The sequence below is a fragment of the Haliotis rubra genome, unplaced genomic scaffold, assembly GCF_003918875.1.
Source record: "Haliotis rubra isolate DU_JTF1 unplaced genomic scaffold, ASM391887v1 Scf120, whole genome shotgun sequence".
Taxonomy (NCBI): Eukaryota; Metazoa; Mollusca; class Gastropoda; order Lepetellida; family Haliotidae; genus Haliotis; species Haliotis rubra.
In genome coordinates, this window is record NW_025765115.1 from 646,358 (window position 1) to 790,536 (window position 144,179).

At 39.5% G+C, this 144,179-nt stretch overlaps 1 protein-coding gene and 1 long non-coding RNA gene across 2 annotated transcripts; one reads left to right on the forward strand and one right to left on the reverse strand.

Moving 5' to 3' along the window:
* The first annotated feature begins 50,715 nt into the window (after window positions 1-50,715).
* On the forward strand, window positions 50,716-113,972 carry LOC124263306. The gene is made up of 8 exons (XM_046697894.1): window positions 50,716-51,785; window positions 95,687-95,811; window positions 102,218-102,431; window positions 103,373-103,396; window positions 105,016-105,318; window positions 108,582-108,602; window positions 109,793-110,316; window positions 110,855-113,972. The coding sequence occupies exons 1-7, from the start codon at window positions 51,668-51,670 to the stop codon at window positions 109,939-109,941; spliced, it is 954 nt and encodes a 317-aa protein (XP_046553850.1). The 5' UTR covers window positions 50,716-51,667; the 3' UTR covers window positions 109,942-110,316; window positions 110,855-113,972.
* On the reverse strand, window positions 65,359-74,707 carry LOC124263318. The gene is made up of 3 exons (XR_006894815.1): window positions 74,696-74,707; window positions 72,023-72,025; window positions 65,359-65,477 (listed from the first exon to the last, which is right to left on the reverse strand). It is a non-coding gene; the product is annotated as an uncharacterized LOC124263318 (long non-coding RNA).
* Window positions 113,973-144,179: the final 30,207 nt, after the last annotated feature.

Here is a 144,179-nt window from a genome sequence, read left to right on the forward strand (position 1 = left end):
GCGTGTACCCTTGGTAGGTGTGTTATGTCGCATCAACCACCGGAGTGTGAGGAGTATAATCTGTGGCCACAGTATCCTGGTAGGTGAGTGAGTTCAGTTTTACGCCGCACTCAGCAATATTCCAGCCATATGGCGGCGGTCTATAAATAATCTAGTCCGGGCCAGACAATCCAGTGATCAACAGCATGAACATCGATCAACTGAGATATGATGACATGTGTCATATGTAACATTGCAGGAGTGAGTGAGTTGAGTTTTACGCCGCACTTACACAATTCCAGCCATATGGCGGCGGTCTGTAAATAATCGCGTCTGGACCAGACAGTCCAGTGATCAACAGCATGTGTCAACCAAGTCAGCGAGCCTGCCCACTCGATCCCGTTAGTCGCCTCTCACGACAATTATGGGTTACTGAAGATCAATTCTAACCCGGATCTTCACATTATCCTGCCTCAGTGACTGATGTATTGTAGGAATTTATAGCTACTGTCATGAACCAACACTTTACACAAGATGCTACTACCCCTTTGGACAAGACATACGCTGCCCAGACAGTATGTGTAATGTGATTCCCATCAACCAACGCGAAGAGATACTTCCGATGAATATTGAGATACCTTGTCTCACCGACAAAGTGTATTGTGGCATAAACATCTGTCAAATGACGAATTACGTTGAAAATATACACCACACACTGTCATTGACTACATCAGTGTGTTTATGCTTTTCAAATGAAGCTAGAAGTATGCATTTATTATTTAATAGTCATTTTGTGCTTTGGCAAACGACTTTATAGGATCAGTTCAAGGCCTTTTCTACCACGATGAGGGTTAATGGACTTTTATGTAAGGAAAGTGTTGGACATCAATTTAAGCAATATAATTCGGCGTGGCAGGTATTCCTAGAGTAGGCTGCAGCTTATGGCATCTATAGTTCCTCCAAGTGTTGAAGATACGTTATCAAAAATATTATGGTAGTTTTCAGTTATATAACGAAGAATGTATTGTATGTCAGAGCAACATCACGTCGTTATCAACGAAGGCTGGTAAAGAAGTGTTGTTTTGTTTTTTTAACTTTGGACTGTTTTACATGCAAGAGGTATTACAAGAGCCCATAAATGGTAATTGATATTTACAGCATTTACGTTGGCAAGACGCCAAGAACAAAAGACAGAAAGATATCATCACAATCGTTCCAGATGTTAAAGAATATTGTTACGTCAAATAAATCAATAATAGAGTTAAAAAGATGATGTTTTTGTTGAATGTTTAAATTGTGTCGAATGCAAATAAGCCACATAAACGTTCTTTAGATGGTATACTGCAAGTGTCAAGAAATAATACATAACCTTAGTCATAGAAGTGATCGGTTTTTCAAATGGTGGCATCTACTGGGCGGTGGGGTAGCCGAGTGGTTAAAGGGTTCGCTCGTCACGCCGAAGACCCGGGTTCGATTCCTCACATGGGTACAATGTGTGAAGCTCATTTTCCGGTGTACCCCGCCGTGATATTGCTGGAATATTGCTAAAAGCGGCGTAAAACCCCACTCACTCACTGTTAGCATCCACAGTCTGTGGAAAAGGATCTGTTCAGGTGTTTGCCTGAATGAAACTCTGTGAGAATTACGTCAGGATCAAATACACTAATTTGTTCTTTTAGCCGCCCATGCGTATCAGTCGGGAAGATAAGAAGAAGCAGAATAGGTATTCGTCATCATTAAGTTCACACTTGTTTACTGGTGATAAGGTGTTATAACGGTAATGTTGAGCATTTAACATCTGATACTTAACATGTCAGTCCTCTAATAGTAACAGAGATACAAAGTTAGCATCACCATTAGATAGGCCTTCCAATGAATAGGTTTAATTATTTAAAACCATTCCATGCCTTTGAGTAAGGACATATGCTCAGTGGAGCGGTGGGGTAGCCTATTGGATAAAGCGTTCTCTCGTCACGCCGAGGACTGCTCTGTACTTAACCTTATCCATTTCTGCCGTATATGTGAATGTTATAAACCATTCTTCAGTATCATGCAGTTATTTGTATCGTGCACATATCAGAAGTATTTTAGGCTCAAAATGTTTTGATAGCCCCTCGTAACATAAAGTGTAACACAAGTACCGCCAGGTATGTACGCTTGCCCAGACAATAAACTAATGTCCAATAACTACACCTGATTAAGGTATGTCATGAACAGTTTCCTAACTATTTTCCCGTTATGGCCTATCATCTTATTCTAGATCTCTCTATCACACAGGGGCGGTGGGGTAGCGTTCGCTCGTCACGCCAAAGATACATGTTCGACTTCCCACATGGGTACAATGTGTGAAGCCCATTTCTGGTGTCCCCCGCCGTGATATTGCTGGAATATTGCTAAAAGCGGCGTAAAACACTCACTCATATGATCAGTTCAAAACTTACAAGCGCGGCCTCACGTGCCACTCATTACGATTCACGTTGGTGTGGTACGTACCGGTGTTATGCAAGGAGAGCATTCGACGTCAAATTATACAGTATAATTCAGTGTTGCGGCTCCCAGGGACTGTATGAATATAACCTAATTTCAGAGTACGTTGTCGCTAATGTATGTTAGAAGACGATGCAGTACATCAAATTCTATGGGGGTCAGGATACGACTGCTGCACCGCATGAACCCAACAAGAGCCGTCTAGTGAAAACCAGCTGTGGTATCCGGTTAATAGCGTGATATTGTGGTTCACTTGTGTGGATCATTGCGCTCAACCATTCGTTGAACGCTGACTTGATTGTTTACACTCCTATATGGTACAGATGTCTCGCGTAAAACAACATTGATTTATTACAGTGAATACAAAATACACATGTAACCAAATTTGTGTCTGTGAATATTACAGTCTGGACCAGACAATCTAGTGATTGACGTTATGAGCATCAGTCTTTGTAATGTGGATCCGATCACCAAATTGTAAGTGAACACATCAACCAAATAAGTTAACCTGCACACCCTTTCCCGTTTGTCACCTCTTAAGACAAGCAAGTCTCCGACACGTCTATTGGACACTTTTCTCTGCGAGTGACCCAGTTCTCAGAAGACTGGAACAACCATGCCCTTGTTACATTAGGAGAAGTGTCACAACTACGAGAGACGGTGACGTACTCCACTGGTCCAAGCGTGGGCTCGTCTCATTGAATATCGGGGTTCTTTTCCTGAATGGGTTGCAGTATGTGAAGTGTTTGTTTCGCTTGTTGTTTAACGCCGCACTCGGCAATATTGCAGCTATATAATGTGTGTAAATTATTGAGTCAAGACCAGACAATCCAGTGATTAACCGCATGAGCATCGATCTACGCAACTTGGATACCAAGTCAGCGTATGTGACCATCCCATCCCGTTAGACGCCTCTTATGACTAGACAAGGGTTGCTGAAGACCAATTCTAACCCGGATCTTCATGGGTCGTATGTGAAGTGCACAATTCTCCGGGTAAAACCCAACTCTCTCGCACAAAATACAGACACTCGTCGATATAAATACGAATGGTAACAAGCGCGATAGCTGCACAATTAATAGAAAAACAACTTTATGTTAAAATCGATTCAATTACCTGAACTCAATCACTTTTCGTGTTTGATTGAAAAGTTGCTAAATGGTTCTCGTTTGAAATTTGATTGGACAATCCAACGATATCCGAACGTCTATAAATAGGAGGATATTAACAAGGTCGGTATTCGAAGTAATCATTTGGCCATTTCAAGAACAGAATGTTGCAATTTTAATTACATTTTGAACTCTGGTATTCTTTTCCAAACATGTCGACATGAAGGTCAGTTTTTAAATGGCTTTTTAAACTGCACAAAAACCCTTAGAGAAGACAAACGAGGAACACGAATATAACAGACAGTCAACCTAACACAAGAATGCAACTACAAAATTGAAAATGGATTATTCAATCTATCTTAGAGCAGAATATACAATCATGCCTTTAGACGAATCTAGATGGAATAAACAGTTATATTTAAGAGTATTGCGACAGTTGTGGGAGGAAAGGCCAATGTCTCAGACAGCTTCAGCTGTGGAGACACCTACGGGCACAGTTAGCACTAAGAGGCTGTCAAACCAAGAGACGAATTGGCAACCACAAGTTTCTAGTACGCCTAAGGATTGCAGCTCTGGAGGTTCCTTACACAGATGAGCTATTCTCCTTGAATCTAGCTATATGTCGTGTACATATAGTGTTGAATTTAAATGACATTGTTGGGTTTAACGCCGCATTAAAACAGTAGATGAGTCCAAGGACCATAATCAAACAGACGTTTGGCTAGCTGAGCCTGCAATCGCAAGAGGAAATGCTGCAAATATGTGTTATGGAGTTTTCATTTTATTGAAAGTAACTTTACTGATCATAAAGGTCTTGTATTCACGTTTGGCCTGGATTGAATGAAACAACTTTGTGCCTCAGATTTACAATCATAGTAATTTGGCCTTGACTTAAATGTTTGGATGCTGTTGAAATATAGACGATGAATTGTAGGACTTGATAGCATCTTGAACCGAACCCTGCACAATGCCCTATCTATTCAAATAAGATATGAGTTATTCTAACGACCAATCTCAATTTCCAGATTTGAATCATGATATGAATACACAATGCCATTTGGAAAGTGGTCAAATGTAACAAATGCTATGTTTGGGATTACACTTTCTCAGTAAAGTACAGAGGACGCGGTGGCTGAGTATGTTAGACTACTGACTTTGTGTGCTGGTGATTAGGTGCCTGACACTGAGGGTGTGGGTTTACTGAGAAAGTGTAATCCAAAATATAACATTTGTTGTATCATGATATTCAGAGTAAATGACTGATGTCATAAAAGGCTTGGGGAATGATCCCTCAATTTTTCTTTTCAGAACTATTCAAAGGGAACAAACATTCATACAAGGTCGGCGGCGGGGGTGGGGTAGCCTAATGTTAAAGCGTTCGCTCGTCACGCCAAAGACCTGGGTTCGAATTCCCCCCATGGGTACAATGTGTGGTGTCTCCCTCCGTGATATTGCTGAAATATTGCTAAAAGCGGCGTAAAGAAATACTCTCACTTCATCTTCATATCGAGATAATGGCAAGATTTGTTGGATTTCTATCAATTTTCTGTAAAGGTAGGTAATTTATTGAAATGATTACCAGGGGTACAGGTGACTGTGACAGGTGTTGCATTTCGTTTTGTGCTGCCTTTCTCTATTTAAACCTCTACCAGAAATACCTACACTGTGTAACTGTAGTTCAAAGGGTCAGTGAAACGGAGATAGAGCTTAATCTGATAGTTTTAAATATAGTTACAGTACTGAATAAGACATGACAAGAGGCCATTTATGTGAATACCAACACCAATATTTAATCAGTGCTTCCTTTGTGAATCTCTCTATCAATAGGTATATGCTCACGTACTGGAGGCGCCGCGTGTTACCAAATTAGGCTAATTTCGCTAAGGTTTGACAGCACAGTTTTTACGAATTTCAATTTGTATCAATAACGTACTCAGTCTGCGTTCATTTAGCTTATGCGATATTAACGTTGGTTTCTTAGTTTTATTTCGGGAAACACCTGCGACGATGTCTAACTTAGAGGGTCGGCAGAAGTTGTATGGCTGTAAGACTCACATGAACACATGTCTTGGAGGTGCGGTTGGCCACGTGCCAGAAGCGGCTGTTCGTGGGTTTGGATCCCCAATTCGCCAAGATTATTTGATCTGCCTTGCCACTGGTCATGCCACACAGTGAATAATCTGTTTTGGAGTTTTGAGCTACATTTAACTGTCACTTTGTGATACAAACGACACACTGGCCTACGACGACGTATTTCACTGCCACACATCAGATTCATTGGCTCTCGATTCCATTTCTGGGATTTGAAGATCGTTGTTTGTCAGTCCCACACCGTGTGTTTTAAGTTGGGAATAACAAACGCCGTATTTATCGACATAAAGCTTATACGCCCTGATATAAAGAGCTGAAAATAAACTATGTGTTTTCAAGTGCCGTTAAACAAGGTTCAATGCCTCACTAGTACAAAAATTCCCGGTTGGAGCGAGTGAGTTTTACGCTGCTTTTAGAAACAATCCAGCAATATCACGGCGGGGGACACCAGAAATAGGCTTCACACATTGTGTCCATGTGGGGAATCGAACTCCGGTCTTCGGCGTGATATTCCGGTTGAAAACTCATCAGCAAACACTGTTGGTACGTATGCAATAAAAGAAATATGAACGGTGCGGTACTGTCTTCAGTACCAATACATACATGTACCAATCAACATACACTCCTAACATAGGTCAAATGCAACACATTATCTTATTACCAACACTGAATTACTCGTTTCTGATTGGATCCAGATAAAGCTATTGTCCCCATGTAGGATTCTTTCATTTATCCCGCAGGGAAATTCCGAACTTCTTACCATTCCAATTACAATAAAATGACCATATTATCTGGAAACTAATAACCTTTGAAGTGAAGACGTTTGGCGAACTTAATCGAGTACATTCGATTAATTGTACTTCAAGTAATAACTATGGTTGTGTTTACGTCATCTTTTGTCAATGAAGAAAGTCGGTTCTTTGGTCTACATTGCGTGTCTTTCCCTGTGTGAGTTTGTGTTTTTAGTAAGACTACACGAAGTAGACTTGTGTGTACATATATATGACGTGATGTACTCTGTGTGTGAGTTTGTGTGTGTAGCAAGACTACACGAAGTAGACTTGTGTGTACATGTATATGACGTGATGTACCCTGTGTGTGAGTTTGTGTGTGTGGGAAGAACACGCGAAATAGACTTGTGTGTACATGTATATGACGTGATAAGTTAGTGTGTGTAGCAAGACTAACGTGTAACAATATCATTTCTAAAAGATCTGTTTGGCATTTAGGCGATGTTAGTGCAAAGAGTTTGTAGGATTGAAATAGATTTCATTTACTTTTCTGTTATCAGCAACGCTGCAAGAATTCTTCATGTCTCTGTATCAGGTTAATAAAGATATTGTTTCCATGGGGCAGAGATGAGAAATAGTATTAGATGTTCTGTATGACACTAACGAAGTTGAAATCTAATGTCATCTTGTATCTCTAACCATTGGAATGAAGGAATCTAAAAGGAATGCATCTTAATGAAAACCTTTTTTTCAGAGCAATGGTCTGATGTCTAATTAGATCATATAAATACAATCCATGTAAATCTTTTATAAATGATAAGAAACAAATGTCAACACGATGCCATATTCTGTTGCCTCGATTCTTATTTTCGTGACCAATATTTAAAATGACACCATCGACATAAGAACATATATGTATATGCTTGAACAAGGTGATATGCAAATGTTAAAATTATTTGTGCGATGCTTGCTTCACAAAAAAGTCTAATTCTATCAAGGCAGATTAACGAATAATGGAGTCGTATGTACCAATATATACCATTTCATGATAATATTCTCTCAGTAGTAATCGTGCGGAAAGTGATGTTTCTGGGCTAAAAACTTCCGAACTAAAACATATTTCTCGGTATATGTTTTGAAATGCAACAATAGTTTTATACAATCTCTTCAATAGATAGTGAGTGAGTGAGTTGATGTTTAAAGTCACATCGGCTTGGACTATTGAGAACACTACATTTTAAAACTAGGCAACAGTTCACAGGCGACCACAGGGACGTACAATTCTTTTGCTCCCTGTGGATATGCCCACTGGGTCTTTAATAGACTGAAGAATAAATGTTCAATGCGATATCAAGGCTGTTCCCGGGTTATGGGGAACAAGTCTCCTTCGGTGCTGCAATTTGCAGTGCAGAGCTGCGTCCGTTGGGCACCCGAGAAACCTATCTGGTTCAAATCCTTGTTTGCCCAGTTCACGTTTCTAGGTTGTCAGCACTATGCTTGTGGTCTTATCAATGGCTTAGATCTGCATCACTTAGACCTCTCGTCCAACATCAAGCAGCCACGCTATGGTTTTTAATCCAAAATGAAAGTACAAACCAGCGTTAAACACAACTCAGTGACTGAAGACCATTATAGATAAAGGAACCCTTGTTAAGACATTGCCAGTTATGGTTATGAATATGTGAGCGTAGGGTGAACACACCTTACAATGTTTATCTTCAAAGGGTTAAGATTAAAGTGGGAATAACAAGGGCTATAAAATAGTCAGTCAGTCTTTCCACCACATATGGGGATATATCGTCAGCACGATGGTGCCACCAGGAACACATTGTACTTTAAGGTGAGGTGAGGTGAAATTGGGTTTATCGTCGTGCTTGAGAATATTTCGCTCATATGGCGACGTGCATGCGCGTGTATGTGTATGTGTGGCTGCTTGTACTAGCCCAGACTGAAGCTGGTTTTATAGTGCTAGCCCACTGAGATACCATGCCGCAGTGAAGCATGAATACCCCACTCAGACACTTTATACTGACTCCGAGCCGACCAATCCTTGTTGTACCCATTAATGCCGAGCGTCAGGCAGGGACCAACAAGTACCATATTTTAACGTCTTTCGGTATGACGCGGTCGGGGATCGAACCCGCGACCTTCCGCTCTCCGGGCAGACGCTCTAACCACTACGCCACGGAAGCGGTCTGTTCTTGTCACCACCGCCGCCAGACTGACCCACCGCCAGACTGACCCACCGCCACAAGAATATAACACGTTCAAATGTTTTCAGTAAAAGGTTTGCGTGCAAAGAGATGTATTGTTGTTGACGTTTATGAATAGCGCTTGTAATATGTATAGACTGAGTTCTTGTTGATAATATTCACGTGTCAGAATATGCAGGAACTCTAGTGAAACCCCAATAATCCGGCCCCTTCTCAGGAATATCCACAACCACATACTCACATACATGCACCTGTATTAGTCTTTGACTGTTATTCGTTAATGCGGATACTTGTTAATCCGAATGTTTTAATCATTGGAACGGACATGTCAGTACAAAGGGGGTTTAGTTGTGCATGTATGAACTATGTTTGATAGTTCAGGCATGTCTTCCTTGGGGTCCACATTCACTGAGGACTCCGTGATGGCTACTGTCGCTGCTCATAACACAGACCATTGGTTTCTCGGTCCAGACTATTGTAGACGGCCTTCCTATCGTTTGAATGTTGCGTTAAACAATGACCCCCAAATCCTTTCAGTGTAAGTAATATTCAACGAGATATAGTTTGAATGTTTATCTTATCACGATAACTGGAAATACTGCCAAATAAAATGTTTGGAATCACTTCACGTTTGTTTATATAAACACAACGTTAGTGAAGTATAATATGGATACACTAATTACTTATGAAAATATTACATTGGCATGAAAGTGTCCTAATGAACCCAAAAACGTAAAAATGATGGATTTGTAATCTTTAACATTTAATCCTCGGCGTGCCTTACATAAGATTGGTTAGATTGATGAAATTCTCCACATACGACCAGAACCTACTCGGCGTTAATCCTAACAATTCCCAATTTTGACGGCTCGACCTCAGTGTGTCCACTCCCAGTGGTAATTGACCCAAATGCGCGGCTGATGCAAACCACCATCAAGGCCGATGGTTTGATTGAGTGTAACATACACGACACGCTCGTTGTCAATAGCACAACCGGAATACCATTGGGAATGCAATTAACACACATTTCCTCATTTCACAACATCCCGGTATCCTTGTCACTCAAACACGTTGTCGATTTCCTTTATTTTGCTGAACCATGAAACGAAGTAGCCGAAATGACACGGAAGTGATTCCAAATAGGAAGTCATCTACACCGCTTGCCCCCGAAGTAGACGAGACTCAGTTGGCTAATCAGTCAAATGCTGACGCAACAAACAAATTGCCACGGAGGTGTCCATTGTTAGGTAGAGCTGTTCATTACCAACCCAGGATTTATGTCGAAACAATATTGGTTGAAGTGTTGCTACTGAGTTGTCAGCCAGAGCAATAACAACAGTAATGGTGATTAAAGCTGAAAAAAGAATACTTTCAAAGTGGTTATTGCCCTGGGTATCCATGGTTTCGGGACGATACCCAAGTGGACTTTCTCGTCAGGAATATGCATACCATGAATATAGTATTTACAGACACGGCACCATCCTGCTTTACAATGACGATTGTCAACTGGTAGAGCATAGCACCTTCCTCATAACTACAGTCCACAAACATCATTTCACTAAATGTCAATACATTTAGCATTTACATCTCTCAGCCACCCGCACGGGAGAAAATCCATAGGACACACGCGATTTATGGCGTTTCTATGTTTCATATTTTCATGTTTCTTTCCTTTTCACTTTAGGGGTTACGATCTCATTGCAACTCTTTCACTTTGATAGATTAGCTGAGAGCTGAAATTTCTGTACGCTGACACCGAATGACAATCGTTCATATTTATATCTTTAATATGGAACTGTGTGTATGAATGAATATAACTGCATTGATGAATGTCGTATCTCAAAGACGCTAGATCAACATTGCAAAGATTCGTGTATGTCTAAGTTCTATTTGAGATGGGATATTAGTGGTACAATATGGCAAGGTGCTGTGCTCTAAACAAAGGAATATCAAGCTGGGCTATCATTCTCAGTAGATTAGAGGGAATATACGTCGATTGCGTCAATAATGTGTCTCGATACACCACGGCACAACTTTGTGCAGCGCATAAACGGCCAAGAGCCAGTTTGTGTTCAGAGTTTGTCACATCAGCCAAGGGAATTTTGTTACACGCTAGGTATTAAATGTGTTGTGGTTCTGATATGTAAGCATACACAAACATTAATGTAATGGGCATGACGTTTAGATGAGATATTGTTTTGTGTTGTGTATATGTTCTAAGCACAAATTTTGCACTATAGTCAACATTCTATAATCATCGTTCATACTGTATAAACTGTGAAATGTCTTTAACATTTTTAGTTTGGGTTCGATCGTGAATCATCCCACAAACGCTCTAGAACGTGTAGTTTATGGTATTACATTTGACTTCATGCTGCTATTGTCGCATAAATGTCATGGTTAAATGGTTAGAGCGTCCGCCCGGAGAGCGGACGGTCGCGGGTTCGATCCCCGACCGCGTCATACCAAAAGACGTTAAAATATGGTACTTGTTGGTCCCTGTCTGGCGCTCGGCATTAATGGGTACAACAAGGTCTGGTCGGCTCGGAGTCAGAATAATGTGTCAGAGTGGGGTATTCATTGTTCACTGCGGCATGGTATCTCAGTGGGCTAGCACTATAAAACCAGCTTCAGTCTGGGCTAGTACAAGCAGCCGCACATACACATACACACGCATGCACGTCGCCATATGAGCGAAATATTCTCAAGCACGACGATAAACCCAATTTCACCTCACCTCACATCATCTCATACCCTTGATCTTCTCGGACGAATGTAGATTAATCCTTTCATCACATGACCCAACATCTGACCAAGGGAGTCTCATATTGATTAAGTAGTTTCTAATCTTTCTAGACAGAAAACAAAATATTCGATTTAAGGAACTGTGCTGTAAGAAATATCCTTATATTTTACTGCGAAGATTCTAGGAGAAGTCACCAGGGCATACTATCTTTTATAGATTTCACTGATCTGATCGTGACGTACACCGTTATCCCTCGGGGCGGAAATAGCAGTTTTCTTGACAATGGTCAGATGTAGTTGGGTCTGACGTGTTGCAGAGACTATCACAACTTTGAAGAAGTAAGCTTAAAGAAACTGTCTGCACAGAAAGACCCAAGTCAGCGCGCCTTCCTCCGTCCTTTTAGCCGTTCACAAAGAAACACGGTTCTTTTAATGAGATTAGTTCGAGGTCAATTTAGGTGTCTACATCACATTCTGGAGAAGGATTACTTGGTTGTTGTTGGCAATTTTGCAAGAGTCTTGCGTCCCATAAATGAATTATCTGTGATCTACTTGATCCATCTTCATAGCAATCTAACTAATCCAGAGTTTCAGGAGATCACTGAGAAGGGGTATTGAACGTAGGACATCTCACTGTTGGAAAGACGACCTCACATGTAACTCATTGCCGTGCACGGACATGTGTTGACAAAACAGGTACTATAATGTGAATACGAAAACAAACGTCATTCTGAGCATGGCAACAATGGCATCCGATTCAATTTTATATTTTGCCTTGCACAATATGATTCCGTGTATGTTTAGGTGAACATATGTGTTTATGTCGGATGACACATGACCCAGGATATCCCCTTATTTCCATGACACCTGGTAGCAGCACTAACAGGATGCATAAATAAATGCACGGAATTGTTCAACATACTCTGCCTTCAGCACACAGACCGTATGATTCTGGGAAAGGTTTTATTGCTTAAACTTAATTAACATTTAATACTTATCTGAAAATAGACGTTCTAGTTCCAGTGTCTACTAAGAACGTCCTTGTGTACATTAGTGACTTCAGTCGTCTTCTATCTCATCAGTCATAAATGTAAATGGCGTATTCACCATGGTGGAAGTGAAGACGTAACTACGCGTACCAGAGCGGATTACATTATAGAGCGCGGATGCAGAGGAAGATGAAGACACTTAACGAGCCATAATGCATATTGGTGGTAACCTTACAAGACATGAATACGTCAAGATATAGGATAATGAAGTAAACAAGGTACTTGGCGACGGAGGATATTTAGGATTGTTCCCGCATGCGTGTGTGCAGAAGAGAAAAAAATAACAACTTTGAAATCCCGTAGACGATTTTGTCCAAAACATCAAAGATGCTATTAAACGTAGCTTTTTATGCTCGATAATACACTAGTCGAGTCAGCCATGCTCATTTGTACGTCATGTTCAATCAAATATTATTCAATGAAGGACGTGTGAGCTGCCATGGTGATTCATCACTAGGGCTCGTTCATGTTTATGGTGTCCATAACTGATAAATTGATATCAGTCTCCGTAACTATGAAGACCTCCACGTATGACAACTGCTCTTAGATGAATTATATGCGAGGCTATCGCAAACCAAATGAATACGAATATGACATTAATCAAATCGAACCTGAATGAAAACATAACTTTGTTTTATGGTGTACGTGTAGATCGTAACTTGTTGATTGCGCTGAAACTTTACAATATCTAACGTTTATGTCCAGACTGTGAGGCATTGCAATTTCCACGAGCAATGCGTACGACTTTCAATATATTTGATTTTAATCTCAACTGGTTACCCAGACTTGAATAAACCCATCGCCTAATCTGACAAGTGTCATGAGTGTTATGACAGCCACGGGAAATCTATATCATCTGTTTAAGGATGAGAACCGTTATCCTGTATCAACACATCTAACACCTGATATACTATAGTACCAATTCCATCCAACGATGGAACTTTTGCAACTGTCTGGACATTTCAAGCTAGACTAATTTTCACTCTTCCTTGATCCAAATTACCCAATTTCCCTTCTGTAGAAAATGCCACAGAAGGAACCAAAATACCCTGCCTCAAAAGACGTTGTCTTAATACAAAATCGCTGGCTTATTGACAAGTCTACTATTCGTCTTTGCAAGATACTCCAGAGAGATTTAACCGAAACGCTCCTCTTCTCACGAGACAATAGCGAGTTTCTTACAATGAGCTAATGAATGCTAACACAGTGTTTCAACAACGCATTGGTGTCACTACTCTGCATCCGGGGACTAGACAAACATGCTTTGAATAACAACATTATTGAGCAAGACGTGCAGACAAAAGTATAGTTTACATTTCTTTGTGTAAAGAAATATGTGTCTAACTTCAGATTGATTAAAGACATTTCTTCAAATATCGACTTGCAATTGATGACTCCCTTGAGTTTAAATTAATCTTGTAAAGAGTGATTAAACTTTGTCTCCCTGACGATTACGGCGATACTTTTATTTTTATCAAACTGAAACAGGATAATATCACTCTTTATTTGTGTTAATTGAGCCCTTGGAACATAAAATATAGAACTTTAGAAATGAGAGCTACTAAAAGATTCTGTCTTTGTGTAACAAAAACTATTCTGGAGATCTGCCAGCGTGCAAAGCCAAACTGCAAACAAGATCGCCCTGCACAAGTCATTTTGATAACTAAGACAATTGCATTTGTTGTAGAAGCACTATATATCCAGGGTCAGCGAGCTGTACGAATGCCGCTTCCATGCTCCACACTATTGAAGTTTGAAAGGTTAGAAGTGTTGAAGCTCCAAACACAGCCATAAAATCGACATAAAAACTTGTAAGACTTCTACAAAGCGCGACACGCTTTTCGACCTATTTTCTGTTAATAATCTTTCACAAGAGGTAACTGTGATGTGTAATTGCCTCTTTATTAGATTTCCCGGAATTACTGCTCGGTGTATTGGCAGACACTGACTTGTGCTATATCAATAATCTAAATATCTTTGCAAAGGTGTTCTTAACTTGAAACAAAAATACATCCCTATTCCCACCCCACCCCCAACTCCTAGAATACAAGATATACTGAAGACATGCATATATTCTAGCGTCTCACCGAAACCTCTTTTTCTGATACCACAGACAAATTCAACTGAAAATGACATTCAACCATGGACACGGAATTATAATCAATGGTAGTTTGACAAATACACAAATACCGCTTCTGAAAGAAATATTACGGTTAACCACGCCAAAACAACCCCAATCATCACACCAACATGGACAAAGACATTACCAGCAAGGATCTGTTATCCGTTAGCTGTTTATTGATAACGTCACCACGAAGCGTTCATCACGAAGTCCAATCTACCACCCTTGCTGCAAGAGAAGGATCCATATAAACCGGCGTAATCGATTGCATTCTCAACCATCAAACAAAATCTTTCACTTTACTAACAATGAAACATTTATGAAATGCTTGTATGAAAAGAGGATCAGTTAGGTTAAGATGCATGCCTAATTGCACAATCAATAATCCTCTAGAAATCTGCTTTTATACGTCATTTCAAAAGGCAAGTTATGAAAATTTTATACCACAGTTGTGAGAAAGCCATTAGAGAAATACGCATCACTGTTTGACTGAACAGGTATTCCCCGTTTCTCAATTCAACTCCCGTCGTTATCCGTGACTACTCCAGAGGTAAATAAGTACATGGTCTGAATCAAAATGTCTTGTCTCAAAGTAGTCGTATACAAAGATGCTTGAAACACATCAGTGGTACAAGGTTACTTTGTTACAGCATGGCGAATATCTGCACGTTGCCACATGTCGTGTGAGAAATGTTTTCTTCTCTTGAATATGTTTCTATCTTAGAATACTTTGAAAACTGTTTTGTTCTCCATAACATTCTAAAATGATGCACATCTGTATTTCATATAATTAAAAAAATACCAACCTCTTATATGAAAAGCGTGTGTTACAAACTTGAGGCCACCAAAAGTCTTGCGTGACAAACTGTGCTAGACACGTCTATATGTATATATCTATGCATTATTCGCTCGCAGACTATAGGCTTCTGTTTGGACGAACTAAAATGTCAAAGATGAATGAATATTTAGATACATTACTTGTCATTGTGTGATATATGTGATAGAAAAGTGTCATTTCGATATGATAATTCATAACCAAATATATTCATTATATCTTAACTGGCAATTTCATCCCAATCAAGTGTAAATATATGAATAATGCATCCACCCGATCGTGATTTACTTTCTTAAACTGGCGAACAGTTCAATGTGAAAGTTAAATAAATGACAACTGTGATTTAGTTGTCTGGGAAAAGGCAAAGCTCCGAAGCTTCAAGCATCACTGCAGAAAAAATATACCATGGATGAACATGTTCAATGAAAGGTCACCAAGTCCTATTCAATCAAAGGCATTTGTAAGTGTTACGTCTTCGTTTAATCCCCGTGCTTCAAACAGGTCAAATACACAATGCTTCATTGATATTGATTTACTCTGATGTCTCTCAATGTCTATTCCACTTGTCTTATCTAGCTTCCTGGTCGATTTCATGAGAAGTAAATACTGTTAGATTAATTTAAGACAGATAAGGCAAAACACAGTTTGAGGAATTGGAAATTCACAGTAGTTGACTTAATGTACACCTTCGCCGAATGTGTATATGTCGTCGTTTTTTGCCATATTTGCTTCTTGAGTACACCAGAAAATTCAGTTATCAATATGATTTTAGTTTATTTCATTTTGTCTATTACATTCTGTCTCTTTTGTCTAGTTCTTGTGTGTTCTATCTGTGTCATATTTGTACTGGTGAGGTATTCACAAGAGCAAAGCTTTGCTTGTTTACCAAACCAGATTCTTTCATGAACAAAAATATGTTTAAACCATATCGAGATTGGTCGAAGAAGAGTGAGATTCGGCTAAAGCCAGATAAGATGGTGTCTTGATGTTGCGAAACAAAAATAAATTACAACTGTACTCTGAAAGATCAGACATGATGTGTTTTGCAACAAGCTCGTCACACCTATATAAACCGAATGTGCCTAAAATGCCAATCCGTTGACTCCCAAGCTGAGAGGTTACACAGACTGATTCCAATTCTTTCCATATCCTTTCGTGATTCTTCTTGTAAATGATCGTTGCCCAAAACCGTTTTCACTCACAAGCGGGTCATGGTCAACAGAAACACCATTAACATGGTGGAAATGATGACACAGATGTTATGGTTTCGAAAACCAATCACCCAAGCACGTCCATAATGATGTTCTTCCATGTGCAACCCACATCCACCTTTTCTACTCGCAGCCATAAACCTACTGGTGTCCCTGATGTGATTACACCAAATGAGCCTACTGAATGCAAAGATCTCTCAGTCTAGTAGAGAGGAGACTGTCATCCGTCTGTATGCTTCAAGTACGAAGTTATCGACAGCTGGCCAGACAGTTCATATGTCTCACGGACAAACTAAAATAAGGGATGATGTCTAGGATACTGTAACTGTTGCAATCAATGTGCAATTGCTAAACACACTCTCGTGTATGTATTGACACAGTAATAGTGCCATTGTAAAGGGTTCGGGAAAGTATAAGACAAACGCAATTGCTCACGACACAGAACACTCGACAATTGTCCAAAATATAAAAGGTTACGCAGATGTGGAACTGTTTTTTTGTTTTTTGTTGTTGTTTTGGGGTTGTTGTTGTTTGTTGGGGTTTTTTTGGGGGGTAAGGATAAAAGATCCGGTGCACAATAATGCAATACATGAATTCATAGTATTTTCATCCTCTTTGAGTCATTTACAAGAAGATAGCCCCACGTACTAGCGACATCGACAGTCTATATCAACGTTAGGTCACAGATATGAACAAACGTAATAATGACTACACAAATACATCGTTCTATAACGTCAAAACATTGTGTCATACGTCATTGTCGTTTTTAGTGGCACTTCTCCGTACGTCGGTAGGGAGGACAGGAGTTTACACCGTCACAGGCTAGTATCACGACACCTTCAACACAGAAAATCCATCTGACTCACACTTAACTGTGATCTCTTGTTCAGTTGGATTCCACCGAAGAACATGTTAAGCCAAGTCATTTTGAGCGATTTATTGGTGAACTATGTTTAAACAACGTCAACGATAACGTACATTTCGACGTTTTATTCTTGGAAGAGTGTCTTTGAAAAGAAAAGCCACCTCGAGGTGAGTTCAGACGTCCAGTTTACCTAAGACGTCCAGTTTGTATGGTACACATGCAGTTCCCTATTATCGTCAGACTTTGTGCGAAGCATTCATCGGAGGACAGCAGTCGACACTGTGGGCCTTTCAATAAAGCTTTTAGGAGAATTAGGACCCGTTGTAAGGTATAAGGGATGGCTACATTCGATATTGACGTCGCAATCGGACTTTCTATCAAATTACTCTTTATGTGACAAGCAAGTGTGATGGGTGTTCAACCTTTTACTGCTCTGTAATGCAAAAAAAGCCAGGAATGACAAATCGTTTACCTATACATTAACGTACCACTGTTGATCTGTCTGGATAAAGGTTTAAAAATACATTGTACGGAACATCAGTTACTTACCCAAGAGGTTTGTTTCGAAAATCTGAGGCATTATCCCATTTATTAGCAGAAATACGTCAGTCTCTTTGTTTCAGCATTAAGACCATTGCAAACTGACAAGGCAATGAAGTTGTTGATAATGTAAGAACCTGCTTCTTATCAATAACTGAAAAGAGAATACATAATGGTGCTGTCAAGCATAGAAGTGGTCTGGTATATCAGGGTCGATCTGAGTGTGTCTCAGTGTGTCGAGTCTTGGGAGGTCGCAGAGTGGTATTCATCGAATATTGTTTACTGCTGCAAAGGCATCATTCACACTCTTGTATAATTCAATTCAATCATATCACATGAATAAGCATCACCTGAATGAAAAAAATAAAATCATCCAGCAGTGCAAATCCAATTGTACCTATATTCATTTAGGGGATGAACAATCTGTGACCTGTCACAATTATTTTCGTTGGTCAGGGTAAAGAATTTTTATAGTAAATGATAAATTGGCTTCATCAACGCAAATTCCTTCGCACAGCTTTTCCGCGTAACAAGATAATAGATTTATTGATTGGACGTTTGTTACACAACAACTTTCATACAGGCATTATGATGTAATATTTGGAACGTTAGAGCTCCTTAGCTTCTGCAATACATATGATGATCGTGTCTATACATGTAGCATTATTGTTTATCAAATACTCATTATGTGCAAAGGGATAGGATTTTGTGCCGCTTATCAAAACACTGCTTGCAATCATGTTTAGAGAGTTAAAGCGTTAAAAGGATGCTTTCCGCGTGTACAAAAGCACGTGGTTATCATCATTTGGAACTGGAACAGAAGGAAAACAAACTGCGCCTGATTGTCAAGTAGCCATCCAAAACAATATTGACATACAAACATACAAATTCAATATCCACGTGGACCAACATTCATGTGTTTACGCACTGCAGACTATACGGATAATGTTAAATACATTTTAAGATGTTAAGTAATGTTCCATTAGATGGCGTAAGGTTCTCTCTGCAGAAGACAATGCTTCTTTTCTACAGTTAAGTATCAATTTTAGTATCGGTGCAGAGGACATAAACACGTGTGTAGCATGCTGTTTCTACTGTGTTCAAAGAACAATTAAGATCCGGGTTAGAATTGGTCTTCAGGAACCCATGCTTGTCGTAAGAGGCGACTAACGGGATCGGGTGGTCAGGCTCGCTGACTTCGTTGACACATGTCATCGTATCCCAATTAGGTAGATCGATGTTCATGCTGTTGATCACTATATTGCCTGGTCCAGACTCGATTATGTACAGACCGCCTCCATATAGCTGGAATATTGCTGAGTGCGACGTTAAACAACAAACAAACAAACTATATTCAAATGATAATTTCTGTAACGTAATGTTGACACTCAGATAATCAGTATGACACCCGGAACACATTTGACGTTAGGACATATCACGGTTCAAAAACCTATAATGCTACGTATACGTCATTCTTTCGTACATTCAATGGTTTCCAGTCATTATGTATGTCGACCTTTTCACTCCGTAAAGCGCTAATGTCATCTATTGTCATTGATTGAGGTGTGTAGAGGTTGTCTGGGTTCTATTTCTTATGCCTACGAAGAGAGAACAATGAGAAACGCAGAACGCCATTGTGCACAGAGAACCCTCGAGTGGACTCAGTACACGTTCGACATTGCAAAGGTGGGCGTGAAACACACACTACAGTTTAAATTCCATTTGTTCACAAAGGTAAATCAGGTACGTGTTTATCGCATGGTTATCAATAGTTAATACCTGCTACGCTTCATCTTCAAACCTATCACGAGTAGTCTAAACGACTTTTCATTCAAACAACATGTTTTACTGATACAAAAGCAGCGGCGCCTCTCGCATGCCCATTCGTGTGTTGGTCGCTCTTATTGCACCCTTGATACTGCGTATATGTGAGGTTTGAAGTACTGTTCGAATGCTACTTCAGTTAATTAGATTGTGGGTAACGTGTCCGACAGCATGCAGGTAGTGGTCATGTGTTATAGCGTTTTACAGCTAAGGCTTTATGGTAAAATACTGCAACCAGGTAGCCATATTCCAACCAAAAAGACGTAACGTCCATATTATCAGATGCTTGGGTGGGAATAGTACTCGTTCTCATGCCTTTGAAACGATCAAGGCTTTTGTTACACACATTTATTGACGCATGTTTCAAACAAAAAATAGCTTATAACCTATTAGAACTGTTGAGTAGTTTACCATTACGACAACTGCAAGATGTAGAATAGGGAATATTATTTCCATCCACAAATGCCTAGATCAGTTTACAAGAAGTACCGCAGGGATCTATAATTCTTCGCTCAGATTCCAACAGCTTAGTTATCCGATCTAGTTACTTTCTAGGTGAGATTATGTATCGTATTTCTCTATATAAAAAGCGTTGGTTGAACGTGAAGGGTATGCCGGTGACTGGACACGCGTGCTCTTGTGGCATGAACAATTAGCCCGAACAAAGTCTAATACAAAGGATGACACTGTACAAATATTTTACACTCATTTACTCTGTACCACTTTGCAATCGAGACTTCCAGTGACAAAACCAAAACGAGACTTCTTGTAACTCACCCATTGAATGATATTTTTGTCAAATAGCTACTGTATTGTATGAAAATGAGATGTATCATGTATCTGAGTTACGTTAATCGCCGCTTTGAATAGTATGTCCACTGCGTATAGAACTGCTTAAAGAAACGAAACAACATCAATAATTAAGAAATGAAAGGTTACGCTGGTCACCGACATTAACTGGGTTGGTTTTGACAATGCGAACATGATGTTGCTGACAGAGTATGACACAGCGAACTAGGGATTCGCACCAGCAGATCCTGGCACGGGTAAAGGAAGTAACCATGCACCGAGTTGTTGTACTGTTGCATGAAGTGGCTTGAATGGGAATCCGACTATACATTAAATCATACTGGTCAGGAACCAAAAAACGGAAATGACCAGTAATAATACCGTTTCCTCCATAACGTAATGCCTAAACAGCTTGTTTGAGGATCAGTGCTAAATGTAATCACCACAGAGGTAAACTGGGCGATTTCATAAAAGGAAACAGTTCATAACGCCATATTACGTGGACCGTCGCTACGCTTCTGTTCTGTGTTGTCTGATAAACGAACCTGTCAGCCCTGCCTTGATAAGAACCACACTGACTGCCACTACCGTCCTATGCAAACGCGATATTAATTTACGACTTGAATGATAGAGCGTTACATCAATTAACATAGTTAGATCCCCTGTGATGCTTTGTACTGTTGGAGTTAGCAGCAGGGTAAGCAACAGATGTCCATTAGTGTCAGAGGTAAGTTTTGTTTTGCAACACAGCGGTGTGATGCTAAAGCTTTGTTTTGCAGTTTACACCTTGTTTGAACACAAACCACGCAGTGCAGATGTTAAACAACAGATTTGGGGCACGGTGATATAATTAAGTTTGAAAGTTCCCGACAACAAAGATCCGATTATTTTAAGACAAAAACTATTTCAACGGACGCGGTATCGTCAACTTTCAATTTACCATCTTCTTCTTTTCTTTCATGTTGATTTCTTAAAAATGTAACAATATTCAAGCGGCAGCGTCTTAAAGCTTACACGAATGTACGTTGATAACATTACATCTCTCCGGTCTAAGAGACATTGCAAAACATCTGAAACCTATACTCAGGATAACCTTTCTTTTTAAAGTATATGCATCTGGCGTTGTCAGGAACCGCTTACTCGACAATCATGCAAATCAAATAACTGCTGAGATACACCACCTTGCGATCTTTCAGCACTGTAAGGACAAACTACCAGTTCCACCAACCAGATTTGCTTCTCCGAAGCCTCATCACCTTGGCTTATGCTCAGCTGCTATCGGAGAGACGTCTTGTATTATCCTTCTAATACTTCCACCAAGTCATTACAAGGATACTTGATACCCGCCTATTTAATGTCCTTGCTGAATATATCTTCATTGGTTGGCTGGTGAATTAATTGCGTTCTTCCTCACTGAAACCTTGGTTAATCTGTCGAGTCTAGAATATGTTCTAGTGATTTCGAGATGACATCTAGAAGCAAATTGTGATACAGATATGGAGGGTACACTACATATCTACATTTATTCAGGCACTGATTCCCTTTCAATTATATATTCCATATTTTGATCAATGCTATAGGCATAGTTTACAAGACAAAACATGTCTATATACTTAATGCCACGCTTGATTTGTAATTGATTGATATGTGTCTATGATGTATATGCATCAAAAGTCATGGGTGGATCTCCCTTCGGTTTGATCGGCTATTTATTTATTGGATGTTATGTTGCTAAACAGGCAATTATTGATAGGATTTCCATTATCAGTGAATTAGACACTCCAGTTTGGTCACTGCCAGTTTCCTTACTTATCGATTGCATGAAGAATCATGGATACCACGATGCCTCGGTGGTGGATGTTCCTAGAGTGTCTTTCGTCGGGATCAAACGTCTTTTTGTACGGTTTGTATTGCATTCTGTGACAAATAATACATGATCACAGAGTACTTTCGTTCAATGAACGCTTCCTCAAGGATAGAGATAAAAAGGAAAGAATATTACTTAATATCCTTTGTAGAATGAGTAGTCACAACGACCAATCAACGATCAAAGGTCAAAAGTGGCAGAAATCGTTGAATTCGTTCCTCACCGACATTTATAAGACTCCAAAGGTAGCAATCACACAAGATGTAGATCTTCTTTTTTATTCTCCAAGGACTTGCCTTGACAGGTTGTGGAGAAAGCAATGTTACCAGTTCGTGCGAATTTATAGCGGATCTCACAATTCGAACTGTGCGTGGTGTTATGTTTGAAACTTATAATTATCTTAAGTGCAGAAATCACATGACCCTGTCTAGATGTGAAAAGCATGCATGTGTATTTCCGAATATGATACTTAATCACAACTGCAATGTGAAACGTATGCAACCAGCCTGTTTATACCACAGTGGCAATCAAGGCTAGTACACTTGTAATGGTAATGATTTGGATGTTAACACGTGCTATTTGACACCTAATTAGAGATAACGATGGCTCATTGTGAATGCGATCTGTGAGAGTTGTCACCTTAATTCCCTCTTGCCATCGGGTTTCTGTTTGTGCTGTACATGGCCTAGTTTCTTGCCGTCCCCATATTTCTTGCAAACTTGAAACAATTCTGTGATGGATCAGCGATACCACCCGTACCCCGCGTTGCTTCTGATAGAACACTGGATTGCTTGCTGACATCATGAATATATTCTTTGAGATTGGCCAATGATATGCTGGTTAGCGAGTTCCTCTGTCATTATTTTTACAGACCAGCACATATGCTTCATCAAATTCACTAATCCACTATAATGATGACGGTTGAATCCCTCGCGAAGCAATTTGCACCCATGATGTGGTGTTCTGAGCTCGTTCCTTCATCATCCATCAAGTATCCTGTGTTGGGTATCCATAGCTATGTATTTGCGTCAATAAAGAATCATGTCGTAAATCATGGCCACTATCTCCAAGACAGTGTCCCAAAACATGCAGGCCCATGTGTCATCAGACTCTGTCATTACAGCCATGGTTTAATACACGGTCTCCCTGGCGATCACATCGTTACCCAATATGCTTTCTGCTTCGTCCTGTTCTTCACTTCAACGATCGCATTTCATTGCGTCCAGCACATATTGATGCTCCACGGCTCAGTGTTTCCCTTGTATCGTTCATGATTGCTGGGATGGTATTCACGATGTGTCTGGTAACATCCCCTATATGTGGGACTCTCCTCATATTGAAATAAGCTAGATCAGTAAATTTGTGACATCGTTTTCAGCAGCATCTTCACTAGTTTCCCAACACTTTATCGTGTTCTTAGGATGGACTCGATGCTTTACATAAGGACAAAACCAAGATTGACAATCTGATAAAACGTAATCAGGGAATAACTGCCTACACCGTGGATTCCAATTTCTTGCTGGACACTAATTTGGTGTCAAACACACCGCAGATTTAGAATTTCATTGCACAGTAACATTACCGTGTACGAAACCACAACACTAATCACTTCACAGTCAATAAATCTCAACGGGGCTATTTTTTCCTAACAATTGAATACACTTTTGCATCCATCTGTTTCTTTTTCTATTGTGCCTAGCATTTCTTCCAGCAAATCCTTTCTTTATTCTTTATAACCCTGTATTGTAAACGATGTGCGGACTGTTCCTGACTTCAAAATGATATTACTTCCACGAGTATACGTATCCATGTACATGGAGAACACGTCCCTCGGTTTGGATACAAATAAACAGTGTCTGGTATCAGGCAACTGATCTTCTTTATCGCACAGCCGCCACATTGGAAGTATTGATCGAGACTTGGGAACTCTCTGGTATCCATCTGTTTAAATTATTAAGCAAGAACTCCCAAACCCCCATTTGATATTTAGTGTAGAGAAACTGTCATGATAAGCAAAACTATCTGTATCTGTCAATTCAACAGAACAGATGAAAATTACTGTCTCGGGATGATTTAGTACTTTCAAGGGTGACATCAATTAGGTTATTTCTACAAAGCTCGGTTATCAGTAATTGAAACCTAAATGTGAAAGAAGGACAACATATTTGTAACACTGATATAATGTGGTGGTGGAATTGGGTTTAACGTCGTGCTTAAGAATATTTCGCTCATATGACGACGTGCATGCGTGTGTATGTGTATGTGCGGCTGCTTATACTAGCCCAGACTGAAGCTGGTTTTATAGTGCTAGCCCACTGAGATACCATGCCGCAGTGAAGCAGAAATACCCCACTCAGACACATTTTACTGACTCCGAGCTGACCAGTCCTTGATGTACCCATTAATGCCGAGCGCCAGGCAGGGACCAACAAGTACCATATTTTAACGTTTTCGGTATGACGCGGTCGGGGATCGAACCCGCGACCTTCCGCACTCCGGGCGGACGCTCTAACCACTACGCCACGGAGGCGGTCACTGATATAATGTACCAATGTTTATGTTTAACGTTCATGGTATTCAGTGAGTTCGATGTATAAGTGTAGTTTCCCAAAACCCCTTCCTTGTCCTACCCTATCCGTATTGAGAGGCGGTGGGATAGCCTAGTGGTTGAAGCGTCCGCTCGTCTCGCCGAAGATCCGGGTTCAATTCCCCTCATGGGTACAATGTGTGAAGCCTATTTATGAATTCGTTAACAGGAACCTGTACTTGTAAGGGTAGTCTGAACAGATCGTGTGGTCAGCTTCGGAAACTTGGTTGCGTGGAACCATGCTCATTATGTCTGTCACTGAATTATGGTCTAGACTCGAAGATATACACGCTGTTGCCATACAACTGGAATGTTATCTGCGGTGAGAAATAACGAACAATTTTGTTCACCCTTCACATAACACCACTGAGCATCCTCTTGGGCAAGGGGCGGTGGGGTAGCCTAGTGGCTAAAGCGTTCGCTCGTCACGCCGAAGACCCGGGTTCTATTCTCCACATGGATACAATGTGTGAAGCCCATTTCTTGTATCCCCCGTCGTGATGTTGCTGGAATATTGCTAAAAGCGGCGCAAAACCCAACTCACTCACTCACTCCTGTTGCGGAAACCCTGACAAGCCTTACTACATTCAGAGATGTGAGTCTTCTTTCGAAACGTATAAACTGTATTTCTATAGACATATATTCACCACAAATTAAGATCAAACTTCACCTGGTAGCGGGAGATTATCCCAGGCAGACACACATCGTGGTCACATTTGTGTTTTTTAAAGCATTAATGGATCTCGGAATGCCGCAGTTTTTTACAGGAACCAATCTTCACGTGTCAGCTAGTCATTTTGAACTCTGCAAGATGGGTTTAGATTTATTGGTTTGATCATCCAGTCAGAAGAATGTGGCACGTGCAGTTTATGACTATTCATGAGCGCGTTGGGCGAGCTGGCTAAGGCGCCAGGCTAGTGATCCAGCGAGGTTGATGTGCCGGGATCGAGCCCACCTGTGATCGGGTGTAAAAACCTTGGAGTCAACTTTGTGTGCAGGCTCTTTCCGTGTTGTCACAACCCCTAGTGTACAGTACACAACCCTGTGGAATTAAAAGAACCCACGAATCCGTTGGTATATGACCAGACGGTGGCCACATGAATACGATGTGCTGTTGAGATTGACATCCAATGATCGAGAGACAAAATACCAGCGCCTTGAGCATGCACTAGTTGCGTGGATATGCGCGCTATATAAATATCCTATAATAATGATAATTAAAAAAAGCATCGGAATGGTGCACAACCATCAACCAATTTCACAATTTATGTTTTGTATGATATGATAAAGATATAATGACAAAATTCACTACACTACAAATCAGTTGCAGTAAAAGGTACACACATTAGTTCACCAACGAAAATGACAAACAGGTGAACTTTTCAGAATCTTATTCTATCTAAATGTAACATTCACTGTCAAAATTCATGAACAAATACACCATCGTGACTATCTCTGTTCGTATTTATATCTCTATGTGAAAAAATGGAAATGCATTTGATGCAAGGTTTGAGTTAATGCCGGTCTGATGCAGCGATGTGAATATGAAACTGCTCCCTGGACCTATTCATCTCCACGTCCAACCTTTAACCTCCTTTGAAACAATGATAAAAGCAAACCATATAAATATTATACTGCTTCTAATGTCAATATTGAATTATTCTTCTTATATTCATGCCCTCGATGACTTTTGGTGAATGGGTCAAATGGCGTGTAATATTTATCCCAGTGCGGGTGACTCCCAGGAGCCTTGGCTTGGCCCCTGAACGATTCCGTATCGATAAGTGTTATCCTTCTTAGCTTATTTATAAGCCATCGATCCAATACGTTTTCATTTGTGTATGCGTATAGAGACCATATACTGATTTAGGGGTTCATTCATGTTTTTATTGATAACATCTTGTCGTGTACACATCGACCAGTAGCATATGGTACAGGAAGAACATATCTAGCATACCGCTCCCAAATGTGACGAAAATAGTGGTTGCGTGGGCAATGTAACGATCTGAAGGTTGTAGATTGTATTTCAACACTTGTTGGGTACAGCATGATTCACATGTAGTGTAGTGATTTTGAGTCGTAGAAAGCGCACTGTCATTAGCCTTTAATTTTCTGTACTCTGGAAAATCTATGGTAATTATGTTATTTAGGATAGGTCAGTTTCACCAATCATTCCTAATCCTATTACAGGTTATCACCTCCTGTCAGCAAGCATCCCTATTGATAATGGCCAACCGTCTCGGACAAAGTCAACATTTAGACCATTGGAAACATTGATTTGTGTACGGTATACTACTGTTGAAAACAATTGTCCCAACGATTGGAAATAGAAAAGGCGGCTTTTGAATTTCGTTCGGGGTCGAGTGGACTAGTGGTTGTTCGGGGCTCAGCTTCAGAGTGAGGGAGTGACTTTAGTTTTAGGCCGCGCTCAGCAATATTCCAGCTAAATGGCGGCGGTCTGTAAATTATCGAGTATGGACCAGACAATTCAGTGATCAACAGTATGATCTACTCAATTTGGATACGATGACAGCGAGTCTGACCACCCGATCCCGTTAGTCACCTCTTACGACAAGCATGGTTTACTGAAGATCAATTCTAACCCTGATCTTCATGGGTACTCAGCTTCAGATGATACAATCAGCTGACATCAAGTACTAATTTATTCTATTCTAGCCTCTCTGTCTTGCCTTCAAAGTTTGATCTCAGGACCAGCATTACTTCCATGTGCTCATTGCAAGCATAAACACTTGTGTACCTGAAAATGCCTAATACTGTCGCAATTTTCGACTGTTTGAAATTGTAGCAAACATTTAGAGGAAAACTTGTAACTGTAGAATGTGACTGGGGCATAACAAAGCTGACATTTGAACAGTCACGAAGACGACGAATCGCTCCCAGCATGAAGCTGTACATGTATTAAATGTTGCAGTATCCTTGGAACCCGAAACATGAGTACTGTGTGTTACATTATGAAAGGTGATGGAAGAACTAGGTTACTTACTCAAAGACATAAACATGTTGGCAGTCGTCAATCCACCTCCTGACGATCCGGGTTAGAACAGATTTTCAGCAACCCATCTATTTCGTAAGAGGCGACTGACTTTGGCTCGCTGACTTGGTTGACACATGGTAACCTAAATGCGTAGATCGATGCTCATGCTGTTGATCACTGGAATGTCTGGTCTAGACTCAATTGTTTACAGACCGCCGCCATATAGCTAGAATATTGCTGAGTGCGGCGTTAAACAACAAACAAGCAAACAAACAAAGAGTCGACAAAAATAAACAAACGATTCCCAAGTCGAATGTTAAATCGGGACATGCCTTACTGATAGATACGTAGATGTAGTGGTTCTAATCCAGACAATACAAAAGTAAAGCTTAACTTTACTCTTCAAACAAGTGACTGAAGCGCGACTTAATGCTGCAGCCAGCTGGGATAAGAAGCCATCATTGTATAGGCGGTTGAATCAGGTCATATTACAACAAATCGATAGCTGGTGTCTTAAGCGTCGATTTCCTCCATCAAACTTTGGGGACACGCGGCCGTGGTCCATCTTCGTCCGCGACTTGAGTATCCCCAATGGCCACTGTCTAAACTCGGCCTTGATTAGTATTCTTCTGCCAGAAACACTGGACGAGAACAAAGAATTATCAGAATTCCCACTGCGTGAAATACAGCCCAGTAACCTTAGTAATTAAGTGGCTGATTAGTCGAGGACGTCGCACAAACACGTTTGAGGATATTAAAGATGGACAGTCACACATAACAAAACAAACATTCAACTAACGGAACCAGCATGATAGACATATCCCTACTCGGCGCAAATATTTACACTACAAATCTATTCTTTGGGTTACAAGTATGACACACAGCCTCATCCAGATTTAGAACTTGTTTCTTTTTGTTATTGGAACATTCGTTTTCTTTGTAAAAGCTTTCAAATCTGACGAAGTATGCAGTTGTGAGCTTCAATTATTCGCGCTGAATTGCGTTTTGTCACAGCAAGTTAGTTTCGCTTACTATGCATGCAACTATATTCCCGGCACGCGTTGGGAGTTGTTTGTAAAGGATGACTCAGGATGTGTACAGAGTATGGAAATTCTACCCAACTTGCATTTGGAGGATTTTAAGTTACCGCATATCGTTGTTTTAACTGAACTGTTTTGCATGTGTTAAATTAACGAAGCTCACCTTTAGACCATGTGTTGTCGTCCGCTGTGTGGAGTAGGTGTTTCCCTTTAGGGACCGTCCATAATTTATGGATAGGGGTTTGATGATGATTTTTAAGGAGAAGCATGTACAATGTGAATGACCCACCCCCATCCTCGTTAAATTTATGTACAAAGCAAGTGACCCTCCTGCATGTCATGTACAAGATCAATAACCCTTCCTATATATTTGCAAGCATATTTTTCAAAATATTATCATGTACAAATTTGCTGAACAAAATGGCTGACCGCCTGCACCCCCTAAAATCATCACCCCCACCCAGCCATATATTATGAACGGTCCCTTATCATTATGTCTCTTATCATAAGAGGAGGGGAAGGAGACGTTCAGTCCTGTTAAGTGAGTGAGTGAGTGACTTTAGTTTTACGTCGCGCTCAGCAATATTCCAGCTAAATGGCGACGGTCTGTTAATAATCGAGTCTGGACCAGACAATCCGGTGATCAACAGCATGAGCATCGATCTGCGCCATTGCGATCCGATGACATGTCTCAACCAAGTCAGCGAGCCTGACCACCCGATCCCGTTAGTTGCCTCTTACGACAAACATGGGTTACGGAAGGCTCATTCTAACCCGGACCTTCACGGTTTCAGTCCTTCACGGATTTCTAAATTGAATCCGGATATAAGCACAGGTAAACAAAAACCCAAACAAATCATCAACATGTCAAGTCATACCTTTGTGTGAGATAAGCCATATTAAAATAGTTTTGAACCAGCATGACGAATGCTTCATTCTTTACCTCCGGAATGAGGATGTCTCGTTCCCTTTTGAACTCTTCGCGCCTACCTAATAACTGTGACAAGGGAAGACGGATCATCCCTTAACGTTGACACCATGTCCACGTGGATGATTGCTTAAAGAAAGTGCGGTAGCCACGTGTGTCTATTTTCGTCAACAGACAACACCTTTCATGCCCTCAGAGACATGCTGCCTTGTGGTGTGCTTGCTTCCAGAGCAGTCTATTGTACTCAAAACCTGCAAACTGTTAACAGTATTCAGTACATCTTTCTAGTTTTGTTCAGAACTGCGGAGTCCCCATCATATATTTAATGGAAGTTTTATAGGATAATTATGCATCATGGACTTATGCCTGCAGTTGTGAAAACGTAGTGTGTGCTAAAGCCTTGTGTAAATGACCCATATAGCGACCATAAATGGAAATGGAACACGATTGCAATATCTTCATTAATAATGATTCACTATAATATTTATCAGATGGATAAGTTGGCTTAATGCAAGGCCCCAGATATTCATTCACGGCAGCGCTTTCAGGACGATTGTATATGGCAAGGGAATACTGGGACGTCTTCATGATTTAGATCCAAATTTCATTGAGCTAAAAGCTGAGTCCTGCAGTTACAATGACATATGTGTGACCACTCTCCGATTCCTCTCTACTGCTGAAGAGGAAGGGACTATATTTATTATCCACTCTCTGTTCCACAATCTCCATATCTTATATATTTATATAAGTAAGTTAAGCAGTGGCTACAATATTTGCCATTCCTTTTACACATGTAATCAAAAGAAAATCTAATTACGAAATCCAAAGAAAGCAGGACCAGGCTAATTTGTATTCAAATAAGATGCACTATGGTTTACGTCTTGATATAGTGGACAGGACCTGTCGTGAACTTATTTTTATGCCGAAGTATTTTCAAAATTGATGCTACAGTCTCGTTTTACTCCATGCCGTCAGCTAAGCGATCCATGGATTTATGTCTGTGGTTACTCTAAAAACACTCCTACTTAACCAGCCCCGCTGTAACATACAACACGACTTAATTAATTAACACGTCAACAGCTGAGGGGTTTTGCACCATATGCTTCCAGACAAATTGCTGAAACAAATTCACTGAAACATACATCCATGAATCACTGAACTATTACAACACCAGGTGTTCCTGAAACTGGTGAGCATGTCTTTCCCAACCAGTAGAAGCCACTTGTTTGAGGTAAGAACAGAAATAAACATAGAAAACGTTGTCTGAATGAGAAATAAAGCCTCCAGATAACATAGAATTTCGGTCGAATTTTAATGACTTACAGCGTGAATACTCCGACTGTAAAAAGATTCTTAGCATATTCAGTCCTAAGTTATTTGATCATGTTACAGTTTGTCTTGAGAAACCCCAGCTTGTGGTAAGATGCGATTCACGGGATCCCTTGATCAAACCTTTTGACATGATGCATGTCATTGATGCAGATCGATCTTCATGAAGGCATTGATTGTTCCACTCGAGTATTTACAGTCCCCCCGCCATATATCTAGAATATTTCCATGAGTGCGGCATTATAACTACTATAAAAGCCAACAACATTTAGTTTCTCAAGAATTCTCTAAAACATTTAAAATAGAAAAATACAAGTCAAATACGACAGTACGCTAAGTTATATTAAATGTTAAGAAATGCTGCTGGTATTGACAACAACGTCTTCGGTGTAATAACATATCAGGAATACATCAGCTCTCGTTGCCAGTTGAATAAATGTCTTCATGTTTTTCCAACTTCTATATGCCAACTTGAATGTATGGATGGGATGTTTAAGGATGCAGTAAGCCATCAGTATGCCTGTAAACAATCGAGTCAGCCCAGGCACACTAGATCAGGACAACATGTGTAACGATCCATGCTAACTGGGCTCGATGCCATAAAACCACATCTGTCAGTCATTGGAGGCTTCATACAGTGAGTGAGTAAGTTAACCTCTACGCCGGTTTTAGCAATATTCCAGCAATATCACGCGGGGCACACCAGAAATGGGCTTCAGACATTGTACCCATGTGGGGATCTTCGTCATGCCGAGCGAACGCTTTAACCACTAGGCTTCCCACCGCCCCAGAGGCTTCATACAAGGATGGACTACTGGCAACGGGAACACCGGACGACGTCATATACCGACATCATATTCCGCAAGCAATCTCTACAGGGACAATAGCAATTGTATATGTAAATTTGCATAGCACCAAACCGAATACCTCGAAAGAATATTAGCGTTTAGACAGATGTAAAAAAATAATAATAGCATGAACTTGTTTTTATGCATTGAAAACATCGACCTAGATTAAAGTCGAGATAAAAGAAAATAATAATCCAGTACATCGTTTTTTGATGTTTAGACAGCCAAGGTGCAGCTTGGGGCGAATCCAACTGTCTATGACAGCTGTAATATACAAGAATGCATAAAATCAATACCCTTTTAGAGTGAATGTCGCATTGGGCATTGACACGAGACGGCAATGGCTGGGAATTAAAGCACGGCATGAAATAATCTCATTCCAAAACTCATTGAAGACAGTGGTACCAGGATGTCTTAGTCATGAATGCCTTTGGGATATGGGTAAGAATTCCTCACCATTATTGTTTCCCAATTGTATAAAACAGCAAATACAACAATCCTACTTCCAACACAAGAAATAATCAAAACACAACACATAAATGTAACTTTACCAATACTTCCAGCAGTTTTTATTTCTTTGTTCTGAGAACTAATATCATTATCTGAACATGAAACATGACTCAAGGCACCAAGGAAACGTTGTTGGTCTAAGGTTGCGTTGTTGCGATGACGTACATACATACATACATACATACATACATACATACATACATACATACATACATACATACATACATACATACATACATACATACATACATACATACATACATACATACATACATACATACATACATACATACATACATACATACATACATACATACATACATACATACATACATACATACATACATACATACATACATTTGTATAGCGCCGATATCCAGCTCAGCTGCTCGACGGCGCTTTGTTTTCCCCTCGATCACTGGATGTCAATTTCAAGGGCATGTCGCATTATTCAATGATTATCTCAACTGCCTTGGGACTCTTGCAGCCAATAGGCGCACCGAGTTCGTGTGGCTTTCCGATCCTTACGAGGTACCCATTCACAGCTGGGTGGACTGGGACACATAGTCACAGTACTTTGTGCATGTTTACTGCACGTTGCTGTACCCGCAACTAGCTGTTTGCAGGTATTCATGTGGCTACCATCTGTTCATATACCAACGGATTCGTGGGTTCTTTTAAGTCCACAGGGTTGTGTACTGTACACAAGGGGTTGTGACAACACTGAAATAGTCTTGAAGGTGAGTTCAAGGTTTTTACACCCGATCACAGATGGGCTCGATCCCGTCACTTCAAGCTCACTAGCCTGGCCCTTTAGCCAGTTCGCCCACCACGCCCACCACGCCCACCACGCCCACCACGCCCACCACGCCCCCTTTAAGGAAGATGTTCATCAAAGTCGTCGAATTTCATATTAAGATTGGCAGTGTTTGAGAGAACATGACATTGTGGTAACAAACAGAAGAAACGGAATATTCATGACGGCTCTAATATCATTCAGTACATCAAGAACATGTCACAAGTAATTGATTTCAGATCATAAGTGAGAACGAGCCGCAGGGACGATTACGAATGGGAAAATTTTCATGGCCGGATATAGGTTCTAAAGCTTCTTTTGTGGGCACTAACAGTGGCCCACGTATCCGTAAAGAAAATGCACAATCATGTCCAGAGTTATATTTACATAACAATTTAACAAGGTTGAAAAAGGGAGAAATAAAAATCCAACGTAACATTTAAACCAAAGGATAGAAATGCGTTATGTATATGTACAGTGCATCTTTTATTGGTTTGCACTGATGTTCCCTCCGTGGAAAGGCTATCTCAAATTAGGTCAATTTAATACAGTCGTGTAAATATGGGTTCTTCATGACTATAGTCATATTGCTAAGCGCGCCTTGAGCTCTTACACATACTAATTAGAATGAAATCATGTACAAGAAGCTGTGTGTTCTTTATCGAATTCGTTCATACTCAATCAACTTCAGGTACCATTGATGTCAAATGAATCTTTTTTCTATATATCATGCACACGTGTAATAATGTGTCTCATCACCATATCTCCCGACTGTATGATGACTCTTTGCACATTGCAGGTACAAGCAACACACATTGTATATTTAAAACTAGACACTTTTCTAAGCTTTATGTATCGTCTATCGAGGTGGTACCATAAATGTTCGATAGGGTTGAGATCAGCTAGAAACTAATTAGCATGAAATCATGTACATGAAGCTGTTATTTATTCCCACGTGTGTGTTTTTATCTAAACGCAAAGAAGTGAAATAGACCTGAGTTCTTTTGGAACTCATAATTTTTATCAAATTCGTTCATACTCAATCCACTTCACGTTGCCTCAGGTGACATACATGTCAAATGAACCTGTTTAAATATATATCGTGCACACGTGTAATAATGCGTCTCATCACCATATCCCCGACTGTATGATTACCCGTTGCGCATTGCACTTACAAGCAACACACACTGTGTATTTAAAACTAGACACTTTTCCAAGCCTTATGTATCACTTTATGCAACGATTCAAGAAGCAAAGCACCTAAAATCAACCCGTCAGTTCATCACGAAACGTATGGCTTCATCCTTTTGCTGTTGTAAGTTCTTTTGTTAACGGCGCTGTGGGGTATCCGAGTGGTTAAAGCGTTCGCCCGCCACACCAAACATCCGGATTCGATTCCCCAAATGGGTGCAATTTGTGAAGTTCATTTCTGGGTGTCCCCCCCCCCCCCCCGTGATATTGCTGGAATATTGCTAAAGGAGACATAAAACTAAACTCACTCACTCACTTTTTGTTAGTTGTCAGTAGTATATGCAGGTGCTTTAAACACCAGTTTGTCTGTGAACTCACTTGCATGATGCATACCACTCGAGCAGACACTGTTGATCATTTCAATACCTATCCAGTGAGAAAGTAACGGTCTCACACATGTCATTGATTGCAACGTCTAGACCCCGGAAACAGGCACCAGACCGTGAACATGGCCTCTTTCACAGATTTGAATGGTTAACATAATTGGGGATAGATATATTGGAGACTATATTGACACATTCAATAAGCAATCACTAGAACTAATATCGGAAAGAAACGCATCCTTAGACCGACCCAAGTTCCAAGCTGTTTACTCAGCAATAGTAAAGGTGTCAGAAAATGTCAGGAAGCAGAGCCTATTGTTAAGTATTGTCCAATATTGTCATCAGTTCATTGTTCAGTTTGGATCCAGTTCCATAACCAATGATTAAAGTGAGCAAGTTGATTTTAGAGACCTCGTTGAACTGTATTCGAGTTAACTATAGGCCTGTCAGTGTATGCGTGGGTATGTTCGTGCGGTACTTACTAAAACGTCGTTTACAACATTCAAGGCCGCTGTATAGCTGTCATAAGGTTTGCGGTTGACATTCATAGGAATACCTGGAATGGGCTTCAGACATTGCGCCAATGTAGGGAATTGCACCCATGTTGGGAATCGAACCCGGGCAGTCGGCTCCAACCACTAGGATACCCCACCGCCCCTCGTCTTCTCCTCAGTTCTTGCTTCTGACTTCATACAGATGAATCGGGTCAGCCCAGTGGTTGAAGCGAAAGAGATCGCTCATCAAGCCGAGTGCCCGTGTTCGACCCAGCACTTGGTTACAACCTCTGTAGCTTCATACTATCTTATACGTTGCCCTGTCAACAGGCATCACACAATCATCCCCAGTCATGAATCATGTAAATGTTTAATTCGGACATGTTTCCTTTTCAATTTACGTAAAATTGGCGAACGTCCATTAAGTATTGATTGCTGACTATTTATGCTTCATGTTCCCATTTTACTACTCATATGCACATACAATATGAAGACAAAACATTGAATATGTCGATAAAAAGGAACAGGCTGACATTAGACATTAACCCACTGTGACAGATCAATCCGAGCTCAGAATCAACACATCATCTGCTGATGATGGATGACGATGGTACTCACATTCCTACCTGAAAAAGATACATGTTTAAAAAGATAAATATTCTCTTGTTAACGTTAGAAGTTCCAAAGAAAAACATGTTTTTCATTTCAATTGGAAGCATTGGTTTATGTTATCTCCTCAAGGTTTTACGCATGACTGGAGATTCATATGTGATCTAAAGAAACCCTCTCCTTGAATTCCCTGCTCAAACTGATTTCAAAGTTTGTATGTTTTTGAATTCAAGAAATATGATCGAAGTTATCATAAAGGTGCATTTGATTATTTTTATTGTTTAAACGAAATAGAAAGCAACAACGAAACAGTTGCTAGTAGAACGATTTCTGGTTGAATAGCTACCATAACACAAACGCCACCTAGGACAATTCTCACTTGACAATTATCTTTTAGACATATGTCACCAAGGACCGTCAATGTTGTTGTCATGCCTAACATTCATCACTTAAGCACAAACCATCTAGGACAATTGACACCCTTGATAATGACTACGTCGGACTGCCTTGGACAATTATCAACATTAACAATTACTCCAGCAAGAGCGCCGCCTTGGACATTTGCGTTCTTGCGTAATGACAGAGGTTTATGTACAGAACACACTGATTTGCTTTAGCAAGCGAGTAAAATATCTAATTTCTCAAAATGGACGTGCAGACATGAAGCACTTGCAATGCAAATCGTGAAGATTCAGGTGAGTATTCAGTGGCAATTTAAAAGCATCATTCCCCCAAAAGTTGGCTACTTGTCCGCAGGAATGACTACTGAAGTTAACCCTTTCTGTTGGATATACTTGATGACAGGTCGGAGAAAACTTTGTCCATGTTCGTCAAGTGAGAATACCTTAAACAAGGCTTCTCACTTTGTTTCCTGCAGACACATAATGCCGTGTGTGATTGATTCCATAGCAGTTACAACCTATTAAAGCTATATTCAGTGTTCTGTACATCTTACAAGTTCCATTCACACGATTGCAATATCTCCATGAATAATTATCCACTATAAAATTTATCAGATGGATAAGTTGGCTTAATGCAAAGGCCCAGATAAAAAACTTAGTCCTTACAATGACATATGTGTGACCACTGCTGAAGAGAAAGAGACTATATTTATTATCCTCTCTATTACACAATCTCCATGTCAGTCTTATTTATATAAGTAAGTTAAGCAGTGGCTACATTCTTTGCCATTCCTTTTACACATGTAAATAAAAGAAAATCTAATTACGAAATCCAAAGAAAGCAGAACAAGGCTAATTTGTATTCAGATAAGATGCACTATGGTTTACGTCTTGATATAGTGGACAGGACCTGTCGTGAACTTATTTTTATGCCGAAGTATTTTCAAAATTGATGCTACAGTCTCGTTTTACTCCATGCCGTCAGCTAAGCGATCCATGGATTTATGTCTGTGGTTACTCTAAAAACACTCCTACTTAACCAGCCCCCGCTGTAACATACAACACGACTTAATTAATTAACACGTCAACAGCTGAGGGGTTTTGCACCATATGCTTCCAGACAAATTGCTGAAACAAATTCACTGAAACATACATCCATGAATCACTGAACTATTACAACACCAGGTGTTCCTGAAACTGGTGAGCATGTCTTTCCCAACCAGTAGCAGCCACTGGTTTGAGGTAAGAACAGAAATAAACATAGAAAACGTTGTCTGAATGAAATCACATTGAACTTCAGTCGATTTTTGATGACTTACAGAGTGAATACGCTAGTAGTATAACATTCATAGCTTTTTCAGTCCTACGTTATTTGATCATTTTAGAGTTTGTCTTGATCAACCCATGCTTGATGTAAGGGTCGATTCGCGGGATCCGTTGGTCAAACCTTTTGACTTGATGCATGTCATTGATGCAGATCCTCATGAAGGTATTGATTCTTCCATTCGATTATTTACAGTCCCCTGCAATATATCTAGAATATTTCCACGATTGTGACATTACAACTACAAAAAAGCAAACAAACAGCGTTTAGTTTCCCAACAAGTATCTAAAACATTCAAAATAGAAAAATACAAGTCAAGTATGAGTGTCGGGTTGTATACCCACGTAACGCACAAATGTCAGCATTGTCAGAGCTTTAGCATTCATGGTACAACAATACAACCACTTTCATGGGTTTCATCCAATAAGTTGCTCTTGTTTATTGGTACGGGCTTCTCGTTAAAGGTATTTACCATAAATGTTATCCGTACGATTAGCCATTATAATCACCGTTTCTCCAGTAATTTGGAATGATATTTGATAGGCGTTATGTGCTGTAGACATGAAAATGTTTCCCGGGAGGATTCGTGTAAGTGGAGCAAAGAAAGTGATTTCTTGCTGTCGACGCTGTTGTCATCATGGAACAGTTTTAACAGTAAATCCATTAAACAGTAAATCCATTATGTAATCTAATATTCATACTACTGCCAATCGAAAAAAAATATGTAATGGTTTTGGTCGTAACAGACCAGAAATAATATACTGAGTCAAAAAAGAAACTTCACATTCTTTCTTCAGGGCACTATAAAAGAACAAGACATGGTAAGATGGTTAAATTGTTATTATTTCATTGCTGAGATCTGTGTGATGTACTCGATACACTGACAGTGCCATAATCAGTTCCATTAGGCTACACCGCCGTTCCAAAACATGGGTATACAGAATGTCAAGTCACAAGAATTAAAATGCGAACTTTCTCAGTTCAATATTGTGTATGGCCGCCCCGCGCATTCACCATTGCCAAACACCGTCTCCTCATCGTCTGCCTGATGCTTGTGAACACGTGGTTGGGGATTCTGCGCCATTGCTCTTGCAAGGCAGCGCCAAGTTCCTGCAAATTCTGAGGTTGGTTCCTAAGACCACGAAGCCTTCTCGCAAGTGCATCCCAAACGTGCTCTATTGGATTAAGGTCAGGGGACCTCGATGGCCAGTCCATGACGTTGATTCGAGCGTTTTGAAGGAAATTTCGTGTCAACATCGCGGTATGCGGCCGAGCATTATCATGCTGGAACTGTAGACCTGGGCCATGAGCCGCCATGAAAGGAACGAGTTCAGGGGTGAGCACCTGGTCGCGGTAAGCAGCAGCTGTGAGGTTTCCACGGATGACCAGAAGTCGGGAACGGTTGTTCCCACAGAAAGCACCCCACACCGTGCAACTTCCGCCCCCGAATCTGTCGACTTCCAGTACACAACATTGGGCATATCGTTCACGACGTCGTCTCCAGACTCTATGCCTGCCGTCCGCGAATCTGAGGGTAAACCTGGATTCATCGCTAAAGACAACTCGATTCCAATCTCTCTTGGTCCATCGGAGGTGACGTTGGGCCCACAGCAGACGTTGACGTTGATGAAACGGCGTCAATATTGGCCCACGATATGGACGTCGAGAATGGAGATTGGCAGCCCGCAACCGATTTCGAATGGTCTGTGAGGACGGTCGACCTCTAAACATCTCAGCCCTGGTTCGTGTAGCCGGCAGAAATCTGTCACGTAGGACGATTTGACGGTCTTCTGCTCGTGACGTCACACGTGGACGACCCGACCTTGGGCGATCAGAAGTGGCGCCAGTTTGTTGTAGACGACCTCACAAGTCATACACAGTACGACGTCTGCATCCCATTGCTCTTGCGACGTCAATAACTGATCTTCCCGCTTGCAACATGTCAACGGCACGTTCACGTTGCACATTTGACAATCGTGGCATTTCAAGTACCGTTAGAACTGTGGTTTAAAAGTGTTTTTTTCAATTCTTGAGGCCAATGCAAACACGAATATATGAAGAAAACTTCGATGCGAAGATCACGTGATCGACTGCACGTGCAAAACCTGATTTGGCACTAACGTCATTTGCACGACGAATGGATGGGTTTGAGTGGGTTTTGCTAACGTTTTTTCTGGAGTCGAAAGATAGGGATCCCATTTCGGATACATAGATGTATCATCAGAGAAAAATTATTCATTATTTTTCAAATTACATTTTGTGAAGTTTCTTTTTTGACTCGGTATATTATATATGTTAAAGAGTGAAATCAGTATTTCATTTTCTCAAAACGCTAATGTATATTAAATGTTAAGAAATGCTGCTGGTATTGACAACAACTTCTTCGGTGTAATGACATTTCAGGAATGCATCAGCTCTCGTTGCCAGTTGAATAAATGTCTTCATGTTCGGCGTGACGAGCGAACGCTTTAACCACTAGGCTTCCCACCGCCCCAGAGGCTTCATACAAGGATGGACTACTGGCAACGGGGACACCGGTCGACGTCATATTCCGACGTCATATTTGCGACGTCATATTCCGCAAGCAATCTCTACAGGGACACAAATACTTGTATATGTAAATTTGCATAGCACCAAACCGAATAACTAGAATATTAGCGTTTAGACAGACATAAAAAATGATAATAGCATGAACTTGTTTTTATGCATTGAAAACATCGACCTAGAATTAAAGTCGAGATAAAAGAAAATAATAATCAAGTACATCGTTTTTTGATGTTCAGACAGCCAAGGTGCAGCTTGGGGCAAATCCAACTGTCTATGACAGCTGTAATATACAAGAATGCATAAAATCAATACCCTTTTAGAGTGAATGTCGCATTGGGCATTGACACGAGACGGCAGTGATTGGGAATTAAAGCACGGCATGAAATAATCTTATTCCAAAACTCATTGAAGACAGTGGTACCAGGATGTCTTAGTCATGAATGCCTTTGGGATATGGGTAAGAATTCCTCACCATTATTGTTTCCCAATTGTATAAGACAGCAAATACAACAATCCTACTTCTAAAACAAGAAATAATCAAAACACAACACATAAATGTAACTTTACCAATACTTCCGAGCACTTTATTTCTTTGTTCTGAGAACTAATATCGTTATCTGAACATGAAACATGACTCAATTTGCGAAAGTAAAAATAGGCGCCAAGGAAACGTTGTTGGTCTAAGGTTGCGTTGGCGTTTCATAAACGTCATACCTTTAAGGAAGATGTTCATCAAAGACGTCGAATTTCATATTAAGATTGGCAGTGTTTGAGATAACATGACATTGTGGTAACAAACAGAAGAAACGGAATATTCATGACGGCTCTAATATCATTCAGTACATCAAGAACATGTCACAAGTAATTGATTTCAGATCATAAGTGAGAACGAGCCGCAGGGACGATTACGAATGGGAAAATTTTCATGGCCGGAAATAGGTTCTAAAGCTTCTTTTGTGGGCACTAACAGTGGCCCACGTATCCGTAAAGAAAATGCACAATCATGTCCAGAGTTATATTTACATAACAACTTAACAAGGCTGAATAAAGGAGTAATAGATATCCAACGTAACATTTACAACTTAACAAGGCTGTATAAAGGAGAAATAAATATCCAACGTAACTCTTAAACCAAAGGATAGAAATGCGTTATGTACATGTACGGTGCATCCTTTATTGGTTTGCACTGATGTTGTGTCGTGAAAAGACTGTCTCAAATTATTTTGGTCAATTTAATACAGTCATGTAGATATGGGTTCTTCATGACTATAGTCACATCGCTAAGTACACGCTGAGCTCTTACACATACTAATTAGTAAAAAATGATGTGCACGAAGCTGTTATTTATTCCCCCGTGTGTGTTTTTATCTGAAGAAAAATAAGTGAAATAGAACTGAGTTCTTTTGGCACTCACTATCTTTATCAAATCCGTTCATACCCAATCAACTTCACGTTGCCCCAGGTGACATACATGTCAAATGAACTTTTCTTCTATATACGATGCACACGTGTAATGATGTGTCTCATCGCCATATCCTCGACTGTATGATTACAAGTGCAAAACCTTCACCCAAGAGAGATCTATATATATATTCCCAATTCCCAAACTTATCTAAAATGGCAATCCTCCTTCAATCAAAAGAGACAAGCATCCTACGTAACCTTTCCAGATACCTTAATATCATCAAAACTTAGGAGATAATCCCTACATTCCATAAAAACTTCCATCCGTTACTTGTTTCCATCCCTGGTTTAATCGTATGACATTTGTGTGTATATCTCATATGTTTGTCTTATCCATGTAGATGTATTCATGTTCTATCTGAGGTATTACAAATGACTTATAATTTATATTCATGTATGTTCTGTAATCTTGGTGTTTACTGTATATATATGCCATTATGTCTCATGTACCACCGTTGGTGGTTTCGAGAAAATACATGATGATGATGACTGTGTGATTACAGGTACAAGCAGCACACATTGTGTATTTAAAAGTCGACACTTTTCCAAGCCTTCAAGAAGTAATGGACCTGAAATCATCCCTTCATTTCGCACTCCGAAAATCCGGGTTCGATTCCCCAAATGGGTGCAATGTGTGAATCTCATTTCTGGTGTCCCCCGCCGGGATATTGCTGGAATATTGCTAAAGGCGACGTGAAACTAAACTCACTCACTCACCTTTTGTTAGTTGTCAGTAGTATATGCAGGTGCTTTAAACACCAGGTTGTCTGTGAACTCACTTGCATAATGCATACCACTCGAGCAGACACTATTGATCATTTCAATACCTATCCAGTGAGAAAGTAACGGTCTCACACATGTCATTGATTGCAACGTCTAGACCCCGGAAACAGGCACCAGACCGTGAACATGGCCTCTTTCACAGATTTGAATGGTTAACATAATTGGTGATAGATATATTGGAGACTATATTGACACATTCAATAAGCAATCATTCGAACTAATACCGGAAAGAAATGCAACCTTAGACCGACCCAAGATCCAAGCTGTTTACTCAGCAATAGTAAAGGTGTCAGAAAATGTCAGGAAGCAGAGCCTATTGTTAAGTATTGTCCAATATTGTCATCAGTTCATTGTTCAGTTTGAATCCAGTTCCATAACCAATGATTAAAGTGAGCAAGTTGATTTTATGACCTGGTTGAACTGTATTCGAGTTAACTACAGGCCTGTCAGTGTATGTGTGGGTGAGTATGGTCGTGCGGTTCTTACAAAAACGTTGTTTCCAATATTTAAGGCCGCTGCATAGCTTCTATACGGTTTGCTGTGGACATGTGGAGAACAGTTTCCATTTTTGACGTATTATAGTGACGGACATAATGTCAATTCTCTGACTTAAAATAATATTCCAAGATTTTTAGGTGATCAGTTGATTTTTCTGTGCACATTAGTATGGCTCTTTAAAGGTATTTGTCGCTTGTGAGTGAGTGAGTATGTTTTACGCAATATTCCAACAATATCACGGCGGGGAGTACCAGGAGTGGGCTTCAAACATTGCGCCAATGTAGGGAACTGCACCCATGTTGGGAATCGAACCCGGGCAGTCGGCTCCAACCACTAGGATACCCCACCGCCCCTCGTCTTCTCCTCAGTTCTTGCTTCTGACTTCATACAGATGAATCGGGTCAGCCCAGTGGTTGAAGCGAAAGAGATCGCTCATCAAGCCGAGTGCCCGTGTTCGACCCAGCACTTGGTTACAACCTCTGTAGCTTCATACTATCTTATACATTGCCCTGTCAACAGGCATCACACAATCATCCCCAGTCATGAATCATGTAAATGTTTAATTCGGACATGTTTCCTTTTCAATTTACGTAAAATTGGCGAACGTCCATTAAGTATTGATTGCTGACTATTTATGCTTCATGTTCCCATTTTACTACTCATATGCACATACAATATGAAGACAAAACATTGAATATGTCGATAAAAAGGAACAGGTTGACATTAGACATTAACCCACTGTGACAGATCATTCCGAGCTCAGAATCAACACATCATCTGCTGATGATGGATGACGATGGTACTCACATTCCTACCTGAAAAAGATACATGTTTAAAAAGATAAATATTGTCAACGTTAGAAGTTCCAAAGAAAAACATGTTTTTCATTTCAATTGGAAGCATTGGTTTATGTTATCTCCTCAAGGTTTTACGTATGACTGGAGATTCATATGTGATCTAAAGAAACCCTCTCCTTGAATTCCCTGCTCAAACTGATTTCAAAGTTTGTATGTTTTTGAATTCAAGAAATATGATCGAAGTTATCATAAAGGTGCATTTGATTATTTTTATTGTTTAAACGAAATAGAAAGCAACAACGAAACAGTTGCTAGTAGAACGATTTCTGGTTGAATAGCTACCATAACACAAACGCCACCTAGGACAATTCCTTACCCTTGACAATTATCTTTAGACATATGTCACCAAGGACCATCAATATTGTTGTGATGCTTAACATTTACCACTTAAGCACAAACCATCTAGGACAATTGGCACCCTTGATAATGACTACCCTGGACTGCCTTGGACAATTATCAACATTAACAATTACCTCCAGGAAATGCACCGCCTTGGACATTTGTGTAACTATGGAGGCTTAACCACAAAACATATTGATTTGCTTTTACAAGTGAGTAAAATATCTCATTTATCAAAATGGACGTGCAGACATAAGGTACTTCAGGTGAGGATTCAGGTGAGTATTCATTTTCTGTCGACTAATGGGGTCGGTGATCAGGCTCGCTGACGTGGTTCAGTCTTGTCATCGTATTCCAGTTGATTAGATTAATGTCCATGCTGTCAGTAACTTGATTGTCAACAAACGAACAAAACTTGAAGAACAAGGATGTTACCTCCGAAAGCCACCCATGAAAATATGAGTAAAAGACTAAGGAAACCCTTATTATACTGTAAAAAGTGAGCTTTAATATTCAAGGGTATGAAGAGGGTCTAAAATAGCCTTCTGTCATGTCTCGACATATTGTTGCTCGGTTTAAAATTGAACCAGAAAACAATAGAAAGACTGTCCCATGAGTTATAACACTTTGGCCTTCGAAACTGAGGGTGTCATGATTGTGTCATCGTCCTTCAAAATTCCGTACATTAAGGAACAGATTAGGCTGCACTTGCCGGTATACATTCAGGACTAAAGAGACCTGGGAAAGGGTGTCCTCTTCCTTCAGACAATTCTCCAGTGTAAAAATGATACAAGCCTACAACATACCAATATGACTTTGACCTCTTGCAGCACCAACCTTATTCATCTGATCTGGTTGCATCAGATAGCCAAGACTTCCACTACTGTTGTTTAGTCGCTGGCTGATTGTGGTGATTCCAATGCGTATTCGTAGTTACAAATCACTCTTTATAATAAAATCAGCTGCGTCTGCTTCAACACGACGACCATTCTCATCAGAGTTAATTAACCTAAAGTGTTTCTGTTCAGGAGTCAGCTCAGGAGCCAAGTTTGTTGAAACCACTTTGATGCACAGTCCATCCCTACAATATTCTCAACTCTCGCGAGCAGTTCCTGCTGTGTTGTCAGTGTGACACGTGGATGCTCATTGACATGCATGTCATGTATCTATCAACATCTTCCTAAGTGACGGCAATTGAAAGTCTTCCTGATCTGGGATCAACTTCGAATCTCTCTGTTCATCTCTTGAACTGTGCTGCCTAGCTACCTTTTTACAGTGGCAATGAAAAGCAGCATCCCCCACAGTTGGCTACATGTCCGCAACCTAAGGATGACTGCTGAAGTTGCACCTTTCTGTTGGACATACTTGATGACAGGTCGGTAGCAAACTTTGTCCATGTTCGTTAAGTGAGAATACCTTAAACAAGGCTTGTCACTTCGATGCCTGCAGACACATGCTGCCTTGTGTAACAATGCTATGTAACTAAGCGTGTAAATTGGCGCCTATGAAACGTGCAAACTATTTGGGATGTTCTAGACATCCTTTTAAGTCAGCCTTTCATGTAGCCAATTGCAACTGAAATGAATACTGCAAATTTAGACACCAATTGTTAGATCGACATTTTCGAACGGTAGTGAGTCAATAATGAACCATACAATTGTATAGATTACAACTTCTTGTTTATTGTATAGACACATTTTGGTGTAGATTCGTACACTGTTAGCATGCTTGACTAAAACCAAGTGATGAGAAGTGTATATACATAGTATGTTATGTCAAACAGCATGTAATTAATAACAAGTGACCATTGCTCTATGCAATACACAACAAGTTGTTATCCATAAAATTGTATGCTTCATTATTCAATTTAGATAGATAACGAAGTGTGATCACCTATTTCTACAGTATAAATATCTTCAATAAAAGAAACAGGTTTCCGCTCTTTAAGTCTTTCGTCCTCTATTACCATTCAATGGAACCAGACCAATATATCCGTTATGCCAACGAGCGTGCTAATATGGAAAGCTAAACCTAGACGTTGAACCAAACACGCCACTAACTCGCTGATAAAACAAACCTGTCATCATTGAAGTGTTTGATATGCGTATTTGATATCAATTTAATGTGAATGTATCTTAAGTTCTCTTTTGTAACAAAATATACTTCAGAGAGCGGATATCTATAATTGCGGTAATATACTCTACATCACCTCACACATCTAAATGGAGATGAATTCGTAGCATTTGCGTTTTAGATGTGAAATATGAGCTTGCTTGTTGTTAATTATCCCAATCTTTCTGGGTGTGAAATGACATCAACGATGCAGAGAAAACACGTTTAAACGATTTCATGGTATTGGTATCTAGTAACGTATTTTAGAACACGAACAGACAGATGTAATGGGCTATTATGTGCGGTCCGGTGTATTTATTACGTAATGAACCAATGCGTCGAATGAAATGCTGCAAAACTGCTGGGAAGTTTTACGTCACACTCAGCAATATTCCAGCTATACGGCGGTGGTCTGTAAATAATCGAGGCTGGACCAGACAATCCAGTGATCAATAGCATGAGCATGGATCTACGCAATTGGGATACGATGACATGTGTCAACCAAGTCAGCGAGTCTGACCACCCGATCCCGTTAGTCGCCTCTTAAGACAAGCATGGGTTGCTGATCTTCACGGGTCTGCTGGGAAGGGAGTGATTTCTTGTGAGAAGTAAAAGGAAGTATAACAACACATATTTTTCACTTTTTCAGTATGTCTCTGCTTTAGACATACAAGGACTGTTTCTCATTTGAAACCAATCAAACGAACGCTTTCCCACTTATTCATCATACAACAGTCCGACGAGTATATATTTCGGTTGACTTGATCTAATCCTTGTGCTGCTAAGGGTAAACATTCATTACTACTATTCCTACATGCAACCTATGCATCATTCACCACCTCAGCCTTTTATAACGTGATCGCTACACGTCCTCGCCAATAAGGACATTGCTTTATTTACTGCAGTGAGATAACAATGAGCTTCAATCCATGGAGAGAACCCTGTTCTGTGTTCTATCTGGAGCCGCGATAAAATGCATGAGACACACTTCAAAAGGTTCATTTCAGATCAGTGACCTTAGTTGACATAAATACCAAATACTTTGCCTTGGAGTGAGACAGTGAGTTGAGTTTTACGCCGCTTTTAGCAATATTCCAGCAATATCACGGCGGTGGACACCAGAAATTGGCTTCAAACAATGTACCCATGTGGGGAACCGAACACGGGTTTTCGGCGTGACGAGCGAACGCTTTAACCACTAGGCTACCCCACCGCCCCACTTTGCCTGGGAGAAAACGAAACTTGAAACAGGTATACACGTAAATGATACATTACGTTATAAGTTTGGCATACAGAATTCGTTTCCGACTCGTTCCTGAACTGAAATTGTATAATATTATTCATACATTTATCCTGTGTTCGTGAAGACATGTAAATGTTACAATACATATCAAAAGGAAGGATTAACTAAACCAACTGCATAGACAGTGATCTAGGGCAATATCCGGATTAAACTGCAATGTATCTGACATTATCTTACTATCTGATGACATTTAGTATCCGAGCCATTGATGATTCAAAGGTCATCGCGTCCGTGTGCAATATAATAAGAGTATACGAATAATGAGTGTGAACTAAGCGAAGCAACTAGGTTGACAGGAGCGTCTCATTACGCTGAAATTAATGAAACAACCAACCGAAGTCTGAGACCGAGTCCCAACGCCACCTCATGCCATGTGGATCGCCCACAGTACCGTTGATGGCGTCGAGCAACACACATACACACAATCGTGTACACAGTGTGCTGCCAACAGGGGCCTATGGAAACATGTCTGGTCAGTGAAAGCGTTCACATTGCCACGACGATAAGGTCATACGTACACGAACGCCTGAAGTTATTGCCTCGCAAGATGAATATAATTGATGGCAATTAATTGAAGTGCATTTCCTGTATGAATGCAATGAAACCGGTTAATCCAAGTGGAATCGTCTTGATGAATGAATTAACCTCCGGATGATTAAGTGTCCGTTGTGAAGGGGTGTCACTGTATGTGACCAATTTTTGCATTATTCCTTACTGTTCGTTACCGATTCCTTACTGTTCCTGTTACGCGGCCTCTGCTTATTACAAGCCAACGTTCTTTGATGGAATGGTTGGGTATCTCTGTAATAGATGGTTTGATAAAGCGTTCTAGAAGAGCAATATGTTGCCAGTTAATACCAACCTATATTAGTATTTCCTCCTTCTCCCACTTCCTCCTGTGCTATAAACACGTGCTTCAACTGCTGTGAAATCGACCCCTTGTCGGGTTGATGCATATATACTTACGTAATTTACGACATCTGTCAGTGGAACGTCTCAGTTCGTGCTTACATGTTACAAAACAAATGATACTTAGAAATGCTTCTACTATATTACTCATATACATTATATACGATATCCTAAAAATCGATATGTGTGGCAGTAATGATGCCGCCTTTTGTAGTTCCATTTTCATAGTGCCATATGTGCCGTACATCATGGTTTGTCGAGAGACCCAATATTTCACGAGGCTGCTCTCGTATACACATTATTGCAATTAGTTAAGTTAGAGCACCTTGAAACTCTCCTTGAGGGAATATCAATATTACTTGTCAGTTGCAATTTTAATAACACACACAAGCTCACTCACAAATATATGGGTTTTATTTATAAATATTCTCGATAGGGTGGCCTGAGCGTGTAAGGTGTCTATATACCAAGTGTACTACGATATATTTGCCTTTATGAAAGCGGTCCTACATCTGGGTGTTGGCATTAACATCGATAGGAAAGGTACTAAATGCACTGAGCAATTAACCATGTCAGTTTGGGTTCACTGTACAGTTTGAATACTGCAATAATGAGAAGACAGTCTGGAAACATGGCACAAAAGGACCTTCCTAATGCAGACGCAAAACTGAAGTCTGTCTCCCCTATATTTCTTCTAAATATAGTCAGGGTGGCAAGTTAGCGTAGTTATTAAAGCGTTCGCTCGTCACGCCGAAGACCCAAGGTTCGACACCACACACATACACATTGCAGATTTCTTCATGCGCCTTTTCCCACGTAAGCATATATGGGGACAATGTGTGAAGCCTATTTCTGGTGTCCCTCGCCGTGATATGCCGGAATATGGCTAAAATCGTCTTAAAACCTTACTCACTCACTCACTCACTCAAGAACTTATAGCATGTTAGTGCCGTACCTTGCAAACCATTTACCAAAATGAGATAGCACTAACAATCCAAGCTTATACCTTACACCTTCAAAGGTTGGGTCTTGAGTATGATTTAAAGTTACCCCAAATATTCTGTTCACATTTATGCCACTTTGTACTTCAATGTGTCTATTTCAGCCTATTACATATACCTGCAGCAACGCGCCGAGGAGTACACATCAGTCACGTTCGGCATCCTCTAGGTCACAGAGACACAGACAAGTTATATATACAACAATATTACTATCTGTCTGCAAAGATTCCGTTTGAAACAACTTCTGGTGTTTTATCCTTATATGAACACAACATGATTTAATTTTGTGCAATAATACACTTAAGAAAGGGAATGTATACAAGCATAGAAGAATACTGGAACCAAACGGTGCGGTTTCATCACTCTGTTTACAAGTGAAAGTATTTGAGAAAGAAATAACACGAAAATGTATCCCGAGATTCAATCAGGACCACCGCGGTAGGTGTTAATTGTCCCCTTAGCGAACAAAGTAGCACCTAGACCTCTCAATCTCCCGTTCTTGGTCGGATATTAATACTTGATGGATGCGTGACAACCGATAGCATCAGTTCGTCAGCCTCAACCCGTCCAGCCTGAGGTCTTATCAATGGTCAACTCCCGAATTAAAAATTGACTGGACCTTCCCTCCCAATCAGCTTGGCAATGTATCGCAAGTCAACAGGGGCCAAGGACATCTGTCAGGTTTTGTGAAACGTCAGCATAGCGGCGACACACATGCTTGTGATTACTGTATCTGTGTGGCGCTGCGCTGCTTATAACAGGCAGGTACCGCGTTCACTCTTGGCAGTCTGAAGTACACCTAAGTGTTAAAAGCAGATATCCATATTATCTATTGTGACCGTTTCAGTGTGAGGCCTTGCATCTCAGATGCTCTATTTATGACCCTGCTCAGCGAGGCATACATTCATCTGCAGATGGTCACAGGATAATCTCTGTTTTTGTTCTTTCTGATCTTCCCCCCGTGAGGCAGAGTGAGGTTGATACTACCTCGCAACCTAGTGGAAATGATGATGCCAATCCATTCAGTGGAAAGGCGTGACTATTCTTTCTCGCTAAGCGCGCGGTACAGTCAGCTGATTCGCTGACGATACCGACAAGACTCGGGCTCCGTGAGTGGAGAAGCGATGTCGGGAGCTTTCTTCAATGACTTAGCGGAAACCAGGTGGCAACTAGTCCATCGCAGTATCGATTCCTGTTAGCGGTCTGTGAGAAAACTTGTTTGGGATGCATTCTCACGCATGTTTCGGGATGGAAGAGTTTTGTTGCCCGACTGTGGGGGTGCTTAAGGAGCTTTCATAGAGACGGATACCGTCATCATTTAAGGATTTTTCCGTTACGAACTCGTTTTCGGGAGTACCATTTGCGGATAGTTTCCTACATTTGTCTTAAGCAGTTTAGTTCCAAGGAATATCTAACCTCTCTAAAGAAGAAAGTAAGGACAAGTGTTTTCGTAGGCTCAGAGGAACACTTAGCCTTCTCTTGAGGATAGTGAAAAGTGTATCTGTGATGTTCTGTCTCAACAGTTGTCAAACGAACCTTTTCATTTTTCATCAAGTGTGTGCTTATTAGTGAGCCATATGAAGGCTTCTACACTGAATGTGTCGCAGCGATGAAACCATGACTTCACGTGTGCTTTTACCAGACCAACGGTAATTTGGCATATGACATAAGCAGACAAGTTAAAAGTTCCACACAACTTCCGATGTACATACATATCGTTCTCGCAGGAGGTGATAAAAAGGACAAAGATATATAAGTAAGAAGCAATTCAACCAGTTTCATTCCGATGTGGATACCTTGTCGAATATGATATTTTCAAGTATGGCGTCCAAGTGTAACATCTTTGGATGTACACAAGAATTGTATTAAAATTACTGGATTCTTTTTAAGACGAACTGCTTGTGAAGTACCTATAGCAGAAATACGGCTATAACATCCTTATAGCCAAGTGACATATTCATCATGTTGTTCGGTCAGTTGTCAAGCTACCGATTGACACACGCGGTAATGCTGCAGAAAATGATGAACAGAATTGCGGCGGTGGTTGTGTTGGAGTTTCTTACGTGTTTCTTCATTTGTGGTAAGTAAATTATTGTTTCTTTTTACAGTGCATTCTTGTGTAGGCAATTTACATATAATATGTGTATTTCAGTGTCTTTTACATATTTACTGCATACAGCTGTAGCTCAGTTGGATTGTTTGAGCGGTGCATAATCATGGGTCCGATCCCATAGGGAATGATTGAGGTTAAAAGTCTAGTCCAACATATGCATATGGTAATCGTCATTGCTCATCACACACCACTCCACAATGTGATGGTATGATTACACCGTGTCACGTTACGTGGTACATGTAACTCACAATTGATTAACCGTCGGAGTACACTTCCACAGTCCAATGCATGGGAGTACAACGTGTAAACCACGACAGTTTTTTGTATGTGCTGTGTGTGTGTACGTCAACAAGACATTACACTAATGGCTATCTTTCAAAGGGAACACTTATCGTTAGGTATGTGTATCTTTGTTTAATTGGAGATATGTCAATGGTTCTGTACTCCCAGGACACACTTGATGACTCTTTAAATTTAAATACTAAAAGTGGTAAATCGTGTTATCTTCATCTTTCCCATTTAGATGCTATGTACGTCTGCAGTAATTACGAAGTGTATGTTTAAATCACAGTTATTTTAGTGAGGATTCAATTACTACAGTGTTTGTGAGATAAATATTAGCTACACGTTTTGAAGCCGAAAAACAAGTATAGCTATTACAGATTGTTAATGCAAAGTAATTGATGTACTAGAAAATTGTGTTGTTGCAAAATGTCGAATGATGATTCACGTGTGACATTAAAATAAGTTTAACTTTCACTTCCTGTACGTGGTGTTAATAGCTGTCAAGTCAGAGTTTAGGAGAGGAATGCCATCTGCAGCTATATCATGACATGTTATCATTATGCGTCTATTTGTATGTCTTTATTTTGAGAATATGAGCCATTTCCGAAGCAAATGAATAGCTTTTGTCAAACATTTATCAATTTGTTTTCCAACCCATCTGCCGAATAAGTAATTATATTTATTGTATCACATTACATTTGGAGAATGTTCCCTGTATTGACCGTTCACGTGTTAATACATATTTGATGATTCTGTTAATTTAGTTTTGTTATATCCCAACCACGTATTTGAAACACTAATTTCATGAAATATGCAGGTGCTTTGGGATTCAGTCCAACTATTTCTCATACGAAAGCTCCACCCAAGGTTATAGTCCAATCATTAAATCTCCAGAGTGCCTTGGTATGGTCAGACTGACACACGACAGAGCTCTGCTAGAACCATCCAGTTTGAAGCTATATTTCTCACACAGTGGAATTTGTTGCGGCAGATTAATTATCAAGTCTATTTTCTCTGATGTTGAAGCGTGATATTTTCATAGTAAAAACATCAAGCCAGTAGAAATACATTTTTATATGCATGCATCAATCAATATAAGTGGATATTCAGATTATAAAATGCAACTAGCAGGGTTCATGGTAAGTGTGTATGGTCAGATTATGCTGGTACTGAAATGAAGTGATAACTGATACGGTAACAAAGCATAGGCAACAGGCACAATACGAACATTTGTTCATGTGAATACAAGCATGTGGCAATCAAGGTGTATTTTATCCAATATGAATAAGTGGTTATTGGTCGTTACCATCCGACCATGTGACACATGTTGTATATGCTAACTGTGATATTGCCGAATGCATTATTATATACCAGTCGTATCAGAAAATGTCATAATGAAAAAGGTTTATTAAAAATGAATAATCATATTTCACATCACTACAATATGTTGTGACAATGTGATTTTATGATTTGCTTCATGTACCGTATTATCAGTTTGTATATCGTTAAAATATAACGTTTTTAGGAATGTAACAATTTCATTTGCAATATTCAGCCACAATAGGTTTGTAACACATGGTAAAAGGGAACAGCAAGACCTCAATCAGTATCAGAGGATGTGACATAGCCTTGCTCCAAGGCTGTACTGAATGCTTAGCCCATGGATGTATAGTAATTCTATCCCCAGGACCCCAGTCTGCTGTTTAGTATTTTATAATAATTATCATTTATACTATTAAGTTTTACCTTATAGAATTATGCAAGTCCAGATGTGATAGAATAATGAATGGGTTGGGGTTTTCATGGTGTGTGTGTGTGTGTGTGTGTGTGTGTGTGTGTGTGTGTGTGTGTGTGTTTAGAAGTGTGTTAATATTGTAACAGCAAATAAAATAAATAATAGTAGTTGAAATTGCTAAAGCATGACCCCGTGTCCCTTTATAGCAAATCACACAAAAGAAACGTCGTTGTGAATAACAGCCTTGACGTATTGTGATCTGGCTGTGCCTACGAGTTTAAAAAGTTACGCGCAAAAACCACCCAAACCGACTCCTAATTGGAAATTGTCCAGACAGTAATCCGCTAGATGGTATCTAAGCACGGTTGTAAAACCCTGCTTCTGCAGATGTCTCTCCGTACTTCAGCTACCTTAACTTGGAGCAGAGAATTGAATCAGGTCGGGAAATGTCACTGCGTCGCTCGTAACGTGCCCATTATCAAAGGTAAAACCTACCTCAGTAAAACATTTTAAAATATTACGCATGTGTTAATTCTATACAATAAACATGTAAATGTGTATCCGATGCTTGGGAAATAATATTGCAGCTAATGACTAGCCTGCTGGGTGGTAAATGTGAAGAATACCTCAGAAAGATTGCGTTTAATTCTAGCTGGAACCAAAAAAATAACAAAAACAAATTCGCAGAAATGTTTTGAAGACACAAATTCAGACATAGTGTTTGAGGTGTAATCAAACCAACACATTCAGGTCCCTTGGCCCGTTTTGTAATAAGATGCATTGACTTATGACCAAATTGCGTTTCTCATAACTTCACATTCTCTGTGTGATTGTCAAACACACCATGAAAAGCTATGTCTCTAGATGGCTGGGTCTTGACCATACTAATTTACTACTCAGGAACATTGTTCCCTGTGCGGACAGTTTACTGTTATTTAATTGGAGAGTGTCGAAATCTTGATGTGGAGTTATATCAACCAGAAGACATATGCGTTGACTCTGACTTTACGCTGATGTTTAGATAGACGCCTGGTTGTGGGGCAATTCAGATAGGTAAATTAATAACTTCCTGCTTTTTAATCATTTTCTATCGATTTTGGCTTGTCATAACCATTTATATTGACGGATTAAAGAAATCGCCTTTATGGCAAACATCGTTTCATACTTTGCTGAAATTGAAGTTTGATAAGCATCGTGGCTATATTTACATTGAGCGCTGAAGGTTCATCTGTAAACTCTGTTTGAAAGGATGACCTTCATGCTTTGATAATCATTTGTTCATGGCCTTTACTCAGACAGCCTTTTGAGCAATATGCAATTATTGAAGATAAAATTACATCATTGATATTTGTTGAGTTCAAGATTTATTAGTAGGATTGTCTGAAAGACAACATTGCGTCATCACCGTTTAGTCCTGTGAAAGAGGACGCCACCTTCTCACCAGTTAATTCTGTTGTAATTTGTATTCCTTGGGTAGCAACTACTGGAAATATATATATATTCCCGGTATCATTCTAGACATATAAACTCTCAATTTGCAGCATAACGTTGGTTAACGTTTCGATAGAAAGTTTTATGTTACACATTGTTCAATCCCATTTGTCACCCTATTCAAAGATTTAGAGATGTATAGACCTATGAAGATCCGGGTTATAATTGGTCTTGAGCAACCCATGCTTGTCTTAACAGGCGACTAAAGGGATCGCATGTTCAGGCTCTCTGACCTGGTTGACACATACCATCGTATCCCAAATTACGTAGATCGATGCTAATGATGTTGATCACTGGATTGTCAGGTCCAGACTCGATTATTTACAGACCATAGGCTTGCAACTCGAATATTGCTGATTTCAGCGTTAAACAACAAACAAAGAACCATACATGTATATTTTGAAAAATTAGTTGAATTCGGATAGAAGAGGTTTACAGTAAAAAGGTAAACAGTCCGTGTTCCACAAACAGTGAAATATATACGGTCATGTGCCGTTGTTTCGAAGTTGAAGGGAATTGCATAAATAGTTCAAGTTATCCGAAGTTCGACACATCATAGTTCCACGTATAGGTGTTTGACTGAATGGTTTAAGCGTTAAGAGACTTTTTAAGGTATTAGAGTTGTTAGTTACAGCTAATTAAGACAGATACACACATGTAGGTCTACATATTTTTCTCTCTATATCGAATCAGTCTATTCGATGGTGTTTCATATGCTGGACATGTATCACCGAGTCCAATCTACAGTCAAAATTTGGACGCCTGATTTAACCACACATAACCCGAAGGTTGCAGACAATGCTGCAAGGAGGGTGGACGTCGCATGATCGACGGAAGCTTTTCACATGAGACAATGCAGGTTAAGAGCATGAATTGAAGCCGCATCCGGAGGGACAGTGTAGTCAATGAAAGTGTCATCTTGACATAAAAACGTCCTTCACAGTAAACCGTTACCATGACAATAGGAGAAGAATATAAAAAATATCATGTAGTTAAATATAACAGTATGTATCTTCAGTCACATGTGCAGATGCAGTTTATTGTTCAGAGGGGTGCAGAAAGTATAATGAGAATCAATACATGGTACTGCATACACAGACGTTCAAGCTGTAGCAACGTATTTCGTTCAATGTCGCAGGACACACAGGAGGAAATCAAATGAATTATTAGTTACCTTGTCAACGAGGGGTTTCTTGGAAAATCATAGTAGCGCAAACTGCTTTAAGAATGCTACATTAACACGAGACAAGATGAGTACCGTCTGAGGCTAAAGCATATGCTTTTACAACGCTACACTAACACGAGACAAGATGGGTACCCTCTGAGGCTAAAGCATATGCTTTAACAACGCTACACTAACACGTGACAAGATGGGTACTCTCTGAGGCTAAAGCATATGCTTTAACAACGCTACACAAACACGAAACAAGATGGGTACCCTCTGAGGCTAAAGCATATGCTTTAACAACGCTACACTAACACGTGACAAGATGGGTACCCTCTGAGGCTAAGTATATGCTTTAACAACGCTACACTAACACGTGACAAGATGGGTACCCTCTGAGGCTAAGTATATGCTTTAACAACGCTACACTAACACGAGACAAGATGGGTACCCTCTGAGGCTAAAGCATATGCTTTAACAACGCTACACTAACACGTGACAAGATAGGTACTCTCTGAGGCTAAAGCATATGCTTTAACAACGCTACACAAACACGTGACAAGATGGGTACCCTCTGAGGCTAAAGCATATGCTTTAACAACGCTACACTAACACGAAACAAGATGGGTACCCTCTGAGGCTAAAGCATATGCTTTAACAACGCTACACTAACACGTGACAAGATGGGTACCCTCTGAGGCTAAAGCATATGCTTTAACAACGCTACTCTAACACGAGACAAGATGGGTACCCTCTGAGGCTAAAGCATATGCTTTAACAACGCTACACTAACACGAGACAAGATAGGTACTCTCTGAGGCTAAAGCATATGCTTTAACAACGCTACACTAACACGAAACAAGATGGGTACCCTCTGAGGCTAAAGCATATGCTTTAACAACGCTACACTAACACGTGACAAGATGGGTACCCTCTGAGGCTAAAGCATATGCTTTAACAACGCTACACTAACACGTGACAAGATGGGTACCCTCTGAGGCTAAGTATATGCTTTAACAACGCTACACTAACACGTGACAAGATGGGTACCCTCTGAGGCTAAAGCATATGCTTTAACAACGCTACACTAACACGTGACAAGATGGGTACCCTCTGAGGCTAAAGCATATGCTTTAACAACGCTACACAAACACGAGACAACTTGGGTACCCTCTGAGGCTAAAGCATATGCTTTAACAACGCTACACTAACACGAAACAAGATAGGTATCCTCTGAGGCTAAAGCATATGCTTTAACAACGCTACACTAACACGTGACAAGATGGGTACCCTCTGAGACTATGCATATGCTTTTACAACGCTACACTAACACGTGACAAGATGGGTATCCTCTGAGGCTAAAGCATATGTTTTAACAACGCTACACTAACACGAGACAAGATGGGTACCCTCTGAGACTAAGCATATGCTTTAACAACGCTGGGTCATTTGTTTCAGTGACGAAAATGCGTGTGTAACCACTTGGAAATGTCAGGTAAAAGATGTTCCCCAGTCAAATGCAACAGAAAGAATCGCGTAGTTAGGTTCAGTGACTTTAATGAGTGCCTGTTGTCGAACTTCAACAGTATGGGCAATTGCTCACAGTAACAATTACTGGAATTTTATGTCCATACTAGACAGACTTGAATGTTTACAAACCTTTTTCATCCAGCTTGAATATTGCTCGAGGTTTTATCCAACCATCAAACAACATATTTATGTTATTATCGCTCCAGTCTGACCAGTCCAACAATAGAAACTAAGCAACCGCAATGCCTGGTCGGAAGACTTTAGTGTTGGTACAGCAGTCACACCTCTCGCTACATTTCAACAATATAACATGATCGACTTTTACCGTAATTTGTTTTCTTTGGGTCTGATCTCTACAGCCAGACAACGGAAACGGACATCAATCTTAGAGACGATTCCAACCAATAAGGCTCTAGCATTGGCCCACCATTTCCTGAAATAACCCGTCCGTTTTCTTCTGATTAATGCCTTTATTATGACCAACAAAGCAATGAAATTTCGTGATAAAGTGGAAGGTAGTTGCATCTATTTTGCACTTTGCATAATGCTTGATTATTCATCATCTCCCACAAGACCATTTATGATCTTCATGATGCAAGAAGATTGTTGTTATGTACAGAAGTGAAATTACGTTAGTAGTTACTTACCTTAAGCGTTATCAATATGTTTACAATTGCACAATTTCTAAAACCAAATATGTTACATATTAAGCATCTGTGATGTTACAATAATATGATGTCAACTGTATCTGAACAAAACATTTATGTCTATTCAGTTAGTCAAAATTATATTGATGTAAGATTAAAGTACTCGAGTACCAAACAAACGGTTCCATAGATTATACTGTTCTTGATATTTGTATCCATGCACGTGTTGATGAATATCTAAGCCATTTGTTTCACAGACATCAATTAACATTTATACAAGTAATTATAAGAGATATTATAACGACTTGAAAGGTGTCAGTATCGTTTCATGGAATGTGATAGTGACAAAGGTCAGCGCATATGTACTTCATATGCTACATTCATGTTTAATGTAGATCTGCAACCGTAGATATGCCAACAGCCTGGCAATATTCCCTTCCACCAATGGTCGACAACGTTCATGCACATGTACATCACATGACCAATTACCTTAATGAAATGACATCTATCAACCCTTTTTCCAATCCTCTTGTATGACAGTTCATATTCACTCTATCCAGCAGTATGATAAAATACAACGAAACAACGATTTATCCGACAAGATGTAAGCCACGGTGAGGTGCGAATTACGATACAATTAGAATACACTGTAGCCCAAGGCTGTTGTGTCTTCAAAAAGCTCCCTTCGTGTTATTATCAATACAGTACTTCCTTTTAAGTAGTTATTACGATACTCAGCAGAGAGGAATTTTATCCTTGTACTGCGGCCTGTTATATTGAACAATTCATATTTGATTACGAAACAATGGTTTTGCGAATCCCTCACGGCAACAACTAAAATTATACCTACATCAGCCATTCCAAATGTTGCCTCAAGCGATAATGTATTTGAAGCTGTGTGTCTGGTTTTGTTAGTGTAGCGTGAAGTTACATTACAAGATGGTACATATGTCGATTTTCCAACTTCCCGAATGTTGCACATGACGCGAGCAGCAGCTCAGGCTGTGAAATGAAAAACGCTGGTAGATGAGCCCAGCGTAGATGCGTTCATTGATTGATGTACGTTTTATGTTATTTCACACCGAGGAATAGCTCAAGATGTATGAATCGCTTCATTAAAATGATTGAAGTTCTTTAACGCCAACTCGAGATGTAGGGTTATGGATATCGCATGTTGTCTTAAACTGGCATATGTCGTTTAGCATGGAATTTTAAGTTCTGTTTATACACTTGTTTAATGTAGGGCCCACAAATATGCCTCTTTGTGTATATATATTTCTTCATCGCTATTTTCATCTCGGTAAACAAAAACAGTCCTTTAAGTTAGGTGCATACACTCTAGCGATGTGAACATCTCAAACTTAAAAAAATAAACTGTTCTGGCATACTTGTATGGGTTTTACCATATGTATAATGATGCATATGTATAGGGTTTACCTGTCTCTTTCCGCCTCCCCATCACTTTTCAAACCACCCCCATGACTATTATACTCACCCACGCTTTCTACCTCTGTCTAGTCGTGTTTTATCCCACCCCCTCTTCCTATATCTCTACTGAAGCTCAGCAGTGATTTTATTGGAACAATTAGAAATGGTTCCTCCAAAATACCCCGGAAATGTAATACAAACACAGAGCGATATCGTGTAATTATAACGTATGATCTGCTAAATCTAGAGAGAAGATATAAGCGATAAATCAAATCCCAACTATCGCGTCCATTGGCAGTCATCGCAGCGTTAGTTATTCGTATGGTCTCTACAAGGTTATGTGCACATGAACGTCTGCACACCGAGGGTCCTTAAAGACCCTAGGATCAGACGGTTGAATATATGTTTACGAGTTTTTATTCACTGGCTCAGCCACAGTTGTTCCTGTTCAGATAGATGAAAATCCTCTATTGATTCCCGGTCTTTTAACTGGCAAATTATATTACTCCTGTATCACGTTTGCAGCAACATCGGCATGGATAAATTGGTCAAGCTCGAGTTCCTATTTTGTTCCATTGGCTTAATTGAAGCACTGGGTGGAATTTTGTTCATTCGCTACGTACAGGCTTCTAGACAGTGTGCAATCAAAATTAATCAACCCAGCATTGTGAACGACCCAAGGCTATCCGGTAATTGTGTCGACTAGAAGATTGCACCAGCCTTCGTTTCTTGTTCCTCTGAAAATTGTACGCAAAAGGATGTTCTGTTGCGCTTCAAAACTTCCTTCTATGCCTTGATCAGATATTATCATTGGGACAGGATTTGGGTTATTATCGAATGAGATCCGGTGTGCAAAAATATGGGACCCTTTGAAATCTTTTGTCGCTTCTTTGATCGATTGTGCAAACATTATCAGCAAGAGCCGTCAAGCATGGAGGACGTTGGTTACGTTCTGGCGGTGGTTGTCTTTGCACAGCAAGGTACGTGCATGGACCGCACACGGTTGTTGAACTAATATCAGCCGCTATTTTAAAATGTTCTGCTATACATTCGGATACGCCTGTTAAAGTATTTTCGATGATGTAGTGTATTTTCCAGTAATCCTCTATGTCCGTCCCGTGGGGTTCTTGAGACATAAACGGTATATGTCGCAGGAATGAGTCTTGTGTTTCTCAGTCAACTCATTACTGGCAGCGGGCACAAGGATGGTGCCACAATTTGCAGTTTAGACATGTGTCTCTTTCTGATGCCCGAAACCTAGCATGTTTCGAGATCAAAATAGATTTGTTAGCTCCACATCCTTGCCCGTTACACAACGAATGACTAGGACTAATAATAACGGCCATTATAAATGTTTCCACGCAATAAAACATTATCAAACCTAATAACACAAGCTGTTCGTGAGGCCCTAGAAGGTCAACAGTCATATGACTTATCCCACCGGGTGCCCATTCACTGCTGGCAATTCAGGAACAAACCCATTTGCCCAAGGTGAAACCACATGTATCACGCGAGTTTAGTTGTGGGGCCGGACTGAATTCCAAGCTTCCAAACACGGTTACCTATTCAAGAGCTGTCCGCGACTATCGTTGCATAACTTCACACCACCACTAGATTCCTTTTACAATATTAAGATGTCATGCTATGATATAACTGAAGCAAAATACTGCTGAAAACTAAATCCAAATCAATCAAATTGATCCACGCATATTGCCATGCGGTGTATAATAGCAGTGAACCAATCACATTCGCTCACGCATATTGCCATGCGGTGTATAATAACAGTGAACCAATCACATTCACTCACGCATATTGCCATGCGGCGTATAATAACAGTGAACCAATCACATTCGCTCACGCGTATTGGCATGCGGCGTGAAATAACACTGAAACAGCTTTGTCAAACAGATGATATGGAGATATTTGCTGATACGTACATGTCACGCATGTCAGTGCCTGATTAAGCTCAGCCTCTGTTTGGACAGTCAAGAAACTGAAGACTGAAATGTGAATGCACACATCGGTGTCATCTAAAGTAGTCAAAGTGTACACTTGTCCGACCGTTTGTCGTAAGAGGAGACTAAAGGGATCGGGTGGTCAGACTCGCTGATTTGGTTGATTCATGTCATCGCATCGCATCTGTAGATCGATGCTCATGATATTGATCACTGGATTGTCTGGTCCAGACTCGATTATTTACAAACCGCCGCTATATAGCTGGAATATTGCTGAGTGCAGCGTAAAACAACAACCAAGCCTTGTCTGATGCAAACAGACGATGCCGCCATCTGACGCAATGGACAAAGAGAGTGAAAATCATCCTCGAATATCATTTGTCATGTATATGTTACAGTAAATATGTATAATCAATTGATATGTATATTTACTGACGTTTTCAGTGATTATATATATTTACTGAAATGAAGATCTGATCAAGAATGAAATATAAACAAAGACGTGTTTGCTTGTTCACTTTATTAATGAAGATACATGGTCAGATTGATCAACATACATGTCTTGTTGGTATCTACAGGACACAAAATATGTTCATTTGTCCAAGTCGATATTTGCACTATTTAAAAGCAAATGATATTAGGAGTATTAATTATGTTAATCAATCTTACGCAATACAATTGTTGGAAAGTTTGACTGACTGACTGAGTATGGTTTTACGACGTTTTTAGCAATATTCCAGCAATATCACGGCGAGGGACATCAGAAATGGGCTTCACAAATTGAAGCCATGTAGGGAATCGAACCCGAGCCTTCGGCGTGACGAGCAAACGCCTTAACCACTAGGCTACCCCACCGCCCCTGGAAAGTTTGAATGTCACAGGAAAGAAATTTTAAAGTATGACGGCAGTTCTGGGTTATTTGTTGATGAATATTATCTAATTTAGTAACCTTTGCATAAAACAGTCAGTTCTCTCAGCTGAAATACAACGTTTACAGATACGTGATATCTTAAATAGACATAGCCATTTGTGTTTTCCAATAAATGATTATTGGATAGACTTTGTTATTTTCACTCGAGAGTACAGGGATTAGTGTCAGGTAGCAATGTATCTACCAGACCACATTGCATGCCCTTGTAGAAGGTCACGTCTCAATTATGGCTTAATGATGTGCATCACACTTGTTCCACACTCCCTGATGCTGGGATACACACTCTGGTCTCATCCTACATAGCAATAAAGGTGTACTCACTGCAGACAGTCAGCAGACAGCCATTATCATTTGATGCATCCTCGCTGAGTGTCTTCTGTCTATTTGTTGTTCCTGGCTACATCTGACAATGGATGGTATCACAGCGTCAGTGGCTGAGCATAAGCTATAACACTAGCATTATTTATAAATTAAAGAACACGAAATTTACTACATAAATAAATAACATGACGGCTTTAAGTGTACTTTGTGTTTCCATCTAGGATCAATAAGAGACGATATATCTTGGTGTCTCGTTTACCTTCAAATTGAGCTCGTGTCATCTGGGAATGTTAGCTGATAGTGTTTGAGTGAGCGAGTGGGTGAGTGAGTTTAGGTTTACGCCGCAATCACCAATATTTCAGCTATATGGCGGCGGTCTGTAAATAATCGAGGTCTCCACCAGACACCAGACACCAGACACCAGCATGAACATCGATCTACGCAATTGGGATACGATGACATGTATCTACCAAGGCAGCGAGCCTGACCCCACGATCCTGTTAGTCTCCTCTCACGACAAGCATAGGTTGCTGAAGATCAATTCTAACCCGGATCTTCACGGGTTGATGGTGTTGAGTTTAGACTATAACTGGACTTCGCTCACGTAACCAAAGACAAACTGTTACGGTGGTAGTCCTTAATTGTGTCAAGAGACATTGATATGTTATGACGGAGGTTGAGTATTAATGTTGGTCTTACTATATTGTCTTTATTAATTCAAAACGTGACAGCTGGTTGCCATCCTCCCAAAGAGCCATATCAATCGGCGAACAAAAAACAATTGGCATAATTTGATAAATTAGCAATGATCTATTGAACCAGGTGAGCTAAATAACTAGACATGTTCCTAATGATCTTGTTGATCAAAGATCCACTCATGCGTTTCACGGAACACTGAACTGGCTATACGTTATAATCGACCTTATCGACGTATGACTTTCGCCACACATCGATAACATCTTTCTTCCACTGATGAATCCACAATCTGGTATGACTTTCTAAAATATACTTTTAAAATGATTGCTTACCTTCTTAAGGCTGCTGGATATCATTACATACACAGGCAATCTCAGTCATCAAACGAAAGGAGATGTATCATAACATGCTCTTAAATACTCCAAACATTCAAAACAGGTACTTCTGATCCCTTGGCGAAGTTAATGAGTTGATGTAGACCTGGGTGACCGAGGAAGCATGTTTACATGCTACCAACTCCTGGTGAAGCAGCTACCTCGTAAGCATTCCGTGATCTCTTCAACATTCCTTGTCCGAGCATCGAACATGTCGAGATTTCTGAAGAATGCATTAGCGGAATGGTTTGTGAGTGAAAGCTTATCAAGCGCATTCCTGCCGCCAACGAATATGTCTTGTTTGCGAATGAATCGGATTTTAAGCATCATCTCAACCACATTTGCTCACAGTTTGCCATGAGTTAGTTTTATCTAAACAGTTTCTTTGTCTTGAGGTTTAACCTTAACCATTAACTTCACAATGTAGCAGTCATGTAATCAAAATAAGTGATGTCTTTTTAGTAATAGTGTGTGAAATCCCAGACTGTGGTAGGTTCCTGATCTCAAGTTACACATTCTCGATGTAACAAAAACACTTTTTGGGTAATGTTGAAAATGAATTTCAATGATTTAGTTTATTTGTTTTCTACTGAAGCTCCTATCTCAGTCACGGTAGAATTATAGCGTCCCTTCATTGCACTATACTATGACATTCCCTCGCTATGGCACCACCTTCCCTCTCAATCACTGTCATTCTCTCTCTCCCTGACAATGTTTTCCCGTTCCCTCACTGTATTGCAGTGTTAGCTCGTTATATGTAGTTAGTTCTCCTTCCATGTAATAAACAAAACACGGGAGCTGCATGCAGTACAACATTAATACCTATGTCAGGAGAACAAAATGAACCAGAAGTTTCAATGAGGGGTGTGTGTGAGTGTGTGGGTGGGTGGGTGTGGGGGCAATATTATTGAGGACAGTGCTTTGGGTTTCTAGTGATCGTTTCATCTATGGTGCACATCTGAGATATTTATATTGCCCTGGGTCTCCTTTCACGAAGCAACCTTTGCTAAGGTTAAGCTTAACTCCCATTCATTAACATTGTACTAAGGTTACCTTGGTGACTTACGATCACCTTAGTGCTTTGTGAAAGGAGGCCCAGGTCTCAACTTCAGATACACGATTCAGCGAAGTAGCATACCTTTGGCTACTTTCTGACATTATTGATGACTCCAAGCGATGACGCTAACTTTCTGCACTTTACACAGTGGTATTATATGTACTGGCTGTACCGAAAACCCATCGTACGCAAAACATGTAACTTGTGGATGTGAAGGTTTTGTTTACATGCAGTATTTGGTAACCTTATTGGAATAGACGTAGGTCGAACGCAAAAGATACACATGTCTTGCATACTAAATACTGTAGCGAAGTGTAAAGAAGCAAACACACATAGTTGAATGTCACAGTGCCATTCAAACAATTTCATGTTGAGTTATTTGTCTCTCCTCTGTTCAGAGTGGATGAGGGTTAAGATTAGGAACGGAGGTTGAAATGTTGCATTAAAGTTGATTGTGTAGCATTTCACTCCTTTCCATATGCCGTCCCTTGATTTGAGTAATGCCAAGAGGGTCAGTTTATAATATGCTTATATATGTTTGCAAGTGCGATCAACACTGGTTTGACGAGAATTTATATTGTGTATGGCTCGGTAATATACATAACATACATGTGGACCACGGATGGTTACTTGTTTACCACTAGATACTGAATAGACGTCGGACAATGTTACCTTACCAGGGCGAAAGAGGGTTTAAGGTTCGACATTTCATGAGGAAGAGGCTTCCCAACAGCAAAAGTTATACATACTTCCAAATAGCTTTATATTATCACGCAAGTTCAAGACAACTTGACTACAAGAACTAAAGAACTTGATACATGAACTTCTATAGCAGTTGAGAACGTTGACATTGAACTGAAACGTGAATAACAAATTATATTCCTCGAAGTTTATGTGATTTTATGCTGTAACGAGACAAAGAAATGACATCATCACACACAAAAATAGTGTATGAGTACGAGCCCGTATGTCCACATCTATATTCCCGGTTTTAGAACAAGCATTCGCATAATCCTAACACAAGGAATCCTCGAATGGATCCAAGACAAAAAAATCCAAAGATCATTTCTCTCTTAAACACGATCTCTTATAGAAGACACATAATTCAGGCATAAAATCTGTATAATCTGTTACAGAATAAGGAAATTGCTTCACGATTAACTAAGTTGTAATGACAGGCGCTATTTCCTCAGTTATGTGTCAGGATTGAAAACATTTAATTTGCATTGTGGGTGGAGCGCACCTGACTGAGATCCCTTCAACAACCCCCATGAAGTGCTTTCTGCTTAATCGTTTAATTTCCATAAATATTTTGTGACGCTTATAAAATATGAATTCGTGACCATAGTTGGTTACCCATGCCGAGATGCAGCTGTCACAGCTATGTTGAAGTATCTGCTGTGTGGTGTCACCAATTTTGTTCTGGGGAGCTAGGGGGTCAGCAATTTGTATACACGTACTAGGGGTGTCAGCAATTTTATACATTAAAATATGTTAAAAATTATACTTAGAAATTATGGGAAGGGGAGGGGGGTCACTGATTTTGTATATGGCATGCAGTGGTGTCACGTATTTTGTACCTAAATGTTAGGGGGGGTCATTCACATTGTACATGTTTCTCCATAAAAATCATCATCAACCCCCCGTAGCCATAAATTATGAACTGTCCCTAAGATATCATTCATCTGTTTTCCCATATCAGGAAATGCCTGCCCAAACGATGCCTGCCCCCACCGACCAGTGAACTGTGTCTTAACGGCCCCTCAGCGAAATGAACATACAAATGGAGATTCTTCACTGAATTAAGTCTGATTACATTTACCACGACGCCATTGCAAGTGAATTCTATACCATGGTATGCTATCAGAGATAATTTATAATGTATGTCATCAAATTCCCAGATCCTACTACGACTTTGTTGAATTGAAGATTATATTTTATGTACAAATATAACATGACTATAAAAATATCGCTAAAGGTATCCTCGTGTTCTTGCAGATAAACCCTTCCAATGTTACTCAGCGCCTGTGTCGAAGGAACGCTACAACACACGTTTTAGCCCGGCAAAAATGACCTTCCGTAGTTTTCCACGTATTACCTCAGTTTCAGATTAGTAGTTTTTATATCTAACGCCCTGGAAACATTAGAGACAAGTATACTGTAAAAACATGGCGTGATAGGATACGTGTCTGTATGGCACATATATTGAAATACGGTTAATGGTTTCACCGATCACCATTTTTGCATTTCAAGGATTCTGACACAATTCTTGAGAAGCGATGACACTTAAATGTACATGGCGGTATTTCATAGCCTTCAGAACCGCCATGCTATATTTCCCTCGAGACACATGTACGTAGATAACGTATACAGAACTGATATTAATGGCTTCTTCTTGTGTTCGTTTTCGTAATGTATTTAATGCACATAAATAGCACGATCATATTCAGTCGCTTATAATCACATCTACCCATGGAACTGGTTACATTATGTCACCCCCTGCTTATCAAACCACATAATTGTATTGATCATTCCTTTCACCTCCATATTAACACCTCCCAGTTAATTCTGTAAAACGTGACCACCCAGTACCTACAAACACCATAAACACCGCTTAATAACAACTCCCAGTTAATTCTGTAAAACGTGACCACCAAGTACTTACAAACACCATAAACACCGCTTAAGAACACCTTCCAGTTCATTCTGTAAAACGTGACCACCAAGTACTTACAAGCACCATAAACACCGCTTTGTAACACCTCCCAGTTCATTCTGTAAAACGTGACCATCCAGTACCTACAAGCACCATAAACACCGCTTAATAACACCTCCCAGTTCATTCTGTAAAACGTGACCACCAAGTACTTACAAACACCATAAACACCGCTTGATAACACCTCCCAGTTCATTCTGTAAAACGTGACCATCCAGTACCTACAAACACCATAAACACCGCTTAATAACACCTCCCAGTTCATTCTGTAAAACGTGACCACCAAGTACTTACAAACACCATAAACACCGCTTAAGAACACCTTCCAGTTCATTCTGTAAAACGTGACCACCAAGTACTTACAAGCACCATAAACACCGCTTTGTAACACCTCCCAGTTCATTCTGTAAAACGTGACCATCCAGTACCTACAAGCACCATAAACACCGCTTAATAACACCTCCCAGTTCATTCTGTAAAACGTGACCACCAAGTACTTACAAACACCATAAACACCGCTTAATAACACCTCCCAGTTCATTCTGTAAACACCGTGAACACCAGTTCATTCTGTAAAACGTGACCACCAAGTACTTACAAACACCATAAACACCGCCTTGTCACACCTCCCAGTTCATTCTGTAAAACGTGACCACCAAGTACTTACAAACACCATAAACACCGCTCAATAACACCTCCCAGGTCATTCTGTAAAACGTGACCACCAAGTACTTACAAACACCATAAACACCGCTTAATAACACCTCCCAGTTCATTCTGTAAAACGTGACCACCAAGTACCTACAAACACCATAAACACCGCTTAATAACACCTCCCAGGTCATTCTGTAAAACGTGACCACCAAGTACTTACAAGCACCATAAACACCGCTTTGTCACACCTCCCAGTTCATTCTGTAAAACGTGACCACCAAGTACTTACACACACCATAAACACCGCTTAATAACACCTCCCAGGTCATTCTGTAAAACGTGACCACCAAGTACTTACAAACACCATAAACACCGCTTTGTAACACCTCTCAGTTCATTCTGTAAAACGTGACCACCCAGTACTTACAAACACCATAAACACCGCTTAATAACACCTCCCAGGTCATTCTGTAAAACGTGACCACCAAGTACCTACAAACACCATAAACACCGCTTTGTAACACCTCTCAGTTCATTCTGTAAAACGTGACCACCCAGTACCTACAAACACCATAAACACCGCTTAATAACACCTCCCAGTTCGTTCTGTAAAACGTGACCACCCAGTACTAACAAGCACCATAAACACCGCTTTGTAACACCTCTCAGTTCATTCTGTAAAACGCGGCCACGCAGGTCATGTAGTACCAATAAACACAGCTCAATAACATCAGAAACACTTCTCAAAAACACCTGGAACTTCATTGTATAAACCACGATGACCAACTACATAAACGGCACGACGACCCACCACATCAAAATCTGTAGCAACCACTTTGACAACACATTAAAGTTCATTCTATTAACCATGACTGCTAACTATGCAATGACACTACACAACAACAACTATAAAACTACAAACCACGCTAAATAACACATCCAGGACCATTCTAATAACCACGGCCAACACCATAAAGAATGCTTAATGACAGAACACAAACATTGCAAAAAAGGTTACTAAACGTGATGAGGATTTGTTCCTATACATGGGGTTTTGAAGCAAGACACAAGGTACGTACTGCATATGATGTATCACTGACACGTTAGTACATCAGGGTGCCGTTGTACAAAGCGATCTTCGCGTACCTAAACGTAAACGTACGGCAGTCGTAGCGCTATGGTTGGTTTGTACAACCTAATCAAGAGCCCAGATTTTCGAAGCTCTCTTAGTGCTAAGATAGTCGTAAGTGCCATTCATTAACATTAACTTACGGCTATCTTAGCGCTAAGAGAGCTTCGAAAATCTGGTAGCCCTGCATGTCTTTATATTTCGTCGAGCTGCAAAGCCATTCTATCATAATCCAATAGCCGCAAGAAAGGTGTTACCTTTTATGCTCGATGTTAAGAGCAACTTCTTTTACATCCATATGGACATCATGAAAGGTTGTAGTGGTTTTGCTTTGGCCAGTTTCCTTGAGTGTTTACACTAACTTTCAGTTCATTATTTCTTCAATAATTATTATTATAAGCTGTCTGTCAAGCAAAACAAATTAATATGTAACGTGGATGTTGGTAAACTGGTGTGAATGAGTACAGTTTATGTCATTTTCAATAGTGGTTTTCTCATGCATTTCCTGTGGAGACCAAACCGGAATCTTCGGCGTATTGAGCAAACGCTGTAACCACGAGACTACCCTATCCCCAAAACTCCACAATGCATGACTATATTGCTATTGGGCATTACGTTCTTTGCCCAGGAAGGTACGACTGTAATATACGACTGGGTTATTTATAGCCAATAGATCTTGCAGAGAATATCAAATCTGAGATTCCAATCGGCATGTAATTATATTGTAATAAATCAATACTCGTTGGATGAAGCGAAGCTAGTTTGGTGATGTAAGGTATTGTGGCGGAAATTGCATTCACTGAACAAATTCCGTGGATCCGATGAAACAAATGCTGAATGTTTGTAAGATTGCGTGTACAAATATCCCCACAATGCTCATGCTCAAAATATATCTCACCCAAAGTGTGTGCAAGTTTGCCAATGCAGCCAATCACTTAATATCGATAACCCCGAAACAATGTCATCATATTTGGTATTCCGTATGGTCAAACCCAAAATATCGCATTATTTCATGTGCCGCATGGGACGATATTATTAACAGAATATCCTCCAAATACAAGCAAACGTCATTATAGACACTCGTCGGTCATAACATGCTGCGCTGAGGAATCTATATACGACCTTCTCACGTTTATGTGTGAGCTTTGAGCCCCAACTGGACATCACATGTGGCCAATGTAACGACTCTGAGTCGCCATTAGTGCCATGAGGAGTCTTTGGGGCCAACCCCTTGATTCTTCAACTTACAGCGCGTTCCCTATCCGACATCCCAGGAAGGTACTAAAATTCCATTTCCGAACTTCCGTGCTAACAGCATGTATATTCGTACCGTATTTAACCATAAAAGTGACAACTAAGTTTTTATATGTATTGGCAATTGGTAAAACTCCAACTGCACAGAAGAAAAGGTGTTCGTTTAAGCAAAGTCGACTCCTGTTTTCTAAGGTATTTTAAAAGAAAACAAATTGATGTTTTCTTGTCACAACAGATGTCGCCATGTAACCTGAATGTGATTAAAACTACCTGTGCAAGAGAGGAAATCAGCTTTGATACACAGGATGGGAATGACTAGGCCGGAAACGAGAAACCACAGACTTTTTGGGTACAGCGAAAATTAATTGTCGCTGTGAACAGCGTGTGAGACTATGCAGCGTGTCAAGTTGTTGGTGAAAATCAAAGTACGCTGAACCCTATACGCTGAAGATTCGCAACCAGGCCATTCCTGCTCTTTGTTTCAATGTGCCACAGCGGTATTCAAGGATCTAAATATGGGCAATACACATTAAAGGGCACATTAAGCCGAAAACGTCTTGGAATCAATTCATGATTATTCCATAACGTTTTATGGTGTGCATGATAGCCGCTTTTACTTTGTACTTTATAAAAGACATCCAACTGTTACAAAAGACATTTTAAAGCTTAAATTCAAACCAACCCTGTGTTTTATAGAGCTTATCCTTCGTGGAGAGCACGAGCTGCGGACCAATGCTGGAGATATAACCTGAGAGTGTAGCGTAATGGCATAATCTAAACGTAATGTTTCAGACTTTAGACACTAACGCAAGGGGTTTAGTGACATCCTTATTTACTGCCTAATTCCAGAATGGCGTTGTAACTTATCTCATCAGGGCTTGTCGGCAGATCCCTGCCATATGATATTGCCAAATTGATTACAATATGACACCTATTGATTAATCTATTTATGAGGCTTCTCTTGTGGTTACTGAACCCAGTATCGCACCGTACGCACTTTTAACGACTGCTTAATCCCTGTTCATCGTTTGACTGAAACCATATCAAATAACTTTTACGCATTTTGGAGATTTGCTACACGCTGTGATGCTCAGTTTCAGAAAAAAAACATTCCGTGAATTTATTGAGCTCATGACATAAAAGAGTTGGACAGAAAAGTATATTTTTGCTAATTATGATTAAAGTAGGATAGTTATCCGACGTGTTGAATACAACGAGCATTCTGTTTATTTAATTGTTTGCGTATGCTATAGTAAATGCATACCAAGGCACGATTAATTTCATTTCTGCGTGCAAATGAACCGAAATGCAAACCTTTTGAAATCGTTTATAATTTTCTTCCAAAACTGATAATTCAGTTTGATATTCAAATGTTGTGAACTGTGATATTTTTCTATTTTTTTCGGAAAACACATTGCGAAATAATTTCAGGCATTAAAATTGAAAGTTACTCTTTCATTAAAAAGATGGAACCAGTTCCAATACAGTAAATATCAACTCATGCATATGTCGCAGAGTAGTATGTTAGAAATCCTACTGTTGTTCCCAAGTGGACATAAAATTTATCTTATAAGCCTGGTTTGGCTGACGTATCATACCGTTGATCCCCAATGGGACAGGCCCCAGTACTCAGGTGCTTGTCGTCATTGATCAGGTGGCCATGCTTGGTGACTTATTTAAATGTGTGTCATCTTCGCCCAACGGCGTGGAACTTTGCAAAGCCACTGGTTTGTGAGTACTTGGTTATTTACATGTCGCTATGACAATGTTGGAATATTGTTGACTGTACCATTACACTCTTTACCAAACTCAACTATACACCCAATTGAGCTACAGTGCATTGCGGGGCAGTGGCGTAGCTTAGTGGTTAAAGCGTTGGCTGGTCACGCCGAGGACCTGGGTTCGATTCCCCACATGGGTACATTGTGTGAAGCCCATTTCTGGTGTCCCCTGCCGTGATATAGTTATCTTAAGCTGTCAAGAGTACTGATTTTTCATACACATTATACACAATATATGCCTACTGTTGTTACAGTAATATATATGGTTATCGGTACATGTACTCTCTTTGAATATCATCAGACGTGGGAGGTGGCCTTGTGTTTAAAGCGTTCTCTCGTCACGCTGAAGGCCCACGTGGGTACAATGTGAGAAGCCCATTTCTAATGTCCCAGGCGCGATATTGCTGGAATCCTACTCACTCCTCACTCACTCAGCATACACAGTTATCTTATTGTTCTATATCAATGCACCACCAACAATCGTTTAATCCTGCCAGTTTTGTTAAAAACAAAATTAAAACTCTAAACAATCATTTGGGTTTTCATCTGCCCCCACTTTCACTGTCTGACCTATACTTAACCTAATTAGGTTCTTCAGTGGACATTAGTCTGTATGTGAGTCTCTAGGTTAATTTAAACGGCATCACTGGTGTCTTATTGAAACGTAATTGGGAAGCCAAACCGTGTGTTTTGGACAATTCCTCCGAGTCCACTAGGCGTAACAACATCTCCCTTGTAACTACATGGTGTGACCACATGTCCCCTGTAACCACAAGGTGTGACGGCATCTCCCATTATACCTTTGTGTGCAAGAACAGCTATTCTTATACCGCTGTTTGCCCTCCCATAGGCGGACCCAAAGTCCTGAAAGTTTATTAAATGACCATTGAAACTCACGTGAAAACGGGTGGAAATGAAGTGTGCACCCCCCTTCTCCAGATTGTGCACCCCCGCCCCTTTCTCAAAAAAGCTGTATCCGCCCTTGCCTCCCATGTCACTACCGCAACACAATCTCATGCCTAAACATCAAAGCTGATCCTAAACCAAATTCAAGACTGAGTCTGATACACATGCAAGACAAATTGGAAGAGCGACTGAAAAATCTCGTATTTGTAACTTATATATTGATTGTGCTGAGTAAGAGGCGACTAACAAGATCGGGTGGTCAGACTCGCAATTGGTTGAGACATGTCATCATATCCCAGATCGATGCTAATGCTGTGGATCACTGGATTGTCTGGTACTGACTCGATTACTTACATACCGCCGCGATAAAGCTGGAATATTGCTGAGTGCGGCATAAAACTAAACTCACTCACTCACTGATTGTGATGAATTAAGGCACAACTTTGAAGAAGGTGCGTTCACTTTCGTCCCGTGGAACAACTACAACAATATATAATGGCTCTTACAGACATTGTTCTTGTGTCAGTGGGTAATATATGATATTTACGTACATACATGCCTTGAGGGTCAACGTGGTGAACAAGCTCACGTTTTTGCATATTCCTATTATCTTTGCATCGTGTTGAAACAACTTCACTTGTAATAGTGTACAATTTCCATAAAGGTTCAGAAGAGCTACAGACCCTTAGGCTTTATGAAAATCTAAATAATATATAGTGTCTGTCGGAAATACCTTCTATATGGAAAACAACAAAGAATTCTTATCCTCCTTTCGATTGCCTTCTCTGTATTCTATTATCAATGTTATTACTGTGGCCCCACTATGATAAAGACCGTAATTATAGCACATATTCCGAGAAATGTTTTTACCCGTGCATTTATGGCGAAACTAAACTTGATACAATCTTTTCCTTGTAAATTCAGATTTTGATAGATTCTCTACAATTGAGGCGGAACTGCGATGGATTCATGATTAGCGTTATCGTTGATCTATGTGTGTTTGAACTACACTTATCAGAATCTAGTCATCTTGCTTAGAAGACATTATTTAATTAGAAACCACATGTGGCGAACGAGGTCATTAACAGGTCATGTATATTATTCCCTGTGGTATCGTCATTATTAATTAAGTAGAACATCAATATTCAGTGAAACTGATCATGTGTGAAAGGTCCACAACAGGCACATTCACGGTGTGACGGCATTGCATCTATTTAGGGTCTACTGAATAATCATATCCAGTGCTATTCCTGTGATAACCTACCGATCTAACTTTGGCTTCTCTTGGCTTGTAATCGTAATACTCAACGCTGAACTAACACAACGCAGTCTAAATGTGACAAGTTATTTCCAAAGGAGTATGTGTCGTAGAGAGACATAATCTCTCTTTACGACAACCTGGGAAATAAAATTGGCGACTAAATTCTTTTTGCCCATGGAATGGAACATCAATGATGGTGAAATGTTTTCTAATGGTTTCTGTGCAAACACCATGGCCTGATTAGACGCAGCCATTCCAAAGTAACAAATCAACGGTTTGTTTCCAGATTAAATCAATAATAAGACACTGATATTGTAAAACAATTATGTGTTTTTGCGTTCGATTAACTACTATTCATAGTCCCTGCAATAACCATTTGTCTTTCTTAAATAGTTTCATATGCACTCAGAAAGTTGAAGGTGAGGTGAGGTGAAATTGGGTTTAACGTCGTGCTTGAGAATATTTCGCTCATATGACGACGTGCATGCGTGTGTATGTGTATGTGCGGCTTCTTGTACTAGCCCCGACTGAAGCTGGTTTTATAGTGCTAGCCCACTGAGATACCATGCCGCAGTGAAGCATGAATACCCCACTCAGACACATTATACTGACTCCGAGCCGACCAGTCCTTGTTGTACCCATTAATGCCGAGCGCCAGGCAGGAACAACAAGTACCATATTTTAACGTCTTTTGGTATAGATCGAACCCGCGACCTTCCGCTCTCCGGGCGGAAGCTCTAACCACAACCCCACGGAGGCGGTCCAGAAAGTTGAAGACGAAATTAACTTCAAAAACTGAGACTCTGTCTTTCTCTCAGTGCAACAATGACCGACGAAGATGACACATTGAAATTGACTCTCTCCCCCCTCTCTCTATCCCACTCTTATCTCTCTGCCTCTCTCCCCCTCTCTCTCCCTCCTCCCGGGGCGATGGGGTAGCCTAGTGGTTAAAGCGTTCGCTCGTCACGCCGAAGACCCGGGTTCGATTCCCCACATGGGCACAATGTGTGACGCCCATTTGTGGTGTCCCCCGCCGTGATATTGCTGGAATGTTGCTAAAAACGGCGTAAAAACCATACTCACTCACTCACTCTCCCTCCTCCCTCTCTCTCTCCCCCCTCCCTCTCTCTTTCTCCTCCCCCTCTCCTCTCCCTCTCCATGAGAGTTATGACATTTTGTATTTGGAATTTTAGAGTGAGTGAGTGAGTTGAGTTTTACGCCGCACTCAGCAATGTTCCAGCTATATTGCGGCTGGAATTTTAGAATGACATTCTAGCCAGTTGACATCAGTTGTAAGTCGGATAATATAATGAGTTGTGTCTCCATCGGAGGCTCGGATACATATGGACAAAGCTGACATGAGTTAAATCTCCATCCTAACATCAGCACCTACACTACGAGTTGGTACAAATGGTCCTGCTAAGCCCACTGAGTGCCCCTGGCGCCAAATGTTAAAGCCTTTGAAAACATCGGCATCCTCCTAACAGATCTAACGTTGTGGGCCACTCGTGCAAGCAGAATAAAACCCTTGACAGCCAAAGCTGCCTCAATGAGAAATAATGATCTCTGCCATACGTAATTTGTGGACTGAGAAACTGTGTGTTGAAGAGTCTTCTTCATCCAACTCATGTTTGTTGAACAATTGTCAACCTCTAAGACGCTCTTGGTTTCCTCTGCAGTGAATTTAGCCTTTATCATGCTTCATTTAGTCGTGGAATTTTCATGGCCTCTTTAGTCACCCATCGCAAGCTCGGGTCGATTAGAGACCATTCACATTCCAATTCCTCCGACAAAGACTGTACCATTCTCTTGGCATGTATGAGCTCTCAATCACAAGCATGACACTGGTAGTCCTCACCTTGATTAAATTCAGAAAGCCGACATGTCTTCTGAAGGATCCATGATGAAATGAAGATGTAGCTTTGCCTTCAGTCGCATTCGCTGGTAAGGGATGAAAGTAGAAATACATATTAACAAAGAAACCAGATGATGTGTTGACATTGCTATGAAGGCACATATCCTACGTTTTCAATATTAATCATTTGAACATGACAAAATTACAGGTGCAGACTTGCCTCTCATAGTCGTACCAAGATCCGCAATTGAATCACAGATTCGTCCGAATACACTCACTCACTAACCCCTGTCAGCATGAGTGTGGGTGAGTGAATCAGTGAGTGAGGTACTTGCTGATAAAATAATGACCATAACAATGTCGAATCGAGATTCGATCACGCAATCAATGGATTCTGGCAAAACACTGAAACTGCGATTCCGAGACAAATGGGACAGCCGTTCTCCCCAAAGTTTACAGCTTTACGTTCCTCGATCCATTTATATCAAAACCAATTATGGAAACATCAATATAGTTGAATTTATCATGCTATCTACAATTGGATAATTCCAATCTTGTTAGAAGCTGCTTAATTACGAATGGTCTTTGGGGATGCAGTCTGTAAATACTCTGGAAATACTATTCTAGTTTTACCATTATTTACAAGGACTGATTTCAGTCCCGATCTTTTGAATTTTACTAAAATATCATGTAATGGCACTGTTTATATTAAGCATGCTATTTTGTTACGTCTAAAACATCAGATATAACCATTATCAGAATAACCAAAGAAAAGATCACATGCTTTTTCCTGTACATAATACAGAATATTTAGGAAAAATAACAATAACATTTTCTTAGCGATATTTTCATTCCACCCTACAACGCAGTAAACAAAACATTTATACACACGGGTACATCAATACAAAAACATTATGCATGTGTGCCATTACATCATGTGCACTCACAATTTACGATTGTCATTATTGTTAACGATAATATACCTTTTGGGTCACATTGGAAAAAGTTTGACATGAAAATGTTCATGCATTTTTATAGGGTTCAGTATATAATCAGATTTAATTGCATGCACATAGAAGCCGTGCATTCAGCTATGCGTGCATTGTGTAATGGTCATGGTGACATGGATTCCGTCGATACATTTAAAATGGTTTAACAGAAGGAAACCGATAAGGGTCAGATGCATCGGATTTCAGTCATATTCTCATACATCATCCTTGCAGAATAGACGGCAATCTACATTAAACGGGGTTTATCATATGAAACCGCAGAGAAGAACTCGAGGGTTAAATTTTATGGCCTTTTAGAATACGTCAGTTGGAACAGTGTCGCAGTGAATCATTGTTATTTGATACATTCCCTATAGACATGTTTTTTATCTGACATAATTCAAAGCTTAACGTTATCATCGTTATGAAAGGATTCCTTACGATTTCTTTTTGGCATTATTGGCCATTTAGACATGATCTATCTCAGCTAGCAGTTGTGCTGCATTTGCGTTTTTGCTTCATGAAATATGTTTTCTTTAATTGAAAGGGCATTGTCTTCTAAAATAGTTGCCTATCGCCTCCGTAGAATTTCAATTGAAAGGTCTTGGCGATATCTTCTTATGAAATCGTGACCTGCATTCACCAAACCCTAAATTTACACAATTCAAAACTTCTTCGTAAACTGATGTTGGCTGCATTTTGCATTGATTTCTGGTGTCATTCACCTGATGAAGGAGCAAGGATATACTCCGAAGCGTTGTGTTCCTCATGATAAAGAATTTGACATCTATAAAAACTCTCTTTCCTGATTTCTGATTGCCGTACATATTTAATAATAAACATTTTGTGGCAATGGTAAATGAAGTTTATAATATATGCAAGATATTGCTGGTATATATTATCATTAACTATCAGATGCACCGCTCAAAGATCAAAGTACTTTATCAAGCGATGATGTACACTTTGTGCATTTGGTCACACTGAACTGACGTCGCTACGCCATTCTAGTCTGTCCCGTCGTAATCAGACGTGATTGGTAACTGACGTCAAGATTCGCGTTATGAAACCCAACACGGTCGGTTTTTCAACTGACGAAAACTCAAACGTACTGACATAAGAATAGTTTACTTGATAACATTAAAATACCCACTCTTTGTGCATTGTTTTCAATTTGACTCGTATAGTTTCTTTTGTTCTTGATGTCAGCGTGTCAAGAAACATGTAACGTCTGTCATGCCCCTCGAGCTGAGGTTATTTTAAAATATATTATTAAATAAATATCCTCAATTCATTCCTTTAGAGATAAGATGGTCTGATCATGCAGCAGACAACCATTCATGAAAAATATATTCTCCTTTGAAAATGTGATGGCTGTGAAGAACTGGCAGTCATATATCGTTTGTTGGTGGTACCGTTTATGGTGGCATCGTTTATCTATATCTTGCTTCACTTCATCCTAGCATGCTCATTACATACATACGTAACTACCTGTAACAAGTACATTAGCAATATGCTGCTTCTATAGAAGTTAAACATATAATATTGATCCATGTTTGAAAATCCGCAGCGCCCACGTAACCATCATTATCTTCCAACGGCATTAGCACATTTAGATTAAGCCACAATACAAAATCCCCATGTGGATCGAGGGTATCAGGTATACATAATACAATAAAAGGGAAATATTACTCTAAATTACTCTTGAAAGTATTATGTAATATAACTCAGTTCGTTACATGCGAAAGACTATACATGTACTGCTACATGCAGTACACATGTATAAAGCATACTGTAATAAGCATCATCAACAAATACAGGTAACAGGAATTCATTGCTATCAATGTCAATGATAAATTTTTCAAACCTAGTAGGACGATCGTATTCTGGAACTAACATTTAATGCTACCTTCTGAAGACATTATGGAATTACAAGGTGAACATTTCCATAGAAAAGTAGGGTATCATGACAAATGATTGATCGCCACAAGAAACCTCAGCCTTGAAAAAGTGATTCTACAAGTGACAGATAGGTTTCCGAAACAAAAACTAATTGTCTAATATACCAGAAACATTGCACTTGGACCATGATTTCTTCGTGGAGGTCCGGAGGGGGTTATTCCTGTATTCTTGATTCTGACACTGAAAGGTCGATCGCTCTTATCTCCATATAATTTATCATTATTGATTTTCAATTTTCACCACAATAACACATAATCTCTCTACTCTTACATTAATGTAGTGTTTGTGTGATAAGTCTGACAGAACCCATAGAAATGTAACCATCATGTGTTTCAGTCTGTAATTTGCAGACTTTGGGACAGGTTTCTGCAGAAAAAGTTAATCTCCGGCCACGCAAGCCGCCCTGTATCAACGACACAAGTCCAGGATCGATCAAGCAAAACCCACACTTAAAGAAAGTCACCCTAAATCAATTCGATATTCACTTGCGATAGGCTACCGATGTTCAAGTAACAGACTGATTAGAGATCGTGCGCATGTACCTAATATGCATGCAGGGAAAGTGTTTTCTCATTGGTAGCAAATGGACACATTCTTTCCCAACGACAATGTGTGTGAAAATATAGAAATTTGGGGAATCGTCGATGGTCTCAAGTAATGTTGTCAGCCCACTGATCCACTCTGGACCCTGGATAGGCGTGGACGTGCCTTCAGGCATTCAACTGAACGTCCATGGACCGTCAACGTTAAGCAAAATGACACGTACTGATATGGGTTTGGATTACGTAGACTGCCAGGTCGCCAGTGTATATTGTCCATAAGAATCAGTGTATATTATCTATAAAAACTGCCAAGACATCAAACTAGCGGTAGTGGTTGTCCCACGTGCGTGTCATACTGGTCCACGTTGAGTACGTTCAAAACAGGATCATGCTACGCTTCATCAACGAATGTTAAATGACATGACATCTGTTGAAACATAATGTTGGACATCAGACTTGTGTAACCTTTGCCTTTTGAAACATTTGTATATACCATCCTATCGAGTCGGTCTCCGCTTGGAACAGGTGCATTTCGGAGCCACCCTACATAACCATGAAGGCATACCTAGGCGTTATGAGTCATGAATATGCATACCGGGATATCTCCTTTAAGCATGGCTAGTGTCACAACACAATTACTTACGAAGACGACAGATAGCTTTTATCCTGAATCCAGTTCCGAGAAACAGTATGGCATATTCTGGAATCAGCATTGATATTGCTTCATAATTCCTGAAAATTATACCAAAAGATGCAAGCCAGCGTCCTCTATCAAACATTTATATTTAATTATGCAGATCCTATTCCTGGCAAATACCGTTCCATCACAGCCAATTTGTTGCGCCGAAAAGTTTGATTGCTCGCTGCCCTATCTGCTTTCAAAGCTAAACGTTCTCACTCAGGCACAATGTAAATCCATTAAATCGCAGAGATATTCACCAAAGGTTTTGAACTATCTCGGCTGTGAATCTCAGAGTATTCAGTACAATGTATCATAAGGTATATGCGTTCTTTACCATTCTGTAGGCTAAACAATGTTTCGTGAGTATAATCCTCAACCCTTTACATTAAATCTTAAACTTCGTGTTTGACAGAGAAATCGTCAAAAGCTAATCCCATTTCTTACTGTATACAGATTTATGCGGACATAATTTCTTTAACATCTTTGAGGTATGGATGCGTTTAATTCTCCAAATATGTGTACACTGACAGTTATAATGCTTTGGAATATTCACGGTGTTTAAAACTTAATACACATGTTTGCCAAATTATGACGTTTATGTGTAGCCATTTTTTGTAGCCATTGTGGGGTTCATTTTCACCGGAATTGATGGTCGTATGAGGGACGCACATTACAAGTGAAGCTTATCATTTCATTATGAAAAGAAATGGGTTGATGTATCAATTCACACCGTTTTTTTCGCTTTAGTCGTCGCATCTGCCCAACCATAACCTTTCAGTGTCTTATCACATTAAGTGTATTATGCTCGTGGGAATCGAGCTGAACAGGGTAAAGTTTTTCTGGATTTGAATGGACTCTGTTGGCTTGCCTGAGATCATTTTAGATAATGCTTACACAGTGGAACTGATGGCATAGTGGAGGATTGCCATTGCCCTCAACTCTACGAGGTTCGGTTTGACTGGTAAGCCAATGTTCATCGTGTGCTTCCGTTTCCAAAAAGGTGTTGACGAGTGTTTGAATGCCTAGATGAATACAGAAACATACCGGACGGCGAACATTGTACACGTACTACTCAAATTGCAAATGACTAGACATACTCTAAGGATACAAGCAATGCCATATTTCATATGTGATAAGTACTGTCTAGACTGTTAGAGCCGGTTTTATTTCCAAGCATGCCGATTCTAAAAACAATCATGTGTGGTTGAATGTTGGTTATAGCGTTTTTTAGGCACACATAAGTCTGTAGGTGCACACTGACCAGACGAAGGCCGAACATTTTATGACGGCAGTTTAGATAGATGGCGAAGTTCATTTTATCTAATGGACTAGACACAGGCCCGTCAGGAACGGATATTTCAGATTTGTAGATAATGAAGCAATATAGGGATGTTCCATCACCTACATCATCAGACTTGGATAATGCACAGACAGTTGTCTGATCACAACCTTGTTGAGGTAATATCGTTCTACCTTAGCACAAAATAACATGCATACTACCTGGACGTGATAACCACATCGTATCGACTCTTGATATATCTTCCTGGCAGTATACATAATGACAGTAAACGATGACCAAGAACATAATCATTATTGTACTGCATGAGGTGATCTGCTAATTATGTTCTGGATTGTCGGAACTCTGCAAGGGATGTCAGTTACGCTGTAATTAGACTAATATGTATGTTTGTGGGATTGATTATTCACTTTGTGCCCCTTGTTTATTGACACTTAAAACATTCGCATAAGTTTTTAATCCCGTATTGATGTATGGCTTTTAACGTGTTCCTGTCCGCAGACGTAAATAGAAACATTACTTTGACACAGCGAGTATTCGCCGACATGAAGCGACTCAAGTACTGCCTCTGTTTATCATCGCCGTCTTAAGCAGTGAGAATTATGTTATCGGAAGCGAATAATTTAATAATATCATCGAGATGTTGGGCGAGAGCGTTAGGTTAGAACAGTATTTAGAACGCGTCGCACCAGCATTCATGCATAATGCAACATGGATGATGACGGGGGCATAATTGATAAGTATGCGGCACCAATACACGTATTTCCGATGTAGAAAGATGGAGAGTTGTGCTCTAATTATGGGGACATGTTTTGCGCCAAAAATGTGAGCGCATTGGCGTGTGAGGAGAGACACGTGGATTAGATTTGCTATGCATTCCCTGCCGTCAGGACCACACGCAGTGGCACATGGGATCAAACTTGTAAACCTCAGTGATTGGGACACCATAAATTGTGTCACTTCATGTTTGTAAGTAACACATTCATGTTGCAAGTCACATTTTAATCTCTCAACAAAGATATCTCCTGACTATTGGTACAGAGGTCCATTGTGCTCACGGGGACCTTTTGATTGCCTTGTTTTGATCAACGCTGCCACGCAGAATGACATCAAAATGCCTGAGAATCCCTAAACAGCGTAAGACTTTGTATCAGTATAGAGGAGTTAGCTGCAAAACAAGATAAGGGTAGATGCAAGAGAGTAGGTTAGTTTAGGTGTTCAGCTTGTATTTATTTACATACCGTCTTGATACGCAAAGAGTTTTAATGCTATTGTTTAACATACCTAAGAGATTGTAAAAACCATTACGCTTCAGTCCATAAAAGGTTCAATTAGATTAATCAAATATCTCCGAGGACAAAACAAAGACATCACACAGTAACTCCGTTTTCTTCAAAGACATTCTAGTGACGTGGAAACCAGTAATATGATTCAATGTTTGTTTGAAAGTAACATTTACAGGCAAAGATAATAGATAGGAGCTCAAAATGAACTTGAATTTCTTAGTGGTATTACAGTGGTTTCGTATGAACATTTAGAATAGGAATAGATTATGAAGTTGCCTCTTGTCTTTGCGAACGAAGAGAGCTTATTCGTATGGAGCAAAAGGTAAATGTAGTCAAAACTATACGTCTTTGTCGGATTCTATTATTAGGCTTTGACACTTGATATTTATCTGTTGGTACTCGAATTTACGAAGCTCAGTTACAACATGCATTTTTCTTACCGCTTCGTTACATATCAAATGTATGCCATGGATGGAAACTTAGAAGATGAGCGACCAGAGTGTAATATTTCATTATTCTCACAATCGATCACAACTCTCGAGCTAAGATTTATATGCATTTGAGGACGTACAGTTCGACATTCCTGATTGCATGTACATGCTTCAATAACTCTAATTCACAACGCTCCTGTCCTAATTTATACACGTTTGTGATGGATGTGATTATGTATATATTCACCAATGTATTTTGTAACAATTTTTCTGACACATGCTTCGAATACTGACATCGTGTCCTCTCGGTTTTGCAGCGGTTCATGTCATACTGAATATTGCCTTAGGATTCTGAGTGCTTCGATTTGAAATCAACCTGGTAGCCTGACTTAAACGTATTTTCAACTGGAGGAAAAAAGTAATTTCATCAGTAGGAAACAGTAGATGTACACATATGCATGCTTCCATTGTGTCCAATCCCTGCAGTTATTGATGTTGTGGAGGGAGGGAATGACAGAATGGGTGAGTGAGTTAAGATCGGCAATATTTCAGCCATATCGTGACTACAAACAAGTTATAATTTTACAATAAACAAAGGTTAATTATAAGCATATGTCAGCGAAGGACAGTAAAACAACTAGTTTATGTAAGATTTCAATTTAAAACTAGTATTTAACACTAAAACATTTACTAAAGATGATAATACAATATATAAACAGGCTATATATTACCAACAACTGAAGGTAGATCACCATCCTAGGGACGAATGACAGAATGAAAAGTAGCCTGACGTTCATATTGATATAACGTGTCACAAAGAGTGGATTTATCTGCTACATGATAGATGTTACTGTCATTATTCACTTACAGAGACAAAAAACGTTAGCTTTTTACAGAACAGCTTAAGTTTATTCGTTTGGTCTGAGCTAGAATCTGTGTCTAACAATCAATTACTTATTGGAACACATTTCTTGTCTTTAAAGGCTATACGATACCTATTCAGACGAAGTGCAACACAAATGTATGAAGTCTGACAAATAAGCTTTGTGCCTATATGAAACATTCATTCCCATAACGTCAGCCAAAGAACTCAAAGTCCTTGCTCACATTGTAGATTCAGAAAGACCCACGTCAATCAGTGTGGTAATGGATCGTCTGCAAACTTTATTTTCACGTAAATTTAACTAATCATGTGTGATCCATTAAAATTAAATCTTTATCAGATCACTGTTTTCTGAGTGAGATTACTTTTGTTGTCAGTAAGAATCGATGAACATAAATCATTGTATTATTCTATGGGACAATGGACTGACATTCTATTACCTCTGGGAAAATGTATGAGAAAACCCAGCCTAGTGTCCTACAATAATCTATAAATATTCCGGATAATTTGTTTCACCAACTCTCCTCTTAAAGAATAAATTATTTCCTCTTAAAAAGAAATAACTACCTCATTTCAGGCGAATGAATGTGTCTTTTTTACATCCAATGACATACACATATTACCTCATCATGTTGCTTTAATGAAACATGAGCATGTGTGTGTGAAGGTGCAATGCATTAATACTGAACACTTTAACAAAACCACAAAAGAGTCACAATGCTGCTTATAACCGTTCCAAATCCATTTTTCTCTAAATATCTTTATCTGAAGTGTGATAGTCATGCAAGAAGGAGATACACAAGTTTACAGTCATATTGAATCGATACCCTTTGCAGTCCGTTTCTGGCTTCATAACTCAATAAGATATCTCTCTGACACATCAGACATTACAAACATTATATACTCCGACATTTGTATGTTTAGAACTTCACCTCCAGCCGTTCTTGATAAATTGTCTGCCCATGTGAGCACTTTAATCGATCACCTTGCTTACTCGGAAACGCAAAAATCATTTGTTATGAATTTCGAGAGACTTTGACCAATAGCCAAGAGATCAGAGCAAACACTGTCTATTGACCCGAGTTGAAAATCTATAACCTACACTTTAATATCCTGGAAATCTTGCCTTATTTGTTCTAGGTTCCAAGTGTATGTGTAAGAGATATTATTGCCCTAAAACATGAAATGGAACGTTACAAAATGTGTCAAAAAGGTTTTAAAATGTGCTCTTAACATGTTGCTTAAGTGTGAATCCTTCCACGATTCCAAATATCAAGTGTCCACATTGCATGTTTCAATTTAGAAATCAAAGGCCAAGTAGCGGATTTAAGAGACACTCGAAATTAGGTTTTATTGCATGTACACCCATTTAAAAAGAAAACTTAAAGCATATTTCCTTTCACGGTCATCGGATCCCTTTCCCTATAATTGCAAACACATATCGACGGCTACCAGGATCCTGATACAAAAAGATGTTTTCAAAGACAATCTTTTTTGGGGACTCTGCACTCTTGTAAATTGCTCGTCTCTGTTACAAAAAGTGTTCTCTTCTTTTCACACAGTTGGAAGCATTAACGATTTGTATTTCTAACGCGCACCATTACAGATATTAGTGTGATAAATTCTCCCTCCACAACAAATAGGCTGACTTTGATGACAGGTTTACAGTATTAATAACGAATCGCTGTAAACCCACACAATGTGTTTTGTAAAAGGAAGTACAGGCACCAGATAAATATTTGAGTGGAGCTATCCCGTGTGAAAGTGTTGTGTAAATTCAATAATGTTTTGCGTCCAGGGACCATACATTTGGACAGAGAAGCTTATCGAACAATTAGTTGACTCGTTTGTCCAACTCAGCTTTGCGTACACCCGTCATCTTGCCTTTAAAAATATTTGGTTGTTAGTTTGTACATGTGTGCGATCCACACACTGGTGACATTTAACTTTCGTTGGAATTTGAACATGGCTACCAAACATGCCATATTGGAAATATCAAGACAGTTAGCGAGTATCTATCTGTCTATCAAATTGGTTGTTTCCTTCACATAGTCCGTACTATATATTCCCCACATTTGTACATACACAGAACCAACGTCCAGATATTTCAGTGAACGATATTTCGATATCACCATCGTGTTTCAAGAATGAAACGGGTACGTTGAATCCTTGGGTAATACGTCCAAGTTATTATATTTTTGCATGTGTATTACATACCCATGCATTTTGAAACAAAGCCCCACACCAGTCTCGTTGATTGACTTAACAGCCTTACTGGGTTAAGGTTTCACCTGTTACGAATGTGGAAACCAGTTATGTCTTTCCGCCCGAGACTGTGGTACTTGTGCCTCATTGAACGTATATGGACAAATTTACATATGGCTCATAGGAATCATAATGTAACTATACCTAGGTAACAGACAGAACTTTCGGAACTGATTGTACGATTAACGTTGTTTGTTGCTGTGTATGACTTCACAGATATGTGTTTTTAATTGTAAGACATTCAGTCAGATCTTCTATCGTGTTTCTCAACAACTGATACTGAAAATAGACGTGAAGCATTTATTTTCGTCACGCAATATGCAGTGATATTTTGTAGAATGTTGGCGACTTACACAATGTTATACAGTACAACCAGAAATCATTGAGAATTTAAAGATTGTATATTTGTTTTTTCACTCATTACTCACGTATTAAATGTGAATATTAGCAGAACTTAACTCCAGATTCAAAGACAGGTGAACAGTTAGTATTTTGTCAAGTCACCATGGGCAGCAATGCAGGCTTCAATGCGGCGGGGCATACTACTGATCAAAGAAGTTGGAAAGTCGTGGTCCATCCTGTCCCAATATCGGACCACCTCTTCTTTCATTTCAGCAATATTTGTCAGATTTTTCTGATTGACACTTTCCTTCATATGTCCCCAAACATTTTCTATTGGATTTAGGTCAGGGCTATAGCTTGGCCAATCTAATAATGTCATATTTTGGGTCCGAAACCAGGCCTGTCAATGCTTTGACCGATGTCCTGCTGGAAAATCCAGAATTTCGGACTGTACTTAGGGGCTGATACAAAGGTTTTTCAGTTTGTTTGGTCCAGAATTTCAGTGTATTAGGAAACAGCCACACAGAACTTTCATCTGAGAAAATCACATTGTCCCAGTTAAAATTTCTATGCTGTAAGCACCAGTTCAACCTCCGTTCCTTAGTTCAGGTTTCGTGATCGGTGATGGAGTTCCTAGACTTTTCTGCCAACTTGTATAAGTTTTCTAAACTCCTTCGTTTGTTTTTAGAAACAAGAATACCAAGCCGCCTCCTGTCACCGAAAATCAATTTTTTGCGCCTACCTGCGCCTCCCTGGTGCTCAATAGCATATCCATTTGCAATATTTTTCAAAACACGATCAACAGTGGACAAAGGGATGCCTGTTCTACTTGAAATCACTTTAGCTGATCTGATGTCCTTGTTATAATACTCTAAAATCAACTTCCTCTTCTCTAAATCATCCATACTGAGGCTCACTGAAAATGTCGTCTGCTAGCAAGTAAGCAAAGGGGGATAACTCTTGACAACTAATGAAAAAGGATTAACGGAGTTGTCTCTCTTGAATGAAACCAAGCACTTGATAGCTGGTCACGGTTGTTTATACTAGAAATCAAATTAAACATATTCCTAAAATTCTCAATAATTTCTGGTCATACTATAGTACATGTATGTCTATGTAAAATTATACACATCCAGGTAGCCATAACTGCATTTAGAAAGCATCATTCCTTGCAAACCTACAATCTTCTAGCAATAGTACAAGTGTCTGAAATACTAACTTGTATAGTAATATCCTACTCAAAATAATATTTTTAAATAACTTTAGTTTGCATTTAAAAGTGAGTGAGTTCAGTTTTACGCCGCACTCAGCAATATTCCAGCTATATGGCGGCGGTCTGTAAATAATCGAGTCAGTACCAGTATGCAGTGATCAACAGCATGAGCATCGATCTACTCAGTTGGTATAGGATGACATGTGTCAACCAAGCAAGCGAGCCTGACCACTCTTGTATTTAAAAAGAAGGGTTAACACGAAATACCCAATATACACGTTTTGAAATACAGTAAAGTACGTTTATAGCGAACTAACAAACTGATTTGTTTTGTCCCGGTCACGTGTATATTTATTTATTTTGTATGTGCATCTAAAATAACAGTACCTTGCTGTTCGTTATCATCACAGAAGTCTGTATCAGGGATTCCGATGTATGCATGTTGATGTGATTAAACTATTTGGAATTGACGTTAGAGGTAATGAGAGACACACTGGCAATACAGTACAGTAATGAAACGTTCGATGCTATTGATAGGTACGTGTTAAATTGACATCCAGGATGGACCCCACGTCTATGACGATGTCACTGTCGTCCGAAAATATATTTAACAAGGCAGACATTCTGACATATCATTAGAATTATTCGATCTTCGAACTTCTGACGTAAAGAGGCAATGGCATCGAAATCACAAGCACACGTGACTGTTGACATCATAGCCTTCCCAGGAATGATTCAAAACCAGACATATAAGACGAACATTCATAAGAATGGGATATAGAAGTGCGTCCTTCGTCCACCTGAGCTGAGATTTTGTTAAAACAAGTAAACAATTAAATCCAGCGTAGGATCGAAAATATAAACACTGCACACTGACAAACTAGAAACGTTACATAAATGTAGGGGATCATGAAATATTCATTGTGGGCTTGTTGAAACGTAAGGTTAGGCAAATAGAGTTATATTTTCTTGATACACCAGAAATAACTGGAAAGTCGGTGTTTGGCGGGCTATGATATGTGTGAAGAGATACAGATGAAGACACTTAGATAATGAAACTATGCTGTATAAGACAGCTTAAAACATCGGGCAGCTGGTTAAAAAGGTGGTCTTAAACTTCAAATTAGCGGATCTAAACCAACATTCCAATATCCTTTTCTTTGTAAAATGTCTGTGGGTAAATCATAGATCCCCCTAATCATACTTCCAGTACCATTATTGAACACTACATTGTCGGTTCCACATTAATTCAGTTATTATAGGCTAATATACACTCGGTAAATAGGGAATGTTTGCAAAATGAAATTTCAAGACGCGAAACATTGTGTCAGATCATTTTTTAGTGACGGAAATACGATGTTGAATCCATCTATACCTGTAGAGTGGACCAGTTACAATGCTAGTGTCATGAAATCGTTACTTGGACAAATGACATCTTTTGGGAAAGATGTTCACGTCCGCTACCGGTCAGATATGAAGACTGTTATTTGTAATACTGTGTTTCATCTGCTACCAGATTATTACAAAACACCTCTATGCTTTTAAATTACGTAAACAAAATCGATACATTATTGAACTCATATATTTGGACTCCTGTCATTGTGGAATATTACATGAGATATTGTCTGGAATCCAGCTCATATTGATATGCGCGGAAATAGGATTGCAGATCAACACATGGGAAACCTGACTTCCAATATCCGGAGATAACGAAATCAGAATTCAGACCCGAGCCAAAGGATTTCGACTTTGTTTCAGTCAGATATTTTACTCAAAGCTTGCAACAGTTGTGGGATGCTGGGACACCTGGCAGACATATGAATACGATGTGCCCTTTGTAAAATCAACAGGACAGATCGCAACGAACGATAGAAAAGTTACAAGTAGAAGACTTCGTCTTGGACACTGTGGGTTAAATGCTCACCACACTGCCATTGATAAAGAGGTCTCCACTGTATGTAATCATGTAATGAAAATGCAAACGAGACAGTCTATCTTTGTAATTTCCTGAATACTCCCTTTTCTCCAATTACACTCCTTTGACCCAACGTAGTATATGGTTCAATTCGGCAGTCACTATTCGGCTTTGCCATTAGACTTCAGAACAATTTAATATGTATGACAGAATTTAATGTACAAACATTGTGTATGGATATTTAAAACATTTTAACGATTGATCTATTTTTGACGGATCTCCTTCCTTGTGGAATGAGTTCTTAGTTCAAAACTGAATAGTGAATAGAGTACACAGTACACAGTAAGCAGATTCCTCAATCATCTAAAAATCATTGCTCAGGTTCCTCTTGTTCATATTTGGGTTCTTAGTTCAGAACTGAAATAGTGAATAGAGTAGACAGTAAGCAGATTCCTTAATCATCTCAAAATCATTGCTCAGGTTCCTCTTGTTCACATTTGGGTTCTTAGTTCAGAACTGAAATAGTGAATAGAGTAGACAGTAAGCAGATTCCTCAATCATCTCAAAATCATTGCTCAGGTTCCTCTTGTTCACATTTGGGTTTTAGTTCATTTGAAATAGTGAATAGAGTAGACAGTAAGAGATTCCTCAATCATCTAAAAATCATTGCTCACGTTCCTCTTGTTCACATTTGGTGTCTTCTAGAAACCAAACCCTACGACCCTACGACCTCTACTGCTAAGGGTTTGTTTACATAACTATAAAATCCTCACTCATTCTAATAACCTTTAAAATGAGCTTACCAGTAATATCCTAGAGATTTTGATGCATGTAAATATGTATGTGATAAAGATATGAATTGTCTTTTTCAAGTCTAGAATATGTAGTGGTACTGGAAATAATGGGAATCATGAGTAAATGTAAGCAGTCTCAATGGTGAATTGTTTCTGCATTTAAAGAGGCAGGCTAACTGGTAATCCTTCAAAGTATCAACTTTGACTGAAGTTTGTCAACTACTACATTGTATCCATCTTCTACTAGGAACATTAGTATGTATATGACTTTATGCAAATTTCATGGACGCCATAATTACACCTACACAGTGGCTCACTTTCAAACAGTCTACAAATTACAATGTCTAGCCCTCCAGTTGAAATGGACACAACGTCGTGAGTTCCCCTTGACATGTAAATATATATCCCGGTTCTAGTGCCTTTGATGTGCATTGGACTACCCCAGAAATCAGCAGTGACTGCCTTTCGTAGTACATTTTGAACGACGACCAATGGCATCTGGCATTTCATAGGATCAGTCGCTATTTGCAATCACTCGCTTGTTTGTTTGTCAAATCAATATACCAAATATGGTCAGTGGCACACACATCTCATATTGGTCCAGATGTTTGTTTAATTAGCCACTGCTACGTTCTCTGAAGTCGTGTTAATATGATGATCATTAATAATCATATGATATATCGTGCAATTGTCTGAGGCACGTTTCTGAGTGTTGGAATCGGATCCCTGCATTTAAATATATTCAATGAACACGAAACATTTTGTCGTGTAAAGATTTGATAACAATATATCCATTTATTTTTTTGTTTTAAATAACATTAGTGAGTGAGTGCGTTTAGTTTTACGCCGCACACAGCAATATTCCAGCAGTGTATGGTGGCGGTCTGTACATAATCGAGTCTGGACCAGACATTCCAGTGATAAACAGCATGAGCATCGATCTACGCAATTAGGAACCGATGACATGTATCAATCAAGTCAGCGAGCCTGACCACCCGATCCCGTTAGTCGCCTCATACAAGCATGGGTTACTGAAGTTTAAATAACAATAATGATAACAGACAAGGCGTTGAACTTTCAATCAAAATTATACTTACATCATTGATATGTACATACTTAGGTGCAATACAATACATGGTTAAGTTGTATTCAACTAAAACTACGGAGGACATGATTATGTCAATGAAGTTGAACCCAGTAGTTGTATTTGCAGAACAATACGACGAGCTGATGAAAACTCGAAAAATATGTCTTGTTGCCACGTCACAGTTACGAGAAGAAGATTGTGGATACTTCCAAATATAGAATATTAAAGAGAGACATGCATGATGTTCACATTGAAAACGATTTGGTGCGTGTTTGTTCTTCTAGAATTTGTCTATTGTGTGTACCTATTAGCTTAACGTTTTTGATTATTTATCATTCAAATTACGTGTGGACATGGAATGGGAGACGATGAACAAGGCTATATCCTAAAGTTGAGGGGCATTATCGACAGTTACTGCGTTCTGAACCGGCTAACAAGAATGGTTTCATGTATATTTATTAGAAGAACATTGTCAGGATTCAAAGTGACACGTTTTATTGACCATTTTGACACTGTCATGCTCGTTGAATAATATTGATCACACTTTACTAAAAAGTCACATGTGACTCAAATATTAGTTGACAGGAGAGCAACAACACCTACCCCCCTGCCCTCATGCAGCACACGTGGTAAACTCAAACGAAACGAAAGTCTCTCGAAAATCATGTCAGCGTTTTCAAAGAAATTACGGTAGGGATGGGTATGCATAATATATGGGACAGCCATTAAAGCTATATAGAGGAACTTTGCAAAAAGGTTGGGGTGGTTGTCAAAACCTAAAAGTCGTGAAGATCTCCATCGTAACTGTAGTTCTTCGAAGGCACACGGTCATGAGATGGAGCTGTCTAATGCAAGTACATTTGAACAATTAAAACGTTGCTTCTTATTATCACATCAGAAACCAAATGTCATCAGTGTAATGAAACTATTTACCTGAGAAACACTTTTAGTCTGGGAACATGTGATCGTTTGAATAATGTGCTGGCGTGCATGTCATGTTTACCTGATACTTTACTATTTAAGTATTTGAAACACTGAATTTTTTCAAAACTATTTTTTGGATATTGCTGCAATGGGTAAGTTGACCATATTTCCAGACATATGAACATTGAAGGCCGTTGTAATGAATAATATTATTCTTGTATTGATGTGGGTATGTGTGCCTTTAAGCGTACAAGCGCGTACATTGCGTACATCGTTGCTCAGTGTGTGAATATCTGGATTGTCTATTACTGAAGTTATTATTCATATTGACGAACATGCGATTAAACAACCCCAAAAAAACCCCACAAAAACAAACATGATTTTGTTACAAAGGTGAATTAAGAATTGTCAAGAGAAGATCATATAACTTGTCTTTGTGTCGTCCCAAAATATTAAATAAATACATAAGATGACCATTCATACATTCCCTATTCTCATCGGGCGAAAACATTTAAAGCCCCTTTCAACGCACGTGTTTGCTTTCAGCCTTTTCCCACAGATTACCGTAGATTTGGGTGCATGAATACACACTTCAGAATCATGATGTGTATACAAAGAAGTATATTTCCTGACGAATACATAATATGATCCAATTAAAAATACGCTAAGCAGATGTTGTATTATTGACGAACAACCTTTGCAACACACACACATTGCTTCAGTCAATCATGTTACCAGCATACATAATACAATTACTACAGGTTAGGAACAAACAGAAACCATAACCATTGTAACAGTTTGTTCTTGTTTCAATTATCTGCAATAGATTTCTTGGGATTTTTTGCCGAGCATGTAATATAGACCAGATGAAGCTATTTCCAGAATAACACGTCGTTCGTTATTGGTATGATAAACCCAGAGTCGTGTATCCAGTGTTTGTTTTGCCTCGGGGACGTACGGACACAGACAAATGTGAGGTACCTCCACAACACTGTCTGCTGGACGCTGGGGAAGCCAAATGACAGTGAAATGTTATCAAATTATCAAGTAGTACAGAAATGGTCTTCCGTAACAACATCGTAAAAGCTCTTTGAAGATGTTGCTCCAGGTTAAATGATGCTTCCAATTTTAAAGACAACTTTCCGACAAAAATACAAAAGAAGGATTTAACATTGTTATCTCAATATATCGTAAAAGGGGTACGTGGTAAGCATGCACTTTGCTTAAAATAAAATGCTTGATGTGGTCAATAATGGTGTGCTGGTTACGAAGACGCACGCCAGTAACATATGCATATTCATATAATTGATGGTGCTTAGATAATTTCTAAAGCGTGTGTTTGCTACACACTACTACCCCTGGGCGCAAGGAGTACTTCGCCAGCAAATGTCGTTCGTGTTATATACGTTTGGGGGCACTTCTGGTCGATGGTAGGTAACTAGCCTTGGGTCCTGTCTATTTCAGACTGTGACATGTCCCAGAGTCACGTTAATGTAATTTACATACTGGGATGAATCTAATTGTATAGGCCTGACAGGCAGGTGCCAAATTGCCAAACGCCCAATCTTTTTACTTAATATTTTTTGTTCAAAATCAATTTTAGCATCAGCTAACAACGTTTTGCATTATTCGGGCATGAGCAGAAACTGAGATGACTTGATTACATTAGGAGATCCAAATACCGTTAACGTTATACTTACAGTATTTTCTCTTTACGTCTCTGGTTTTAGGGATGGAATAACGTCACCAAGCGGAATAGCGTCAACTAAATTGGATATGACATTTATGAATGTATAAATGTGGACTGAAGTCTTGCGAATAGCAATATTGACAAGAGTGTGATGGTAAACATCATATTTCACGTCAAAAGGTGCAGCTTCTTGGTACATTACATATTAACATCGGAAAAGGTTTACCTTGCAAAACAGTCCGGCGTACTAAATTTAATGTATGTCACGAATAGGCTGGGTGTTTTACCATTTACGAGCTTCTAAGTGTAGCCAAATTTGATCACTTCCATATGCAACAATTAAATGTTTCAGATCTTACTTTATTGATGTTCTGCAATTTCTGTCTCTCTTTTGCTAGGAAATGCCTCTCCTGAGATCCGTGTGCGGGAACCTCAGTTTACAACGATGTCAGGCTCAATAAACCACAAGAAAGGAGATCTGGCGATACTGTACTGCTCTGTTCAGAATCTTGGTGAACGAACGGTAAGCAGTATTGGCAGTTGGTGTCAGTTACATGGATCTCGTTCCTTGCAATTTTTAAACATCAAAAGCATATCTATGAGACCTTGGTGTAAATGAAAGAAAAATGTTATCTCAAAGATAAAAAACCCTCAGGTGTGCTATTGTTGAAACCTGTGGTTTTAGCTGAGTGAAAAAATACACGTATACCGTCTGGTGCGTGACAGGACAAGTAATCTAGATAATGATGGGGTAAATAGGGAAAGTTCTTACGCATTCAAAACGAAAGTAATTGTTATGCTAAACAAAAAGGCCAGGGTCCGATTGCTTAGAGCAAAATAAAGATAGAAATAGTGAAGCATATGAGATCAGACGTAAGTTCAAGTATAATGTCCTTATTTGACCTATCTTAAGCACTCATGATAAAGCACACAATGAAATGCTCTATGCAATTTGGGGAGAATTCCCTGGGGTCAAACCACTCTATTCCTATATATCTGGGCAGTTGGATTGCTAAATGGCCTGGAATGATAACTGAAAATCGGCCGTGTGTCTAGCTGATTCCTGATCGAAGATGTAGGAGTCATGAGGGATTCCCCTGTCATTGACTCACAACGCTTGGCTTCGACCAATGTCTACTTACTTTTCTTGAATAATTCCTCGTTGCATGAGTTCGGCATAATCCCCAATGCCCTTCACAAGCTTTTGCAAATCCTCTCCGGACAAATTAAAAATCCAGACGGTGATTTGGCATTTTAAATTCCGACTGAGAATGTTCTGGTTCTGGGGAGATTTCAGTTATTAGTTTTGCTGGTTACATATAAGTAGAAAGTATGTCATGTTTTATGAGTAGTGACCGCAATTCATAAAAGATGTCAACCCATTTCAGTAACGATTGAAAGCCTCTGACACTTACACAAGTATAAATGTCTTCAGTTCTGATCACCCATCACACAGACTTTGCGTTTTGTACTCGTGGAATAATTCGTTCTATGCCCATTTAAACATTCAATGCCTTCGTTTAAGATGGGGTCGATGTAATATCCTCTTCTATTCATAGAAACTGACATTACATTCATCATTTGTAGCTGAAGGATAATATCCTTATCATCAATCTCAGTCCACAGACATTCTTAGATGCTGCTGTAAGAGTTGCATGCATCAATTTTCTTTCTATAGAAAGATGTTTCTTCTGAAACGACTCGGTCACAAACAAGTGAGTCCGGAATCGGCGACTTTTTTTCTCTTTTAAACTATTACCTAATATTGAATGGTCTTACCATTACCAGATATATCCAAAGTAGGGTGTTTCTATACGCCCAGATAGTATGTTATGCAAAATATACGTCGTATTTGATACGCTGTGAAACTACAGGAAGATACACCAAGACAATGGATGTAAGTGATCGATGTGGCAAGAACGTTTCGAAGACATCATGTTTACAAACTCAACATTGTGACAGTGGCTTTTGACAGCACGTCGATTGTCACTCAGAATTGGTTATCGTATTCCGGGAACCAAACTATACAAGACACCAAACTGAGCATGTTCAATCATGAAGCATGATTGATTATGAATCGTTTTCAACGTACTGAACGTTACGTGTCATAGGTATATTCAGGTGGGCACATCTCACTGCAGTAGTATTGCCGAACCTCTGCATGTTTCTCAATCTGTCATCAGTAGATTCTTACACCAATAACAGTAGAAATAATGTCAATGGTCCACACACGCTTCTAAGGTCAACAATTTCAGCCCAGGCTGATGAACAGAACGATGGCATTAAAAAATCGGTTGCAAACTGTCTCTCAGATACGTGGCCGGTTGCAACAGGCAACTAGTGTAAGAGAACACGCTCAGAAAGTGCAAAGTCGTCTGTAGGGCATGTGAATGTGTCATCATTAGCGCGTCATATGAATCTTGATGAAAGGATTATATTGACATTAGTACTGTGATAATCGACGCAGACTGCTATCAAATTTTCTAACGAATCAAGGTTCATTCTCAAATTCCATCCGAACATGCCTAAAGGAATGCCTATATGTCTGCAAAAGAGGTGGTTCTAATCTATGCAAATTCCGACTTGACCCCGGCCTCTTTATGACCTCTAGTGTGACCTCTTATGAGCGTTTTATGGACGTTATAACACGATCGATTTGGGGTGGATGGCCCCATAATAGGTGGGTATGTGATGGTATCACAAAGACTTGCCATACTGCCCTTCGTAATGTCCATATCAAAGACATCACCGTTGGACCACTCGTTTTGCCATGTGTTGGGCAACGTTTCATCGTTCAGCATGATAATGCAAGTGCTCATCTTACCAGTGATTGTGACCCGATTAGTCCAACATCAGAATATCCATGTCATGCTATGGTCATCTCAATCAAGACCTTTCCCCCAATGACCCACTGGGAACGTCACTGACAGACCTGTACGTCAACCAATCACCCATGTGTTCCATGTGTGAACATGACACTGGTCGACTCACTGGACATTCCACAGGGAATTTGTGAATGTCTGGTGAAAGGACGTGGCTTTAATTTATTCAAATTCCGATTTTCCCCGACCCTTTTATGACCTAGTAGTGTGTCACTATATCATCACACCCACTATTGGAACCCATTACAACTAATCGTCTACTCCCCAGCTGGGATGATGATCATATCATTTCCATTTTCTAATACCATATGGGTCAGTAGATATGTCTCTATCATTCCCACTATCCCTGATGTTTTTGGCATAATGCATTTAAACCCGCTAAAATATAGAATGAAACAAAAACCAGAAACTCTTGTCTGATTGCACAAGCTTTGCATATCTATGTTAAGCTGACATTATAATTATCCCAGATGTGTTAAACGACGAGAAAGTGCACTACATGGTAACAATTGCGGGTTCAAGAGAACTTTAAACTTTGTCACTCGCATCAGTTCGGACCTGTCTGGACCAGATTTACATCGTTCTAACGAAGTGGGTGGATCAGTTACTCTTTTCCGGTTACTGTCTCAACCTCACTGATTTAATTCACTGTAACATTAATCAGTGAGAAGAATCTACACCATACACGCAAGCTGGATACAAAGTACTTTTGAAAGATTATGTCCATTGCGGGAACACTAAGTGTAAGTTAAGAGACAGATTATGTCTGTGATGGCGTGGCCTCCACAGTCACCTGCCAGCTTGAAAAAACGCCTTGTCTGTGAGGAGTCAATACACGTAAACCGATCCTCGTATCATGCGGTCCGCTCTCTCTGGAGCATGTGACCATCGTTGTCTGGAACCTCGTGATAACCAAGGCTATGTCACATGAAATACCTCATGCATCAAGAATGGTGTATATGTCCTATTGGGTACCCCATGAAGAGAACATTTCACGTTACTCTACTTCAGTGGGACGGAGAAGATATAGTTTTACCCTGCATCGGCATCGTTTAATCTCTTCTAAGCGGAAATACTTAACGTTTTATTTACAACGACAACGGCATCGACAGACTTGCAAGGATGCTAATGCTACTGTGGCTGTGCTGGGTTCCAATTACTATATGGAGTTGCTGTGTGAACCCACTAGGTTACAATGACCACATGTAGAGTCGAACACTGAATTCCTTATTTCTCGGTATTGGTGCATTTTTATTAATTCTTAACGACATTATTCAAGCACGTAAATGGTATCTTCATAATTGGTTTTGCTTACGTAGATTCCTGGGGTTAACGGTATACATTTTTTGTCTTTTCCACTCAGTTCCACTCATGTAATCCCTCTTCCCCATTTACTGGCCTCTCTTCAATCTCTACAAATAGCGATTTGCGTCCATTGCAATAACCCCAGATCACTGACTTCGATCGATCACTGCTGAATGTACACTGGTCTGTAAAGAGGAAGGGCGTTTGTTTTAGGACGAGCTAAATAAATGTTGTAAATGCCCAAACTGTACATGCCGTAAACGTGCAGATGAAGCTTAATATAGTGTACATATTCGTGTCATTATTCCACCTGTAATATGGAAAGGCATAGGAATGTTGCCAATGTTTTATCACCATGTTGACTGAAATGCCATGCCTATCGACAACAACACTTCGTGCAGACAAGAGCAATTTTACCCCACTCTTAACTCGTAGCTGCCAGCGTGTTCAGAGGCTACAGGAACAAGACAGATGTTAACTTTGCCAACCAAATTCGATTGGAGAGAGAGTGATGGTTTGAGGCGAGGTATTCGCGCCATGACGTGTCCATCTTCACAATGGTAATTCGCATTTCACCACGCCGTGAAGACCAATGGCTTGGGTGGTTGCAATGGCATTCCTCCTTCGGGTTTGTGAGAACCGCAGTGATGGCAATTGACCGAACGGAACCTGCCGCAAGCTTATCCATACAACACAATACGGTATGGCTGAAAGTGCACACAGCTGAATATGCATGTCTTAAAAAATTCCTAAGGATATGCGGGAAGAAGTCAAGTTTCCTTAAATTCAATACTGCAGGTCATGAGCTCAGAGACATACGCCCCAAGTATAAAACCTAAATATTGCAAATTCATGCAAACAGACAAGCCATTGACGCGCTAACTGCCGAATCAAGATTGTTCTTTTCATTTCCAAATGCGAGAAATATTCCGGAATGGGACTGGAGTACAGATTCAATTTTATTGACTGTTTGGTAAATAGGAACTTTCACACTGTGAGAAATAAGACATATTCAACAAGCGAGTACAAGAAAAAGTCAAGACGCTCCATTTCACGTCTACCACACTCCACTTGCGATAGTCTGGTGGATGTGTCTGTACGTTAAATCATCCGTATCAGAAATACTCCTTTTCCTGGGGCAGCTAAATCGCTTTTTCTGATTATAGACTGGTTTAAAGAGATGTTGTTGAGGTCTTCTCAGACTGGCAAAAGGTCCGTGGGTGACTCAATCTGCTGCCAAGGATATGGTGGGCAGTGATTGAACTGAAAATACCATGTTGACGACCTGGTGGTTCACATGTAGGCGGTAGCCTGATCAATGTGTTCTCCTGATTTCACCTGTAAAAACTGATGATATGAACCTCATGTTTGATATCAGTTTCATCTTCGTAACCTCTTCAAACACTTCTATCTATGACAAAGATGCCATCGTGTGTGCCACTACATAAATGTCCATATGGAGACAACAAAACACCAATGATTTCATGAGAAGTGAAAAATTGTATAGAACGTGACACTGAGCAATCTTGATATTTGCGAATTCTATGAGTTTCTTCTGAGCAATCTAGAAAACAGCTACATATATTATTTTGAATTGAATTATGGCCAAATATTTATGTTAGAAACATGTGTTTTATATGAAGTCTTATTTAGACAATAGTGTCGTACTATACTGGTTGGTCATGAACAGAATCACTGCCACATGCAAAACAGACTTAAATTTAAATTTCATTTCTTTTTCAATTTTACAGGCAGTCTTCAGTTTCAAATCTAATTATAAGCTAAACGTCTTCACTGTGGTGACGAAACGCATCTCCTTTTTAGACTACTACTCACATCGATGGCAATGTGGAGATATGGAATTCAATTATCATCAAAACTATCGATAGAATAAGGAGCTATGTTTCCCTTAAGCACCCTTGTTAACTCCAGGTTATCACTGTTCTCCATGCTGTACACATGTTGAAGGCTTGTAATGAGCAGCAGCGCTGCATGCAAGGATAAAATGCGCTTCATGGTCAGAACATGTGGAAACGATGATAGTAATGACAAAGCAAGCTCTATGATAGGGAGAAGCGCCTATTGCATGGACATTGCAACTCCTGTAGCTTGTTTTCGCTGCGCTTGTTTCCAGAAACATTTTTTTGTTTACAAGTTGATTACCTTTTGATATTTCGACGCAGGGTAGACAATTCTTAACAGAGAGTCATGTAACTGGGAGTAATGAGGACCAGCTTGAATTAATCTGTGGGAAATGAAATGTGTTTACCGCTCTAAACGGTACAAGTATGTGTGTGGTGTCGCATGTAGTTTATTGAGGAAATTGTAGGTCGTGCCAAAATCTCTACATTCTGCCTAACAAGACATACCGCTATGCATATTTGTCACGATTTCATAGAACACTTCTCTCATCGCTTGATTGCCTTTGTCTGCAATTGCCGTAACGAATGAATGGGAACACTGTGTTTGGATGCTTGTTCTCTAGTCTCTACCCTGGAATGGCATTCATCACTGTTACCCTCCTGCGTGTGATCTGTTTGCGGTATGTAGGCAGCACTCAGGCAAAACATTGCTCTATATTAAACTAACTGTTCAAACACCAACGAAGCGCCTAAGTTGTAAACGATATATACCCATGTAAAATGTTACATCAAGATAGAACTGTAACTGCTGTACCAGGGAACCTGTATCAAAATCTGTATTTGTACAATGTTATGATTCATGTTGTATCTCTATCATCAGGTTGTATGGAGGAAACTCCCCATGGCGGGGCCTCTTACCGTCGGCACGAAGACGTGGGTGAAGGATAAGCGAATTCACGTAGAACATATGCCTAACAGTGACCAGTGGAACCTTATAATAGAAAAGGCAAATGTTAATGACTCAGCCACTTATGAATGCCAGGTCAGCTTTAGGAGCAAAAAATTGCGTCAGCTTATAACGCTCACTGTAAAAGGTATGTTTAATCATGATTTATTTTACAAAGACACCTTTGGATAATTTTCATTTTTTTTGTTCTGTTTTCCCTTTCAGGAAATGTGATTATGTGGATGAATGGATTTTGTTTTACGCTGACATCAGCAATATTTCACCTTCATAACGTCAGCCCTCGTTGTTTCTGTCTTTCATGTTAATATTACCATCGATCCGTGGGCTGTAGGTTTGATTTAAATGCATGGAGCCGATAAGGGAACGTGTAAGGTTAAGATCGTCCAAAAGGAATATGCTTCCATATTTTGCAAAGTTGGTTCCAATTCGGTTTGATAACGGTATGTTATAATTATGCAGTATATATCACTCACTACAATTTAAAGTAACTACTAACAGAATATGTATCAATCTAATCATACGGACCATGTTTTTATTCAAAGCTATTCATTTACATCACAATGAGATCAAAAGCGTCGACACTTGTGCGTAAATAAGGGGGTTTCATATGTTGAGGTACCACTGGCCTGATCTGCGAAATGTAGCTTGATGCATCTTGTGATCTCTGATGGTCTGACGTGGGTCAGCTGACATTGTAGAAAAAGTCTACACAGGAGACTAGTGGTCCTCACATTTAAATTCAAACCAGTGCTGATTTAGCATTCCTCATGTCACATCCGTCGCAGTGGTGCTCAGCTTCAAAGCGACGGAAGATGGCGGCTTATGTGTTCCTATACCTTATAGATTTTCTACTTTTTTCACTTCATGCCTGCTCTAAATTAAATCCTTCAGATAAGTCTTCGATGGGCACATGGTTTTCATATAATCGTCAGTGTTCAGTTGATATTTTAGTCACACAGCCTTTGCAAAGCCATGTACTGAATATACGTCATAATACCAGATCAGAAATAGAACAACACTGCTCGGTGATTTACTCTGAATTGATTTTACTTGTGATTCCTATTTCAGACGATTCAAATAAAGACGCGCCAAGTAAGTAACCCATTTCTATATCAAACACCTATCGGTTGCATATAGAAAGCATATATACTTAAGTTAGTGATGGAATGATTTCAAAATATTAGGCATAAGCTGCAGTTGAGTTTTACACAATATTTCTATTATTCCACACGCTACGACCACAGCTTTAACACGTTCAGAAGCACCACGTCTTCCTCTGGAAATGCAATCACCAGTGCATGCAAGACTCACCACCACCAGCCCATGTATGCTCTAACCACTGACTTGTCAATGCTGATAATTAGAAGCATAATTCTATGTTGTTTGCAGATAAATGAGTGAGTTTAGTTTCACGTCGCACTCAGCAATATTCCAGCTATATGGCGGCGGTCTGTAAATAATCGAGTCTGGACCAGACAATCCAGTGATCAGCAGCATGGACATCGATCTCCGCAACTGGGATAGGACGACATGTGTTGCAGGTTAATGTTTACATAAACATCTGTGTGGTTTGTACATATGAACAACCATGATCCACAAGAAAGCCATATCAGTTTACGCAAAAACAATAATGTACATGCACACTATCTGTCTGAACCAGTTCAGAATGGCCTATTTTCATGAACTGGATATATTAATCTACAATCACTGATACATCTATCTTGGCCTTTAGAAGGAATTGATAGTAGCTCCGATTACATTTAATAATTCTCGAGTTGATGCAAATTGGTATAAAAGACAATAAGGTATACTTTAAGGTACAATTAGATATCAATAGGTAATAACATAAAACACGCATATTTAAATATAGCTGAGGGCTATTTTCTTATCGGTAGGTAAAAATGCATTTAGCAAAGGTCACTTAGATATTATTAACAACACCTTTACTTGATGAGCATGTTATTGATTTTGCTGCTGTTAGAAATGTTCTATATTTTAGTTTTCGTTGTTTGCGCATGGCCTATATCTATATATTTAATAAGTACTTAATAGTGACATATGTGTAAGTGCATGGTATTTCAATACACTTTTACTTCCTCTCCTGCAACAGGTTTCTAGGTATACTGTACATATGTATATAGTGTACATCTATATCACTTTGCATGGACGAACTTTCACACATGAGGGAGTACTCTTGTTTTTCTCGAAAATGAGTTATTTTCTTTTCACAAGACAACTGACGGTTGCATCATGAGATGCAAATGCATAATGTAGAAATTTAACAAATATTTGTTCAGCGAAAGAAACCGCGAATACAGCAAAGAAAAAGATATATTGGTCTAATTTTCTTTTGGCTAAATTCCTTCGCTGTGCATGAAATATGGCTTTGATCATGAACTGAAACAGTGTATTATTTATTTATGGAAGGAGATACTTGGTAAGTATATTCATATTTGACGACAGATGTTGTTTTGGGTATTGATCTGTTTCCACTTCTGTCGCCAGAGATTGGTAAGGGGAAATAACTCATTTCCGTAACCTCTGACATTACTTAAAGACACCAGAGAGTGTGGAATGGCTTTTTACGTCGTCTAGTGGCGGGCTTGATCTCTTCGTTGTGGTCGTGGCACCAGTCAGAAATCAATTTTGAAAGTCTAAATTATGATTTTGATATGCAGAGATCGTTTATTTTTCAGCTCTTTCCATTTCAGGGATTCAAATAAGTGGCGAAAGTTATCTTAAGAAAGGACAAACGTTGAAACTTACTTGTAACGCCAGCTTAATTGATGAATCCATGGACGGGTTATGTTGGTACAAAGATAATGACATCCTGACTACTCAAGGGGACAAACGGATACAAGTGTTAAGTTCTGTGATGCTCTCTAGAACCTCAAGTGGACATATGAGCAGTGTGTTAGAAATCACTGATACCACAGCCAGTGATAGTGGAAATTACGTGTGTAAATCGCCGGAAAATTCACAGATGGCGGGAGTCCGAGTGGAAGTATTGAATGGTAAGTGTTCATAAAAAATACTGACAAGTTAGATATTTATTCATATTTGAATATAGAGTCACGCCTTTCTCTTGGCTTCCTTAATACATTAAAATGAAGGATGAATTTTGTATGAAAATAACATTAAAACACTATTGTTGACAAGTTTAAACACGAATAAGCATGTAACAACATGACTTGCGGAATACCTCAACGGGTAAGGACATGTGCAACAGGACATCACAAACCTTTAAGTTCAAATCTCACAATGTTAAGAGCCGCCAAGAAAAAGTGAATATCCAATACACTATGAAAGCCATTTAACCAAAATAGTTATTGTTTCTTCACCTGAAGTAAGTATAGTTAATGGCTGTGAATACACCACAATAAATATGGATAAGAGTTCTGTTCTTAGGCCATTTGATTTAATGACATAATATTAAGTTTACGGTTTGTTTGCTTCATGTAAATGTGGTTCCTGTATTTTGTTTTGAGCATCAACAAGTTGTGAATCCCAAAAGTCCTCCTCTTACCCCATACCACCCACACACACATCCCAAAACACACACACACACACACACACACACACACACTTTCCAATACCATCGTTTCCGATATTTTCACGTTGCAAAGTCATCGGGTGTGACAACGTTCATTAGACCCTAGTGATTGGTCCATGTGATTCATTGAGGGTAGATCGTGCTTAGTAGTGTATTTAGACGAATCTTATGGGACTACTTATGTTCATTGACCAAAATGTGCCTCGATTACTTAATTAACATTCAACACTTCCTTGTGATATGTCAGTATATAATAATTTAAGTATTATGGTATTATACACATACAAGTAAAAACCTTCTGATATTGTTTAAATTGTGCTTTTGGTTCAAAGCCGAACTCGGAAATATCGCAGTACATGACGGCCGCTTGTTAGTTATCTGGTCTATGCAAGACAAAACAGGGAATGACATTGTTTGCAATCATCCACAACATCGGTGTACCATGACACGCTGTCAGCTAAGTCACTTTCCCTGACCACCCATTCCTCTTACGACCAGAAAAAGAGCAGTCAAATCTGACAGTGTGTGGAATTCGTACAAGAACATATAGGAGATAACGTACCATGTGTCTATACGTTATAAGTAACTCCGCAAAATTGGCAACACAATCCGAGTTAAATGTTACTACTGTTCATCATTTTTTCTTCACTTGAGTGAGCTACTCGCATAAATTGTGCGTACCGTCAAGCGTTATTTCATTAACTATGCCCATACAATATGTGCTTATGGTTCAGTGAGTGATAATTCTCACCATTCTGATTACATCAATTACTGACATAACGGAACACGTGTTGCTTATTATCTCAAAGTGGAAGGGTGTCAGCAGATATTGACATAGCATATTGTTATTAGATAATCAAACATTGAAGATTACCACCCATTGTAATAAATGCTTTGTGCTCCGGCACGAACTATCAATCGCCAAGGAATGCGTAATGTTGTATTAAGTGTCTCGGGTGTAAGAGCTTCAAACTGTTGTCTGGCATGACAGTCATGTGGCGAGACAAAACACTATTTCTTCCATACAACGTCAGGGGAATAACAGGTATCAACCATTTGTAATTATATTTGGAATTGGCGTGACCAAAATTACTTTCACCTTTGGGTAATACAGTTCAACCGAAACAGAGATGTGTGTAAAGATACACTTTACTCACTGCACCGTTGATATAAAATAAATGTTAGCGTTTGCGTTGAGACAACAGCTCCATGGTAGAGGGACATCTACATCCTTAATGCCTACCTTTAGAATATATTTAGAAAGTATAAGTAGTTTCATTATCTTCCGATTATAGTTTTCATAACACAGTTCACATGAAATATGCATACTAATGACTATAACATAGATCAATACAATATGCCGTTGTAAGCACTTCCACTATCAATCAAGAAATGATAGGCGCATTATCTTCAGCAAACTTAAGTGACAAATTGTCAGTTTAATAGTCATTATCAATTTGAACTACTCAGTGCATGGTGGTTTTATTTCCTCGTATGTAATTTCATTGCGGCTCCTGATTTATGTTTTTCGATCGTGGCTCATTAAGTCCCCGTGTTCTGGTTTTAAGAGAGAAATCGAAGTTCGAGTAAACTTCCGACAGAAGATTTTCTAATGAGGTTTAAACTTTAAATGATTACAAAGCTATTGGGTGAACTTCATGAGAAAGATCAAGGTCCCCACATGTAGCATTAAATTTGTTGCAAAGACCAAGGGCAGAGGGTTAATGCAGACTTTATAAACAGTTGTTTTTTACGTTTGCCAAACAAATCCCTTCAGCTACATTTTACATAAATCGTAATGCCATGATAACCTTTTTGTAGTTATGTATTTCCGTATCGTTGAGTAAGTCATGCTTAAGTTCAAAGTATATTTATTTTAAAGATTTACTTTCTGAATTCTATTTAGGGTAGGTTTAACATACATTTACGAGATACTTTACGTTTGCATTCGTTAAGCCTAAGGTTAAATGTAGAGACACATTCCATAGTATGATACGAACACTTCTTGTGTGTGCTGGGAAGAAAGTACCCCACTAATCAGGTTTTAAAAATTGTGTTTTGGTGTGTTGTTTATTGTTTTGTTCAAAAGAATATTGTGTTTACATCCACACGAACTACCGTCTCACCCCAATCAAGGTTTCTACCGGTCCATGAACTAATTACAGACACACGTGCATGTCTGCTAAACGCATTCGAAAGGAGTTTATGCATATATCCGTGGCATTCTGTCACTCACTTACTTTGATTTAAAGCGTGCCTGAGTATATCTGTACGTGATGGTAAACAGATAGACATGTGGGTATGAGTATTTATGGCGAGACAAATATTTTTCTTGACAAATGGGTTACAGACACAATCACACATGAATCTAACTCAGTGTGTGTTTACATGTGATAGTCTGTTGCATGAATTCAGTATATTACAGATATTACGAGTGCCAAGCAATGCTTTCTCGCAGAAAGAACAAGTGATCAGATTCATCCTGAAAGCGCCAAGAAGCACCAAAGCACATTTGTGACATTTTTAAAGGTTACATGATTACAATCGGTTTCATATTTTACCACAAGACGACCTTATTCAACATTGCAGTTATAAAGGTTGGAAGTATTTAAATTCTTAAAGCAGTAGTTTGCTTTGAAATGAATGACACTGAAAATACGCTGCATCGACATCTGCTAAATATCACCGTTTCCGTGTTGTCATTATGCTTTTTCTCTTTGGCAGGTTCCCAGAATATTAAGCGAGGTAAGATCCATTTTCTGCTGCCTTCAACTCTGTCTTCATTTTCTTTGATAAGTCTATCTCTGCTTGCAATCGATCTGATTTTGAAGCCATCTGAAGGATAATTGGCTTTAAAACATCCTCACCCATTCACTTTCACGTATGGACGTCTGTAATGTATTTCCTATATGTATTTGTGTATAGAAATAACATATAGGTGTTCGTTATGCTGAAATTGGCACTGGCCCTTTTAGTTATCATCATCTTCACCACAGCACAGCCAGAGCGACCGGATATTTGACACACCATTGCATTGCTAAATTGGCAATAAATAGCGCATTTACACCGGTTACCTTCTCCTAGTCTGTACTGGGAAACAGTGGAAAGGAAGGAACCATACATTATTCAAACCCATTGACAACTCAAGGTGGTATAGTGGCTTAGAACTGAACCTGAAATGTTTTTACAAGTATCATATTGAAATAGCCGGTGACAATGTATGTAATCTGTTACTATATTTGTTTAGATTCTTGTGAATACTGAATTCTTCGCCATTAAGATTGAACATCCTGGCATATTTGGAGAGAGAAACTGATTATTTTATGTTTCGCATTTCATCCCAGACATGCATGCATATTAGACTTCGTTCAAATGTTATAAACACCTATGATGCCACATTTTATTTTCCTCTGTGGCGTACCTACCGAACACTCTCTACCTGGGTTGTCACAAATGGGCTGCTACCCTTAAAAGAGTGAGTGAGTGAGTTTAGTTTTTGGCCGCACTCAGCAATAATCCAGCTATATGGCGAGAGACACACTCCAGTGATCAACAGCATGAGCATCGATCTACGCAACTGGGGTACGATGACCTTAAAAGAAGGGTATATAGTGTTCAGGTTATACTGTTTCGATGGCTGAATAAAAAGTGCTGACCAAGGATTTATGGGGCAAATATCTTCAAAACTGGCTACATCAATTGTGGTCAAACGGGTTCTTTTGTGTCTAACCTTAAACTTATATGTTCGTTTGAATCAACCACAATTACAACATATGTAGTCATCGGAAATAAGAAAAATGTCATGTGACATCATGACATGCTGCTTCATGTGTGTGAGTTTTTTAACATTACTAAAATACAGAAGTCCCATGCATGTAGACACATTTTCATTCTTCCTTGATCTTTGAAATTAACTGTTGGCTGTACATTCACAGTTCCACCCGATCCAGTGGAATCGATGGATATGAAAAGTTCTCCAAACAAGAAGAAACATGTAAGTGGGTGCTCACATCGTGTTCTCTCAGACAGTTACCTTCTCTCAACGACTTTAATCACTGCAATCCTTACACTTGTGAGGAAATAACCCGGGGATATTCGAAGCAAAGACGCTGTGATATGTGATCTCTTCTAGCATCATTTGACGTTAAATAGGACGGCAATTATTGGCGGTGTTTCCCAACAATGACGACTATCATGTTACTATTGGGGACGAGTTGGACGGTATTGCCAATATCATCTGGTGCTGTGCTATTTGTGCAAGGACGCAGTTGAGGAGGACGAGTGGGATTTCAAACAACTCGCCTATCATTGGGCCCAGACTTAGGATGGAAGACTTCTACATTTTCACATTACAAAGTGCTTCGTTCACATTCCAACACATGTCAGTATTATGTACACATCAGTCAACTCACGTCTATCGTTTAGTGGAGGATTCCGACATCGCCCTATACACCTGAAGGTATGTATTGGAATCGATTAATTTCACCATTGCTGAGCGACGTCGATTAAGCTCTTTTCTACTTTCACCAGAAGCAAAATATGGAATTTCACGTGTGAAATTTTATTGAGTGTCTCGTTACATCATGAATTCGAATTGCAAATCTTGCGTTATATTTGATAGTGTGACATATAATTGATTCGGTGATCACATGTGGTTAAATATGACACTTGGGTGTAGCACGGCTGGATTAGTTGCTTTCCAGCTGTGAACATGTGTGAATAGCAGTAAAGCTTACGATGAATACCTTCAACAAGAGATCTGGAGACTCCCCTGGCAAAGAACGAAGATAGTTGTCATACTCATTATTTTCTCTTTACGAGCTAGCCTCTCTCTGACCCATGGACGGCTGGACTATTTATGTACAAGGAACAAGCAGATAGGCATCATTGTGATGCGATTTATGATTCAATGGCTGGTCTCCCCTTCCCTGAATGAGATACGAGTTATGGTGTCTACTAAGATATAATTTTAAACATTTACTATATTTCGTTTTCAGTGAGCAGTGGAGTATTTACATGTCTCACGGAAGATACGAACGTGTTCATAAAAATTCCTTTCCTAACAATATCATAATATCGAAATAGGCCATCATGATAATGTCAGCAACTGGACGTAGCAATGTAACAATTTGTGAAATTGTGCTGAGACCCTGCCTGTCACATCACGGAAACATTTGTCAGCGATGTTTAGAGTAAATGGCAACATAATCATACAGGACCTACTGACCTTTATTAACACCTTTAGTGCAAGACGGACTATCAGAGGGACGTGCCCAGGAACAGTTGCATACACAATTAGAACTAAGGACTATTCGTACACATTACAACATTTACCTATATCTAACGGGTAGTACATGCGACTTGTGGGCCTTTCATCATGTACAAAGCATCATGGTACAGACGTATGGTCTTCGGGGAACTTTGGACATCCATGTACGCGTAATAAGCAAATGGGCTTAATGACGATAATTCAGGTAAATATACGCAGTGTGCAATACTTATGTGTATGATGTGTGGTCATATCCTGAAAATCTTCGCTATAGCGAGTTTGTGGGGTTAACGAAATGTACCCCACTACAGCAATGTGTAGATACCTCATAACATAGAGGTATATTCAGTCTGTGAAACGTATGGGGTGAAATATAACGTGCGTCCGAGGCGTTAAGCCTTAAAGGGTTAACAGACGCAAGTGATTTAGGTATTAATCCGAGGGTTGTGTATAGCAAGTTGTACTACAGTCTTTCACGGTAAGTAGATTTTGTACATTTCTTACACCTTGTCTTTGTAAATACAAATGTGAATAATCTGTGATATGTGGAACATGCGGGCTACTTCAGGTCTATTGTTTATAGTTTTTGTAGTTCATATATTGCAATGGATATTTTGTTTTCATTGGCCTGTGATTAATGTCATGTGCTAAGAAGAAGCATACACGAATTTGCAAATAACACTTAAGAATTGATAGTGCTAATTGTCTATTTTACAAACAACATAATCATGTTGTGAACTTACATGTGTGTTGGTCACACTTTGATAGTTGCATAACATCGTCTTTGAGGCGAGTATATGTTGCAATTTATGCTAAAATAGCCTCGCTTTCTTTGATTTTATGGACGGAAATAAGGGATTTATTGAAGTGATGAATTCTATTTTCTTTACTAAATATATAACAGCAAGGATGGGACATGCTGACAGTTCATAATGATATACATATTGGGACCCAAAGGGTCGCGTGCCATTATCTGGGCGCAGTCTGGTGCAGGATCCAGACCCACTCCTCCTGCAGAAGTTGACAGACATTACGACCACTGTCACCACACAGATGGTCAGTGGCTTTAGGGCAGGGAGTTTACTTGGCATATAACAGAAACAGCAGTTCACATGTATGCGAATCGGATCGACTAACCGAAGACGTTTTTTAACATTGATACGCGGAAAGAGTACAACCATGTTAAGTCAGTCTACCATAGCTGCAGGTGATTACTGATCCATCGCTTACGAACACGTCTGTCAAAAAGGTTCCGGTCATTTGTCGACAAGGAACATCCATTCATCAAGGAACATTGTACGATGTCATCTGTCCTTTATCATACTTGATAATGATCTGAATCTGTCCCATGCTCTTGGAAACATGTTACCTATGAATATTCCATTACCATGAAATCATGCAAAATGAATTGAGATCACGATAACCTCTCGGAGAGTGACTACATACCTCTTTCTACCCGTTACTCATGCCGTTTTTGCTCCGTTTTGTTTCGCATCGGTGATAGTAAGTGTACGCGTTGCTGCCACAAAACAACGGTTGCTTTTATCCTACAATTGCTCTGCGCTGGTGACAAAAGCATGACACTAAGAAATGTTTTGAGAACATTCGTCTGAGAATGTGACTACTATTTAATCTGTTTCTAAAAACTTCTAATGTGATCTCTTATTTCCGTCCGTTGCTGTATTTACAGTAAATACGTTTTTCACTCTGCCAAACAATGCGTTTTCGTTTTCGTCGAGGCATGTTGGGGAGGAAGAAACAGCCATGGGAATGGTACGTAAATATCGATCAATAATGCATCATCGGCCTCCGTAATAAGAACACATCCAGCAGTAGCCAAGTTCTAGGAATAGAACCTGTAACAGACCACTGTGTACATCACTCTGTTGTATTCTTTCCTACAGTCTTAAATCTACATCAGCAGTGACCTCACGACTGTGCAAATTGTGAGGATTTATGACTCTGTTGTAGGCAAAACAGGAAAATGGCACATGTCCAAATTGCTGTGTGTGTGTCAGAGCTACTTTTGAAAGCAAGCGAAACGCTTCTCCTTAGCACTGCTGGTGTGTTGTATGTTTTCTCATGATGCACATATGCAAAGCTTCTACGCTGTTGAAAGCCATAATGATTGGTGTTTCAAAAACATAAATGTATTGTTTTACATGGTTGCAAAGGCGATAATGAAATATTGATTTATCAAATATTACATTGTTGCGTTATCTGGAGACAGATACTTTTCATTTGATGTAAAAACATACTGTTATTACAAGGCAATTTAGCTGATATCTCACTGTTAAAATTTCAGTGTTGCATTGAAGGGTTTTATCATGCTAGAGCGTTGTAAACTACAAGCAAATAAATGGCTTTTGTTAGAATATCTGAGTAAGTCACCGTGTTAACTGTTTTTAGGTTCTTCAATTTAAGGCTTTTCTCCGTCCATATCATTTCAAAACAGTTCACCATCCAGTGTTGGTTAAAGAACTCATAATGAAAAGTCGTCATGCTTATAGTTGTCTTAATGTGTCGTCTCCTTTGACGTGAATTCTGATGCGGCCGTTACCAGATAGAGTCAGCACCTGTGAAAAATACCTGTTAGTCAACACGTCAAGCATATGTTGTTATTCGGTTGCATCAATGCGACACCATCTCAATTTGTCATTGACACAAAGTTGTAATTATTACTCTTGATAATTGCTGATTTTGTGTTCCATTGTATATTGTCTGTAGATATACATGAGTATGTAAATTGGGTATAACATCATTTAATCATCATTTTTCATATGTATATATCCATTATTGATGTATATAATCTGTAAATATTATGACATGCATTCATGTAAATTAAACTGAACATGATGAATAGACTTTGCTTCTTTTTTTTCAAGAAATACTTTGCACTCACATATGTTGACATGAAGAAGAGCGGTGGGGTAGCCTAATGGTTAAAACGCTCGCTCGTCACCCCGAAGGCCCGGGTTCGATTCCCCACATGAGCACAATGTGTGAAGCCCATTTCTGGTTCCACCGCCGTGATATTGGTGGAATATTGCTAAATGTGGCGTAAAACCAAACTCATTTACTGACATGATAAAATATATAAATGCCTTCTGGCATCGAAAGCGATGGGGTAGTCAAGTAGTCACATGTTGTTCATCACACTGATGGCCCAAATCCTCCGATGTGTCTTCCGTGGGAACAATTAATGCATTTTGCTAAAAATAGCACATAATCAAATTAAATCCTTTCGAGTACAAGTTGGCTCTTACGTGAATCTTGGTTTACTTGAATCAGATCTACCCAGAACATTTAAAGTATAATTTCTATATAATATTACCATTTCTCGTCCGTCACTTAGGGACCGTTCATAATTTATAGCTAGGGGGAATGATGATGATTTTTATAGACAAGCATGTACAATGTGAATTAACCCCCCCCCCTTAAAAAAATTTGATGTACAGCGTGTGTGCACCCCCCTGCATGCACCCCTTAAATCACCCCCCTACCCCAAGTCATAAATCATGAACGGTCGCTTAATTGTATGGTTTGTTGGTTTGTTTACAGGCCATCGTTGTAAGGCAGGAGTACTTTTCAGAGAAAACAAATTCTAGTTGCATAAGTTGTGTGAGTAGCGGTTGCTATCGGGAACTGTAGCCCGATCTTCATTTAGGTATCACCGTTATCTTACCTTTCTGCGCAGAGCATCTGTTTCGACAGAAAATCGAGTTATTTTCTGGCCTTGACATTTTACATTTCAATACTGAACATAACATAACGACCTTCCACTCAGCAAATACCCCGTTTATCATTAGAAATGCATATTTTAACTTATCTGAATACATGTTTTTGAAATTTGATCTTCACTGATCACACAGAACATTTTCAGCATTTTCCAACCATAAAGTTTTGGGTGTCGTCCCATGGGAGACTAATTTCGAAATACAGTTTTGAAACTTCCCATGTGACATTGGAAACTTACAAAGTTGAGCCTAAAATCAGTTTACGTAATTCTTTGAATTCAAGCCAATATAGAACATCACACTTTTTGAGGATTATTACATGTGTCACGTGGAATGTTGTCGATGAGTGAAAAAGCATTTTACATGTAATGATATCATATATCTAGGTTACACGACGAGTATGATTTTATGTAAAGTGTTTTACGGCAATCTCAGCTATGGCATCGATTTGATCTTTGCAAATTAAACATCACATTTTGTCTTGTGAATTCCTTTTAATCAATTTTATACACATACATGTGTTTGATTATCAGGGTGTACTTGTGTGAGCCGTGTGTGTACAAGCCGTGGAGACTTCGCACTTGATATACGCAATCCGGGCCACACCTGTTAAAGGTTTGGGTTGGATCGGTTGTTGTTTAACGCCGCGCTCAGCAGGATTCCAACTATATGTCGGCCGTCTGAAAATAATCGAGTAATTCCAGTGATCAACAGCATGGGCATCGATCTACGCAATTGGAATACGATGACATGTGTCAATCAAGTAAGCGAGCTTGACCACCCGATCCCGTCAGTCGCCTCTTACGACAAGCATAGGTTACTGAAGATCAATTCTAACCTGGATCTTCACGGGTACCTGTAAAAGGCCTCAGTTATGATAACCGATATCTAGGTGAGGGTAAAACTTCAAGTCAACTCAACAAAACTCGTCGCTATATGGCTGAAACAATGCCGATGCGACGTAAAAGTTCAACTCAACTTTAGGTGTCAATTAGCCTTTTACTTTGTGGAGATCCTGATGTCGATCCTGGCTCTATAGGCTACTAACAAGGGCTTCATCATGAACGCAGTAACTTCATATCTCCTTTCATTGAATCTCATTCTCAGCTCCCCGGGGAGGTTACTACATGAGAGTACTACTCAAGCTGCATCTGAAGTGTTATATGGTTAACATTGTATTCTACCTGGTACCCATCCTAACGAGAGACTTATTTAATGTATCAAATAACTGATTCGTACTTTCTGTTTAGTAACGACTGACTTCCTGAGTTTGGTTTTACGCCGCTTTTAGCAATATTCCAGCAACATCACGGCGGGGGACACCAGAAATGGGCTTCACACATTGTACCCATGTGGGGATTCGAACCCGGGTCTTCGGCGTGACGAGCCAACGCTTTAACCCTTGGGCTACCCCACCGCCCCGGTTAGTAATGAATTGTGGCAACAAAAATAAATACGTATTCGCATCGGCAAACTAGAAAACGTTTCATATTGATATTCCACGAAAAAAAGCCTTCTTAGAGTTGCAAAGCAGTTAAACAAAGCCCTATATTTCCATCTCTATGTTATTTTCCATTTTCATGACATATGCACGCACGACACATTATATAAAGTGGTTGATACAGAAAAAAGAAAGATTGTAGTTGAGCTGTTCAATTTTGTAGGAGAGGAGAGGAGTAATATATAAATGAGAAATCTGGATCTTGATTACCTTGACTGTGAAAATAGGAATATGAAACTGCACTTCCTGCACCGTTTGTTTCATCTGTGTTTGGTATTACCAAGGAGACAAGATGTCTCCGTTGCTGAAAAGGCCTGATCTGTCTCTTTCACATATGACGACATTTGAAAGTTTTGTATTGATTTAACAACATTAAAAACCAGACCTTGCGTAAACATATCAAGACTTTTGACAGCCTCGCTATATCCTCGGTTAATTGTTTTTAGACATCTAAGACGGCATGCAAGCAGTTCGCATTGTAAAGAAAATACCTAATAAAAACAGTCACTGGAAGCAAGGAATCTTCTTTAAACCTTGGTTTCCATTTTACAGCAGTTCTTCCGTTTGTTGTGGATGCAGAGATCTCTCCTCGGCGTGCAATCAGATTAAAACAACCAACATTATTCAATATTCACTGGAGTTTACAATGGTTTCCCGTGGGTATATATATTACAATGGATTCGCCTCGTGGTTAAGGCTCTGTGTCCTCACGCCGAAACCATGGATTCCAGTCACGACTCCAATGTGTAAACAAACAGAAGGGACAAACTGCTTTCCATATTTAACATATATTAGGTTTGGGATTTCATTTTCACAGTAAAGTACATATTCTAGTAGTTTGTGGGGGCTGAATCCCATCCGGGAGTTGATCCCCCAAAATAGTGTACTGAGAAAGTAAGTGTAATCCCAAATGACATGATATGTTACAATTGACCATTTTTAAGAAAGCACTGTAGATTGAATGCTTCGGCCTTGGGAGCCGTGCCAGTTTACACTTGTAAGAGGGGTTGACAAAGTAAGTAATCTTCATAACCAGTTGTAGACTGTGTGGGTTAGATCGCTGCCTTTGTGTGTCGACGATTGGCTGTCTGAGACACCCCAAAAGTACTTAAATCTGTACTTTGGGAAAGGGAAATGATCCCAAATATAACATATGTTACACTTAACCCCTTTCTAAAGATGCATTGCATATACTTTCCATATTGATAGGAAATATCTGCCCAAAGTAGAATGCAGTGAAAATTCCGATCTTATCATGATCATGCGTCCATGAGTAAGTGAGTGGGAGAGTGCGTGAGTAACTGCGTGACTGAGTTGGATTTTACACCCCTTTTAGGAACATTCCAGACATCTGACAGGAATGAGCTTCACACACAGATCCAGCATGAAAATGGTGATGGTCTGGTTTTCGCTAAAAAGGTGAGCGTGTAACTTCATTTCCTCATATTACAAAACACAGAACACCGGAACATGCATGTACCGAAATAGGGGATTGGACTGAAAATCATGTTGGTAAGTTTTCGTCTAATTTTGAAATGTCATCCCCTCTTTGAACCTTCAACAAGCAGCACGAGTGCAAGACTTGTACGAAGCCCTTTCTCATCGGAGAAGAAAGATCATGATCGATTGTGCCACATACGTTGTCAAAATGTAGATACCAAAGTCCATTTCAGTTACTCCATGCCGTGATATCACTTTCTTGTGCAAAAGTTGATTGATCAAAGATCAATATTCAAACCTTTGTGAGTTTCAGTTTGTGTGACCGCCTCCGTGGTGTAGTGGTTAGAGCGTCCGCCCGGAGAGCGGAAGGTCGCGTGTTAGATCCCCGACCGCGTCATACCAAAAGACGTTAAAATATGGTACTTGATGGTCTCTGCCTGGCGCTCGGCATTAATGGGTACAACAAGGACTGGTCGGCTTGGAGTCAGTATAATGTGTCTGAGTGGGGTATTCATGCTCCACTGCGGCATGGTATCTCAGTGGGCTAGCACTATAAAACCAGCTTCAGTCTGGGCTAGTACAAGCAGCCGCACATACACATACACACGCATGCACGTCGTCATATGAGCGAAATATTCTCAAGCACGACGTAAAACCCAATTTCACCTCACCTCACCTCAGTTTGTGTTATGTGCAGATCATTTCCAAGGTCGCCATATAGCTGGAATATTGCTGAGTGCGGCGTAAAACTGAACTCACTCGCTCATTTCCAAGGTTGCGGATCACTGACAAAACTCATGTCAAGTGAACAACTGACTTGCCATCGCGTTTTTTGACAGGAACCAATTGTTCTAGACAACATGCAGAATCACTATGTTATAGTGACTAATAAAAACATGGATGTATCGGTATGTATTTACTTACTTTGGCCTTTATATGTCTCATATGAATGATGTCTCATATCGATGATAACTATTTCGAAAATTAGCGGGCGGTAGGGCAAGCTAATGGTTAAAGCGTCCGCTGAAGACCCGGGTTCGATTCCCCACATGGGTACAATGTGTGAAGCCCATTTCTGGTGTCCCACTTTGTGATATTGCTGGAATATTGCTAAAAGCGGCGTAAAACTTGACTCTCTCACTCACTCGAAAATTAGTAACAGGAAAATCCACAAATTCGTCCCAGTAAAACACTTCAGACTTTATATCTGGTGACGACATTAGTTGGTGTGTCTTCTGGCCTTAGAGAAATTTAACCAACTAATCTAATTTGGACATCGCGTGCCTCCGTCTAGAATTGCGTTTGTCAATACTAAAAGAATTATTCAATGTGTCTTGCGTCTGTAAGTGGACTCCAGTGAGGTTATCTCTCCCACCTGCAAAGAAATAAAATACTATGTAAGTGATCCCCTTAATGTAAACTGTCTGTGTCTGGCCGAACGGGCAAGTTTGGATACGTGGATAACATGGCGTGAAGTTTGTTGTAATTCCTCGTTCACACATATAAATGCTGTTATGTACTTCATATCTTATGTTTATCAGGGTATATTATATTAAATTTGCATTGAAGCGTGGTATGATCAAATGTTCACAGACTTCGTTTGCAAAATGTTTTATTTTTCAATCAGAGCAGAGGACTGAATCCTCTGCATCAGTCAACACACCATTCCATTACGGCAGGCCACGTCCGTCTGGAACACCTCGATCTCGAATGTCAAGCCTCTCCAATAATCCTCCGGTATCAAACGTCTCGGTATGGCACAGTCATGCATTATATACGTACATGGCCGAACTAGTGGGTTTGCTTCTTCAACGTAAGTAAACAACATATACAAATGCACTGATACAAGAGATTTACACGGTCTGTATGAGGATGCAGATGCAGATGCAGATGCTGATGTGTATGTGTATGTGGATGCAGAAAGGAATATGTTCCGAGCATTCTACAATGTTGGGTAATCCTCAGAGGCGACTTGGTTCGGTGTTTCGTTTTCATTGCTTGATATCTCCTTTGATGATGTTACTTTTAGTTACTATTTAATATGAATTTGCCGAAACAGATTCCATCTGTAGTAACAGGCAAATTGAATAGCTGTGAAAAATTGGGTAACGTATCTCTGAAAACCGGTGAAGACAAAAGGTGTTGGTAAAAGGCGTATTATGCCCTGCTTTACAGCAGATACTACACGCCAATGACACAATTTACATTAACAGGAGCTGTTTGTTGCCTGAGGCCCCACAGTTGTTCAACCTCCGGCATAAAGACTTCGGCCTCTAAAAAATGGAGTCTCAACCAGACAATCACGTGAAGGACCAGACAATCCAGTGATGCGATTGAGCATTTATCGACTTAAAACTAAAGACGATATTTAAGTTTTGAATGATCAGTTGGGCAAAACGATTCCTACACTCTAGATACAAACATGAACCAACAACCATGAGGCAAATTGTTCAATTCACGCCATGATAATCACTAAATGTATAATGCAGTATTGCTTGATTTCTTGATTCCTCGCAATAACTTAGAATTTCAAAGTATAGGCGAATAGGATTACTTAACTGTTAAAGCGGCGTGCACATACCATGATACCATGCAGTTTAGCAAGAACACCCCACTCAGACAAATTGTACTGACACCGAGCCGACTGGTTTAACACGGATACGCCCTCAGACAGAATAGACTGACTGCAAGCCGGCTTGAGCATGTTTTATGTCTTCATGTCGAGTACCAGACTTGGTAATATCACGTACCACCCTTTACGTCTTCTGTCATGTCAGGGTCAGGTAATCAAACGAGCCTCCGTCAGACTCTCCACCCACTACACAGCAGAGGCGTAGAAAACAGAAGACACACGCGTACCTTTGACACATGATAAAAAACGATCTAAAGAAAATTAATGGAAAGGAGGATATTTATCGAATAAATGTAATGGAGTCCAAACTGTTCTGTAATAACATACTCTCCCAAAAAGAAACGCATGGGTGTATTTTCATGTATTCATTTAATCTGATAACTTTAAAGTGAGATAACACATATATTTCTGGATCAGTTGCAGCCAAATTTCACAGTATGAAAAATGAAATGCCCACAACATGTAGAGGTTATAAAAGGTTCAATAAGTGAAGGCGTGCGTTCCCAGTTGTTCGTTGTCTTCAATATCTGTTGTGGCCACCATGAGCTCCCACACTGCTCTGCACCGTCTCGGTATAAACTGAATACATCTTTGAATCCGACCTTGTGGAATTCTGGCCTATCCCTCTTGCAATGCCTGCATCAGTTGATCTAACGTGTGGGGCGCCGGTTGACGTTCACGTACGTGTCGAGGTTATCCAACAAATGCTCGATGGGGTTGAGTTCGGGCTATTTGGAAGACCATGGAAACAATGCGATGTTCTCATTCTAAAGATACTGAATAGTGGCACATGCTGTTTGAGGCCTGGCATTATCTCAGCGGCCAATGATCGGAACTATGCGAATCCTTAAGATTTCGAATAGCAGTTAAATCGACCTGAAGGAGCACAAAGTTAGATTTCTGCGTGTAGATTATGGCTCCCCACATTATGACACACCACCATATCGGTCAACCTGGTCGGCACAATTCTGCGCAAAACATTCATTTCGACGTCGATAGACACGTACTCTTCCGTCACGGCACTGGAACAGAAAGGTGATTCGTCACTGAACCATACACGTGGCCATGTTTGTAGATTCCAGAATCGAACGTTATTGCACCGCTGGACCTGCAGTAGTCGCAGCACAGGCCCCAAATAGGGTCTTCTGGCTCAAAGTCCAAATTCCCGTAATTACGAATGGTTTACGCCGACACTCTCCTCACACCAGGCACTGCAGTTGTAGTTGCAGTTGCTGTGACAGTTCGATTCCGCAAATGAAGTACCCGGATATGTACCTATCCTGCGCAATCCGAGGTCTACCACTTCGAGGCCGATCTTGCGTAGAATTGGTTTGTTGATATTGGTCCCATAAACGACTGATGGTACTCATTGTTGAACATTGAGATGACGTGCAACGGCAGATTGAGACTCTACAGCCTCCAACGCCCAATGGCAATCTTTCGATTTACAGCGGTGAGTCGCAGCATAACTATATTCTTTCATTTTTGGGGAGAGTAAATACAGATATATAGGTTGTATAGATATACTACTTATATAAGCTCAAATGTGTCCAAATACATCTGATTTTGTTAAAGTACCAGTTTTTGGGTTTTGGTGGGGGTTTTTTGTGAGCGGCCTTCGGGCAATCTAATTAGCTGATGTGTCATACTGATAAACCTTGCGTACCTACAAGAGGGGGACTTTTCCAGTTCAGTTTTAGTCAATGTCATGTACGTTGTAATCTAATAAATGGTAACTAAGTTTTCAGCTTGGCTTGCTTTTACAGACATATCTCCAAATTGGTCTACATCAATCTCTGTTCCTGTGGAAATCAGGTTCATTAGTGTAAGCGTTGAAAAGTGATATTTGCCTTATCAAACAATTGCTGAATAACTGTTTGAATTGATCTGTCGTATGAAGAATCCCGAGCCCGTCAAAGTTTTTCACTTGCTGCAATCCAGTTGGGAATACAGTATGAAGCATATGAATGTCTGAATGTGCCAGCAGACAAGGAAAAAAGGATACGAGACTTATTTCAAGGTACAATTAGCTCTCAAATATCGAAAGGTTGTTCAGTTTCATAAATATATCTTTGAGTTAGTCATGCTGAATTGCTAATTTGCACTATCGTTTTTTTTCGGTATAATTTCCCAAAGCCATTATTTACCATAGAACTAAAGGCTGTTATTGTCTAGTGTCGTTTTATTGTTCGTATATTCATAATGTGTATAAATAGAACGACGTGATAAGACAATTCAGAAATGTATCCACTTTGGGGAAATGTTATATATAATTTCTCAGGTGGTTTTAGATTGTAATTACATTAATGTCTTCTTAAAAACGACATATTAACATTACTTGAATTGTGAGATGAACATCTATATATATCTCCAACATGGTCGCATGTGTTCATTTTCAATTAGTGAATCTTCTTATTTTCAATCTGAAGTTGCACGTTATCATTGTGTATCAAATATTCATCATGGTTACCTTGTAATGGAATAATGAAAGCCGATATGAAAGAATAAAAATTAATATTAATCCGTGCACTTTTTATGTGTTCTATCTAGATAATGTCCCAGACATACATTATGCACAATAATTACTCCAATTCATCGTTATTTGGCCGATCAAACCGTCGAGCAAGACGACATTATCGCTGCACTGTTGTACTGTTGTTGGGGAAAATATGCATATTCTACAAAATCAATAAATAATTAAACTGAGTTTATCATTAACGGTTGTCTAACATTCGTCTTAAAAGCAACTAATGCCATCTTGAAGCCTTACTATATTACTGTTCAGGCAATTGACACAATGCGTAAATACGCGTAAAGCCCTGTTCCAGGCTATTGTTCAAAACAGGCATTATTTTCCGAATCGGTTTCTATTATGTGAATGCTTCTGATTTGATCCTTTGCTGCTTTGGCCTATCATTGAACCAGTTGTCATAATGGCCCTGTCGAGTTATATCCCTTATACATGGCAGAATCCGTGCTCGTGGTTCCAGATCAGATCCATCTTGTTTATGCTTTTGGTCTTATCGTAGCGGTGGGGTAGCCTAGTTGTTAATGCGTTCGCTCGTCACGCCGATTCCCCACATGGGCCCAATGTGTAAAACGTATTCCTGGTATCCCCGCCGTGATATTGCTGGAATGTTGCTAAAAGCGGCGTAAAACCATACTCACTCACTCATTCACGTTTGGTTTGTCAGCACCATACCAATGCTTGTTGGTTTCATAAAAGAGGTGAACATGTAGACTCTGACGTACCGTATTTCTTCCATATCAATCTGAAAGGTGGTAGCCCGCACTATTTATATTGTTATTCATATTCCTCCACTCATTCGCCAGTTACCGGAAGACTAAGATCGGTTGGTATTGTCATAAACATGATTCGGTATTGGATCTGAAGAAGCGGTTCAGGAAGAAATAATCTGCATACGTGTATTCCTTGAACTGCGATGATAATAGACCCGGCAAAATATGGACATGAGAAAATGGAACTGCTTTTTTCTTATATTCTACAACTTCAGGCTTTGGTGTCCATATTTCGAGGTACAAAAGAAAACATGCCCTTTCTACGAACATTTTACAAGTTGTCATGAGTAATGATACAGTCGAAATCGTACAATGGATTGCGTATAGCAGACATCTTCTTCCGGCACAGTAAAATGTTGAACAATTACCAACTGTCGATGATGTGTTATTAACATCGACAGAAACCAGATGAGAAAGACATATAAGAGTATCTGCTCCACGAGTATCGGTTCACGAATATTGTGGTCACGTATGCCAAAACAACAAAGGGCAAACCCCTTTCAACTTTTGAGGCAGTCATAATTGTCAGTTTAATATTTCATCTCTATCTTCAAATTAACACTACCAAAGATCAAACAGTAATTTAATCAGGACAGAAATTATATTCATATACATCAAACGATACTGAGTGTAAAAAATAACATTTCACTTGGGCGTATGACATTTTGCTTAAAAGGTTCATGTTAAAAGTAGAATGTATTGATTTTTTTTTCAGAAATAGCACCATGCTCTTAACTTAAATATAGATTAGTCCGCGAAATACCTATATTTTCCAAAGGTTTGAATACGTAGCAAATATATGAAAAGACATCAAGCATGCGAAAATATTGTGACTGCTTTGATAATACTGAATTCATGTACACGTGGAGACGTCGATGGAGTCGCGACAAATTGATGGCGTCATTTCCCATAACGCTTCAGCGTGAATTTCAGAACAGTATGCCTGGCAACAGGAACCATCAAACAAACTGGGTAGTTGATATAACCTTTTTTCTACAGGGATGATTAAACGATAGAGCTGAGCTAGCACATTGCGGTCGATGTTACTGATACATCATATCCGTACATCTATGTGTAATGGACAATAGAATGTGCCTTGCTGGTATTGCTGCCCACGCTGATTAATTTGTCATATGTCAGGGTTATATTTACGTTTTGCTATATTTGTGTTTGTAATTGACCTCATCCAGCTACAGTAACATCTGAGTGATCCGGTATCTGTCTGATCTGACAGTAAGTTATATTATCAATTAAATACAATATGTAATCTGCCTATTCGGAATCCAACCGCTTTGTGTTCCCAAGCAGATCCACTCTCTATAATCCAACATCAACCTGGAACAACATCCAGTCAATAGTCAACCGTAGGTTCTAACAGTCGCATTTCGATAAAACGGTTATGTTTTTTTATTCGAGCTTTGTTATGCAAACACCCTAGATCGCACTGTTATCTAACAGTTTATGAATGCGCAAAAATCATAGTACCCAAGACCATTGTAGAGAAGAATTACATGACTACTTTATTCTTTTCAAATATGAAGCCATCATAAAGCATAATATATTTCACTGGTCCCTGGGACCTAGCTTTCCCAAAATGATGTGTGCACTCACTGACTTTTCTAGGGTCGTCAGTACGTTCAACTTATAAATCAACAGTTTTACATCGTTTGCCATAACAAATTTATTGCATGTTTACGAGCTAGTCTACTCATAATCAGGAGTAATCTATCTCGCAGTTATGGCCTGGTTGTCAAGTAATTAACACCCTGAAGAATGAGCACAAAGCTTTTGATTACCAACATGTTGGCCAAGACAAGTGTTTGGCAAGGGGGTGTATGCATTGAAATATATATTCGAAGAAATTGGTGTGTTTGGACATTGATTAGCCAAGGAGTGGTCTTAGATCGTGTCAATTCAACTACATGTAATTGTTATCAGCTTGAAGGGTGAAGCGAGTCAAAAAGAAATATCTATTTAATACCTCAGGTCCAGATGTTGACTCATTTCTTCACCTAGATGACTGTATAGTTATCCATGTACACGTACAATATTCTACCATTATCGCTTGTAAAGTGGTGAAATGCTACCAATCCAGGTTAAATTGGACAATTTGCTTCGCGGTATACGAAATTGCTCTGCCTCGAACTATAATACTGTGAAGATGTTTGACAGCTAACAAATCAAAGCATGACTTGATGCGATTTCTGATCTTGTCGACACGTTCAAAGTTACAATTCTTTGGATTGCGAATGGACATCGTCTTTCCAGTCACTTACACAAACATTGTTTCATCGCATGTGGCCTACATGAAACAGAACTAGCATGATCATGTTTATCTCCAGTGTTACCAATTACCAATTGTATTCATAGTGCCAGCAGATGATGGATGACTTTCCCATGGAGATAACAAGAAAGCTGCAGAAGGGCTACACGTTTTACAAGACAGTGCTGTTTGTAGCAGCCAAATCCTAAAATCTCTCACTTAAAATTGTAATCAATCTCTGTCAAACATGACATGCGTTCATTGTGTTTAGAGTCAAATCTGCAGGGTATGAGGTGAAAGAATAACAAACTGTTCAATAAAGCAAGCATTACAAACAAAACATCCATCAAATTCATTCACAGCAAGAAATGCTTGGGGACTTACTTGAGATACTACCCGATTCATCATATGATGTTTAGTGCATCATTGAACTATTCACTCCAAAAATTCAAACACAAATTGTATTTGGAGCTGATGGCATGAGCTTTTCTGTTGAGTTTGCAATTTCCGATATTTCTCCCGACTGTGATTTTAGGTTTATCATATGAAATAGAATATGAAAAAAAAACTAATTAAAGAATCCCATCCACCAGCTATCATGTTTCTCCTTACAATTCTGAAATTTGAATATGTTTTTAGTCTAATGCACCCTTGACTTAACATACCGAAGTAGGCATAATAATTCATTTCTGTTTTTATGTGTGCATGTTCCACACTCTTACTCAACCATCGGGCACTGCAATTTGTGTAACAGATAGAAGTCGGTAAGATGTTAACGTGAGACATCCACATGGTTGAATATATAAAAGTGACAACACTCTTTCACCACCCGTAAGAAATGTATGTATACAGCGGTGTCGATTATACAATTCAGACGAAGCATGATAACACATTGGGTGCTGAATAAAATGCATTTCTACTCAACGCATAGGACCTGACCTTGTCTGTAAATCATGATCAAATATGTCTCAATATGACAGAAAACAACTCCCCACATGATGTAAATATGAAAAGGAATACACATGTTAAATGGCAACCGAAACCCAATAACCCTCTTCATTTCATTTTCATTGAATCCACATTATGAACATTTCTTTTCCTCATGGATACGCGGTATGTATCGTTTGCATAGAACTGGTATAAATCTAAACACGAAGACCTATGATATAGCAATAACTTGTGATGTCAATTACGCTACACATCACCACTGTTAGCATTTTTCATTCATATTGTAATTACCTTTACATTCAAGATGTAGTAAATGATAATATATCGCGCAGTTTATGATGGCAATCAATCGCGTTCATAGCAAGCTTCCGTTGCCTGGGATTGACTTATATTTATATACATGCAACAGACTCCGCTCACCTTTCAGCATTTACCCATGGTCTGATCTACATAACTTAGGGAATATTTGATATTGCAATTTTGGTGAATTATTATTCTATTGATGCTTAAATGATTAAATTTTGATTTATAGCAGGCTTTCAAAACTGCAATCACGTTCTTGATAATGGAACTTCAGAACCGATAACTGATGTGAACGAAAAAATAAGCATGCGTTCCCGAAATCTTTTATAATCTACAAGGTTTAATTGGGTTCTTTAAAGTTCACGTTCGCCAGGAAACCGATATTTAATTCATGTACATGTTGTTAAAGCAGGCATGAGCTTCAAACCTCCTTTCGTAGAACTTAGACTGTTGCTATAATCCTGTTACAAGCACGGACGGAGTGGCTTGCATAGTTGTTTATATACTCACGAAGATATCTTAATTAGCTAATGAGCTGGAAGTAGGTCAGACTCGGCAGAAGCTATCGCGATGAAATAGACATGATCACAGGTCACATCAGGTCATCAATATTAGATATAGCAGTGATAATTGGGTTGATAACAATGATGCTGCTATTGATCATTCACGCTTGAAAAGAGTGAGTGCATTGGCTATATGAAAAAGACAAACACGTCCTATGGAATAAAACGAACATGCATAAACATCTAGACTCAGTAATCAGTCACGGTGATGTATGTTTTATTTTCGTGGGTAATGTGGAACCAGAAAATATATTGAGTAGATATGAGCATTCATTACAGATCAGTGACGTTAAATAAGGTGCATCTGCACATAATATCAGACCAAACGTATATTCAGACATCTAAGCAAATAGAAAAATGGATTAAGCGCCTTCTATTGTGACAGTATGATTCTTGAAATCCTCTAATCTGCTTGATTATTCATACTGAGAGAGAAAACGAATCTACAATTATACAATTTCTAAGTGAAATTGTGTCCGCTTTTGCATGTAATGTGTTTCAGTAAATCATCACAATTACCGATATGTTTTAGAAACATTTGTCCAAACTAGTGTATATTTGTTAAATGCTAATATGTTAATATGTGCCAAATCCGGTACGCTCAAATGCTTGTCAAACATTACTTGAATCGTTGTAATTCTCTAGGCCAACAGGCAGATGGTTCCCTACGTGAACAATAGTTCTGTCGTTTTAGTGAATTATCCTCGGAATGTAAATGTATCGGTTAAAGTGACAGCAATTTCAACCCTGCGTCCAAAATTGATTCCATTAACTTTCCACAGATTCTCCATAGTAATTACATTAATAGCACATTTCTGTTATGCTTTCAGCGACTTCCAAGGCAGAACCTTACAATGTTGTCTGAAAAAGTACTACAAAGGTTTTTTTTATGCTTTGGCTTTATCTGGTATAATGTGATTGACAGTTGTATCAACTTCCGTGGAAAATGTAAAATATGGGGTTTTGATGAAGTATTTTCAACACTGAAAGCGTTAATAAACTATTCTTTTCGCTGAAAAAATGTTATTTACTTGTCTGTGTTAATTAACTTTAACATGAAATATCGATTTGTCACTTGAAATAAAATCAGTATGTCACGATATGCCAATATCAGCTGTAAACAAATTTTCTTTTAATCCTGTTTGATATAATGTGTCCCTCGGAAGTCGCGGTAAAGCACTGAGTGACGTGCCCTTGAATAAAACATCAGCTGGATCGTTCACACCTTCGTCCAAGGTTCAACTCATTAATTTCCAGTAGTCCTTCCCCGAGCTGGAGAATAAGCGAGACTTAGCATTGTTCTTCTTCTGCACTGATTATTTTTTAACAAACTCGATTGTCAGATCTACAATTCAGCATAATTGGTAGAAAGGCTACCCTGAGTTAGGCACCACTAGCCAGTGGTCTGTATGAAGTTCTTTAAAAAAGTCTATTGGGGTTTATTGCATTAGTCAGAAGTGACAGGGACGAGTAAATCAATACCTTTCAATGGAAATCTTAAGCATAAATTCAGTTAGGCTGGTTTGATGCACATGCACAATTCTTCCCGAAAGCCTATATTTACCTTTAGCCACACTATTTGGAAGGGCTAAAGACGCATTCAATTCATGCATTCACATGGCTTTTTCTTTAGTATCTTTGCAACGTGATGAACCTTCGTGGAAATACTTGTAACGTACAATGTGTAAATGTCGAAGTCCTCTTAATAATTGACAAAGTCGTAATTGTCCGGATCTTAAAGATCAGAACATTAGATATCGTCTCATTTGATAGCGCTGTTACATTGTCTCACCTTCATAACTAACGTTGAAATAGCGTGTCATCCATGATCATAACTGATCTTCGGTTGTGAATTTATTCCTTCCCAGAGGATAACCCAATTGTTCATGAAGAACTGTAGCACGTTAGGAAAGAGCGAGAGAGCAATTAACTCTACAGTAGAACTGTGCCAGTACCAAAAGTAGGGAAATGTATGCATATGTACAGAATGATAACATATTATCATATGGTGATATCTGAATTAATCTTCAAGAAAGGAACTCTTCAAGAACAGAAGTGAACCTAACTTCCCCATGTAAAGGCATTTCTCAAGAGCTGCATGTAGTACACGTTCATCATCACACCTGACCGTATTGTAAAGCAATACAAAAGATTTCAGTTGCATTACTAATAATGTTTAGCTACAGGTGACAACTCCTTTGGAACGTTCTCCCAATCACATGGCTTGAGAATGATTGACAACCCTTACTTTCTGAACAAGAAGTGTTCTGAACCACCGACCAGACAGTTTATAATAAAAGCATATTGTCATTATTCAAGTTTGTTAATCACCATTTATACACTAACTACACACATATATACTCTCTCTAAATATGCTTAAAAAATAACATAAACTATTGACATTTGGAGCCTTCGTTGTAAATGTAAGCCCTTCTAACACAGTGAACATTATTGATGACTATCCGTGAGGTAATGCAATTGAGCTGATACTGCAAATTTAAGTTTTCGTTTGCTCTGACATAAATTTCAATTGTTTTCAATGTGTTACTGTGCTGAATGTAAATTACCCGAACCAAGTGTCCACTGAGATTGAAATCGCAAGGAAATGCATCGTGCGTATAGTACTCTTGCGTTTGTCCGGCAGTTCCTACTGTTCGCCTGAAATATGTGGAGCGCTGCATGTATTCTGGAGCCCATGGGGATTGCTACCAGGTAACCGCTCTGTGTGAAACAAAAAAAACGTAACTACATTCCGAGGAGTGTTCAAAGAGTTTGAATAATTCAGAACAAGCATTACTGTAATTATCGTCAAGTACAAGGCAGCACCAACAGATTCAAACCAAAGTCTCACCATATGGAGTTCTTAGTTAAGATTTAGTTATTGATGAGAAAGAAGTGGAATTGAGCGTAGCTAGATTGACTCGTTGACGACTTCAATGTGAAAAGTAGGCATAAGGCGCATGTAAATCGAAATGTAAAGCCTGTGAAATCCTAGTGAGCATAAAAGATTTAAAACATGCTGAGGGAAACTAAAATTTCAAAGGCCTGTGTTCTATTCGATCTACATTTAACTAATGATTGTTTAAATACTGATATCCATCGTATTTACAAGTGAATACCATTAGTGCCAAATAGTAACTATTACGCGTCCTTTTGGACATGCTCTTCTTCGGAAAAATAAGATAAGGAAATGTGTCCCATGACGTCTCTTGGCAAACAAAATGCATTAAGACAATGAGGTGTATTCCTCACCTCTGAGTAGACTTGATTAGACCAAATACGACTGTTCTAGTGAAACATATGTCATTGCTTATCAGCTCTGTTTAAATAGATAAGCAATTGAATTGAATTACTCTTACTTTACAATAAATTTTGAGGAATGGAATGAAGAAATGTAGAAAGCTATTCGATGTTCCCATTCTAAGCTATGTTCTGTATGTAGATCTATAATTAAGAAGTTAAGAAGGAGATACATATCTAGTATCAAGAAATGATCTGAATTGCAACTATTTGTGTTCTATTATTAAAACGTTCCGCCATTCTCCCATCTTTAAGCCATGTCACAGTCCTCGATATAGTATTCAGGAATAGGTCATGTTGGTAAATATTTCAAGACAGACGTGAAAAACAGGTAGACCCCAGACGTTCAAGCACCTTACATCAATACGTCCTTGATGATGCACAGTGAGGGGAATAATGGCATGTTCTTGCAACATGCGATATGATGTATGTTGGGGGACTCCTTCAATACGAAGACGTCTACGTGTAACTCTCTCCCTTTATCTTTATCTGTCAGTACTCTACTTTCAGGTTACGGTGAGCAGCTGTTGCTGCTGCATTTGCCCCAGAGGGAAGGGGTTTCAGGCAACAGCTGTTTCGAAAGTATGTCTGTGTAGGTCTCCACTCCTACTAACTTGTGCTGTCGTTTCATTAAGCCATGGTCTTGTTAACGATGGTGTTGATGCTATAGTTTTACAAGGGGCTTACTTGACGTGTACAACAGAAGAGGCAGCAGTGAGAGCCTGGGATGAGGATATGTGAACATCAGCGAAATGTAGAAAGATGTGGATAAGTTACAATAAGTGATGTGTGGTTTGGTAGTGCTACAGGTATTAACCTACACTGTGGAATGATTGAATAACCTATACCCTAGATCTGACCACGTGCGAAGCGAGAATGGTGTAAGTGCATGTACATGAACGTGTGTGTGTGTGTGTGTGTGTGTGTGTGTGTGTGAGTGTATGTATGTGTGTGAGTGAGTGAGTGAGTGAGAGAGAGAGAGAGAGTGTGTGTGTGTGTGTGTAGAAGAGTGAAGCGTAAATAAATACGTCCGTCTCTCTGTCGGTCCTTCTGGTCCGAGAATGACGCCAGATGTCTGTGAACTGGGATAACATTCCACAACCATTTCGATAAAAGGCAGTAAACACCCTAGCTGTGGGAACATGTGTATCTGTAATCTGTCGGTGATAAACAGTAGGAGATGCCGCTGGCAACTACAGTTACAACAACAGCAACGAATGCGCAACGACAAGATGCAGTGTCTCCTCAACTAATTCATCATCTCACGTGGAAAAGCTTAGAAAAGACGTGTCCCTAGGGAAATGTGCCGACATTTTCATGGATCACCAAATGATGCAACAGCAGCTAAACATAATTCCAGTGGAACCATGGTCACCGTGTGGTTCTCTATGTAACAAAGGCATTTATGTGTAAGATGTATTTTTCCGTTCTTCTGTATTGTCATATCATATTGCTGGTGCTTTGCCGTTTGTTTTCGTTAAAAACCCGTGTTGTACTAGTGACGGATCACCCCTCATGAGCTCAGTATAGCTTTTTATCGCTGGAGGCTTTATTCTGCTAATCTCAGACTACAGTATCAGTCTGGACAAGATCCTCAAAGGGGTTAACTCCATCAAGCCAAGCCGTTGTCTACAGAGAGGTATCTCAACGATCATTAAGGTAAGGTAGGGATTAGGCAGGCCCCAGAACTAACATTAGATGATGGCCAACTCTTGCTCAGGTGTGGGGAGAGCTCGTGTTGGTATCGCAACTTGTTTCATTATCTCTTAAAAAGCGGTTTGGTGCGTGACAGTGAAATCCTTCTCTACTTTCGTCAGGATAACCGAATAAGGCTTTCAAAATCATGTCAGGGTAAAGTCATTACGAGTGACGCACAGAAACCTTTTTCACATAATCGAGAGCCCTGTAGTCATAAATATAACATGAAGTGCAATTGGGCACTGTTGAATTTGCTGACCGTTTCAACCAGTATTCCCGGGTGGTTTGTACTCGTTAGCAGATGTCACGTCTTGTTAATGTTTCTTGGTGTAGAGATCCATGTATGAGAAGAAGAACGGAGCCAACTGTCCACTAAAACAATATACTGCATATTGTGTTTGTTTATGGTGTAACGCTGCATTCATGAATATGATAGCAGCCTGTAGGTAGAAGGAAGCAGAGTGATTACAACATGTCCATTGATCAAAGCAATTGGGATACGATGACACACACTCATTAAAGAAGTAATACGACTAGCGACCTGCCCAATTCTGTCTTGCCTTACGATAAATATAGGCTGAGATCATATGTGGTTACTCGGAATCCCCAAGGGTTGTTCAGTGTACAGGTACAAGCGTCAGCAAGTGTTCCTTTTTCAACATGTAAACAGATGTGTGATCAGTAATTATTATATTAGTTAACTATTCCTTCAGTGAAACATACACATGGTAAATTGTAAAAGCACAAAGCTTTTAACTCTCGACTAGGCATTTATGTTCATATCATAATTTGTTTATGTGATATTTTGATATAAAAATGCACGTTCTACCATCAAAGTTGAGCATCAAATACATATACTATTCTTTGAGCAAATATCAAGTTTCAGTAAAAAGTTCTTATAGTTCAAAAACGTAGACATTGGAAAATCAATTGATTTCGTTGTTGATAAGGAAATGTGGGGCCTCAACTGACAAATGCTCAACGATCGCACGTAATCGGTGCGTGGAATGCTGGCATGTCATTGGGGGCTGTTGTAAGAGATGTTGGACAACATTCGTCGACTATCCACCAGTACAGATATCAGTCCTATAGAGCAGGTCTAGGACAACATGGGTAGCAGAATACGCTAGAGATGCTTCAGTACAAAATAGTGATGTACTGGAACAAGCCCTCAAGCAAGAATCGAACGCAATACCTTATCGCCAACATCAACGAACGATACAGTCGAGATGTTAATGCAGTTGGCGGATGTTACAGAAGATATTGACATGGAAAGACATGTGATGATGAGCTACTTTCTTCCATGTGATTGCATGTAGGTCCATATTATGTGTATTATATGTCACCATGTAATGTACCCTTTGCAGGCCGCTGTGACGTTAAAGCACAATGTGTAGCATCTGTCTCACAGTCCCTGAATCACATTATTTTCCCTAATGCCAAGCCCTCCCTGAAATGTTAAAGCCCTAAATGCAGCACGTCTGAATCTCCAAACTCACTTGGGCTATTTGTAACTGTCACAATTAGATTTATTCAGGGACTAAGCGTTGTCTACACGGTCAAATAAACTGAAAGTAAAATAGGGACTAAAATGTTTAATGTTTATATAGCCTCCCACTACTAAAGATTATCACATTCATTCACACGCATTAAGCATGTATCAAAAATATAATACTGATTTGTTGAATTTGGATCAATGGGTAATGACATAATTGAATTCCACATTTGCCAGTTAAGATGACACGCCATTAGCCCAGTTACGTATGCTTGGACGCCTCGTTTAGGACGTAGGTAGCAGGTCACATCGGGTTATTGAAGACAAAAGGCACTGAAAAGGGAGGAATCAGTCAGGATTGACCATTGCTTCCCGACAGGTGTGAATTTTGGTTACTCGGAACGTAAGGACAGTGGTCATTTGTGTTTATGTGGAAATGTTGCAAGACTATATTTGTTAAGTTTTGCTGGATTCTGGACGTGAATGGGTTGGTAGATGTTGTTTGTTGTATTCACCTGGCGTACATGGGTTGCTATATGTCGTTAGTTTTATGAACCGAAATGCGAATGGGCTCTCACATTTTGTTATAATTTTGCATGATCGGAGTGGGTTGCACATATGTTATGTTTGGAATTACATTTTCCGAGTAATGAACAGATTCTATTGAATCAAACCGACATTCAGTCAGGCACTTAATCGGCAGCAGACAAGGTCTGCAATCTAACCTACTCAGCCTCCAGTCTGACAACTGGTAGTGTAGATCACGTACTTCGTCTACTCTCCTGACTAATGGACACGGCCATCGTCGCCGAAATCTATAATTATTAATATACAGTGCCATTTAGAAAGTGGTCGAATTTAACATATGTTCCCTTTTCTCAGTAAAGCGCAGATTCTAGTGCATGTTTTCTGTTGAGACCCAGTCGGGATTCGAACCCAGACTCTCAGACACCTAATTACCTGCACGCAGAGTCAGCGATCTAACCCACTCGGTAAAATTAGTTGCTAGATTCTGTTTGTTGTGTAAATTCATGGCTTGAAAGATTATCGCTATGTGCCTGCGGTACATGCAGTTTAATCTTGGAGCCCATGAGCAGTTTGTTTTGCTTCAAGATACCGAATGTTGTGCTAAAGGATTGCAACAAACAGTATCTTCCAGCATGTCTGGTGTATGGTATACAAACGTGTCTCTCCCGAACCTCAAATAGATGAAGGATGTTTGCAAACGAGTTTGCCTGTTTCATCAACTCATTATTTAGCGTTGATTCAGTCAAGCTAACGTAAAGCGTAATCGTATGTGCAGTTTAAGTAGTTCTTTGAACGTAATGGTCGCCATAGTTACGAAGTTGTTTGACTTATGCAAAGATCACGAAATGCAATTCTTACAAAGATGTTAACACAATGAATAACAATCGGTGTGTGCTTTGATGCCTAACGGACAAGTCCAGTGTAAATATACAGTTTGCTGTAAGTGCCTGTAGAATATCAACCAGAAAGTACCCAATATTCTGAACCCACCTACATAAAACCTAAGAAAAAATACACACGATCGAGTAAATGGAAATAAAGTGAGCCACAAGAGAAACAGCTGTAATTTGAGTTTCAGATACCACCTTACGCAAGCTTTCACTGTACAGAGTGCTCGGTCAGTCAATGTGCATTTACAGTCAGCTCATGTTAATTCGAAAGTATAAATTCTTCTATGACGCACTGGCTAATTAAGGAGACGTTCGTTCCGAATAGGTGTGAATTAGATTTCAAGAGGAACTGATTTTTTAGACACTCTTCTTCTGAAATTGCTGTGAACATGTTGATAAGTCGGTTACAGAACATTGGAAGTCAACACTTGTATCTCACCATTATATCACGGGAATTTTGATATAAAATTCAAATGGTTTCACTCATAAAATCCGAGATGTTATGAAGACATTCGGTAACAGTCAAGTTGCCACAAAGACAAAGAGTGAATCTCCTTCCTATAATAAAAACACCTGGATTGTTTCATACCGATTTCCAACACATGGGCACTGCATCACCATGAAATGATAAAAAAAGATACCACATCCATTTGCTGGGGTAATTGTTATTATTCACTTATCCCTCACACAACGCATGAATGTTTTATAAGGCGTCTAATCAAAACCCCTCATTCTCTGTCTCATCCTCAATCTAAGCCATGTGGATTTTAGATCAAAAGCCAACACCCTTAATCATCTTCAAAGACGTCCCTTGTCACCCAAGGGCATATATTTGACCTTAGTTCCATCTATCACAAGTTAAATGTTTAAAACAGTGGGATGGGAGATACACACTGGTCACACACTGGTCATGACGATTCATGTTGAAATTGAAGATAGGCTTTGAACTATCGCGCTTGTAAAGTGATTATAGAAGCGTGTATTGACGTATAGTTTTACATGGAATACTTCACATGTGTATATGGGGCGATGAGGTAGCCATATGGTCAAAGCGTTCGATCGTCACATCTAAGGCCTGAGTTCGAATTCCAACGTGGGTGCAATGTGTAAAGTCACTTTGGAGAACCAAAACTCAACAACTTACCTATTATACATCAGCTCAAACTCAAACAGAACATGGGAGAGGTGGCTAGGTACAATGTGTAAATCCATTCCTTGTGGCCCCCCGCTGTGATATCGATTCACTCACAATTAGACAAATGTAACGTTTCTCAAAGTGCAAGATGACATATGTGTTGTTCTTATTTGAGATGTAAAGTCAACTAGTTCAACATAATTGATGATGTGTGCGAATTGATTCGGGAAGTAGTTCTTTTTAATAAAAACATGTGTGAAGGGTACTGCTGGAAGGTAGGGCATGCTAAACATATTCATGAACTGAATTCCTTTGAACCACTCATAACACTATCACCACTATTTTGCTTTATATACTCAATAGAATCTATTTTGGCAGACAATCGAGACTCTATGGCATTGGATATCTACATGCATGGGTTAGTTAGGAAGAATAAAAATAGAAGGTTTTGTCCTGACAAGGAAGTGAACATGAGTGACAGGAATATACCACAGCTATATGACGAGGCTTTTTATTGCTATATGACGAGGCATTTATTATACATGTGTGCAATGAAAGTTGAAGGTTGATTTTATGACCAACTATTGATGTGTTCTAAGAGCAATGACACAATCCGCCACGTAACATATAACACATGTAACTACTGGATCCTCTTTAAGCATTACAGGCCCATTCTGCCCTCGCTGCAATCGTAATTTTGGTGTAACCACTCACAGTCAAATCGAGTATCACGCGAAAGCTTTCAAGTCATTCTTTTAGAATCTATGTTTCGTCCTTTTTTATTTTTGCGCTTCAAAAATCGACTATATAGCAAAGGAAATTGACGTATGTGTTGAATCCATGCCAATTGCAAGATTATGCCGATTATCGCCATGGTTTTGATGGTTTAATTGATTTTTTAATCTCATTTTCACATTCCTTCGGCAGTAGTTAGCTAGGAAAAACAATTTTCTAATTGAAAGACAAGTGTTGTTTCATATCTGTTTCATATGTATGCATTGTTATTATTGGGCACTAATCTATTAGTTTATTTCTGTTCGAAATCGACAAACCGTGAAGTTACAAGGTCGGCAGTACTATTGCTGTCACAAAGCAGTGTTCTCAAGAGCCTAAAATTTGTTTCTGGTTCACGTCCCACAATCAGCATTTCTAGGAAGCGTGCATGTGCTCAATTTACCTGTTTATCACGTTGGGTCACGTTATGAAGGACCGAAGGAGAAGATCATTGTGTGCAATATACCACCTGATGAAGCACAGTAGGAGACTTGTATGCATGTTTGTGACAAATGCACTGTTGTTTCCATGTATATGTGATCATCGTACATACCATGTGACTATGCGGCCATGACAGGCCATCACGTACAAGAGCGTGCATTCCTGGTCTTCAGCCTTCTCTGCATTAAACACTCGACGGAACATGCGTGTGATTCATCAATAAACTATCGCTTATGACCTAGTAATGAGCAATAACGGTTTAAGATGCTTATGTCAATATACGGCTTAACTGCAAAGTATTATTATATATGAAAATACATCAGTATTTAGCCGCTGTGCTCAAGGCCTTAGATATATCGTCGGGATGTGAGCAGTTCAAGACATTTAGACCTGCAAATAGCATATTTTGGAGGTAACAACACAGCCTTGACTTTAGTCGTATAAGCTTTCTGGGCTGAGGGAATTCATGTGGTTCACCACAGTGAAGCTGCTGCTTGCTGATATACTCTTCCGTATCTTGATACTGATACAGATCCTGAGAGTAGCAGTAACATGACCGTTACCAGACATGATTGCTGCAGTTAGACAGGAGTCGCGATATAATGTACTTCAGAATCTTCTGATTATGATTAAAATAAAACGTATTTACCGCAAATATTCCAGACACCAAAATGAAATGTACATAGACACGAATACTGTCGTCATTTTTTCTTTTGTTGTTTTACACGGAGTTTAAATGAACACTGTTAAGTGTTTAACTAGATACGGCTTGCAATGCACAGCTGGCATGAAATGTAAAATATTGTAAGTGCACCCATACAAATTCGGAAGACAGAGCCACCATTGCTGTATTCTTCGCCTTACCAATAAGGTTTAGGTGAAGGATGATTTGTCAAGGCCGAGATGTAAAAGTGGGAGGGGTGGGCCCCCTAGGGAACTACCTAATCAGCCAGCGAAGGGCATCTGTGAGCATCACGCAAGACATTCATATAAACAATGAGTTGTAGTACGGTATTGTGGGATAGGTCGAAACATTGCGTGATGATTTATGAGGCTTTGGTAGTTATAAAATCAGAGCCCTACTCTTGTACTTGTAGGTTGGATACTTTGACATATTTAAATAACCACGTACGTAGCAGGAAATAACAAATTCCTTTTATTCTTAATACGGCATTTCGTAGCTAATTCTTGTTCCTTCCGCAGGTGACTGAAAACATGTCATATATTCATATTCGTCAAACTTCTAAATGCCTTTAAAGAACTCCAGGAAACACCGTTTGGACGCCTGTAAATGCACAGCATATTTCCCAAATGGCTGAACGAAGAACTAAAGGAGGACATTCTGTAACTGTTCTTACTCTGACCAGATGAGTACGAGACATCAGATATCGCAGTGTCTGGTTTCGGATTCTTCTGCAACAGCATGGGGTGCATGGGAGGAACGCTGAACGAAGGACTGAAGGACTCTCCTGGAGAGCATTCGGTAACTGTTCTTGCACTGACTAGATGGGTAAGAGACATGAGATATCGCAGTATCTGGTTTCGGCTTCTTCTGCTACAGCGTGGGAGGCATGGTGAAGACTGTATGTCTCATAGCTGTTACTTGTCCAGTGTTGAGGGTTCGATGTCTGTCCATGCGAGAGCTTTCATTCATGCAAGACCATTTAAAGTGTGTATATTAAAAAGTAAACAGACCCACCTGATATATCAATGTACCAGCCTGCAACGATCAGATCAATTTACTTGCGAAAGAAACTCGTGGCATCAGTAAGCCAGTAAATTATTGTGACATGATGAATGCACATCATAATGCAAGACGTGGCCGTCTGGAAGATGTCTGGAGCACAGAATGTTTTTATACAGGAGTGTCATAACATTCTTGACAAATTTTCGGCACAAGTGTACGACAGAGTGATGCATGCTATCAATTTTCGTTAACTAATTATCAACACTAACAGTCATACATATACTATATATAGTTCTTTTTGTGACACTGAATCTTTATGCGTGGAGGTAAATAAGAAACAGATGACGCGGTTGCACTGGTCTCTTTTATTTCCAAATTTAGGTGAGGAAAATGGACGAATATAATACCCTATTTGACTACAACGAAACAATATCAGACCATCGATAAACCTAAAGTCTTAAGTTTAAGTCCTTGGTCTGAGACGTGGAGCATCTACAAAGTAACATTCTCACAAAGAGCAGAGCACATTTGGTGCCCATGGGGATGCCCACTTCTTTCCAAAATGTCCCATTCCTAAATTTTACACAGACATTTATATATATTTTTTATAATCCAGCTTTTGGCATATTGGTAAATCAGTAAACTTCAGATGACACTTGCTTTCATTAGTATAAACCCGTGCATCATTTCGACAGTATACGATAGATCTCCTTATAGACCAATATCAGTACTTCAGATATGAGGTTTGGGAATTCCGAAAACATATCAGCCCCTTGGCACATATGAAATGTCAGTCAGTGACCAGTGACATTTGCCTTGCATTTTCCCCATGCCATGCATGTAGATGTGTCGTGTATACGCTGCTAAGATCATTTGTTACCACTATGTATGCCAAGAATGCCGTAGTACCATAACTAGCTTTGGTTTTACCACTCAGTCCTTGCCGCCTGGCGCGACTGTTCTAAAACGTAAATGAAATCTAGAATGTTCTAAGAATAACTCCAAGTCAGATGCTCCTACTAGCCTCGTGAAGATATACCGTATTCATATAATCATAGCGACCGATTCACAGACCTTTGAAAGTAGAATTGATTTCATAGGGTAATTAATGACAACGAAGCCATTCATATATATCTAACATCACTGTCATTAATTGAGAAAAGCTAATTCCGATTGTTAATCCTCACTGAATACTGCCAGCCACCCTTTACGAGCAATCCAACTAAGTCTCTGTGCATAATTACTGTTGTACAAATATATAATCTTATATGTATATACCTTAAAGTCTTTCTCTAGAATTAGAGGACAAGACACATACAAAAGTGTATCAACTTTAATACCGCTAGTGTTATGCAAGGTGCTCTAGGGCACCAACACCACATCAACTACCACTACCAAATGGCACACACGCTTCTTGTATATATCTACTTGTATGAACATCTTTATATAACTTCCGTACCAGATCTCGAATATGCAATATTCAACGTTACGTGTGATCATTACCATACAGCTAAAGCATTGTTACTGCTGAGAGGGGAGATATACTAACCAACCTTGACATGCACGTTTAAGTCAGCACAATCACCTCCACCAGTTTCTTGTATATCGGTGTCGGGGAAGAGTTGTCTGTTTACATCGCACATTGGAGATGAGATGACCATGTTCCCATGAAACCGATTTATAGATCAGCGATGTCTGTTTTGATTATAATTCAGTCGTCATGCATAAATCGAGGAATCAATTGGATGTGGTGGAGTAGCCCTGAGGTTCATCTCTTTACTGGTCACGGCTCTGGTTCGATCCCCCGCAGGAGTATCATGTGTAAATCCAAATTCAGATGATGTTGCTGGAATATTGCTACAAGCAGCGAAGAAACGTAGAAACAGAGTCACTCCCACTCGCCCCAAGTAATTAGACAGCACCAATTTGAAATTGTCCAATACGTTAAAATATCCTTTCAGGCACACTCAACTTAAAACATTTATATTACGCAAACACATAAAGATTTACTAGAACATTGCTTCAAGTGATACACCGCCGGTCATAAACTTCACTGTGAGTAATTGCCTTCATGCAGTCTCAGATACTGCTTGATGCAACTGTCGTGTCTCTTGAAGGTCTCTTTGACTCATTTGTAAAGCTCACGATGCTCTGCAAGGAATCCTCGAGGAATGTACTTTGTGTAACAAGTGCATGAACAGTCTGATTATCTCGTGTGGATTCCTGCGTTCTTATGGGGGTACGAATCTTTACAACATCTAGACAAATTACTAAGAAGTACGGCTTTTTGTTTCGCTTTTCTACGGGGAATTAGCAGCATACACGCCGTTGCATCAAGACAGGTTTCCATCAATCTCGGGATACTCAACAGGCTCAGATATGTGATAGCTATAGTCAATGCCCTGTCCAAATTGCACCACCTTAGAAGCCATGTATTTTATGTGTGTCTCTCTATGCAGGTCACAAACTCAAGTTTAAAACCGAAATCACCAAGAAACGAAATCCTGTCACAAAGTAATCCATTTATCTCCTGAAATGCTCACTCTTCTGCTATATTGTGAATTTTAGAATCCACTGGAATTTTGCTTCTACGCGAGATGACTTATCGCTTACAAAGATGCCAAGATACCTTGACTCTTATCACTGGCGTGCGTATTTCTCTTACCAGCAGTAACGGTGTATGTACACACATTTGTCGATAGCTCTCCATTTTATGGCTATGTCTGCTTCGATCTATGAACATCTTGTCGTTCCGTGTTTTGCCAATTTGTCTTGTGCGCTTCGCATTGCTTGCATTGCTGTTCCGTTTGTAACTAATGTCGTACCATTGTAATCTCGACACAGCTACTCCCATTACCTCCAAATTATGCATAGCGAAAAAACACTCTTTACACCGTCAGGAGTATTAGGGATATAAACTTGAAGGATCGCTTGTTCGCTAAATAGCTAATTATTGTAATAGCAGCCCTTTGATCGATCGCATTTGGAATTTAGCCAAAGCTTTCTCGTAATCTCGCTTATTGTATGTGAGGCAGTGGAAGCAGTTTTTTCTTTCACAACCAAACTGATTCTCAAGCCCAAGCTAAAACAATGAATATTCCCAGTTTAGATCACTGCACACAACACGTTCTGCATCTGTGAAATGGCGATTGAAGGTTTTCTCAGAAAAGAAGTTCCACCTGATCCGTGGTGTCCTCGTGTCTGGTCTTACATAAGCCTCAGTCGTCAATCAATCTGCCTACTCATTCAGTAAATGTCTGATTTATTACAAGTCGCATCAAAATATATGTAGTGGATTCCGATAAGAGTTGGCACATGCAAAATGCAAGAATGTTAGATGGCTGTAAGTCGTACTTCGTTTTTCAAAAAGTCGGGTTTTTATCAAGTACAATGTGTCTCCTCCCCAATCGTCATCGCAACGAACAGCGACATCACAAGGCTGACTTAACCCACTATTAACTACATCTGAGATACAAATGACACAAACTTAAAAGTTTAAAAAAACACATCCTGTGTGCAATTTAAATCAGCACATTTGCACTGTAACTAGAGGCAACACAAAAATGGCACCAAATGGGAAATGTCAATATGAGATCAATTTTTCTTGGCACGGAAATTAGAATGATGTATGGTTTAGGAAAACAACACAGATATTTTTTACAGTGACAGATTGTATGGTTTGCAGACCTCGGCTCTTCTGTAGATGACTAGTTGGGCGTCCTATTTGTAATCTCTTTTTTCGTTTATTGACTGATCTACCAAATATTTTACTAACAACCAGAGATAGAAAAAACGTGTCGTGTCATGAAAAATGCAATAAAAGAAGTTGTCTCACGGGAAGAAAGGATCTGCCACAGAAAAGCCTGCGGAAACGATACATTTCTGACATTTTTTCTTATTTAGGTTCACAGTAAATATCTAACCCCGTGTAATAATAAGCAGTCACCTTTTTGATGTGTGTAACTCATACTGTAGAAAAGAGCATGACAATAATATGAGAAAACGATTTAATATTCATGAAACATGGGGATTTGTTTTCTGCTCTTCCGGCAAAATGGCTTGCGTTCTGCGGAGTAGAAATATACATTCATTTAGTTGACAAAATGTTATTTCTTTTTAAGGTTTGCTTGAGATTTGACCATATATGAGGAAATATCTTAATACTACAATACACTGTTTTTAATGTGAACAACATGAGCTACATTTAGTTGTCTGTATCAGTGAGTGAGTGAGTGCGTGAGTGAGTTAATTTTTACGCCACACTCAGCAATATTCCAGCTATATGACGGCTGTCTGTAAATAATCGAGTCTGGACCAGACAATCCAGTGATCAACAGCATGAACATCGATCTGTGCAATTGGGAACCGATGACATGTATCAACCAAATCAGTGAATCTGGCCACCCGATCCCGTTAGT

Bases quoted from the DNA above. Each gene is read 5' to 3' on its own strand.
- LOC124263306 (XM_046697894.1), top strand. From the start codon at position 51,668: ATGTTGTTCGGTCAGTTGTCAAGCTACCGATTGACACACGCGGTAATG. The intron at 95,812-102,217 runs GTAAGCAGTATT...CTCTATCATCAG, and splicing joins AGAATCTTGGTGAACGAACG to GTTGTATGGAGGAAACTCCC. The intron at 102,432-103,372 runs GTATGTTTAATC...TTCCTATTTCAG, and splicing joins TATAACGCTCACTGTAAAAG to ACGATTCAAATAAAGACGCG.